The 119,004-nt window shown below is 48.5% G+C and overlaps 1 protein-coding gene across 3 annotated transcripts; it reads right to left on the reverse strand.

Annotated features, from left to right (window-relative positions):
* Positions 1-12,239: 12,239 nt before the first annotated feature.
* Ankrd33b (ankyrin repeat domain 33B) lies at positions 12,240-87,851 on the reverse strand. 3 transcript variants are annotated; one of them, XM_048457001.3, is made up of 4 exons: positions 86,740-87,851; positions 44,650-44,779; positions 27,989-28,129; positions 12,240-19,438 (listed from the first exon to the last, which is right to left on the reverse strand). In XM_048457001.3, exons 1-4 carry the CDS (start codon positions 87,094-87,096, stop codon positions 18,621-18,623), a joined length of 1,446 nt encoding a protein of 481 aa, XP_048312958.2. In that variant the 5' UTR covers positions 87,097-87,851; the 3' UTR covers positions 12,240-18,620. The 3 variants fall into 3 exon arrangements, with proteins under 3 accessions (XP_048312958.2, XP_085532709.2, XP_085532710.2); XM_085676583.2 differs by lacking the exon at positions 86,740-87,851 and adding an exon at positions 74,917-75,061; XM_085676584.2 differs by lacking the exons at positions 44,650-44,779; positions 86,740-87,851 and adding an exon at positions 29,238-29,349.
* Positions 87,852-119,004: the final 31,153 nt, after the last annotated feature.

Here is a 119,004-nt window from a genome sequence, read left to right on the forward strand (position 1 = left end):
GTCCATGGTGTTCTGCTGTTCTGCAGATTCCCTGACTTCCCAGCTGCTGTGCTGATTCAATGTTGCTTTTTACAAATTCAAAAGGATTTTTTTCCCCCACAAGACAGGGCATCCTGCTGGCCTCTGCAGGATCAAAATACAAACCAAACAAAAATCTAGGCCTTTCGCAAGGCTCCAGAGTGGCGTCGATGGCCATATGCTCCTGCAGAAGCAAGAGACAGCAGTGGGAACTCTGAGCACTTGAAATTTCATCTTAACTATGGCCTGGGCCAGGGGTCTCCGGAGAACCAAAGCCAAAGGTCGTGACCTACAGACACCACTCATAGCGGTGTGGCCAGTGATCGGCCTCCTCTATCTCATTCTGTATCCTGGGTGTTTCCATGTGATTGCATCACCTAGGGACCCAGCACCTGTCACAGGCTGTGTAAATACACACATGGTTTGAAAATGGCAAAATCATGTCATGGCTCATTTCTCAGAACAAACACCTGTTCTTAAGTGGCATCTAACTGTGCACACATACACACACAAGCGCATTCATGGAAACTTTTTTGTCCTTATTTACAGTCTCATATCCATACACAACGTGGATTTTTTTCATTTTTATTTGTGTGTGCATATACATATGTGTATGTGTGAGTGTGTGTACACGTGTGTGTGTGTGTATGCGGTATATGGGCACCTAGTAGAAGGTTACATCTGTGTATGTGTTAGTGTGTGTGTGTGTGTGTGTGTGTGTGTGTGTGTGTGTGTGTGTATTGGCTGAACTCCCCTATCAGTGGTATATGGGCACCTAGTGGAAGGTTACATCTGTGTATGTGTTAGTGTGTGTGTGTGTGTGTGTGTGTGTGTGTGTACATGATATATGGGCACCTAGTGGAAGGTAACATATATGTATACGTGAGTGTGTGTGTGTATGTGTGTATTGGCTGAATTCCCCTATCAGTGGTATATGGGCACCTCGTGGAAGGTTACATCTGTGTATGTGTTAGTGTGTGTGTGTGTGTGTGTGTGTGTGTACGTGATATATGGGCACCTAGTGGAAGGTAACATATATGTATACGTGAGTGTGTGTGTGTGTGTATTGGCTGAACTCCCCTATCAGTGGTATATGGGCACCTAGTGGAAGGTTACATCCCTGAGCACAAGCAGAAGCCAGAGAAGGACACAAAGTGTCCTGTTCCCTTCAGTTCCCTCAGTCTCTACTCTGTTCTCTTGGGACAAGGTCTCTCACTGAGGCTTAGGATAGCAGCCAGCAAGCTATAGAGATCCTGCTGTCTCACTCCACACAGACTGAAGTTACAGGGATGCACAGCCAAGCCTGCAGGTGGGGGAGGGGTGATTTGAACTTGAGTCTTCAATTTCTGAAGCAAGCCCTCTATATGCTAAGTCAGCTCCCAGACCTACATTGTTGGTTTGGTTTTGAGTTTCATATTTGCAATGTATTGACCAGAATTATCCTTTTCCCGGGTCTGTCATTCTTGACCAAACCCTGTCCTTCCAACTACACCCTCTCCGAGTACTTTTATGTCTTGTGGTGTTGTTGTTGTGGTAGTGGTGGTGGAGGTGGTGATGTAGGTGGTTATGGAGGTGGTTGTGGTGATGGGTGGTGGTTTTGAAACAGTCTGTGTTGGCCTGACTGACCTGCAGTGTGTTAGATAGACCAGGTTGGTTGTGTCTTCTTTAACACTGGGATTACAAGCATAAATCGGCAGGTGTGGTGGTACATGCCTATAATCCAGCACTCAAGAGGCAGGGCAGGCAGATCTATGTGAATTCAAGGCCAGCCTAGTCTACAGAGTGCATTCCAACACAGCCAGGGCTGTATAGAAAGACCAAGTCTCAAAAATAAACAAACAAGTGTGAGCCTCCATTCCCCACCAGTAGAAGAAACTCAAAAAAGAACTGGCTCGTGAACCTACAGAGACTGGCAAGTGCACTCTGCAGACTTGGCTGGTAGGATGCAGACCTGGGAAGAGCTGAGGTGGTCGTGGAAACCCAGGGGTTGTCTGTGAGAGACAGACCTCCAGGACTCTTAGAAGCATCGGCCTTGGAGGGACTGCTGGAGGCTCCGTCACATGATAGAGGACAATCTGCTTTCGTCAGAGTCCACCAGTTTAAACCCTGTTCAGAAGATCCCACACAGACATCGCGCATGCCGGGACACCTGGACACTGCAGCGTGTTGACAGAGAATGAGCCCACATGAGGTCACCACACTCATGTTTACCCCGGTCTCAGAGTGCTCTGGATCCGTTCCCCTCTGACAGCATGGACGGACGCGTCTGCAGGTCCTGGCTGCGTTCTGTCTAGCATTGAACTTGCTCTCCACGCAGGCATTCTAAAATTCAGTTAGCCACATTCATGACAAGAGAAAATACTTTTCCTGCTTTTTCCCCTTTAATCCTAAATATTGTGGTAAATCCAACTGCCATGCTTTAAAAAAAAAAATCCAATTCGTCAACTGGAAAAAACTCAACACCATCAGATAAAATAAACTAATATAATCAGTAGGACTGAGAAGCCCTAAATGAGATTTTTTTTTAAATTACATATCAGCACTGCTGTTATGCACTGTTGAGGGTCACTTGGAAGAGACAGGCCAGCACTCTAAGGCAGAGGGCTCAGTTTCTCATGCAAATCACAGAAACCCTTCATGGTCTCTTCCAGAGAGATTCTTGGGACTATGGAATGTGTTTAGAGAATCAGTAAGGACCCTCGCTATCCGAAGAAGGTGGGTGCTACCTAGGAGTGATATCATTCTAACAGGGAACATTTGGCAAAGTCTGGAGACAAATGTGTCACAGCTGGGAAGCTGGGGGAGGGGTTAGCTGGTAAGCATCCATCCCCTTGCACAGAGAGGGCCCCACTCCAAAGGTCAGCAATGCCAAGACCACCAAAGTCGCATGTGCCTGCCCTGTTCTAGAACCCTCTGGTTTATTATAATGTAACTAACCAAACAGCCACAGGCAATTTCCTCTTGATCTGGAATCTTGAAAACACATAATCCGTGTTTCCGCGATGAAGGCACATTCAGTGGAAGCGGCTGCCACCGCCTCCCCAGTCCTGGAAGCGCGGGGAGCAAATTGCCGTGATACAGATTCGCTCCTGGGTGCATTAGATAGAGCAAATCTCTTCCTTCCGGGAGAGCGTGCAGCAGAGCTACACTGCAATGGTTGTTTTCTCTGATGCCGATACAAAGAAGAACCGAGATAAATGTCCCCCGGTGGCTTCCTCAGCCAATTCGCAGAGGGCAGGCAGGACAAGCTGGCGGGCTTTTGGCTCAGCTATTTAAATTTTCTCTAAGAAAGGTCTCGAAGCCTCTTTCAGAATGGTTGCCGCCTGTTTTCCACAGCGAACGGTGTGCGCTCAAGCTGATTAACCTCGGGGCTACCAGGGTTCGCTGCAATAAGACAAGCAGCTAAAGAAGAACACGGGTGTCTCTGTAGAATGGGCTGCTGGGAAACAAGCCTGGGTCCCTGCAGGTAGAGGAGATGTTGACCTTGGCTTGGGTCCCTGTTTTCTAGCAGAGTTGCTACTTATCACAGCCCTCAAGATGCTCTCGTTCCTGTCCCAAGGAGCAAAGACTATTCAGGAACTAGAGAGGTAAGAACACCTTTCCACCCCTGAGAGGGCACTGGTCACAGACCAAGGACATGACTTCACCCAAGTCAGCTTGGTGAACTATGAGATTCCTGGGCTTCCTCACAAGAGCACGGTGAGGACTTCCTCACATGAAGTGATATGTCACGTGTCTTTTAATAAGTAAAGCTTGCCTGAAGTTCAGAGAATAAAACAGTCGTCCTGGTCAGGCCAGACAGTGGTGACACACACCTTTAATCCCAGTATCCACACTAGTTTACCACAGAAACCAGCACTAGAGAGGAATATAAGACAGGAGGAGACAACTCTCAGACACAGTCTCCTTCTGAGATTCCTGGAGGCAGGATCACCATTTGAGACTGAGGTAGAGGTAAGAGCCAGTGGCCGGCTATTTTGCTTCTCTGACCTTCAGACTGAACCCCAATATCTGTCTCTGGGTTTTTATTAACCCTGTCACACTCACAGGTGTGCAGGCAAGCGCTTCCTCACAGGTCCATGGGTGAGTTGGGAGCTGTATCACTGAAAGCCAACCCCAGCACGGGTACCACTCATGAAATCTCATCTCAGGAGCCCCCTCCACAACCTGCAGGTATCGCCAAGATTCTCCTCTCTACTTCCATATCCCTGGGGAGGTTTTACCTTTCTCCTGCAGTCTCCTAACTTTCTTTTGTTGTTTGATAAGCCTCCCTTTTCTCCCTTCAGGAGGAGGACTCTAGTGGAGTCAATCTAGCCCACAGAATTCTTGGGGAGAATGCTCACTTAGCCCCACATTGCCTGAAGATGAACATGGAACTCTGCTTCCTTGACAGCCCTCCTGCAACGTAGTCATATGGTCGCTCTAGTTTCCGCTGCTAGGCATGTCCGCATGGCCGTAAAAGACAAGTTGAGCACCGGATAAAGCAAACTGTAAAAGTCTACTGCTTTCTCATCAATTTTACTCCCCACCATGATGCCGCCTCCACCTTCGCCTGACAAGACCGGAAGCCAGTGAAGGAAACTTCCCTTCTGAGGCACGCTTCATCTCAGACCCTCAAAGTAAAGAGGATTGCAAAACAAGAACAATCATGAGATACAAGCTGAATCTCAAGGTGTAGTTCTGTGCTGTACAAGAAGGAACCCTCTTTGAATGACTTGCAGTGTCCTTTCCATGATTTGCCATGGCCTTCCTACTCATGTAACACCCCAGGGGTGCTAACATAACTGATGACAGCCGACTGTCCCTCAGAAACCGGCTGCTTTGGTGTCACAGCTAGAAGGACTTTTCCAGTTAAATACTAACATTCTTCAAGGTAGCAGGTTAGACTAGTTAACTCTTCCTAAACTCATTCTCATCAGAAAGGAAAAAAAAAAATGCCCAGTTTTCCCAGAAGGGTTGGAATGATGGCTCAGGAGTAAAGGTGCTTACTGAACAAGCCCGGCGACCTGAGTTCGATCCCCAGATCCCACTTAGAGGTTGAAGGAGAGAATTGACAATACAGAGTTGTCTTCTGACCTTCACGTGTGACCTGTGGCATGCATGTCCACACATATCACACACACACACACACACACAGAGAGAGAGAGAGAGAGAGAGAGAGAGAGAGAGAGTAATTTTTTTTAAGTTAGCCCAGAAAAGGACAACAAAATCAAAAGACCATTACTCTATGGGGACAAAAGAGTTAGCATCCCTGAGAAGGGGAGCAGGCATCAACTCAGTGAAGAAGTTATTTTCTCCAATGCCATCTAGTCAACCTAAGCATAAGGAGATAACAATAAATAGTGGGCACTTATTTGCTTTGTCCAAACAACATAAATGTAACACCATATTTCGTTAATCACAGACACGCTGAACTAGACAGATACAGTAAAGTCTAGGGCTACACCACCACTGTGATCAACCAGTGCCATCATCATCGTCAGCATCTCATCAGAGCCCTCAGACCGCCATCATCGTCAGCATCTCACCAGAACCCTCAGACCACCATCATCATCAGCATCTCATCAGAGCCCTCAGACCGCCATCAGCAGCAGCATCTCACCAGAACCCTCAGACCACCATCATCATCAGCATCTCACCAGAACCCTTAGACCACCATCATCAGCAGCATCTCACCAGAACCCTCAGACCACCATCAGCAGCAGCATCTCACCAGAACCCTCAGACCACCATCATCGTCAGCATCTCACCAGAACCCTCAGACCACCATCATCGTCAGCATCTCATCAGAGCCCTCAGACTGCCATCATCGTCAGCATCTCATCAGAGCCCTCAGACTGCCATCATCGTCAGCATCTCATCAGAGCCCTCAGACCACCAACGCTGGCACCTCCGCCTTCATCACTCCCATCTTTATCAACCTTCCCACATTCGTTGACGTTACTTAGTACCAGGAACCCTACTTGCTACACATTGTCATTTTGCAGACGAGAAAGACAAAGTTTACTGAAGTCAAAGCCTGACTCACACAGTTAGGTGGCAAAGCTTTGGTTAACCTAACACTAAATTCTATGCTTTCTAATGCTAATCCTTCTTCCCCCCATATCTCTCAAGACAAGATATCATGCTAGCCCAGGCTATCCTCAAATTCACAACTTTATTATATAGCCCTAGCTTACCTGTCTTACACTGACTCTCTTGCCTCAGGCTCCCCAGTGCTGGCATTATAGGCATGGACAGCCACACCCAGCTGCCCAGCACCAAAGTACAGGCTTTGAGACTGAACACCTCGCTGTTCTCAGCATCTCCTTTTATTACTACCAAGACCTCCTAAGTACTTGTCCTCTTTGTCTTCAGTTTTCCCATCTGTAAAATGGGAATAGTTACAGTCCCTAGATTTCAGTATTCTAAGATGCCTGGCCAACAGACTGTGTAAAAGATACTTTTTAACTGTATTGTTGTTATCTTTTACATGGAATTGTAACTGACCCTAACCTGACCTGATACAGATGCTCAAAAGACCCAAGTTTCCTCTTAAAGAATGAGGAGATACTGCTACCTCCTTGCTCCCTTTCAGCTTCTCTATGGAACCATGTGGAAAACCAGCCGGAGGCTCCCTGCAAGGAGGAGGCTCTAGTGTGTGACCTGTTTGACCACAGATTGTCCAGTTTCACACAAGAGAGGATCTTCAAGGTTGTGTAAGAGAAAGGAGGAGGAAGAGTCGGGGATGAGGCTGTGGGGAGCCAGGGCCAGTGGGGGAACGGCTGGTGGTGTGGCTCTGGGGATGCCTGTCATACACCACACGTCCCCACCCACCCACCCCCAAGTTTGTACCAGTTCTGCAGCACTGGACGTGGGTGCGGCTCCCAGTTCTGCTTCAGCTTCCTCTGCTCTCTTCCCACATCCTGACCTTGGGCTGTGACTGGAGGAGATCAGACAGCCTCCTGCGAGTTCTTTCTTCAGCGTGGAGTCAGATGTATAGTGACATCTCCACCTGCAGGTGAGCAGTTCAGAGCACCTCGCTGACACCAGAGTTCACACAGGGCTGAGACCGAGTGGGTCTAGCCTCTGTCTTCCCAGAGGATTAGAACTCAGGAAGCCTTTGAAACACACATCTCTCTTCTGCTCCCTGTGGGCCATATTTTGCTACGCAATTCTCCATCAGGAATCACTGGGGCTCTTGAAAGATATCCCCGATGGTCTGAAAGGCTTTAAAACAGAGGAGTGTTGGAGACTCCCTGAGCATCCCAAAGACACTGGACACTGACTCTATGCTCAGAGTCACTCCCAGAAGGCCACTCCCCAGGACTCAAGAATGCGTTCAGGATTCATGGATTCACTAACAAAACACAAAGGAAAAATGTAATCAAGACTGGCCTCCAGTCTGTCTGCCTCTAAAGACTTCCTCACACAGCTTAGAATATGCACGGTGTCATTTGGTTTAATTAAGCAAGGCAAGCATCTTCCCCGTATGCCTTTCTGGGAGAAGAGCCAGGCTGGGTCTAATAAAGCTGGGTATTTTCCACATTGTGTCTTCAACTGAGCTGACTTAGCTGGTTTTTATTATTGTCCAACATTCTCCTAGCAAAATGCCAATGCCCTTATTAACATGGTCCAATCTGCAATGTCCAGACAGGCATTTCATAGGACAGTCACCAAGTCCAAGCTACTGTTTGGCAAGCCCCTTCTCTGACTCCTGGGTAGAAGGGGTAGGTAGGCAATGGGAGACTTCCTATGAGAGTTCACTGCGGGGGAATGGTGGGAGCTTTGTGCTGGCAATGCTGGGTGCCAGAGAGAGAAGCGCAGAAAGGAACAGGATGACCAAACAGGGCAGGGCCATGAGGCCACAGTGAGGTAAGGGGTTCCCATTATGCCCACGGGCTAGAGGAGAAGTGAGCCACGTGCTGGATTTCTGAGGTGGAGCCATGAGCAGGGTCCCGCTTTTGTCTGCCTCCGGGCTCACGGTTTTCAAAGAACTCCGCTCACAGCCTGCGGACACAGTGCACACAGTGGGACAACTGCTACTCAGCAAACCCAGGAAGGACAAAGACGTCACCACCGGCTTAGTGGGTGCGGGGGCAGACGGTAGAGTACAGCACACAAAGTGCTGGTGAGGGGACCTGAGAAGGTAGGGTGTCGGGAAGACTGGTGGGGCCTCTGTTCAGTGGCCAGTGCAAACCAACAGAGCCACGGAGTGGAGGCTGTGTGAGCGACAGACCTCCAAGATCTGAGCGCCGCTGGCTCAGGGACAAAAGAGTCCCATCTGCACCACTTGGGTGCACGGGGGTGGGGGTGGAAGTAAGGGGAGATGGTTAGAGAGAAGGGAGAGGGAGAGGATTGGGGATGGCGTGGGGGAATAAGATGAGGGGGAGGAAGGATGGATATGGGAGCAGGCAAGTATATATATCTCAACTAACGGAGCCATTTTAGGGTTGGAAAGAGACTTGTTTCTGGAGGGGTTCTCAGGCCCAAGGAGAGGTCCCCAGATTCTTCCCTGGGCAGCAGAGGAGAGGGTGCCTGAACTGGCCTTGGCCCATAACCATACTGATGAATATTTTGCATATCACCATAGAACCTTCATTTGGCAATGGATGGAGATAAAGACAGAGACACATATTGGAACACTGGACTTAACTCCCTAGATCCAAATGAGAAGCAGGAGGGAAAACGTGAGCAAGATAGGCAGGACCAGAGGGAACCTACATCCGACAATGGATAGAGACGGAGACCCACATTGGAGCACCGGACTGAGCCCCCCAAGGTCCAAATGAGGAGCAGAAGGAGGAAGAACATGAAAAAGGAAATCAGGACCGCGAGGGGTGCGTTCACCCACTGATACAAGGGGACTGATCTAATGAGAGCTCACCAAGGCCAGTTGGACTGGGATTGAACGAGCATGTGATCAAACCGGATTCTCTGAATGTGGCTGACATGGGGGCTGACTGAGAAGCCATTGACAATGGCACTGGGTCTTGTTTCGTCTGCATATACTGGCTGTTTGGGATCCTAGTCTGTTTGGATGCTCACCTTCCTAGACCTGGAGGGAGTGGGGAGGAACTTGAACTTCCCACAGGGTAGGAAACCCTGACTGCTCTTTCGACTGGAGAGGGAAGAGGAGAGGGGGGGGGGAGAGGGAGTGGGGAGGGAATGGGAGTGTATGGGGAGGAAGGGAGGAAATGGAAATTTTTATAAACAAACAAATTAAAAAAATAAAATTAAAAAAAAAAGATTCCCATCTGGGAGGAAGAAAAACTATTGTCTCATTCTTATGACGTCATGGGCGCAGGAAGGGCTGGGAGCAGAGGACAATGGGAGATCTGACTGCCAGTGGTACTGGTGGGAGATGATAGAGCCTTCAGGAAGTGGGCCCTAGCAACTGGGAGCATGTCCTTGAATAGGATCTCTCTTGCCCTTGTCTTGTTGGCTCCCTCCTCCCCTCCCTTCTCCCTCTTCTACAGCTTCCCTACCTTGACTCTTGGTTCTGTCTCTTGGTGGCCCCAACACAATAGAGCTGTACCTCTCTCTTTAAGTTGATTTTAAGGCGTCACTGTGTCTAGGAGCCATACTCCAATCTACCTTTTGTGTTTTATATTGCTTTGGTTCGGTTTTTGTCTCATTGGTTTTCTTGTTTTAAGTTTGTTTTGATTTTCAGGTTTTGTTTTTTGTAGCTTTCTTTGGTCTTTTTTTTTCCTTTGAGAGTGAATAAGAACATGAATTTGGGTGGGTAGGGATGTGGGTGGGGGAATCTGGGAGGAGTTTGGAAGAGGAAAGAATATGATCAAAATATACTATATGGAAAAAATTCAATTAAAAATTTAAAGAGAAAGTAAAATGCCTTATTTCCTTCTACCTAACAAATACTGTTTCTTTATTCATACAAACTATTCATATGTGTATAAAAACAGGATATTTTATTATCTCTAAAGGGTAATATCCAAGGGCATTTATCTCCATCAATGAGGAGATGGCTGGCCAATCATAGTTCACTTCCACTCTGGACTTTTATACAGTAAAGAAAATGGAAGAGATCTAAAATGTTCCCTGTAAACAGTGTGTTCACAAAGCCACATGGTTAATGACAGGGAACTTGTTTACAACAAAGGAAAAACATATCAAAGACACAATTCTAGGGGCTGACTTAGTGATTAAGAATACTTGCTGAAAAAAGAAAAAAAGGAAGACACCTTTTCTTCCAGAGGACCTGGATTTGATTCCCAGTACTCACATGGTGGCTCCCAACCAGCTGCAACTCCAGTTCCAAGGGATATCCTATCATATTCTGACCTCTGAGGGTACCAGGCACACACACAGTTCAGATGCACATGCCAGCAAAACACCCTCTTCTAGGGTTTCTACTGCTGTGAAGAGACACCACGACCATGGCAGCTCTTATGAAGGAAAAGCATTTAATTGGGGTGGCTTAGTCCGTTGTCCTCATGTTACAGCACAGGAGTGTGCAGGCAGATGTGTAGCTGGAGTGTCCTGCATCTGGGCTTGGAGGGAACAAAAGTGATCTCAGACACTGGGCATGGCTTGAGCAAGGATGAGACCTCAAAGCCCACCCCCACAGTGACACGCTTTCTCCAATAAGGCCACACCCACTCCAACAAAGCCACACCTCCTAAGAGTGCCACTCCCTTTGGGGACCATTTTCTTTTAAATAACCAAACAGCGATACACATAAAATAAATAAATCTTTAAAAAAATTAAAACCACAGCTCTATACAGTATAAGCCTGTGTCTACATGTAAGTGACAACATGCATTTATATGTATATGTATACACACATATATGCATGTATACATGCATATGTATACTCACATACACATTAGTCTGTGAGTGTGGGTAAAGTCCCTAAATTTAGGAAGGATATTGAGAGGGTGACAGCAGGAAATGAAGAAGGGTAAGGTTCAGGCAGTACACGTGGGACAGGAAAGAAGACAGACAGCTAATGTTTCTCTAGTTTCACAGTGCGTCTGTGATTTCAACTTTGTGCATTGAAGCAGCAAGAACCATTTTGCATTTCAAAAGAATCCAGCATATGTTATTCCTCTGAGCCTGTGAACGTGGAAGCTAGGCTTCCTTTAATTCCATTGACCGTTCATGAAAGAGGAATTAGACATGACTAGTCACACGGACCCAACTTAGTAAAATGGTTTGTAAAAATTCGCTCTGGGGGAGGGGTTTTGTAACCTGATTTTTTTTTTCTTTTTTTCTTCTATTCAGAACTGTATCAATGCTATTATAATATTATTTGACATATAAGTTGTATTATACGTAAAATACAGTTTTAAAAAATAAAGACACATGGGTGGAGAGATAGTTCAACTGTTACTGGCTCGTCTCCTAAGGGTCCTAGGTTTGATTCCTGGTCCCCACACGGCAGCCGGCCGTCATCTGAAACCCATTACAGAAGATTCGAGAGCACCAGGCATACAAAACACTCATATACATAAAGTAAAATAATAAAATTTTAATGAGAAGTTAAAATGAAGGTCCAGCTCTAGAAGGATCACACAGCTGCTCTGGAGCAGCCTGGGTGCTGAGGAGTCTCTTCCTCACAGACCCTTCACCGTGGTTTCTTGCTCCCTCCACTCAGGTTGGCTATCTTTGGTTCTGTGAAAACTACTTTTTTAAAAATATTTTAAACAAGCTATGGTGATACATAAAAATAGGACATGCTGAAGGGGCAGAGGCAGGAGGATCGCAAATTTGAGAACAACCTGACCTACACCTTTCGACTGGGAAGACGGCTGTGAGCAAAGGGAGCGGCCAAGCCTGGTCACGTGAGTTTGATCTCTAGTAATTGCCTGGTGGAAGGAGAGGATTAGCTTCCACAGTTCCTCTAACCCACCACACCAATGGCAAGTGTGTCACAATTGTGCATACACACACATGCACACAAATAAGTCATAAATATAAAACTACATTTCTAAATTATTTTTAAAACTCCACAAGGAAATTTTAATTAATGATCAAAAAAATCCCTGAATGATAATATATATGGTGCGCCACTCAGATAAAGGGAGACAGAGGAAAACTGGGGTGTCTTCTGTCTGAGGGGTGAGCCTTCTGGAAAGGGTGGACCATGGTCCTTGTGAGGTATGAAGAAGCACTCATGAGAAACACCCATGAAAAGAAACCGGAAGTGTGTAGAAGCAAAATGTATAGAACCGCTTCAACCAAAGCAAACGACAGAAAATACCATACATTTCACAGTATTTTAAAATAATTTATGCAATACATTTATTCAAATATCACAATTTTATACCATAAAGTTTATTTTACAGGTGATTTTTCATTCTTTTTACCATTGGTTTATTTTTTTTCTAGTGTCTCTTTTTTCTACACTTTTCCAAGAATTTGTCAGAAGTTGAAAGAGAGAAACACATTCTTTCTACTGAATAATATATCACATTTAACTTCAAGATTACATAACTCGTCTATCCAGAATTGAAGCTGCTGGGGGGGGGGGGTCACACTTATTAGTGGGTCCCAGGGTCCCTGAGGTCTAAATAGGAAAATATCCTGTTACAAACTGTAGCAAAAGTCTCATCTCAAAATAAACCACTCTGGAATTTACAATGATATCCACATTCAACATCTGTACAGCATCCAAAAACTCACGGGGGGTTTAGGACTGACAAAGGAAATGGCTTCACATTCAGTAAACAGAGCTCAAACCAGAAGGCAGACCCTGAACCCTGGCAGTGCAAAAGTTGGCTCCGTTCCTCACCGCCAGTCTCCCTCCACTGGAAGCAAAGACTCTCACACACCAGCAAATTCTAGGCCCAACTCTCTTCTTTTTGTTTGTTTTTAGAATTATCATTTGGACCAAGAAAGCTCCAGCCGTAGCAGGCTTCGCCACCACTCAAATGGAGCTCTGGGTTCTAACTCCACAGCAGGCCCCAGGTCGGTGGCGGAGAGGATGACGGTGCCACTTCTGGACATGCGGTGTCCACTCACAGTCCCTGTCGCGTGTACACGGAGTCACACCGTTGTGAACTAGTTTCCAGAACAAGGTCAGGTCAGCACAGCCTGCTGCTCTGCCTGGGATGGACAGTTTCACGTCTCTGCCATCTACGTTTTCTTTCTCAACAATGCAAGTCACGTGACAGCCAACAGACTGTTTTCAAAACCAGAACTAGCCAGCTGATCTAATACCAAGGCAGACTGGAAAATCCCAACGCTTCCTTAGAGTATCGTTCTGTTCTAGGGTGTTCACCTGTGTCAAGTCCCACAGAGTATACGAGCCACACCGCCCCCCAAGCAGGACAGCAGCTCTGGGAGGCCATGGGAGCTCTCCAGGGGGGTGCTCTTGGGTCTGGGCCCCTCACACAATTGACATGCATCAAAGCCAGAGTTGACCCATACGCAGCTGGGTTATTTGCTCTTAGCCACCTGGGACAGCACCATTTCCTCGTAGGACAGCCTAGGGTGTGGAAACTCCAGCCAAATCAGGTTTCACACTGTTTGGGGTCTCTGGGTAGACCCGCAGGCCTTGCAATCCGCCTGAGTACACACCTCAAACAGGTCACAGAGACTCTCCCTGAGGGCCACCGTGAGCCACTGCAGCTAGGACATTTACATGTGGAGTTCTGGCCCTCCAGCTTGCACTTTTAAGTGGATGTCATGCACGGACCCCATTACTATAACCTGCTGCTGAGGGCGGCCAGCGCACAACAGGGCTTCATCTTTCATTATAGTCTTACTTCAGGTTGGGGCAGGGTGTGAAAATTGCATGTGTAGCACCTGGCCTCCAGCAGTAACACCTGAAAACCAGCCAAACCAATTCAGCCAGACCAAAGCAGGTAGCATTCCCGATAGCACTGAGCCTTTAAATAATAATATTCCATAAAATAAAGCCTCCGGAGGAATTTTCAGTCACGTATAGAAAATGTTAAGGAATAGACAAGTGAAGTTGGGGGTTGAGGACTTAGCTCAGTGGTAGGGCGCTTGCCTAGCAAGCACAAGGCCCTGGGCTCAGTCCTCAGCTCAAAAAAAATAAAAAATAAGTAAACATGTGAATTTAATAGCAAAGAAATGAATAGCGGACTCAGGTTAGATGTGCAGAGTTGGCCAGGGTGACTAAGAAGTGGCTTTTCACTCTTTGCGGCCAACTCTACCGTCGCTCTGACAGCCCCAGCTAGTCTTCTGTTTTAAGTGTGACTTTGTTGTTTCTTTAAGGATTCATCACACTCAATGTTCCCGCCTTCACGCTCTAGAAGCCATGGCCTCCCACACTGTTGCCGGGCTAGGAGCACGGATCAGAACCCAGACAGTGACCAGCACTGGAGAACTCACGGGGAACCTGCTGGAATTTCCCAGTCGCTAGAAAAGCACCGTGGTATGAGAGGAGGGAATTTACGGCGAGACACCATCACTCTAAACAGCGTGGGGAATAACTGTGGATGCTTCCAGACTCCTGGGGACTGGAGCCAGCCCCCTCCCCACACGCCCGGAACAGCCTTGTCTGTGACAGCCTTGGTTCCAGCTGCCAGCTGGGACGGAACGGGCACAGGCCTCGACACACCCTCTCTGAGTCTATAAAACCCAGTTTCTAGCCCACATCATGAATCCTCCCTTTCCTGGTGTGTGAGATGAGTCTGGGGAATTCAAAGCTGAGATGGAAAATACCTTGCCATTCTCACCCCCACCCCCCCCCCCCCAGGTATCAGGAGTGGCCCAGGAGCCTGGAAGGAGCTGAAGGAGGTGCAAAGCCTCTCCTGCCACCTACTGTCCTGCTCCAGTACAGCAACCACACTGCCCATGGCGGCCACTGACCGATCAAGGGTACAGAGTGTCCCTCATCCTTCCTTCCTGAGGCACCCTGTGGCTTCCGTACAATGACTATGGCCATCTTATCCTAAAAGCAAGGAGAATAGACCAGGGGCTCAGAGAACAGCTCTGGGGGGTGGGTATGGACCGTCCATCTGGGCATTGGCCACCTCTGCCTACCTGGAGGCAACTGTTAACACAAGGGTCACAGCTAGAAGCAGCAGCTGAGAGAGACGGCTGTGGTGTCATACGCACAGCCACTCCTACCACCAAGGTCCCCATAAATCTCCAGAGAGACAAGTCCCAGGATCTCCCTTAGATACAACAGCTTTGACACTGTCTCGGAAATATTTCTTTCATCCAGTTTAACCCTAATTGACTTTACCACCAAAAAGATTTAAACTACACTTCAACTTCTCCCCTAACTATATTTATGTATAAATCCCTGAGAAGACACCTGTCCACTTGGAATTCACTATTTACAATTAATACACACAAGGCCAAGCAGGCCCCCAGGCCTGTGCCTCAGCTCTGCCAAGTCAGTAAAGCAGACCGGGCCTCCTTTCTAAAAGCAGAAGGCAGAGCCAATGTCCTGTTGTCACAGCCTGCCCTCCATCCTCTCCTGGGGATCTAGAGGTCTCAGATGGTGGCCTGAAGCCACAGCCCTGCCCTGCATCCTCTCCTGGGGATCTAGAGGTCTCAGCCTGAGAGTGCAGTGGGAAAAGCAAGGGCTTTCTCACGAGCCTTTGTTTCCCTGCCTTTTTTGACCTCAAGGCTTACTCCCTTCTCAAGACGTGAACGGCACACCTGCGCCTCTACTCCATCTCACCCACTTCACTCCCAGGTGCCCCTGAAGATCCAGACGAGCATGGGTAGGAGGACTCTGTTCACAGTGCTTGTCCACGCTCCTCCCACCTGCGCTCTGGGCAGGGCGCTGGTAAGAGACAATAGAAGAGTGAAAGCCACCAGGATGGGGAAGAGGCTAGGCAACGCTTTCCTCGACTGGGGCAATTGCTCCAAGCGGCCCCTCTGCTGGAGAAGCACTCCCACAGGACAAGCTCAGACACACAGCGGGAGAGACACTGGAAAGGCTCTCCGGCCCAGGCTGGACTGGCCTTCCCTTCACTTGGGAGTTTCACAGCTCCATCTTTCTCCCCAGGGAACAAACTAAAAATCACCAGGAAGAAGGCTTCCCCCAAATGTCCACACATCTGTCATTGACCTTCTTAGTGCAAGGCCCATCAGATAGAGGCAGCTCCGCAGAATGAGGAGAGAGGGAGAGAGGATGCTTCACACCAAGGTCTGCCAAAAAATAAAAGAAAAATTCTCTGGACTGACCCAGGCTTCTGGGTTTAGAAGTCTTTTTAACTAACACAGGTATCACCAGAGCGTTCGTGTAGATACAAGTAACAATGTCATCCTGGTGTCTGGTCGGGGCTGGCACATTTACGGAAGAGCTCCTCTTTCAAACACCTGGAAAACAAAGAAGCCTCCAGCCCCCTGCTGCAACACCGTGAGTAGTCCATGCTTATGTGGGGTGAATCTGAAAATGGATCAGGAAAAGGTAGATGGTTGGGAGGTACCAAAACTGAACATCTCAGTCAGCAGCAGGGACCCAGGCTTAACAGAGTTATGTACAGTTCCTTAAGTAACGTTAAGACGGTGTAAACAGGGTGGGCGATTCGGCAATGCACTAATACCAGACTACGTCATCCCTTGCAGGAGCTGTCTAAAACAGGCCCTTCTTGTGACAACCAGACATCCTACAGAAATGAGCCTTTCATGGGAGCTCAAGCTGAGTATCCAGGCAGACCCCGTAAAAGAAGTGGGGCTCCCTACAGCCCCCTACGGAGAAGCCACAGCTCCCTCTCCACAGCAGGGAAATGGATGAAAGCTGTGCTGTATCTGTGGACAACCAGAATGAGGACTGCGGACTGCAAGCACTGTGGTGCTGCCTTGGCTAACAGCGGCAGAGTCTGGGGCAAGCTGGGTGCTGCTGCAGGAAGACCCATGCTGCTGAGAGGTAGGAAAGATATTCCCAACAGATGACTGAGGTTGCTTGAGGTCCTCATGGCCCCAAAGAGATGCTGTCAATCCAGAGTCCCAGGTCACAATGGTGAACCAGGTTACCTATTGTCAATAGCTGGAGAGGAGGAGCCACACCCCAGCACTCACCTTGGTTAAAGTGAAACCTACTAAAATGTGACTTTTAAACACTGAACAGTGACACCAGTGTTAAATCCACCTGGGAGCAACCTAAGGTCTGACTGCCCTATGTTATGGTGTTTCGGGGAAAGCTAGTGTGAGAACTCTCGTTGCTCAATGCCTAATGGCACCAAATATAAAGGATTACAATTAAGCCAGTACCACCCTCACTCTCCTCACAGTGTAAGACGGACCTCAGCAAAGGGCCTCCAAATCAGTCTGTAATATTCTGAATCTATAGCTACCAAGCATTTACATTAAATATCCACATAAAGTGCATGTGTGACTGATATGCTACGACTCAGTTGGGATTTTTTTTAATGCTTTGGAGCTAAAAGAAAGAAAGGTATAGAAAGAAACCTTCCACTGAGAGGTTGGCACCCAAGGCAAATCCCATCCCGGCCTGAGTCCCCACATATTGGAAGTTTTACAAAGTTGGGATGAGCTAAACATTGTGGCTCATCAAAGGGAAACTGTCACTCAAAAGACACACGGGACTCCCGGAGGAGAGGGCCACCGGAGTGTAGACCACTACAGGAAAACCTTCCCCAAACTGCTGTCTAGTATCCAGGGTGTACCACCTGTCCTAAAAGTCATCCGTCTGCCCCCTCAACAGTGTGCAGCATCCCTGCCCTCTGCATCTTGGACACTGTTAAGGATACCCACATTTGTTTCTTTCTGGGCACACATGACTGTGTTTCTACTACTCTTTTGTTAAATCTGCCCCTGCTGAATAACTGTTTGCCTCAGATCTCCTGGAGGATGATGGATGGTCTGTCTATCCAAGGCTCTTGCTTTAAATGAGTTTGGTCCCAGCAACATATGCACTTCTGCAGTGGGCCATGGTCACTTTCAGTGATATAGATGATGATGATGATGATGGTGATGATGATGATGATGATGATGACGGTGATGATGGCGATCGGAACAAAGGGGTCTAAGAAACGAAAGGAAAGGAGGAAGACTTCCATCTCCCCTGGTCATTGTGAACATAAGTCGGTGCCCTCATCAAGTAGAAACGGGCATTTGGCATCACGCGAGTCCATAGGAAAAGCCAGTGCGCAGGTGTGTCCACAGGACACGAGAAGGCAAAAGCCAGAACCGAAGGGCAAAGGGGGAGGATCCCAGAGTTCTGTGTGATTCACACAATCATTACAAGTATTTATTGCTAGAGTCAGCATTTTAAACAAAGGGTCTCCAAAACACAGGTATTAAAACTGCCTTAATTACGAAGAGCCCACCACTTGTAAAATGCTGCGATTTTTCATAAATAACAAAATACAAAAGTATGCGAAAATGCCCTTTGATAAATTAGGTTTTTTAATTCTTGATTGGGGTCCTCTAAGGGGTGATGTCTGGTTAACTGCCCTTTGGGTGTATAGACTGCTCAGGGAACTAGTTTTAAGCAAAAGCCATCCGTACTCTTTTCAATTCTGTCTTGGGAACAATGGGGAACCTGCTTCATGAATCTAGGAAAGGAGACTGACCCAGAGGTTGTGTAATGCAGCAGAGAGGGACACCCCTCTCTATAGTGCTGTCTACACCACCCGCAGCCTCCCAGCTGGATCCCTGCGCTGCCTCCCACACCAGGCACACACGCAGTGGGTACCACGGCCCCTTCACGTCCTTTTCCTCCAGCGTGGCGCCCGCTTTTCCTTCTGAGCCTCTGCCTGGCGTTTCTTCTCCGCCTCCTCCGCCTTCCTCTTCTCCTCCTTGGCCTCCTTGTACCGCCACTTGGGGATCTGCAGGTGTACACTGTCCTTGGTATTGCTTTTGGGGGCTGGGCGGTCGGGCTGGAAGGTGGGCGCAGGGGCCTTGCTGATGCGCACCCTGGGAACCACCACTCCTGGCCGCACGCTGCTTCTCCGCAGCAACTGCAAGGGCAGGAGGCTGGCCTTCCGCGAGACAGGGGCAGGGGTGGGTCCTGGGGCCCCAGAGGACTGGGATGACCAGGGATTCACTCTGGGAGTCTCTAAAGTCTGGGATTGCAGTTTAGAGCCATCCTGAGCATAGGTGTCCGGGTTCCCCCTAGCTGCTAGGATTTCCTGCACTGCCAGGCGCCGTTTCCCCACACAGGGAGGGTTCTCGGGGCACACAGTCTGGCAGATGACAGCAATGGCGGGGCTATAAAGGCTGGTAGTCATCCTGACCATGTGATCAAGGACACCTCCATCTGCCAGACCCTGGCCTGAGCGGGAGGTCAGCGTAGACCGCAGGAACTCTGTGAATCTCTGAAAGCAGTTTTTGGAACGCGCTGGTTTCAAGAGCGCCTCCGCGGGAAGCGGTAATTCTGGCTTGTACTTGTCCCCAAACTGCTCTGGGCAGGGTCGCTCCATCAGCCTCTGCATGACACGAACAGCCTCCACTCGGCCAGTGTATGCAGCCCACTCCTGTGGTGACATCCCACGGCGGGGATCCCTCGCTTGAACATCTGCCCCTGAAAAACAAAAACACACATTGCCCCAGTGGGTCAGGCGGCCAGGATGCTCTTCCACAGATGAAGAATGGCGGCAGAACCTGGAACCGTTATGCTGGTTAGTTTTGCATTCTCTTGGCTAGGCCAGAGTAACCAGTGGTTTGACCAAATCCTGAGCTGGGCACAAGCCTGGAGAGATAAACTCAGAGTCACAATGGTTACTTTTCAAACGTGGTGGAACCTCATCCGATCAGCTGCAGGGTGTAAGAGCAACCAGAGGTTTCCTGGAACACCGAGCCGGTTGCTCCTGTACACCCCCTATCAGTTTCAGATTCCCCAGTCCCCACGATTACATAAGACAACTCTTTAAAATGAACCACTTATGTGCCCTATCGGCTGTTTCTTTAGAGATAATGGTCACTCCCTGGAAAATCTCTCTTCCATGTCCCCTTCCCCAAAAGATACTGCAGACTTAAACCCCAGCTCAGCTGAGATCCGCATACATTCCAACTGCTGCCTACAGAAATGGATGCAGAACCGCAGTCTGGTTCATCTTGGTCCAATCTCAGCTCAGCATAGTTAAAAATCATGCAGAAGTCTAAGTCCCATTACTCTCCGCTGGCAAAGCAACCAGAACTGGGGCAATTATCTAGTCTGTGAGCTCCCCAGGGACCCAGCCAGCATCGGCACCTTCATTTAGATCTCACACAGACTCACGTGTCTAACACGGTGGCTGATCAGTTGCTCTGAGTCAAGAGCGTGGGGCTCAGCCACCTCCCCACCCTGCAGGCCCGCATCAGCCTCGTGGTTGAATGACCACTACCCTAGGTACCTGCTAAAAGCCTTAGTCCCACGACACATTAAAGAATACCAGTCTTCGGAAAGTGGCAATTACTTGGAACTTGAATTCAGGAGGAACTCATTAGCTAGAGCACAATTTATAAACTAGGAAAATGGAAAGGGGGCAGTAAAAATGCCACCGCAAAAATAGATGACACATTAAACCTTAATTAATTGCATGTCACTTTAAAAGGGAACAAACTGCGAAATTAAAACTTTAATGAACACTGCATGAAAGAGACATTTTTCAAATGCTAATGAAAAATGAAAGGAACGGCTGTCCAGAGCTTAGCTGTCTTCCTCCTACCTTTTAACACGATCAGAAAACAAATGCTGTAAATCAAGAAGACGAGCCACTTCTACTACAGCAGCCCCGGACCCCGAGTCACCAAGCTCCATGTTAGTGACCTACTTCCTCAGGAAACTGCTGCTAAGGGTAACAGCAAGTAAACTATGAGTGATGATACAGCTGTCCCTGGCCTCCACAAGGGACTGGACCCAAGATCCCCACTGAATACCAAATTCTGAGGTGGCTCAGGTCCCACATATAAAATGGAACATTTGTATAAAACCTATGCACATCAGCCTATATACCGATACACTGAAACATCTTCTGATTACCCATAATCCTAACTCAATACAAATGCCATCTATCATTGCTACATTGTGTTTAGGGGATGGCAACAAAAAAGGTCTGACCAAGGTGTGTGTGTGTGTGTGTGTGTGTGTGTGTTCTATCACAGCTAGCTGAACCCACAAATATAGATGCTAAGACATGGAGCTGGAAGAATGTGTTGCAGTGCTGAGGACTGAACCTAGGACCTTGCACATATCAGGCAAATGCTCTACCAACCTAAAAGATGATTCACACTTTACATTGATACCTTTCAAAGAGTAACAGGAACTTGGGAAATGCTGCTGGACCCATCTCCTTACAGTGACTCACCTGAGTTCCACTCCTAGCCAGCATCATTTCACCCACTGAACAAAACTGGAGACATGACTTGGGCTCTCACTGTGGTGGCTACTGGCTGCCATGCTCTATGCTGTAAGTTACCTGTACAAAATGCTCTACTACACTGAAGAAGGCACTATACTCAAATATACACACTACAACATGATTGGTCTAACCTAGGCTTGCTCAATGTTGAAAGCACTGGAATTTTTGGCCAGTTACCTCTTTGTTATGGGGTTAGCCTGTGCCCTGTGAGAACTCTAATAACACCTCTGGTCTCTGACTCAAAGATGCCAGTAGTAGCCCATTTGCTGTGACAGCCAAACTCTACTTTGGCCATTGCCAAATATCATCTAGGAGACAACATTGCCCATCTCAGAATTGCCGGTCCAACCTAAGGACTATGGTCCTGTTTCCCAGCCAGCCAGCCTCCTGTGGCCCAGTACCCAGGAGTGATCAGTAAGTAACGAGTTCTTTGCCTCCTGCTGCTGTTGATTTCTACCTGAAACACAGACAGGGGCCCAGAGGTCTGGTGACTCCCACAGAAACAAGGTGTCAAATGGGGCTGGCCAGATGGTAGGGTGGATAAAGTGTTTGCCACAAGATCATGAAGACCTGAATGGATTCCTAGCCCATGTAAAAAGCCAGGCACTGGAAATGTTGGAGAGCACCTATAATCCCAGTGCTGGGGAGGCAGAGACAGGGGGATGATCCCTGGAGCTCATGACTAGTCAATCAAGCTAAAACAGAAAGCTCCATGTTCAGCAAGAAACCATGCTCAAAAAGCAAGGTGGAAAGCAAAAGAAGACACTAAACACCAACCTCTTACCTCTACACACATTCACATGTATGCACACCCATGCACCAATGTGCACACATGGTGTGGGAGAATTGTCTGTATTCTGTCAATCATATTTTAATAAAACGTGATTGGCCAGGCAGGCAGTATAGGCGGGAAAGCCAGACAGGAAGTAGGGGTGGAGCAAAGAGACTGGGAGTATTCTGGGAAGCAGGATGCTCCCTCCACCATTCCTGCACAGACCACTGAAGAGGCAGCATGTAACCTGCCCAGCTGAGAGAGGTACTGAGCCGTGTGGCTAACATAGATAAGGAAAATGGGGTAGCATAAGTTATAAGAGCTAATAAGTAGTCTGACCTAACGGGCCAATCAGTTTATAATCTTATGAAGTCCTGTGTGTGATTTTCTTTGTTGCTTGCCGATTGTGGGGTACTGGGCGGGACAGAAACCCCAACAAGCCGGCCCTCATGTTACACACATATGCAGGAACACACACGCCAATGTGCACACATGCATGAACATATACACCAATGTGCACACACGCGTGAACACACACCAATGTACATATACATACTTACATATACACCAGCGTACACACATGTATGTATAAACACACACACACGAGCAAGGTGATAAGTCAACAGACTAAGGAGAACTTAGAACTTAAGAAGCAGGGTCTGTGATGTCATGGAAGCCAGGTCAACCCTGGGTAGGATCTGCTGACTCATGGCTTCTACTGAGCTAAGAGAAACTGATGTCTGCCTTCTTTAAATCATTCCCAGAATGGAATATTTTGTTACTGGAACCATCTAAAGCAAGTGCTACGGAGAACAGGCAGGCCTTCTATCACTCGGTCTCAGGAACACTCTCCCCTGGGAGGCGTGAAGATCCAGGCCCAGAGGGCCAATGAGAGGGAGACGGAGCAGGAAGCAGGAAGCAGGAAGCAGGAAGCAGGAAGCAGGAAGCAGGAAGCAGGAATGTGCCACTTCCTTTTTCCTTTTCTGTCCCAGTAGCTACCCTCCATGTTATCCGTCCTACAAAACCCAGCTGAGGCCTCCCTCCTGGCACTGCAGACCCGTCCTTGACACCATGGCCAATGTGCCTGCTCTGACCTATAACTTAGGCCCTGAAGGTACCTGTGACGCAAGGGCCACCTGCCAACACGGGAATGGCAAGTCTCCCGTGACACTCAGCAAATGGGGACCCGGCACTACCGGGAGGTCAGCCCGAGGATCACCGCACAGCTTACCCAGGCCTTCAGCTGGCATTCCTGGGGAGTCAGAGCCTCTCAGAGTCCGGGCTGCCATCCAGTGGCCCACAAGGGGACCGTCGCTCTCGCCTCCCTCCCCTCAGTGCCTCTTCCTAAGGTCACATTCTACATGGGGTCTCTTCAGTGCAGAGTCCCTGCCACTGGGCATCTTCTGGGCTCATAACTTGAACAGGAAATGTCCGTCTTCCTGATAAACTGAAAGCAAGTTCTGTGTTGACACAAATGGGCTGGTTTTTGAGCAGCAAGCCGTGAGGGTTTGTCTAAGAGGGGAGCACACACAGGGACTAGTGTCTGCAGTGTGTTCCTCACCTCCCTTTCAATCTGTTTGGTTGCCAAGAACCACAGGGGGCTTCACATTCTTCCTCCCGAGCCTGCAATTACATCACACTTCAGGAACAAAGTGAACTCTGTTAAGCCGGTCTGAAACCTGGCAACCTCCATGGAGGGAAGAAATCACATCGTTGACACAGCTCCTTGGAGCCACTTACGGAAATAGACCTGTCACGTCAACGCATTAATATTCCAGCGGGTTAACAAGGTGCCGCATGTCCCTTCCGATGCTTATCAGAATGGCTGACATTATCAGGAAGCCTGTCCAAACAGCCACCGGGTCGGTTTGCAGAATTGGCTGCATCTGTCATTAAATTCAGAGTTCCGATAATCCCAACATTATTTTCTCCTACCTGACAATGCAGATAAGGGCTGCCGTGAGCCCGTGCGTTGCCGACTGTGGAGAAAGCTAAAGGATGTAGGAGGTCAGCCAATTCAATCATTCATCATTCTAGGAGAAGTGGTTATAGCTGAACGGGATAAAATTGCAAGCCAGAAACTCAAATCTGCTGTTAAAAGCACTCAGGAATCAAAGAATCCTGCATTCTTTTTTTTTTAAAAAAAAAAAAATAGAACGAGATACATGTGTTTTACACTAGTATGTAGTATTGTATGTGCCTTTTTAAAAAATAACCATAGGCCAATTCTGTAGTCTGCTTCTGAGTCACAGTCCTCTCCTGTACTTAAATACACTCTATGCTGAGGGGTTAATTTCAAGAAAAGCACAGGCAACTGGTACCTAGGAATATCTCCATTTTGCTAATACTACTATATTTAAATGGTAATAAAAAATCAAAATAGCGGCGAATATTTGAAAATATCCCAGCAGGCATCCTCACTGCTGTCTAACAAACCCAGGGAGGCCACACGGCTTCCTTTAAAATACATCTCCTCTAAAAGGAAAGCGAAGCTTAGCTTCCTGATAATTATAAGCTAAGGCAGGTGTGAACTAGAACATTCCAGAGGCTAAGCACTCCCATCAGGCTTCTGCAGAGCTCAAATGCACCCTAAGGGAGGTGGACTCCAGAGCAGAGCTGGCCAAGGAGAACGGTGTCCAAGAACAGGAAGGTCTCTTCCTCTTTTTTTTTTTTTTTAAATTTATCGTATTCTACTTTAATTAATTGTTTCCGTGACTCTTTGTGGGAGACAACCACATCCCTGGGAGTCATCTGGCAATATTCGTGGACATTTTGGGGGGTCCCAGCTGGAGGGTGCTCCAGTCATCTGGTAAATGGAAGCCCTACATTGGCAAGATGACCTCCACAAGGACTGAACTAGCCCCACGTGTCACTAGTGTCAAGAAGCTACACTCTTCTTAGCACAAACACCTCATCCCAAGGATGACTTTCAAAGAGAAAACTATGCTCTATTTTTCACGCATTCACAAGTAACTCCTGACCGTATAAATGTACCAACAATGAAAGCTGATTGTATCCAGCATGTATTCACAGCTTGCTTCAAGATAGGCACCTTGTCCTCACGTGAACAAAATCCCACCTACAACTTCCTGTGATATGGCTGCCGTCAGGCCTCTGTCATCGTCTGAGGCCCAGAGAGGTAAGAAACATGCCATGCACAGGTAAGCAGCAGGCTGCACAGGAAGCTGTACTCTGGCTTTGGGCTCGTTTCCGCTGCGCTCGACACGACGCCGCCAACAGTGAACAAGGCACACTCCTGACAATTATTCTAGACTTCGGTGGAGGGGAGAAGCTCATGGTGGTTGTGGAGATCAATCGGGAAGAGTTAAGTTTAGAGACCTTATGTCAAATCTGTAAGCAAACATCAGGCAGGGGTGGAAAGAGCAATGTTAGCATCGAGTCCGAACCGGCCTCATCTTCCAGAGGCTGTGGAAGGCATTTCTGAGAAACTTTAAAGGCTGCAGCGGAGCCTGAAACTGCAGGACAGCTAAGAAGAAATGACAGGAATGGTGACTTGATTTGCTGCCAAAAGAGAATTGATGGTTCAAATTAATTAATTGGAGGAAATGCACTTGATGAGACTGACACCCTAACTTTTGGGCTAAAGAACATAAAATCATTAAAGATCTCCATCTAGCTATCACTAGATCTTGACACAGCGGAAACGGACAAAGCTTTCATCCAGCACAATAGCCTCAGATAATCACCATCTAATTAGAAATGACTACTTCTCACTGAAATGGGACAGGAGGACCTTACCTCTGCTGACCCCGATATCTAGCTTTTAAAAATTAAACTCAGTTGGGTTTAAAATGAATCGGTGGGATTCATTTAAAAATACCCTTTAACATGTACGTATTTATCGAATGCGTAGATGCACAAACATGCACACATGCCAACCTTGCATGTGGAGGTAAGACTACAACTTGCAGGAATTGCTTCTCTTCCCCCATATGGGTCCTAGGATCTAATCAGTCCTAGGAGTCAATCCTAATTATGATTTTTTCCAAGAGAGTTTTCTGTCTTCTAAGCTTCTTTTGTTGTTCATTAAATCTGGGATGTTTTTCTTAAAGTATTTTCTAAGGCATATAGATTAAAGCAGGAAGAAAGAAAATCCAAGGTTGTGAACCCCTGCACAACTGCAGACTAATCACAAGGATAAGGTGGAAAGATGCTGTACAATGGTACAGACAGACAACAGGGACAGACAGACAACAGGTCCAGACAGAGCAGCTGCCACAGACCGGGACCCGCACGTGGGAGTCAGCCAGGGACACAGAACAGAAATAGGGCATTCATGGGAAGGACCAATGTCTAGAACAGTGTCACTACAACTGGGTAACTAGAGTCAGAGGAGACTTGTGATCTGACCTTGGTGTCCTCAAAAACTCACAGGCTGGGACTTTGTACCCACTGTGATGATATTAAGAGCTGGGAATGTCAGGACGTGCCCTGTTCTGAGAGTCAGGTCCCACAAGTGAGATTCGTACCCTTTGGAAAGAATCTTCAGGGGGACAGCTTGACCCTGCCATGTGAAGACACAAGGACTGGATTCCTTGTAAACATCAAGTCTGCTGGTGTCTTGATGTCCGGCTTCCCAGCCTCCAGAACTGAGAACAGCACATAGACACTGTTAATAAGCTCCGGCTCTTCAGGACCGGCTACACCCGGTGTGGAGAACATTAACAGCAACACCCTCTGCGGTGTTAGATGCTAACTCTGAACCCACTATTATGTGTACCTTCCGTTCTTTTTTTCTCAATTAATTCGCAAAGACACCTGCTCATGTTGCATTAACAATGATATTTTCAGGTGCAGGTCAGGATCAGGACTGAAGAGATCTGTCATAAGGACTTTCACATGGAGGGTTTATCAAACGTCTACGAAGTGCTATCGTATTCTGTCTCAGGGAGAAGGGAGAGAAAGATGAGGACAGGGAAGTATCCGGGGAGTCAAGGACAGGGGGCGTAAGGGTACGTTCTTGCTGATCCAGCGTGTGGTCTAAGGACAGACCCATGGAGTTCTGCAGGAGCAACCTCTCCCAACCCACCCCCACCACCTGGATCATCTTCCTTAGGACACAGGTGAGGCCGGAACGAACATTCCTTTCCATGTACATGTGTGTTCCGGTGCATATACACACATGCACATAAGGAGGTATGCATGTGGAGGCCCAGTGGACGTCAGGAATCCGCATCCTGGAGTGCCTCCATTCAGCTAGTCTGGCTAGCCAGCTTGTTCCCGAGATTCCCTTCCTGTCTTCACCTTCCCAGTGTGGAATCCCAGGTGGGCTGCCAGGTCCATTTATTGGGTTCTTGGAATCCCAATCCCAGTGCTCAGGCATGTGGAACATCGCTCTACCCACTGAGCTATCCGCCCGGCCCCCAGAATATCCACTCTTGAGGAATAAACCTGAACACAGTTAGAAGGCCGATAGACTGGGGAGGGAAGATGTCAGCAGGGAGCAGTGGTGGGGGGGGGGGATTCAGGAAATGGCCAGGGCTGTGGTCAGCCCTCATTGGCCAGCCCTGACGTCATTTACTTTGGACTTTTCTTTACAGATGTAGACAAGGTCTCAGGTATCCCGAGCTGGCCTTAGACTTGCTTTGTAGCAGAGGATGCCTTTGAACTCCTTATCCTCCTGCCTCTGCACCTTGAGTGCTGGGATTGCAGGCACCCATCACCACACTCAGTTTTGCATTGTGCTAGGACTAGATCTCAGGGGTCTGTGGGTGGCGTAAAAGCGTGCTGCTGACTGAGCTATGTAACCCAGCTTACTTTCGGCTTTTCAAAGAAACTCAAAGGATGACAACCATACAGTTTAAAAAAAAAAAAAAGATCTATCCCTTACTGTCACTGTTTCTGTAAGCGGCATGGGTCTGTTTAAGATGCATTCTTTAAAGGAGCTCCCCTTGGTGTATCACGAGCCCACTGACCACACTGGACAGGAGGACCTTACCTGCCAACATCAGGGCTCGCACACATTCCGTTCTGCCCTGCATGGCCGCTTTCATGAGGGCTGTGAAGCCGAATATGTTCCGCCTCTCTAGGTCCAGACCGGGGTAATAATTCAGCAAGTAGTTGGTGATGGTGGCATGCCCTGAAAGAGAATTATACATGCATGTAGATTCAGGTACCCACAAAGGTGATCACTTCTGTGTGGCAGAGAAAGACAGAAACTGCTCATTGCCAGCCATATTGGCTGTCACCTGTATGTGCACTCTCTCAATCCCCATCACAATTCTCCCGGTTACAGGGAGTCGAGGAAAGTGGGAGACACTGCTCGGAACACACAGTGTAGGTCACTTGCGGTCCGTCAGCTTCCCTCCGGGGAGGCAGGGGTAGAGGCAGACTGCACCACCATGTGGGGAGAGCGAGTTCACTTACCCACAGGCATGGTATAGTCAGCTCCCATCAGGAGTCACCATGGCAAACAGAAGCCAGGCTGCAAAGGAGCCTGGGAAATGTATCCAAGGATGGAGCTTCAGTGGGAAAATCCATCAAAGCAAGAATGTATCTTAATTCGTGCTGGGCACCTCTGGTTACCACCTATAATATGATGTGTTTCTGCCTCCCTTTGTTTCTCCTCACCCCTACTACACACCACTGTATGTACATGCATGTACACACACACACGCATACACACACACACACACACACACACGTATACACACACGCAGGCATGGCCATAAAATCTTTCTCACCTTGTTCCTCACAAACAATATTGTTTCTGCTCACTCCCAGAACTTTTAAATGCCAGGCACTTGCGTGAGGGACCTGCTGGCAAGGACCACATGACCAGCAGGAAACTACCTGCATAGCAGAAATGGCCGCTGAATCTCCCACCCCAGCTACTCTCGGCCGGCCAACTCGCCCACCTTCCCTACCTTCCGTGATTTATTCCACCCTACCCACCCTCAGGGATCAAAATCAATTACAGTAGCCTTGTCACTGGAGCTGAACAACCACGGGGGCTGACTTACACACTACAGTTTGGCTAGCCGTATTCTTGGCCTGCACCCCCAGAACACAAGAGCAACCAAGAAAGTAGACATTACCTCACGCTCCCTGAAGGGGGCTATGGAAGGTCGCTTCCATTGCTAGCGCTATTTCAAGACCATCCACGTCAGACAAAACGACAGGTTTTTTGCCCCCTTCCCCTGTGTTCAAGGGCTCCCCCTCCCCTTATCTTCTATCTCCATCCTGACCTTGCAGATGGCAGGCAAGCCTTGGCAATGAGAGACTGTAGAAGTCCCTCTGCTTTGGGGGAGCTTCCGGGTGCCCAAAGCCACTCCATTCTTGGGCAGGTCAGGCAGTCTGAGTCTCCCTCCTCTACCCCACTCTACTCCTTTCAGCTCTACTGTCAGACCCACAGGCACGGGGCCTCAGAGGCATCCCCACCCTCTATGCACACCACCCTTCCCTGGACCTTTACACTTAGGGAACTCAGTCGGCTGTGGCCCACAGTCCCCTTCCAGCATGATTCTGGGGCAGAGGTGGAATGGGTAGTACAGCATAGGACCAAGAAACAACTAGGGGCTCCCCTGCTTGCAACAGACTTCTCGGTCTGCAGTTGGTGGCAGCTCTGAGAATCCGACTTCCTGATCTGGTTGCAGTCCCGGCAAAGCGAGTTTCAGGATGGAGGAAGAAGGGAGAGGGGGCCCATATGTCCTCGGCCTTCATTCCCTTCCCAGTCCTTCCACTGTGTGAGCACAATACTGAATCAACCCGATACATTGAGTGCCTCCAGTCAGTCCAACCACACCCAAGCGACACAGTTATCCAGACTGGAACCTCTGTGGACCCTTGCATAGGACATTGTATACTCCAGCCGCTGTCCCGCTGTGCAAACTCAATCCTTGGAGTTGGCCCGTTACCAACTTAAAAATTAAATCAAACAAGCACGTAAACCAGAGTTCTGATTCTTAGGAAGCAGGGCTACGGCTTACCACCAAGCTCAGCCACAGTGTGAAATGGTAGGTCATCACCTTGTCCACTGTTACAAAGTCAACAAGACCCAGGCTGTGGCTCCAGGCTATCTAGCACACAGGTTCCAACTTGCAAAGGTGCTTTAAGGACTCACTAGTCACTAGGCCTCCTCTGTGCAAGGGGGTCAGGATGAAGCTGGGGTCACGAGACTATGGTAACGCAACAGCCAAAGGAGTAGCAGACGACCTTCGATCTCAAGTTAGCTTGTGTTCCGCATGAACGCTTGTCACACAACAGTCGGACTTAGACCGGGTCTCAGTGAAACGAATTGTCATTTGTTTCGGTCTTTTTCTATAAAAGCGTGACACTGTGTGTCAGTCACAATTTGCAGCAGGTGCTGTTTGTGCACACACACACACACACACACACACACACACACACACCCTTGGCAAGTTGAATGGGCAGAGAGAAGAAAACAAAATCTAGAACCAACTGCCCATTATACGGATATTTTATGTATATTGTGTTAAGGTCAGAAAATCCAACATGGGGAGCGGCGTTCTGACTGCAGTCTGGAGCTCTGATGGTCCAAGAGTCACTCCCCTGCCCCAGGCTTTTCCAGAAGGGAGAACAGCACCTCTGTCACATCAATGGCTGTGTTCAGTAGAAACTAAAGATGGGCCTGGTGCTTCCCAGACTGTATAAACATTAACTGTTCCTCCTCCTTGAAAGTCAGGGCAAGTAGAGACTGGAGTGGGGTGGGGCTCATGGATGTAGCAACTGTCTCTTGACAGCCATGGGAGAGGTGCTGCTTTAATCTCCCAGGAAGACCCGACAAGCAAAGAACAGTGAGTGTGTGTGTGTGTGTGTTTATGTGTGCACTCATGTATGCGTGTGTATTTATATTAAACACATAGTTACACTGAAACCTGGTTTGTCTAATCCAACTTACACATTACAGGAGTTGGTTCTATCTCAAGAGCAGACTCACCACAGAGACTTCCTACTTCCCCACAGTGAGCCTCACCCTGCCCAAGAAAAGGGACAAGTGGTGCCTAGCGTAACTGTGAGGTCACCACTATACTCAAGAAAGCTTGCAGGCAGGGGTGGTGCACTCCTTTAATCCCAAAACTCTGGAGGCAGAGGCAGGTGGATCTCTGAGAGTTCGAGGTCAGGGTGTGAAAAGGATTCAGTCAAACCTTTGACCTCATAGCCAAAATCTACATAACAATAGCTCCCACACAAACTTTCTTATGACAGTACTCACTGATAAGAAAGAGCCTCATACAGGAGGCAATGTGTCTGCTCTAACTGCAGACTCAGGAAGGTGTGCTCTCCTGGTCCTCTGCTCTGACTTCACAGACTACTACTATTCTGTATTTATCCTTTACCTTGGTTTCAACTAACATAAGATCATAATCCAGGAAATTAACTGTTTCTACAGGGAAAAGACCCGAATTGCTAAAACTAGCTTCAGAGAGCAGAATTCTCACCTGGGCTCCCCGCTGGAGTCAAGAGCAAGGTCCCCAGAAGAGATTACTTTTAACTCAACCAGCTAGAGGCTAATGCAAATCAAGCCCCCAGGTTAGCACAGCTGCCAAAACTGTGTTCACAGCCACGCCCCCAGCTTCACAGCCACGCCCCCTCTGAGACTGAAGGTGCCTCCTCAAGACATCCACGGGTTTCTGGTGGTGACTCTGTGAAAATGTACACTTGATACTATTGTTACCACCTATGGGACTGTTAACTTGCCCGTACACCTATATAAACTGAAAGCTCTGTGGAGATCACCCCCTTTTTTCAGCCCCCCTTTACCCCTTTCTTTTACCCTTATGCCCTTATCCCTTTATACCTTACACCTTATGTCTATGCTCTTATTCCCAAGGAATAAAGAAACATGTGGGTAAAGCCTGCAGTTAGCTTGTTCTGTCCCTCAGACCCCGTGCCCAGGTCAGTCTTCGCTGGTCAGAGAAGTCCTAGTCTGAACCCTGAGAGAGTGCTGAGACTGGAACTCAGTAGCTCTTGATAACATGCACATGCGTAATTAATAGTAGAAAACATGTATTTCCACCAATAACCCTGTGGGCCTGTCTTCACATACAGCCACCCACCATTAATTATTTCCCTCCTTTCAGTCCTATGCTCACCTGTGGTAAAATTTTGTTTGTGCATTAGCAAATAAAGCCTGCCTGAGTATCAGAGCTAAGCCACTAGAGGCCTGGCAGTGGTGGCACACTCCTTTAATACCAGGACTCAGGAGAGAGAGGTAGACAAATCTCTGTGAGTTCAAGGCCACCCTGGGCTACACGAGATTGTCTAAAAGGGAAGCAGAGCCCAAAAAAAAAAAAAAACGAAACAGAGCCAGTATCACCATAGAACCTTCATCTGGCGATGGATGGAGATAGAGACAGAGACCCACATTGGAACACTGGACTTAGGTCCAAATGAGGAGCAGAAGGAGGGAGAACATGAACAAGGAAGGCAGGACCGTGAGGAGTGCGTTCACCCACTGATACAAGGGGACTGATCTAATGAGAGTTCACCAAGGCCAGCTGGACTGGGACTGAACGAGCATGTGATCAAACCGGATTCTCTGAATGTGGCTGGCACGGGGACTGTTTGAGAAGCCATTGATAATGGCACTGGGTCTTGTTTCCTCTGCATGTACTGGCTTTTTGGGACCCTAGTCTGTTTGGATGCTCACCTTCCTAGACCTGGAGAGAGTGGGGAGGAACTTGAACTTCCCACAGGGCAGGAAACCCTGACTGCTCTTAGGGCTGGAGAGTGAGGAGGAAAGGGAGTGGGAGGGTATTGGGAGGAGGGGCGGAAGTGGAAACTTTTATAAATTAATAAAAAAATAATAAAATAGAAAAATAAAAACAAAGAAACAGAGCCAGGCAGTAGTGTTGACTCACACCTTTAATCCCAGTACTTGGGATCACATGCCTTTAACCCCAGCACTAGGGAGGTGGAGACAGGAGTGATAAGGCTGGGTGGAGAGAGGAATATAAGGTGGGGGGAGACAGGAGCTCAGATGCAGTCTGAGGACAGGATGGCCCTTCGGTCTGAGCATTGGTAGAGGTAAGAACTAGTGGCTGACCGTTTTCCTTCTCTGTTCCTTCAGCTTTTACCCATATATCTGACTCTGGGATTTTATTATAAAGACCAATCAGGGCTCACGCAGCATTCACCTGGTACTGACACCTCTCAAACTGTCAGAATCCTCCCAACAGCTCTCCAGCGACCCCTTGTGGTAAACTCAATGGCTGTCCATTCTGATACTCGACACCCGCCCCCCAGCACTGACCACTGCCCCTGCCCCCTCCCTCATTCACAGAACTGTCTTCCACGAGTATCCAGGATCTCTCCCTCTGACCCCCCCCCCATATCTCTGCTTCTCCTGTTCCTGGAAAGTTGCTGCTCCGGAGTCGATGGGCAGGCCCTCCCCTCCCTTATCCACACGGTCCTGCCATCAGCCCCACGCTGCGTGCAGTGTTATTATTCCCCAAATCTCCAACTTACCCACATCTACGTCTATCCTTTCTTAGTTTCGCACCTAAATATCTGTCTACCGGATATTTATCATGGGTGTCCCACGACTAAGCCAAACCCGTTGCATCTCATCCCAAACACCTTCCCTCCCGGCCCACTCCTCTCCCCCAGCACATCTTCCGTGATGGATAGCACTAGGTATCTAAGCCAGAAGTCTGGGCTTCATCCCAAACCTTCCCCAGCTCCCACGTACCACCCGTCGGCAATTCTGCCAGTCTCCCCTCTTCCCTGTCTCCCAACACGTCCCATCCTAGCTTCTCTGTGCCCGTGTCTACCCGCTGATCTGGGCGACGGTATATCTGTCTGCAGCCACTCTTCTGACTGGCCGCCCTGGCTTCCCTGCTGCCCATCCTCCACTTATAGCATGTGTGGTCCAGGAAGAAGCCTCTCTGACCACAGCAGCCACTCAGAGGCTTGTGCACCTCGGACAACAGTTCACCTCTGTGGTGAGCATCTCTTCTTCGCTCTCTGTCCCCCAACCGCAACCTTCCTTCCCTGCCTGGTGACCTCGCAGCTCTCCTTTGTGTTATGGTTTGGGTTCTTTCCCAAGCTTTTGTTCACACACACACACACTCAAGTGCTACACTGAGCACACTCTCCTCATACTTCTACTCTCACGTCTCCCACCCCTCCCCCATTCCGTTAGTTCCCTTTGTTCCCTTAGAGCAGTGGTTCCCAACCTTTCTAAAGCTGCATCCCTTTAATACAGTTCCTCATGTCGTGCTAACTGACCCCCAACCATAAGATTACTCTATCGCTACTTCACAACTGCACATCTGTTACTGTTATAGACTGTAATGTGATTACCTATGAGCCGGATACCTGATATTCGACCCGTGAGGTCTCGACCCCCTGGTTGAGAACCACTGTTGTTTATTTCTGCTTTGGTGCTGTGGATGTGAACATGGTCGTGTAGTTGCTCTACAGAATAAGGACCCACGACTGAGAAATTCATATAATATTTGTTATTCTGGAAATTTGACTCCAGTCATATCCATTTTCCTACAAAAAATATAACTTCCTTTTTATGGCTGAAAAAAGTCTGATATGTACATATACCACATTTCTTATACAGCCCAGTTGTTGGACGCCTGGGTTTGGTGTATAACTTCGCTACTATGAATAGCGGCACCATGGACGCTGATATACAAGCATCTCTGGGGTGTTTACAGCTCCTCTGCTAAGCCCTCAGGTTAGAGGTAACCGATTGTCTCAGCATACACCCGCCCACAACACCCAGCCTCCCTTTGCCTGGCTACCGTCCTTCCCAACACTCCTTCTTCCCTGGGTTTGCAGCAGGATTTGAACCCACTGGTGACAAGGTGAGCCACAGTCCCCCAACTGGCTGCAGACTCCAGGCTCAGTGAATTCCTATCCAATAAAAAGGTCAAAACATGCCCACTTTTCCCTCGGGAGGCGCTCCCTCATCAGACACTTCATGCTCATCAAGTCACGAGCCCCATCATTTAAGATTAAATGGCCACCACCGTAATTAATCACCGTCTCATTCAACATTGTCACAAGCACCAATTATGGCTGAGTCTTGCTGTCACTAAGAACAGGGGCAGGTGAAAAATGTCTTCCTTTATTCAAGGCTGCTTTCGAAATGGAATGACTGTTAGAGAATCTGGGTGGTCTGCAGTCTTGTCTGGTTTGACTCACTGTGGTTCTCCACATCAGGCCAGTAGAGGGAGCTGTTGGCTTTGGAAATGCAGCCTCCTAGCTGGACAGGGATTCCCTGGGAACCCCTACCAGAAAGGGGGAGATGCCAGAGGTGGGACAGCAGGGGCTGGAGGAAGATAAGCCTTCCAAGGTACAAGAGGAGAGCAGAGTGCCCCTCGGGCACAGGGGCAGTGTGCCACGAGGATGAAAGCTGGGTTTACAGGAAGCGGCAGAGCAGGGCAGGGCTAGGAAAGCAAAGGCTTGCCAAAATTCTAATCTGTTCTTTAAAACAATAGAAGAAAGAAAGAGGAGGGAGAAGGAGGGAAGTAAAACAAGACCCTGGTGACTGGAGGTGATAGGCGGATTATTTTAAAATAAAGGGCTAGCCTGTACCACGCTTGCACGCACGAACACACATACATACATACACATACACACACACAACACAACACACACACACACATACCATTTAAAAATAATAAAAGGAAATCTGCTTTTTAAATAGGGCTGCAAAGATGCTGGATGATCAAGAGTATGTACTGCTCTTGTAGAGGATCCAGGGTTGGTCTCAAGCTCCTATAATCGAGTGGTTCTCAATCACCGTAACTCCAGTTCCAGGGAAATATAATGTATGTCTCTGGCCTCCATGGGTACCTGGACTTGTAAGCACATTATTACACACACACACACACACACACACACACACACACACACACACTTGAAAATAAACCTGTTTTACAAATGAAGCGTCTGGCACAGTGGAATAAGCCTGAAGTTTTGCTAGGACAGCTGTTAAATCGAAAGTCAGCTGGGCAACACAGTGGGACCACGTCTCAAAGGAACAAGAGGGCTGTGGATGTAGCTCAGTGACCCTCCAGCTGTTACTCAGTTCTCCCCTCCTAAGGGCATGGAAGCTGGAGAAATAGCTCAGTGTTAAGAGAACTCTGTTCTCCAGAAAACCTAAGTTTGGCCCTCAGCACCCACGTCAGGCAGCTCTCTCTCAACTGCCACCATGCCATGTGGTCATTTCTTTTCTATGGCTGTGATAAAATGCCCTAACAAAAGGCAATTTGGGGGAGAAAGGGTTTATTCAGCTGACAATTCCGGGTCACAGTCCATCACTGAGGGGAAACTGAGGCAGGAGTTCAAGCGGCTAGTCACATCACATCCACAGTCAAGAGCAGAGAGAATGAATACATACGTGCTTTCTTCTTGGCTGACTGTGTCTCTCTCTCTACATTTCTACGCTCCAGAACCCACACCCAGAGAATGGTGCCACCTGCAATGGACTGGGTCTTTCTATGTCGATTAATGCAACCAAAACAATTCCCCACAGACGCGCTCACAAGTCATCCTGATCTAGACAGTCCTCTGTTAGGACTCCTATATTCTATATCAGTGGTTCTCAACCTTCCTGATAATTTGACCCTTTAACACAGTTGTTGCTACTCCCTGCCTGTAATTTGCTACTGTTATGAAGGGTGATGTAAACATCTGATATGCAGGAGATGTGATATGTGACCCTGTGAAAGGGTCCTTTGACCCCGAGGGCATCGTGACTCAGAGGTGGAGGAACCACTGTTCTAGATTGTGTAAAGTTCTCAAAATTAACCATTGCTCTAGTTCCACACTTGACGTCTAGGTGAAAACGGACGTGAGCCCAGCATGCCATGAAGACCATGCAAAGCTGGGAGTGGTCCACAGAAAGAGCTCAGAGCCATATCAAGGGGAACAGTTACAATCACAATCGCAACAGCATTATCCTAGTCATGTATGGTGGTTTGAATGAGAATGGTCTGGTCATCGTAGGCTCACATATTTGAATATCGGACCACAGTTGGTGGAACTGTTTGGGAAGGATTCGGAGGTGTGGCTTTGTTGGAGGGGGTGTGTTGCTGGGGATGGGCTTTGAGGTTGCAAAGGACAGAGAATAAAGGGTGGTGCTGTAAAGCCGGACACTGGATGGCATGGTTGCCATGGTTACAGGGGGACATGCTGAGTGCAGATTAGAAGAATACTAAAGGAGGGAAAGGAGTTCTCGCCCATACACGATTTGTAGTGACTTTACTGCAAGCAGCAATTTCTAGATAATGGTTAAAATCAAGAAATCAAGCAGACAAGAGGCTCTGGCCTCCCTGGAAAACCGCCTCACTTTCCTGGTTTGCATTTGAAATTACCAATGCCTTTGTGCCTCTCTAAAGTCATGTCACGGGGGTCAATGGCGCTGCCATTGAGTGGCTCCCTGGCAGTCTGTTAGGAGACATCTGAGGGAGCCAGGCCCTCAAAGTGGGTTCCCTAATCAGGACATTAGCATCCCCCACATTGGCAACAGGCCTAGAGTGTTAAAACACAAAGTCCTAGGGCCTCGCAGTCAGTGTTTCAACCGGCTCTGTATTAACTGTGAGTGGATTAAGGAACACGGGTTCTGCGGATGCGTGAGCCAGGCTGAGATCATGCCATGAGGCTAAGGCAGCCTCTGCCATTTTCAAAACAAGCCAGGGACAACCCTCATCAAAGCTGACACAGTTAAGGCAATAAGAGGGGCTGGGGGTCAGAGGTGGAAGGTTTTCCTGGTGAGTACACAGGCCCTGCGGTCACCCCCAGTGCCAACAGGGCAAGGCTTGGGGAGACAATCAACCAAAGGAAAAGCATTTTAACTTACATTTTAACCATTGTGTGCACCTTCCCACTGCTCCCTAAGCATGCGCAGAGCTAGAAGCCTGGGTATTGATAGGAGCACAGTGGGGGTCTGGGTAGGAGTGGGTAGGGGTGGGCACACATAATACAGCCATATGCAGAGTAGAGGCACAAACTGGCAGCCAGGGTGCAATAATGGAAGCCAGGGAAAGAGAAAAAAATACTGTTAAAACAAAACAAAAAAAAAGAATTGTTTTTTAAACTAAGAAACCCGTTTTCAGACATCAGGTACTAGCTACAGTTGCCTCTGCTGGGCTGTCTGACAGACCATGGACCACATGTGGTCAAGAAGAGCTGCTGACACAGCCCAACACCAAACTGTAGGCTTACGGAAACATTGTGACAGTTCTATTGTTATGCATTTTGTATTTGGTTGGTTGGTTGGTTTGGGGATTTTGTAACTAAATTGGTCAGTGTCAGGTCCCAGTCCCCTGAGACAACTGGGGCTCAGCTCGGGCTGGACTCTGAGCAGATAAGCACCCAGCACGCCTCGAGAACCTTATAAAGTGGGTTTCTGTTTGCCAGAAAAAGCTGCTACTTTCTTATGCTCCTGTGCCCCCGGCCTCCAGACAGGGATCTATTAACTCTAACAGGACTCCAGCAGACCTAAGGGCACAGTTCCCAGGCTCTTCCAGCTAGCAGGCCCTCCTCCCACTGCAGCTTAACCCTGCAGACTGGCAGGACCCCTCCCAACCTGTGCACTATCCTCTCTGTTCTCTGGCAAATGCCAGTCTGCTCCTCTCTCGGTCCCTGAAATGTAGCCACGGCAAACTGCCCAGACACTTCTACCCTCTCCCTTGTCTACAATAAAAACCTTACCCCTTAATCATGGAGTGGCCATTTCAGTATAGTTTTTTTGTTTGTTTGTTTTGTTTTGTTTCTTCTGCTCCCCTTGCAGACATCCAGTCTCAAGTGTGAACGTGAACTCTGTAGACAATGGCTTCATGTTGCAATGTCAGAAGGCCGGACACTCCTTCTGTGAACTGGGCAGCAGGGGTAGGAGTCCTCTTTATTCCCACTCGCCCCTTGACTGCTTGTGCTTCTTTCACACTTACCCACATAAACAACACACAAGATCACCGAAGCCTTGAGGAGAGAACCTCCCACAGTCCGCTTCAACACCCTCCAACCCAGTTAAGGTCAGTGGATGTGACCATGCCTCCCACAGCCCAGACCCTCAGGTACATGGTGGCCACTCCAGCCCACCCACAAGTATCCTCCTGGGCCAGCAGATACCAACCACCCCAGGCAAAGTGTGGGCTCTACCCACCTCAGTCCTCACAGACCCCACATCATAGAAAGGAAAGGGGGAGGGGAGCTGAGCAGGAAAGAGAATGAACACCCAGACCACTGAGTGAGTCCCACCAGATCCCCCAACCCCAGGCCCAGAGCACAGCTGCATAACCCCCTTCTCAGGACCCAGATCATCTGGAAATTAAGCCAATAGAGGACAAGCATGGCCCTACAGAAGAGGAGAAGCAATCCTCTGGTTGACAGGAAGACACTGGGACCCAAAACAAAGCAGGCTGTGCAGCAGAACCTCAGCGGTGTCCCCAGGATCTGAGGGCGTGCAGCCCAGAAAGTCGGACAGCCAGTGGCTAGAGACCATAGCTGTCCTTCAGGACGACAAGCAGAAGGGGTGTGGTACTGATGTCGCTGTGGTTTAAACATCACAAAACTATTACGGATATAGTTCTTGTAGAGCCCTTGCCTATAAGAATGTGTGGGAGGTGATGGGGACATTTTAATCTCAGTTTGGGGGTACACAATCCAACTGTGTCCATGTTTATGTTACTTGGGTGTAGCAGTGATATGCTGTTAGATCTGTCTTGGGAGATGTGTGTGTGTGTGTGTGTGTGTGTGTGTGTGTGTGTGTGTGTGTATAGGGGCAACTGACTCTCAGATGGGATGAGAGCTAATCTCTGTTGTCAACTTGACTAATTTTGGAATCACCTAAGCAGACACACCCCAGCTATGCTGTCAGGATGCTCCCAGAGAGTTTTAACAGGTGTAAGGGGGGCACCCCGAATGTGGATAGCACCATTCTATTAGGTAGAGACCCTGGCTGAATAAAAAATAAAAAGTGGGCTGACCGTCAGCTGTGTACTTCCTGTCTGTGGTAGCAATGTGACCAGTGACCTAAGTCCCTGCCATCATAGCTGAAGCTGCTCTCAACCCTGTGTCCCCACCCCCTCACCCCTCGTGACAGACTGCACCTTCGAACTGCAGGCTCATAATAAATCCCCCCTTCCTGAAGCTGCTTCCTCTGCCAGCAGGGAGAGGAGTAACTGATGTGTGCAGTCAGCAAACACAAGCAAACCGGCAAAATCGCCATGGCCACCAGGTCATTGGTGCCTTTCTTCCAACGCATCTGGGTTTCTTACAGTAAGCTAACTGCCAGCCCAGGAGTGCTAATCAAAGCTGTGGGAACCAGCGTAAACAAAGCAATGCAGGTACTGTGGGGGCATTTCCCAGCACGGAGGGAGGGCTTTTGGGTTGAAGATGGGGTGGGTGATTCCACTCCACAGGTGAGAGCAAATGTCAGAGGGCCAGAACAAAGCAGGCAGATGGGGATTCCAGAAGCAGCTGGAAACTGTCTGCTGAAGTAAACACACACCCAAGAGGAGGCCAAATGAGCAGACAGGGGAGCTGAGGTGTGCCACAGTACATTTGGTGGATTGTTTCAAAAATTTATCATTTTTTATTATATGGGTATGATTGTTTTGTCTGTCTGTCTGTATTACTGTTTTGTCTGTCTGTCTGTCTGTCTGTATGTATGTATGCCTGTATATATGTGCACTGCATGCATGCCCAGTACCCGCTGAGGCCAAAAGAGGGCACCAGAGCTCCTAGATTTGTAGTTAAGGACCACTATAAGATACCATGTGGGTGCTGGGAACTGCATCTTTGTTTCCATATCAAGCATGAAGGATGGATGACATTTTCCAGTATTAACAAACTACAAAAAGCAGGTGGGACTCCAACTACTCCCCCCACCTCCTGGGAGGGAAGAAAGGGGAGGAAAGCTGGGAGGAGAAAGGGAGGGGGAAGCCAGGAGAGAGGGCAGTCACGTTGTTGCTCATATGCTTACACAAACTGGAAGCATTTCCAAAGGGCAAGAACTCAGAAAGCATCTCCCAGGCATTAAACACTAACATGCAAATCAATCAGAAAAGAGATCTCCTTTTCACATTCTCCCACTGTTGATGGTCTCACCCAAGCCATGGCCCTCGCTATCCTTAACCTCCATCAACCCCATGTGTGTCTCTGGTGCTGACCCCATGTGTGTCTCTGGTGCCGACACCATGCGTGTCTCTGGTACCCAGCCCTTCACCGGCCACTGGGATCTCCTGGTTGATTATCCCAGCGTTTCGAACAGAACCGATGCTTCTCTGACTCCTGCTTCTCACATTTCCACTTTTCACAGTCAGTGCTTGCCTGGACAGACACCTGAAAGCCAGACACCTACCAGCTCTGCTCCGGGCACACAGTTCCCCTTCCGCCACCCCTCCCACCTCTCTCTGCACACTCTCCAGACTGCATCATTGGACACTGAGTGACTCAGCCCCTACCTTCCTCTCAGGACTCTGTCTTCTAGATATTGACTCTCCAAACCACACTCCCCACACCATCCCTGATCCCCTCCCGAGACACATTCCTGCACCTCCATTTCAGCCCCAGGCTTGAAACATCTTAGCTATGGTCTACAACCAGGGGTTCTGAGCCCTGACTCTGACCCCAGATGAAATGTGCCAGCTCCACACACCCCCGTCCTCGAAACACAGACTGAGCTAGGCTCTGTGTCTACTTCTCTGTCCCGTGAGCTGGAGCATGACTCAAGGCAGGGTGGCCTCTCACTTCTGAGTCCCTGATCCCTGACACAAGGTCACAGGATATCCTGTACGATGGGTGTGATTACTGAACCTCTATCACTTCTGTGACTATTTTCATTTGCCAACTTGACACAATCTATAACCCCTGGGGAGAAAATCTCAGGGGAATGTCTGGGTCAGGCTAGCCTGTGGGCGTGTCTCGTGGGGATGACTAGTTAACATAATTAATTATGTTCATTGATATAGGAAGACCCAGTCCACTGTGGGTGACACCAAACCCTGCCTGTGGGTCCTAGACTGTAGAAAAGTAGATAAACTGAATTGAACAGCATGCATGCATTCATGCATGCATGCACATGCGCAGACAGGCATCTGTCCTTCCCGCTCTTGCCTGGGGCTATGATTGACTGTTGTCAGTTCCTGTGGCCTTGCCTTCCTTGCTAAGGTGGACTGTAACCTGGAACTGTGAACTAAAACAAAGCATCTCTCTCCTGAGCTGTCTTTTGTCGGGTATTTCATCACAGCAGCGGAAATTACACCAGGAGAGGGCGCTCTCGCACACCTGCTGCTGGTGGCTGAGCTGCAGTCTTGCAAAACCCGGGACCATACCACAGAGATGAAGTTCCCACTCTAGAACTGGGAGAGGGAAAAGGAATGTCTGGCACGGTCCCTGGCCCTGGTGATGTCGGGATGCCCTCCACCGTGTGCATCTGGACTGGCCAATGGAGTGCACAGACTACCTCCCACTAAGAGACTTGAGATAGCCCAGCGCCGCTGAGACAGAAGGGATAGCCCAGTGCCAGTGTCTCTGGTCTCCCTTGTGTCACCTGATGTCCTCCACCCAGAGTGGACTCAACATGGAGTCTAGGGAGCAAGAAGGGGCAGCAGAGGTCCCTTCTCTTCAGGGCAGCAGCAGACGCTTCTGCCAGCATCGCCACACTTGGGGCACTTTTTCCAGCTTCAGAGCCTTGAATCCAGTTCCCACCTTGCCACCTAGGATTATGCCAACTTGGCACAAGTTAGAGCCATCTGAGAGGAGGGAGCCTCCACTGAGATAAGGCCTCCATGGGATCAGGCTGCAAGCAAGCTCCCCTCCATGGCCTCTGCATCAGCTCCTGCCTCCAGGTTCCTACCCTGTTTGAGTTCCTGTCCTGACTTCCTTCTGTGATGAACAGTCACCTCGAAGTATAGGCCAAATAAACCCTTGTCTCCCCAAGTTGCTTTGGCCATGGTGTTTCAGCACAGCAGTGGTAACCCTAAGACATCACCCAAGCTGCCCCACACCCCTTCAGAACGCAGAGGCCTCTTCTTCCTGGCTTCCCCACAGGCAGCTGTGTTACTTGCCGCTAAGAACCTGACTGATGAAACAGATGGTCATTCTTGCTACCTGTGATCACAGGATCCAGGACCCTTGCGGACACCAAAGCCCTCAGGTTCTCAAGTGTCTTATAGAAAATGATGTAGTAGAGGCTGGAGAGATGGCTCCCGGGTTTTGAGCACTTACTGCTCTTCCAGAGGACAAAGCCTTGTTGGTGGCTCATGACCAACAGTGATTCCAGTCCCAAGGGATCTACCGCCCTCTTCTGGCCCCCAGTGGTACTGCATGACTGTGGCACACAGACAAGCAGGCACAATGCACACAAAGTAAAATAATTTTTACATCTTTTAAAAAGAGCGTTGTACTGGCATATAACCTACACAATCCTCTTGTGTGCTTGAAACATCCCCACATTACCTACAATAACGAATGCAGCATAAATGTGACATAAATATGCCTTACACTGTTTTTAGGAAAGCCGTCTGTACGTGTTTAGTGCTGACATACTATTTTTATTTGCGTAGGTTTTGTTATTACCGCTGTTTGTTTCATTCAGGACCAAACCCAGGGCCTCATACTTGGTTAGCAAGCGCGTTATCACTGAGCTATCTATAGCTCCTGCTCTGGATCCAGTTGAAACAATGTGTTGTCTATCCATGTTAAATCGGCAGACAGGAAATCTCAAAATACAAAGGGCTGACTATGATCTATAGAAGCTAAAAATGTAGGGAAAGATCAGTTACACAACTGTTTGAGACAGTGTAAGCATTTATGTTAAAGTGATTGAATGCAATATATATAATACACATATATGTATGTATCTATGTATGTATAATTTTTATAATTTTTTATTTGTTTATTTTCTTATTTAGCTATTTGGAAACAGGGCCTCACATAGTCCAAGCTGGTCTCTACTCCAAATACAGCCAAGGATGACCTTATGATCCTAAGCTTCAGCCCCCACGGCCCCACCTCCTGAGTGCTGACATCACAGATAAGCACAGCTGAGCTCTGGCTTGGGCAGCGCTGGGGATCCAACGCAGGGATCCAACGCAGGGCATTCAGCCTGCTAGGCAAGCACGCTCCCAACTGAGCGACATCCCCGCCTCCTGAATGCCGTGCAAGCAAACCCACGCACGGGGGCCGCAGTGCATTAGGTCATGGCGGAGACGACCGTGACACGTACTTGGAACCACATTCACACGGCTCTAATCTCATCTCACTCTGGTACCTGAATTCTCTGAAGCTCGGAGGGCTGTCCCTGGTGTTTCTTTATAGGTGAAACGTAAGGTCACCTTCTCAGTGTACCCAATTACATAACTGTCAGTAAAGCGCGTGACCGCGACTCCTGCCCGCGGGTGCCAAGCCACCCTGTCTTGGAGAGGGTGTCAGTGCTCTGAGTGGCAGGCAAGCCTGCCTTCCGGAGGCAGCTCTGTGGTGAAGACGCTGGCCGGGGGAAGCTCCGTTCTGAATCCCGCCTGAGTGGGTAAACACGCTATTCCAGGAGTGGGGAGAATGGGTGCCCCCTCCTGGCGCCTGCTGCCAGCAGATCCGTTTCCATCTTTCAGGAGCCACGGGCGCCCACGCTGCCCAGCAGCAGCCCCCGGGGAGATGAAGGCCGGCTCTTACCTGCCTGTGCAGCTGTGATGAGGGCTGTGTTCCCTTCGCTGTCCTGCCAGTTGACGTCGACGTGAGGGCACTCCGCTAAGGCCACCACAGTATCCACGAAGCCGTGGTAGCACGCAACAATAAGGCCAGTCTAGAAAGGAAGAAGGGACATGGGTCAGAGGCACACAGCCCGGGCATCATCATCAGTGAGCTCTGGGGACCCTGAGGGGAAGAGCTGTCCTCCTGGAAGCTGGAGAAGAGGCAGTAAAGACCTCAAGTCCCCAGGTCTCAGCGTTTTCAACTTTTGGGTCAAGCACTGACTTAACCGCAAATGAGCAGAGACCATCACCATGAGGCACAAGGTGTAGAGACATCAATGAAGGGCTAGATCTCTGCCCTCAGGAGTGTTTCCCTCTGATGGGAAAGAAAGCACACACACTACTGGCTTCATGTGTGTTAGACGGCCATGTGGAACAAGATGGAATGTGGGTGCATGGCAGGATCTAGCGGTGCAGCAGACTCACAGGGAGTGTCTAGAAACAGTTTTGAAGGAGGCAAGGGAACACAGGCCCCTGGAACAAGGATAGGGAGCAACTCGGTCAGAAAACCAGCAGGAGCAAAGCCAGACCTGGGCAGGTCCTCAGAGCATTCCCAGGTGGCCCAGAGGCTGGGGCAGCATGAACTGAGGGAGGGGTACCCAAGCCCTCAGGGCGGCCAGGAGCCCTGCAGCGCTTTAGACAGTCGGTGATCAATCTTCTACAAAATTCTGAGTGCTGGGCAGAAATTGGCCCCAGGAGACCAGAGAAGCATGTACCATAGAAGCTGAGCAGGTGACAGTGGCCCAAGCTGGAGATATGTATGGATTCTCTATCGTGAAGACAGATTTGCTGTTAGGATGGACTCAGGGTGTGGGAGAGGACACAGAACCAAAATGACGCCAAATCTCATCCTAAACAACTGGGTGTCCACCGTCAAGCCAGGAGGAGGCTCTGGGGAGAGCAGGTATTTTAAAAGGCAGCTGTGCAGACCACAGCACACGGCATCTGAGAGGAAGAGCTAGTCCCAGGACAATCAGGATTATATAGAAGAACAATGTCTCAAAAACAAAAACAAAAAAAGAATACATAACAGTGAGAACCTTCAACATTGTCAGAGGAGTGCAAACTGCTGAAGTCACTGTGGAAATTGGTGCAAAAGCTCCTCACAAAATCTGAAGACAGAGATGCCAACCGACTCAGTTAGACCTCTCCTGAGCACATGCCCCAGGGACTCAAGGTCAGCACTTGGCAAAAATCTCTGCACAGCCATGTCATGCAGTGCTATTCGTGGTGACCGAGACAAGGACTCCAATTTTGTAGCTCAGCAATATTCTCTCACGTGTCGGAGGAATTACAAAACCAAGGCTTAGTTAGCGTCATCTGTAGATCAAGTCAGACGTAGACTAGGGGAGTGGGGATTCCATGCAGCCCTTTGAAAACATGTAAGAGAACTATCCAAGCATGACATCTTACATACATACACACACACACACACACTTTTGAGAAATGTATTGGGTAGATAACTCAAGAAAGTACAAACCCGAGATCCAATGCAAGGAGATACCTCTCTATCCACATAGACAGATGGCTTGTGTCTTCTTTCCAGTCACCTGTGGACTCCTAGCCCACCATGGGATGGCATTAGAAGGCAGACCTATCATGAGGATGGCACTATGAATGGGATTAGTGGGACCTCAGACAACTCTCTGGATCCTTTCCCAGCATTCAAGGACATATAAACAAGGTAGCCATCTGAGGCCAGAAGAGGCCCACACCAGAACAGAGCCCCCCAAAACCCTGACCTCTGGCCTCCACAGCCAACAAAACTGCAAAGGAAAGAAACTTCCATTGTTCATAAGTCTCAGTCCACAGTGTTTTGTTACAGCAACCTCAGCTGACCAACACACGTCTAATAGCCAAGACATGGGGTTACCGTCTCTGACACCCAGATTACTAGTCTCCTAATATGGGCTCTCAGGAGCCAGAGTTGATGATTATAGCTCTTTCAGCCCAGCCAATGCATGTTCCGCTGCATGGAGGTTGTCAAGCTGAAGTTCAGAGCAATCCCACGGTGGCCTGGCACTGTGACAACCAGATTGTCAATCAAAATGTCACTTATGAGTTGGACATGGTGGCATATTGCTGCATCTCAGCATTCAGGGGGCAGAAGCAGCAAGATCTCAAACACAAATCCAACTTGAGCCCCAGGGCCAAACTGATTCAAAACTACAGAAAAAGAATGATTTTTCTTAAGGTATCTTTCCCATTATCATAATAAATTGCCCTGTCAAAAGAATACTAGACCGTTTCAAGCTCTAAGGAATATTGGAGTTATTGATATCCATAGGACAAGATAATCAACTCCATAGAACTTGCCTGATAACTCTCTGGCTGATATGGTTTTTGAAATAGGTCATCCATACATAAATTAATTTTTTTTCAGTTCTTTACTTTTAAAGAGAAAGCACAGAGCGCTGCAGGAGGCCTAGATGAGCAAGCTGTGGGAGATGGCAGTTTTCCTGCCAGCCCGGTCACTGTACCAACTTCTCCATTCTTCTTCCTCAACTGTTAGCTCACACTTGCACGAATGAGCCAGGATGTTCTCCGCACCACCTGGGAGCACCTGACCCGAACTCACCCCAAACATCTCTGGTTAGAAGCACTGCTCTAGTATTTGACAGTTTCCTGACTTAGAAATACGATGTACTGAACACACTGTAACTTCCTCTTTATGTACTAAGTGTGCGTGCGTGCGTGCGTGCATGTGTGTGTTTCTTCAAAGTAAAAGAAGATTCTTTGCCATACGCTTCTGGCCTTTTTGCATCGGCAAAAGCACCCCTGAAAACAACTCGTAGATCTAGAGGATTAAACTCGCAGTTACTGAAAAGCCCCTCTGTTTCTCCCTTAGGAGTGTATAGAGGGCCGTGGGCCGAAGGCTCGCTGCGCTGGGTCCTGCTGCTCCTGGGAGTCATTCATGCAGCATGCCTGGATTAACGGAACAGAGACTAACAGCTTTGTGCACACAGCCCAGGCGTCCTTGATAAAAGTCCTGGCCAGCAGCTGCAGCTGCCGCCCCAACAGGACCCTCCTCCTGCAAATGCTCCATCCAGTTCCATAGGTGGTTACGTGTCTCTGGGGGGTCCCTGAGTTTTGACCAACCTTTTTGGGGGACTGCTGTCCCTGCGGTGCTAACACTGCGGGGTCTGTTCCACCCACCACCTGAGGGAGAGTTCTCAGAGCAGGAAACAGGCTTGGATGACGACAGCCTGATGCTTGGTCAGAAATGAAGACCGCCAGAGAAGAAAGAGATGACTAAACACGGGGTTCAGGATGAAATAGCAGGAGACAGGAAGCAGTGACGCTCGGCTTCTACCCCAGGGCCTTGGTGACTACGCAAAAAGAAGACCTTCATCGCCTGTCTTCTTGGGCCCTGGTCCAAAAGACCAGCATCTCCACGTTTAAAACTCTAGTTCACACTCCAGAAGGAACGGGGAGCTGCTCTCGAAGCCCTACCTCTAGCTGAGGAGCTACTGATAACTGAAGACTTCTGGGGAGGAAGAGCCAGTTTTCTTAAGGGAAGCCGGCCTTAGTGGGCTGCCTGTGCCCCAGTAGATGGCCCTATGTCCACGCACGAGGCAGCTCAGTGCATTACACAAACGAAAAGGACATGGGTGTGTAGAGTAAGAAAGGTGGAATTGCAGGGAGAGATATGATAATACACATTGTAAACACGTCTGAAGTTCTCAAAGAATAAAAAATCAATTCATGTTCAACTAGTTTAAATCCTGTCTTGGCGCCCATGTTCTTGTGATTCTGGTTTGCACTGCCCCCGTTTTAACTAAGACTCAACATCTCTGATGTCTATCGGCCATCAGCATTTCCAGTCTAACAAACGGTTTATTTATACCCTTTGTCCATTTCCTACTGGCTTCTTCTCCTCTTCCTCATTGACCAGGCTAAGCTCTTTATGTATTCAAAGTCAGCACTGTCCAAGAGAAAAAGAACAGGTACCACCAGGGAAGGTTGTGTAAAATGGTCTAATGGTCTATTGACAAAAGCAATTATCCTGACAGTGTACTTTATTTAACGCAACATATCCAAAATATTTCCATCTCAACAGCAATCAATATAAGGGAAGAGAAGGACCTAGCTTCCAATCTTCCTATTTACCTTATATTTTGCCGTCAACTTTTCCACTTAATGTAATAAAATTATTAGTGTTTTCCAATATGGTAATGCTTTTTGTGATCTGAGAAATCCTTCCTGGGCTGCAGAAATGACTCAGTGGGCAATGGTACTTGTCATGAAATCCTGACAACCTGAGTCTGAGCTCCAGAGCCCACACAGGAGGAAGAAGAGAAATGACTCCTCAGTTCTCTTGTGACCTCCACATGCGTGCTGGGCCACTTATACAGATATACACACATACACATACGTATATGCACACATACATACATATATACACATATACACATACACACACATACACGCATGTACACATACACACACACATACACATATGCACATACGCACATACACATATGCACACACATACACATACGTAAATGCACACACACATACATATATATACATACACATATACACATACACACACATACACGCACGTACACATACACACGCACATACACATATACACATACACACACATACACGCACATACACATACACACGCACATACACATATACACATACACATATGCACACACACACATGCATACACATACACACACATACACAAATAATAATTTTTTTAAAGACAGAAATCCCTTCTGCTTGGGCATGGCATATATATATGCCTGTAACCCCAATACTAAGAAAGTGGAAGCAGGAGGATTGGGGATTCAAGACCAGCCCCAGGTATATGAGAACCTAACAAAAAACAAAAATAAAGTATCTCCTTTGTCCTAAAGCACCACAAAGATACTCATATTTCATTGGAAAGGTTCAGAGCTTACTTTCAAATCTTTAGGTTTCATCACTATTGCCTCGTTTTCTACTGGTGATCTTTGCAGGGATCTAATTTTCCTTCTCCCACATGGTGAGCCAATGTTGTCATCCACGATTTGTGAACAAATTCATCTCCTCTGGCCAGTCACGCTGCACTCAGGCGTGCCCAGTGTCGGAGTGCTCTCCTCACGCTGTACTCAGGCGTGCCCAGTGTCGGAGTGCTCTCCCAGCCCCCGGACAACCCTGACTGCACACTACAGTCTTGCTCCTCTCCACTCTCACACTGTGTCAAAATCACAACTCCGCACATGCGGTTTGACTGTGTTGGAAACGAAATGTGCAAAGTGACAGTGTGAACCGGGACACTCTCAAGTGTGGATTGATGCCGGTTACATGAAGGCAGCAAGCGGAACTCTTGCTTCTCAAGCACGCAGGCTCTTTCGAACCTCTCCATTCTGCCACAGAATGACACAGCAAGAGAGCCTCTGCCGGACACGGCTCCTGGACCAACATTTACTGGCTTCCCAAAGCCCAAAGTCAAAGCTCCTATTGTTTGCATGTTACTCAATGGATATCAGTTTGTTACAGTAGAATGAAACAGACTAAGACGAGGACCAGAATGAAACAGATTAAGATAAGGACCAAGTTTTGGTTTTGTTTTTTTAAGTCAAATCACATGAAGGGTGGAGAAAGTAAGCCATGCAGAACACCAGGCCACAGCCATGAGAGGACAGCCCGGGATGATACCCAGGCTGCACGAACAGGCATTTTGGCCATCTTCTAGGGAAGGACAGAGGAAGGAGCTCTTCAGAGTCACTGGCTTAATACAGTTGCACTCCAAACACAAGGGATTCACAGAGTCAAGCGGTACAACAAGTGGTAGGGAGTCAAACCCATCCAGTGTTTCTCTCGGACCCACACAACACTCAATACAGCTTTCTTAGGAGTGTCTTGAAGTCACGATGGAGACCCCAGCATACCGAAGACGCCAGAAAAATGGGACATTCATGAGACAAGCTGCAGACAGTGTGGAGCGCCTCAAGAGAGAGGCCACAGGTGCCACGGGAAACACTGAGAGATGGGGCTAGTAGCCAAGTCCAAGGAACCCAGACGATGACGCTATGAGCCCTGATAGACAAATGTGGAGCTGCACGGTGGTGGTCTTGCTTCAGTCAGCTCTGTCTTTGCTAAACTTCTGCCCTACCCCCTGTGGCAACGGCAATGCTCGCTCCATACCTCTGTACCCTGTGTTACTCACTGCTCCTTCCACTGTAACTGAACACCTGATGACAGTCAACTTCAGAGGTGATGCCCTTTTCCCCCTTACAGTTGAAGAAGGGATCCAACCAGTTGTGGCGGGGAAGCCACAATGGCGGCAGGAGACAGCTGGGAAGCGGAAGAAGACAGCAAGAAGAGTCAAGCTCTAAAACCTCAAAACCTGCCCCCAGCAATGAGCTTACACCTCGAAGGTTCCATAGCTGGGGATCGTGAGCTAAACCAAAAGGTCTACAAACCAGGCATGGCAGTGCGTGCCTTTAACCCTGACACTCTGGAGACAGAGGCAGGCAGACTGTGAGTTCCAGGATAGACTGGCCTACACCGTGATACTCTGCCTCAAGATCAAATGACATCAAGTAAAGGACCTACGGCACCGGTTCTCAACCCGTGGGTCTCAAATGACCCTCTTACAGTGGCTGCCTAAAACTGCCAGAAATTATCAGATATTTACATTATGATTCATTACAGTTACAAAGTAGCAATGAAAATAATTTTATGGCTGGTGGCCACCACAACATGAGGAACTGTACTAAAAGGCTGCAGCATTAGGAAGGTTGAGAACCTTCCTATGGAGACATTTCACACCAAAACCACAATGGTATCTAATTTGGTTTTGATTTTTACAAGAGCTGACAGCTAAGAGACTACTGTGAGTCTCGGAGGTGACTTTGGACTTGGAGTTTTGAGTATGTTAGGATGGCTAGGGTGCTGGGGACTTGAGAGATGGACTAAATGCATATGGCATTGAGATCAATACGAGACTTTAGAGCCCTGGGGTAGGAGTCAGGTTGACTAAAGGCAGGCTTGTGATGATTGGCTCTGATTGTCCACTTGAGTGGACTAAGAAACACCCAAGGGAGTGGCTCCCAACCTTCCTAATACTGTGACCCTTTAATACAGCTCCTCACGTTGTGGTGACCCCAAGCATACAGTTATTTCCGTTGCTACTTCATAACTGTCATTTTGTCACTGTTATGAATGGTAATATGAATGTCTGTTTTCCGATGGTCTTAGGTGACCTCTGTGAAAAGGTCGTTCGGTCCCCAAAGGGGTCACAGCCCACAAGTTGAGAACTGCTGGCCTCGGGCATTAAGGACATATACTTTGGTCTTGTATGTGAGGGTGTTTCCAAAGGTGTTCAACTGAGAGGCAAGGGTCTACACTAAACGTAAGTGGTACTACCCCATGAGCTGGGGTTTTAGGCTGAACAAAAAGGAAAAATCCAGTTGAACGCCAGCAATCCCTTCCTCTGCTTCCTAATCTGCCCAGATGTGAGCAAGCAGGCAGCTCCCACCACTACGCTGACTGGTCCCTCTGCCAGTCCTTCACCCCCTAGATGGATGGTCTCCCCTGAACCATGAGCCAAAATTCTTTCTCCCTTAAGTCGCTTCCTGTGGGCTATTTGTTAGCAATGAAAAGAAGAGCTAACACACTGAAATACATAATCATTGTTGTCTTGTCAAAAATCATAAAATTTACTAGATGTTATATACACTGTGATTAGAGACATATAACTAATTCCACTTCTCAGCTTGGAGAATTTCTCTGGGCTTCAATCAGGACTTTCCATATGCCTAGAGGACAGAGAGCAATGCCGTTTCTTCACCCAAAACAGTGATCTTCTTTGGAAAGCAGGACAAAGAGTTGAAGAACAATTTTTCTATTGTATAATCTCATTAAACATTTAAAATGAGATCTATGAAGAATTTTAATAAAAGGAAAGTACTAAACAGCCAAATAAATTAAAAATACATAAAACTTTTATATCAAAAAACTGAAAAAAATAACTATTAACAAAGCATAGGGTAGGGGATGGGAAGAAAGTCAACAGGATTTCGGTTCGACTGCTCTGAATGAGGTTACTTATTAGTTGTAGTGGGCTAGATGAGAATGCCCCCCACAGTCTCAGACATTTGAAACTGAAGTCTCAGTTGGTGGCACAGTTTAGGGGGTAATGGAGCCTTTAGGAGGAGGCAAAGGTACATGGCTGGGGCCAGTTCCCAGAGTGTCTCACTTCATCCCCTCCATAACCCATTAAATCAATGCCCACTTCCTCTGCATGGCATGCCTACCCATCTGGGTCTCTCACCCACCATGTGGCTCCATGTAGGACCCGCGGGCCACTCGGGGAACAGCGTCATTTTATTTTCACCATTACAATTTTCCCCTTCTGTAGCTGCTTCCAGCTGATCTAGTGCAGGCTTCGGACATCAACATGTTCTACTTAGTGATAAATAAAACCCTACTCTGTGTGTGTGTGACTGTCTATGTGTGTTGGTATATGTCTGTGTGCATGTATCTGTATGTGTGTGCTGTGTGTGTCTGTGTATGACTATCTATGTGTGTGTCGGTAGATGTCTGTGTGTATTGTGTGTGTGCATTCTAGTGCATAAAGACCCATGTATGCACATGTGGAGTTTAGAGACTGATGTCACGTGTTCCTTTCCAACTTACTTTTGGCACAGGGTCTTTTCACTGAACCTGGAGTTCACTGGTTAGCTAAACTGTCTGGTCAGTAAACCCCTGGGACCCATTTGTTGCCTGTCCCACACTTGGAACTTCTGGCTATTTGAGGCGAATGCTGGAGACCCTAATGTAGGCACTCAGGAGGCTAGGCTCGCCAGCCCTTTATACATTAAACCAGTCTCTCAGTTTCCCTAGTCCCCACAATGTTTTAGAAGACTATGTTTCCACAAATCCTGGGCTGAATAAGCAGACTGTAGTTGACACCATATGAACCTGTGCAAAGGGTGGAGAATGGACAAGCTGACTGAGGATTCCGTCAAACACCTAACCCGATTGGTTCAGCCTCTACCCCACCCCTACCACTCAAGAGAGGTCTCTGGATCCGTAACACCAGTGTTGCCAGGAGTTAGAAACGCAAACCTCAGGCCCCAGCACCAGCCTCCTGAGTTAGAACTTATACTTTTTAATAAGCTCCCAAATGGGCTGTGGGCCATGAGACAGGAAGATGCAGGGTAAGGGTACTGGGTGAGTGAGGCTCTCGGCAGGGCAGTGAAGATGCTCACACAGCCCAGGAACCTGGGTCCACACACCTCTCCCTCATTCAGCAATGCCAGGCATAGCGTTCAACTCACTTTTCTGTTCTCCTTTGATTGTGACTGGTTTCTTTTTTCTTTGAATGAGGGGGCACACCCACTCTCTTGCCTTGTCCAGTCATTCTCGTGGTGTGTTCTAATAAACGCTTGCCTATTTCCAGCCTAGGTACCCACAGTCACCCTCAGATTCCTCCCTCATAATACTGCCAACAGACTACCTCGTTGAGAACACATGAGAGCCCCTTGTGACAGGCTGGGCTGCAATGGTCATGAAGAAAGGCAGGATATGGTGGCTTTTACTTGGTCTTTTAGATTTAAGAATATATAGGCATAGTTCCATTTGCTAAGAATAGGTAACTAATCAAATATCCGCAGAAAGAGGCCCCAGGGAGGAGAGCCTGGATAATCTTCATCCACCACCAACAGGCAGGCACTGGTAGCCTGTGAGAACCTGGCAGGGAGTGGAAACAGGAAGAGGAGCCAAGAAGACGGACACAGAAGGTCCTTCCTCTGGGTACACTGGGCCTAGGGAAGGAGCCCGGGAAGCAAACAATGCAATGTGAGCGGGCCCAGGGGACAGTGGGTGAGGCAGAGCAGGAGGAAATTGTCCTATGCCTGGGAAGGGTTGGCACAGTGCAGGTCACTAGAGGAAGAGGGCCTCTTCACAGGGCCAAAGCCGGGGAGGACAGGACCGTGTCACAAATGCACAGATGCCTCCAGGTGAAGTTGGTCACAGTGTGGGCTGAGGTGGTGACCCATGACCTCATTAGGGAGAGCCACAGCATGGTCTTCACACCCAGCGGGAGATGAAGAAGATGAAAGACAGCCTTCCATTTTCTTTTATTTTCAAAATAGTCTCTAAATACATGTCCCTCCACGCATTCTTTTTTAAAACCAAGCTGCCGACTCATTTGTGATTTCAGATGTAACTGAAACTGACACCTGTCTGTCTGACTCATAACTGTCAGAGCCGATGACTGGGATGGGACACTCCAGGCTTTGGCACGCCTGTGCTTTCAGGTGTGCGCTAACATCTCCTAATGTGATTCCCTTATGTAAAAGCATTTAAATTATAACCTTTTCCAAATGTGAAGGTGCTCAATATCATTAGTCACCAGGGAGATGGAAATGGAACCCACAAAGAGACAGCACCACACACCCACCAGAACGGCTAAAATTAAAAAGACTGACAATCCCAAATGTTGGCGAGGGTGTGGAGCGCTCGTGCTCCCGGCAGGTGGGGGTGTGGAGTGGAGGCCACCACTGGAAATCTGGTTGCTCTTCGAGCCTACACATGCCTACCTCATGACACAGCAGTGCTCACAGACACGATCCCGAGAAATACTGCCTGTGCTCAAATTAAGACAGATACAAGGACAGTGGGAGCCTGATTCACAACTCACAGGCCCAAACGGCACACAGTGTCAACACTCATCCTTAAGAGACCTAACAAAGCCGGGCACAGCAGTTCATGCTTGCTATCCTATTTCTTGGGCTACATGGAGGAAGAGAAGAGGAAGAGGAGGAGGAACAGGTAAACCTGAAAATACACAAATTTACAGAACATGCTTAAGGATAAAAGAAGAAAATCTTGCTGCATGCAACAACTGATAGACCTCGAACATTCCCTTGAACAAACAGCCAAGACCCAGGGAGTGTTTGCTGCCATACAACTCAGCAATTCCAGCCCTGGGTACACATCCAAGGGAGGGTAAATCGGAAACGCAGAGGGACCTGTGCCCTTGAGTTCAGAGCTGCTTTCCTCACAATAACTAAGGCCCCCAAGGCTTCAGCCGATAAGCAACACGTGAGGTGCACATAGAAGGCGATTGTCCCATTCTATAAAGAGGAGAACCCTAATAAACGCTACAACATGAGCAGACCTTGAAAATACTATACAAGTGATGTACTTCAAGCACAAAAGAGCACATCGACCCCGCTGTACACGAGCTGTTTCTCACTGCTGGGATAAAATAGCGCGATGGAAAGAAACTTGTGGAGGTAAGGGTTCCTGTCGGTTTATGATTTCACAGGGGAAGTCTATCATGAGAAGGAAGGCATGCGGGGCGGGGGGCAGCAGGAGCATACAGCTGATCACAGTTTGTCACCCAGGAAGCTGGGAGGGCTGACTGATAACAAGGGTGAACCTAGAAACCCTCAAAGCCCACTCACAGTGATGTGCTTCTCTAGCAGGACCGACCCTCCTAAAGTCCCACCAACTGGTGACGGATGTTCAAGCGCCTGAGCCTGTGGGGAACGTTGCTCATCCAAACTACTATATTCTGTCTGTGTGAAACATGGCATAGCAAACGGTAAAGACAGAGGAGGTTAGAGAGAGCAGACCCCGAGTAGGGAGGGAGTTGGTGATGGCTTCCTGGTCATGGGGCTGCTTTGGTGACGGATCTTTGGGAACAGTGGTGACAGTTGCATAGCGTTGCTAAGGTAATTAATGCCACTGACGAGCACTACACATATTCACCACAACATTTAAAAACAACGAAATGGACAAGAAAAAAAAATTTGAGTCATTTCCTTTAAACAGGTAAACTAACATGTGAACTGTTTCTCACTACAGTTATTTAAAATGCAAAGGGAAGGGCTGGAGAGGAGATGTGATCAGTAGATCAGAGAGAGCACCTACTGCTCTTACGCGGACCTAAATTCAGTTCACAGCCCCCACGTCAGGTATACCACAACTGCCTCTAAACCCATTTCCCCTGGATCTGCCTCCTCCTCTGGACTCTGTGCGCCTGCGCTCAGACAAGCAGACACCCCACACACTTACAGACATTCATTTGTATATACGCCATTTTAAAAATAAAAAAAAATTAGATGAAAAGGCAACTCAGAGGTCCACAGAACACAGATAAAGCTCAGAACTTCTGCGATGGGTGAAGGAAGCCCGTCACAGGGTAGGCTCTGGGATTCCAGAGGCTTCTGCCATGGCTCCACTGATCCACAGTTTTAAAGCAATCTGCACAGTGGCCGCCTCAGGTAGGCAGGGACCGACTAGGAAGGGGGCAAAGGGAAGCATACTGGAGATGGACGCCCCCGAATCTCAGAGAGGGAGATGACCATACAGGTGCAGATACAGTCACACACCACACGTGCCTGGTGACACACTGTACACGTTAAGATGACAGTAGAACATCCTGCCGTTCACTGACCTCACAGTCCCCGTGATGTCATGCCGATGATGAACTGGTTGTGAGGAAATTGATCACGTCGACAGTCATAAAAAGCGATGTTCAGCACACTGTATCTGATGACAATAATATGTAATATGTTGCTGGTTTATATATTTCCTATCTCACACTTATCATCATTTTTATGTGCGTATACATACATGTGTGTGTTCATGTGTGTGAAACTGCACGTGTACAAATGTGCATGCACATAATTGTACATGCTTGTAGAAGGCAGACGACAGCCTCGAGGCCATTCCTGAGACACCCGTTTTGTGAGAGAGGGTCTCTCAATGGCCTGTAATTTGTCATGTAGGCTAGCTGGATGAACTATGAGCAGGGAACTACCCGTCTCCACCCCCAACACCAGGAGAACACGTGCCATCTACCACGTCTGGAATTTTCTAATGTGGGTTCTGGAGATTTACCTCAGAACCTGGGCTAGCTCTAAAGCACTGGCCATTATTTTTTTTTAATGGATCATTTTACTAACAAAAAGAATTTTTTATAGTAAAACAGAACATTCTATCATGATGGCAACAGCCTCATGTCTCCGGTTTACCTTGTGGTTTTACTGCACCACAAGGCCATGGAGGGACTGGCCCGCGCAGGCTCTCGGGAGCACAGCCTACGGCGTCAGTACAGTATCACCTAAGGACGCATTCTCAGAGGGCACACCTACATCAGCAGTGCACAGCCAACCTGTTGAAAGCGTGCAGCTGTTAGAATACACACGCTTTGCTGCTTGTAAGCAGCAGCTCTGTACGGCACGCGGAGGGAAAGACCAAGCATGGTCAGAGCCAGCAGAGCAGGGTTACAAGCCGGAGCTAACAGCACCGTGGCCACTGACTGAGAAGGCAGCATCTCCTCGGGGTGGAGAGAAAGCAATCAAAGAAAGAGAGAGCAGGGTGGGGAACAGAAGGCAGAGGGACCTATGCGACTGGGCCCCTGACAAAGAAAACATTGAGGAAAAAAATCTAGGTCTCTTTGTAAACACACCAAATCCAAAACCATTAGAATGCCTGTGTACACACTCAACACATACCAATTTGAAGTATAGGTTCGTACTTAGCACCGAGTTGAAGTAGGGCTTCATAATAGCAAGTATAATTAATCACAAAGGATGCTGGGATTACAAGTGCACACAATGACGTCATTCTATTGCTTTGGTGTGTTTTCTTCCTTGCTTGGAACAGGCTGTCCAGCTTACTCCAGGAACAATAAATGCCCCAGGCACAACCAAGAAGAAGTTGCCAACTTGTGAGTTCTACCATGCCCTGGATGAATTTCGCTCAGAAAGCACTTCCCCCTCCAAGAAGGATGCTCCCCACCTCTCAGCTCTTCAGCTTCAGGCTGACACCATCCATGGAAAAGGAAAAAGCTGGTGATTTCCAGAGTTAGAATTGACTAGAAGGTGATGACCAGGGCAGCCAGGGAAATGTCAGGGCAGGGATTCACAACTGAAGACAGAATCCTGGGAAAGCAGGCATAATCCTGGAGGGTACACGTGCAACCTTGTTACCCAGGTTCTCAGCCATGCTCCCCTCTCCTTCAGTTACTACGGAAGTGACCATATTGACATAATCTAATTTACTGCTCTGGAATAGTAATAAAGATATTTGCAGCAGGGCCCTTAGAGAAGCCAGTGCAGGAGGATCCCAAGTTTGAGGCTAACTTGGGCTTCCTGGTGGGGTACTGTCTCAAAACAGAGATTCACACCGGGTAGGGGGATATCTTAGTCCTTGGTATCCACAAATGTGATCTTATTTGGAAATAGTCCCTTTGTGGATAAAAACATATCCAGGAGGTCTGAGACAGAGAGAAAATGACATGAAAATCGGGGTGGCTTTCGGAGCAATGCCACTACAAACCCAGGAGTGCTATGCTAGGGACAAGAAGAGGCACAAGAGCTGTGCATAGAAGGTGGAGTGTGGCTCTGCAGTCACCTGGATTTCTGACTTACCAGACTTCAGAACTAAGGACTTAGGGCCCAGTCTGTGAGACCAGGAGAGAGTAAGGAGAGAGGCCGGAATCAAGCCCCACCCAGCAACAGGATAGCCTTGATTCCTTAGTTCCTCCCCTGAACCCCATCACATTCTCAGGGTGTCCCCATTGTTCCAGTTCAAGCCCCCCCATCCCAGACTGTGGGAGCCAGCCAGGAAAAGCTAAGTATGGACAGGTCACCCAAAGGCGGTTCTTTACTTCCAACCATTATCACCTGCCAGAGCAGAACTCTGCCATCAATAAATTTAAATAGAGGCCTGAGTCTCAGTAGTTTACCCTGAAGCAATACCTGGCTGCAGGAAAAAAAAAAAAAAAAACCCACAAACTGAGATTAAGGAAATGCCTGACATTCCAACCACTGTAGATAGGCCCACCTGCCAAAACACACTCACCAGGACACGCCTAGACAAATGTCAGCCAATCAGGGGTCCTAAACATCAAAAACCCCTCCCCACTACCTTTACTACTATAAAAACCCAACTCTCACTGAGCTCAGGGCTCTCCATTTATTCCAATACGTTGGACATGCAGAGAGACAGAGTTTGCAAACTTGCTTAAAATAAAGGCACATACGGAGCTTGGTCTCCTTGTTGGCTTTGGTGGGGACTTCGCGGACTTGGGCATAACACAGACCACTGCTCAGCTCCCTCTGCGGGCTCACAGACACTCCCCAACACACACTGAAACTTACACCTCCTCTATAACCCTTCCCATCTGAAGGCTGCTCACTTCCCCTGAGTCCCAAGTCCCAGGCCTAAGTATGGTTGCCCATCACGTGGTTCACAGCCACAGTAAGGATTACAGGTGATTTGTTCAGAAGTCCCCTCAAAAAACAAAGCTGGCAAAACAAATGGTGAGTGATTACCCCTCCAGGGGCTTCAGAACTCCAACTCCGGAGGGTTTTCCTTCTCACCAGGGCCACTTTTCTTACTTCCCAGCGAGGGAGGACATGTCTAGAGACAGCAGCTTTTAAAAGCACTATGGATCCTTTCTGCTTGTCTGTCCCTCAGATGCCGTTATTCAACTCCCGTGAGCCCTGGGAGGCCTTGGGAGCCACGAGGGACGTGAGGGCTTCTGAAGTCCCTAGAGATGTTTCTCCTACTGGGTAGGGTAAGTCAGGAAGCTAAGAAGAATGACTTCTTGGCAGAGAAGGAGGTGAGCGGAAAGGAGTTTAGAGAGGGATGCCAGGAACCCAGAGCTGCTGGGTGAGATCAGCGGAGAGCCTTGGTTGGGGGGCGGGGGTTGCAGAGTGAACAGGATCCAGCCGCAGATGAGAGAAGGGAAGGAGGCTTCAGAGCGCTGGTGTCAGAACTGAGGTATTCCATCAGGGCCAGGTGTGAGCCAGCGTAGAAGGGTGACTGCAGGAGGCGGCAGGGGACAGAATTGGGGTCTAGGAGAGCGAGCTGAGGAGGCTGAACTACACACAGTGCAGGTGAGCAGGAGGTCAGTCCAGAGAGGGGCCAGGGATCCTGGGTTTCCTGGTTTCTGTTCTCGATAGGAAAACTTACTGTAGAGATAAATGTGTACATGAGACAAAAAGGAGGTGGAAGAGAAAGAGAGAAGCTGGCAGGTTGTCTTGTAAATTTCAGTGTTTTAAGAGGCAAGACAATTAAAAACCTGAGGCCAGTCTGGGCTTAACAGGGAGTGAGTTCTACAAGCTCTTGCCCTTCGACAGAGAAACTGTGTCTGTAAACACAAGCCTCCAAGAACGCCAACTGAGTGGACAAACCTGCTCCCGAAGGCGATTTCACCGCCCATCTGAGAGCACTGCTGAAACTGTCAGTGAGTGATAGACGCCCCCCCCCCCCCCCCGCCACATACCAGGGGGCGGGTTCCTTCATTCACTCCACTGTCCTCTCACCAGGGCACATCTGGCAGCTGACCTTACCTTTCCTTTGTACCAACATGCAACATGCCACGCTTTGCCCACTGTTCAGACCCTGGAAACTCTTTCTAGCAGACGCTCCAAACACTCTACCCTCTTCCTTTAGTCAAAGAGATTTCTTTTTCCTTCTGAGTAATATAAAAAGTAAACACAGTACTTATAAATCAATCAGCTCAAATAAATAGAAATATATCAGTTATACATAAAATAAACCAAAAAAAAAGATTCTTAAAAAGTGTAATTAAAAAAAAAACAGCAATTCACTCAATGAGTACATAGAAAAAGAGACATCTCCCAGCTCCCGCATCCATGGTGGGTGGTGTCCTGTTAGCCTCAGTGGTCCCCTGTCACTGACACCTGTTGTAAAAGTAGGTATTTGTTTGGCACATTTGCAAAAAAAAAAAAAAAAAAAAAAAAAAAACAAAACCTAAAATCTGACTGTACGACGCACGCCTATACTCAAAGCACTTAGTCATTTGCCTACCTTTTCTTCTCCAGTTACCAGAAGGCGGAAGGCCGGGTGGACAGCTAACAAGAGGGACAAACAGCTGACTGAGGAGACACACAGGACAAACACTTTGCAAATGTCATACACAGGCCGCCCCCTTTCAAACCAGTAAAGGAAAATGCAAACGAAGCCAGCAGGGCAGCGCAGACCATCAAGGAGATTCCGGGGTTCAGCAGGGCAGGTGAGGGCACCCATCACCAGATCTGGTGAGCAGAATTGTTCTCTGACCTTCACCCGCACACCATGGTATGCACACAGGCCATTCGTCTAGTCTAAGACCCTCCCTCACTGCTTAGAGATTTCTACTCAAGAATCACCTACCCACAAGCTGCCAGTGACTCCCCGAGATAGTACTGTCTTCACCTATGACTTCTGCTTGAGGCTGTAACACTTCTGTAGTGTGCCCCTTAGGTCACTGTAGCCACAGGGACATGCAGGGGTTGATCACGGGCCTCAAACACTTGCTTCCTAACACCTGAATAACTGAAGCAATGTCTGACCTAAGGGAGCTTCCCAGCTTTGCGATTTTGTTTTTTTCTTTGTAAAGAATAATGAGTTAATAGCTATGATTTTACAGCCAAAACAAGGATAATGACCACGTAAAATACATGCTGTGGGAAATTAAAATGTATCACCAAGGAGAAAAGAGAAGGTGATCCTGTCTCGCCAGGATCTCCAGCAAAGGGATGGACGCTGTGTTACAGCAATACAGATTTTGCTTTCTAGTTTGTAAAATCAAACTAGAAAGTTGAGATAAAAGCATGGTTAGGAAGTCAGGAAAATGTCGCTAATCTTCTCCACAGGGAAGCGCTAAAGACAGAATGAGAGGTGGATGTGGGGAGAGGTGGGGGATTAAGAATGGCCTTAACCACCAGAGAAGCTTGGGGGAAAAAAAAACCAGCCAGCCCTGGTATGGACAGACAAAGGCAGGCGGGCATGGTGGCATGTATCTATGATCTCAACACTCTGGAGCCTGACACGAGAGAATCTCAAATTTGAGGCTAGCCGGGGCCACATAGGTTGCAAACATGTCCCAAATACACACATACACGCATGCACGCACACACACACCCACGCATGCACCAGACAAGGAATGAGAATAATACATATGAAATAATGCAGATGGGTGGCTGGGGTCTGACTCAGGAGGGGGGAAACAGAGGGACAGGAACAAAAAACTCCATCTGCCACCACAGCAAGTCATGAGCGCCGGCGTCACCCCAAACTCATGACTCAAGACTCATCATGAGTGAGCAGGTTCCCTGGCAGAAGGGCATCCGGTTCTTGCCACGCGGAACGAAAGTGAAAGTGAGGACGGTAGGAAGAAGCCCGGCACTGTAAGCAGCGGCCACGCCAGAGGTTGGGGCAGATAACTGCCGCTTTCCACGGCAAGCTCACGGGCTTCTAAACGGTTTTCTGAATGTATGTGACTGCTGCTTTAGTAAAATGGGGAGAGAAGAAAATAAACACAGGAATAAGAATGCAAACAAGTGGGATGTGGGTTGAGCAGAGGACCCAGGAAAAGTCCTTTGTCTTTAAAGGTTAAGTGTTAAAAGAAATGACCTGGACAATGGATTGAACACACAAGCAGCTTTGCTGGACAAGTTAATGACTGAGTAATAAAACTTGTATAAAGCCAGGTGTGGTGGCGCATACCTGCAATCCCAGCACTCAAAAGGAGACATCAGGAATGAGATGTCTAGGGTATCCCAGGATAAACACTGAGAACTTGTCTTCCTCTCTCATACACACACACACACACCCCAAGCATGAGAGCTCACATCTCTAATCCCAGTACTTGACAGGTTGCACTGTGAGCTAGAGACCAGCCTGAACTACAAAGCAACTTCTGGACCAGCCAGGGCAAAACCTTATCTCAAAGCAGGAGAAAATACTTAAGGTGCTCAGGAAGATGGTTCCTCAAGGAGAGGTGCTAGACACCAACTCTGGCTAGCTAAGTTCCATCGCCAGGACCCCCATGACAGGAAAACAGAAGGAAGTCCCTGCAGGCTATCTTCTTCTGACATACACACACATGTGCCTCGTATGCCATGGCCTGCATTCCATCCCCTCTCCACAGGCGCACAAAAACAAGCATCAATAAATGTTTCAAAGTTAAGAGCAAAAATAAATGCATATACATATATACATATACACATAGTCAAAAACAATTCATTTATCAATGAGACAGAGACATATTTTGAGAGCATAGAAACAATGAATTAAATAAATATAAAAATGTACTAGACAAAAAATATAACATTCCTTTGAATAAAAACAGTAAAAGCAAAATTAAAAGGTCATTGAAGAACAGCAATCAAAATTCACGGTGCACAGGGGTTTATTTAAAAATCTACGGGAGCGTATTAAATATCAGCCTGGAGTACCAACAGTGTAATTACGATACTATAATTATAATCATCCAAATGGGTAAAGACCAGGATAACCAAAGATCGGCAAAGAGCTAACAAGCATGTGTGAGCTGCACACCGGCTCCTCAGCAGGCAGAGGAGGTAAAGTAAAGCATTAATGAGACGACAAGTACTCACAATAAAGATAAAGTAGCATCAAGAAGTCATATTATCCAGTTGCTGGTGCTGCCTCTGGGGGAAAGCGAGGCTGGATCTTTACCTGGTCGTAAGCCCAAAAATGAATCAGTAAACATACAGCCATAAAGACACTGGGAGGAAATTCAGACGACTCCTATAAACTTGGCTTAGAAAGGATGGCTTGGCCTGGCAGTAATAGTCTTTACTCCTTTAATTCCAGCACTTGGGAGGCAGAGGCAGGTGAATCTCTGTGAGTTCAAGGCCAGCCTGGTCTACAAGAGCTGGTTCCAGGACAGGCTCCAAAGCTACAGAGAAACCCTGTCTCAGAGGGGAAGGGGAGCACCTATGTTCCAGGTGCAGCGACTCCAGAGCTCAGGAGGCAGAGGCAGGCAAATCTCTATGAGTTTAAGGGCAGCCTGGTCTACATAGAGTTCTGGGCCATCCGGGGCTACATAGTGAGACCCTGTTTAAAAACAAAAGAAAAAAAAGGCAGCAGAGCTTACATGTCTGGGACATGTTCCAGGACAACCAGGACACTGTTACACAGAGAAGCCCTGTCTCGAAAAACAAAAAACAGAAAAAAGAAAAAGAGGAAAGAAGGAAGGAAGGGTGGCTTGAAGCTCAGTGTCAAACCCCAAACCCTAAAATGGATTGACTCTGATTCTATGAAAGTTTAATTCTCCTCAGCAAGACCCTGCAGAACAAACCAGAGACTGCTGGTTTCAGATGCAACACAGGGCAGCACTCAGACCCTCTCTGTACATAAAGACGACTCAATATTTTGGTCCACAGCTGAGGGTGCAGTGCCCGCCTTTGAGAGGCAGATGCAGAGGGACCAACTTAGTCTACACAGTGAGTACCAGGCCAGCCAAGTCAGCCACATTGTGAAATGCTAGCTCAACAAAACAAGAATCTAGTGGACACATCCACCTTCCAGCCAAGCAGGTCTGGCAGGCCCAGTCCCCGGAAAGGTGAAGTCCCTGAGCCCAGCTTCACGCTCCCTCTTGACAGCTGTTTACTCACCAGGCTGCAAGGCAGAGAAACCAAGCAGGAAGCCAGCAGAGGATCAGAGAGGAAAACAGTCCAGTGTGGAATTAACCACAGAAAGACAACATAAGGATGTGGCCTGCCACTGACAGCAAACACGCAAAGCAGGCCATTCCTGTAGGAAACCCACAGCTAGACCTAAGGACAAGGCAAGCCAGAAGGAGAATGGACTTACCATGGCCACAAGCCAGCCTGCAACAGTCTGCCCTGTTCTGTCTGCCTGTGCAACTCTCTGGTGGGAAGTCAGCCACCCAGGGCTACAACAGAATACAGGGGAAGAAATGACCAGACAAACCAGGAGACAAGACCAAGAGAAAACATCTCTAAGAGACACCGTATACTGAAGCTGTTAGACTTTAAAATAACTTGTTACATTAAAAAAACAAACAAACAAACAAACAAAAAACACTGATCAATGGAAGAAAGCATTTTCTAGCAAAGACTGAAACCAAAAAGGGTGGCAGACAAAATAAGGGTTATAAAGATACTTTAGTGGTTGAGTGCCTGTCAGCACGCACAAGGTTCTAGAAGGTTCAATGCCCAGAGCTGGGAAAAGGGGAAATAAAGGAGGGGGAGAAGAAAGAGGAGGAAGATATTATAAATGAAATATGGAAGTAATTGTAAGGATTTAAAAGCAGGTGGGAGGGATGGGAAGAGGTTGGTCAGTGGATCTTGAGATAGTTCAGGACCTGTTGTCTAGTGGAGCAACCACAGCTACAGCAGGGCATCTCAAAAAGCCAGAAGGAAACGTCTGAAAAGTATCTGTCATAAGGGTGTGACATCTGTTTGACGAGACCTCACCCAGACTTAAACATCACACATTGGCACCAAAACATTGCTTTTATTATGTATAATTCCGGTGATCCATGTATCTGTCAAAAGCAAATTTTAAAAGAGGATTTAAAAACCAACAAAAGATTAGGCCAAGGAGAAAAGTCATGAAAAGAGTGACTGGCTAAGCAAGAATGGGCAGACAAGAAAAGGTAGAGGAAAAGAGCTAAGAGACACACGGAGTGCAACGCAATTCATTAAGAGCAATCCGTTAAGAAAAACATCGGACGAGGGAGGGCAGGGGAGGAGGGGAGGGGAGAGGAGGGGAGGGAAGGGGAGGGCAGGGGAGGAAAGGGAAGGGGAGGGCAGGGAAGGGGAGGGCAGAGGAGGGGAGGGGAGAGAAAGGGAGGGGAGGGGAGGGGAGGGAAGGGGAGGGGAGAGAAGGGGAGGGGAGGGAAGGGGAGGAATACTCCAGCTGGGACAATGAAGGTTAACTTTATTGCTCACAGAACCTGAGAAGAGGGTGGGATCCCCTTGCAGCCTTGGTGAGGAGTGAGGAACTATCCAGTAAAAGCATATTTAACAGTCTGAACGACCTGGGATTCAGGGTGTTGCTAGGTGGTTTAACTGAAGTAGACTAGATCATATGGGGAACGCACAAGGCAAACCCAGGAAACTCGAGTGTATACCAGGTTTAAAGTAGGAATGATGTGCACGGGGCGGCTCAAGGAGCAGACTTCCTCTTTCTACAACGGGAAAGCAGGAGCTGACAGACGCAGCTGAGGTACGTTGGTCCAGGGTAAGAAGGCAGGAACGGGAGAGAAGGTAGATATTGAGGCAGTATTGGTCTACGTAGGAGTCGTGATAATAAGCACAGCAGTCCCTTTCGGGGGGGGGGGGCAGTTTGTCTTGGTCAGAGCATTCTAGGTGACAATGGAGTAACAAGCAAGCCCCAGACCCAATGGTGTTAATGACGGGCATCTCCTTCACGTTCACACTGCATACCCTGCAGGTTGGCTCTACCCTTTTTCCACACTGCTTTCTTGAAGGCCCAGGGTGGTGGAATAGACTTACCCTGGACCTGTAGACCTCCTCAGAGAGGGAGGACAGAGACGACCCAGAAGGTACACTGTCCCCAGACCTGCGTAAGGCCTCAGCAGCAGAGGAGACGAGAGGGGTGGGGAGTTCACATAATATGTGCTTTTGAGGGGAGGGGAAGACTACTACAGGGGGAAGGCAACAATAATCATGGATGAAATTCAGGTAGGGGGATCACGACTGGGACCCCACAAGGTCCCTCAGGAGTCACGACCTACAGAATCTGTACCACACTAAAAACCCTTTCAAAGTATTAACATCAGAAGCCTTTTCTTGCCAAGAAAACTTCACACACCCCAAATGTCTCCCTGCTCCTTAGAGAAGCACACACCACTAGCGAGCGGAAAGTCAGCAACCATGTGAATAATGTCCCAGTACATGTAGATGTATGGGAAGACACCCGTTTACACTGTGAAGTCAAACACCAGGAGATGTGAGTCATGCCCCAGGGATGGAAATGTATGGGGCCCGTATTTACCCGGAGAAGATCGACATTTGAATCTGGCTCTGACTGCAGGAGACAGACAGCAGCTTTCCAAATTATGCATCCCAGTGCCTCACAGGAAGACTTGCTCAGCACCAAAAGACGGATGAGCACAGTGCTTTGAGCTAAATGTCATCGTATGGGGTGTTTGGGAAATTGGGGGAAGAAAGTAACACACACATACACACACACACACACACACACACACACAGGTACAGTAATGGGCATCTCAGGCACACTCTATTCCAACATTGCATCAAATCCAGTGGTTTCTAAGCAAGCAGCAGTCACTAACTGTGACACCAATGTCGCCCTCCTCCTTTCTTCTCCATATCCAGTTAGGTTTTTCTGGTGGCAGAAGCAGAAGCAACTGGCGATGAACACAGATCTCAGGAGCCACTTGAACAAAAAGCCACATTATCATGGAGCTTGAGGTCGGCACAGGGACTGGCTAGAAGGAAGACTGATACCCTGGGGATGGAGGAGGGGTCGGGCTACACCGTGAGGCTAGAGCTACAGCAGTCTTCTACCTCACACGCCCCTGGGGTCAGCTATCACAGGTGACTAGCACCTGTCACACACCGTAGCCCAGGGTCTCTCTGGGGCACCAAGGAAAGCAGTCACCACAGGGAGCTTTCTTGTCTCAGGCTTCTACCTGCTTCTCCACCCAGAGCAAATGAAGTCTCCTCATTCACACACACAGCCACAACCTGAACCCTTGTGTGTCCCACAGCAGTGGTCACATCGCTGAAAGCTGCTACCACCGTGAATCCCTAGTCCCTCCTGCCTTTGTGTCCTTCTCTCTGCTCCGCTCCAGCGCCTCTAGGTTCCTCATCATTCTAGAAAAGTCCAAACTCTCTCATCAATTCCTCCAAAAATGGTCATTCCCTAGGTCATTCTCTAGCTTCTGTCTTTCTCTAGCCTTTTGTCTTTTTTTCTCCAAAAAATGGTCATTCCCTAGGTTTTCCTCTAGCTTCTGTCTTTCATCAAGGGCTTCTTTCTCAGCAGAAAGGGGAAGTTTCATCATGAACCAAACCCTACAAGACCCAGCTGCTTATCTTTTGTTCTGAGAACTCACCACCCTCCCCCAGGAAGCAGTTCTCATCTTTAACTTGAGCGGCTCAGTAATCCCTCCTCTCCCAACAGCACACAGATTGCGTGAAAGCAGCCAGGGTCCTCCGCTCAGCATCCTCCCCACCAGAACCGTCCAACGTGGGTGCACACGCTCAAGAGTATTAGAAAATAAACATGTTAAACTCAAAAGGTGACTGTATGAAAACTCTAGCATGTTTATGCACATCCTTTTTGGCTTCAAGTAGTAGTAGTTATTAAAAAAAAACCCTTTGAAAAAGTAAAAAGATGAAAAAGTACGAAGATAAAGAATAATAATGTATGCCAGGGATGTAGTACATGCCTCTAGTCCCAGCACTTGGAAAGGTGAGGAAAGAAGATGGCAAATTCAGAGGTAGTTTGGGTTACACAGAGAGACTGCCACACACACAGCAGGGTTGCAGCTCTCTTGGGAAAATACAGATCACACAATCACAGAAGGGATGAAGAGCTGCATCCTCCCTGAGCACAGGCTGGCTGCCTCCGCTTGTCCTCTGTGTCCCTCACTGCAAGCGCTGAAGGAAATCTGGAGTCGTTTACAGAATTAAGAGGAGAGGTTTTAAGCCTCCTGGGACTAATCCCCTCAATTCGGGAGTTTCACACGTTCATTTACTCTGTTACAATCTCAAGAGGAAAACATAGTCTAACGTCAATATTCAAACAATAAAATTCCAAATAGTGCACGCCTTTAATTCCAGCATTCGGGCGGCAGAGGCAGGCAGATGTGGTGTAGGAGGTTCTCCTCACACAACACAGATGGATCTCTCTGAGTTCAATGCCCGCCTGGTCTACAAGAGCTAGTTCCAGGACAGGCTCCAAAGCTACAGAGAAACCCTGTCTCAGAGGGGGAGGGGAGCACCTATGTTCCAGGTGCAGTGACTCCAGAGCTCAAGAGGCAGAGGCAGGCAAATCTCTATGAATTTAAGGGCAGCCTGGTCCACATAGAGTTCTGGGCCATCCAGGGCTACATAGTGAGACCCTGTTTAAAAACAAAAGAAAAAAAAGGCAGCAGAGCTTACATGTCTGGGACCTCTGATTAGGAGAGTTTGTGACAGAAATGTCCTGAAGAAGCCAATAGGCAGTTTTCTACAAAGGCGTCTACATTCTGCAACTTTTAGAAGTGTTCTGTCAAGGTCGTCCTGGGCTACCCTGGACCGCTTCTCAGCTTCTCCAGAAACTAGGCACACCAAGGAGAATGTCAGGAAAAGAATATGCAAATGAAAACCAGTGGATCAAACTGTTGCTAAGGAAGCAAGCAACTGACCTGAGACAGAGTTCACCCTCTAGAGCTATGGTCTACCTGCTTGAGCTAGGGATTTTCACCCCAGGGTAGCTGTGTCCCTAGGGAACACTCGACAGTGTCTAGACAGTGTTATTTGTCACCACTGGGGAGAGAGTTCATCCTATCACCTAATGTGGGACTGTCAGGACACTGCTAAACATCCTACCATGCAGAGGATGGTCTTCCCGCAGAAGCTGTGGGACCAAACACACCAGGAGAGCCAAGCCTGGGAAATCTTGTTCTCTTGCCAAACAATGACAGTCCATGACTTACAATGATGGTGGTGACTTAGATAGTGATGTCATGGTGATATCAGAGTAATACGCATACAGAAGAAACTACTCTTGAGTTTGAGTTGGGTTCTTTCCCAGGCTGGTAATATCTTCCTTTCCAAATGCTGGGAGGCAGCAGCACACCACAGTCTCTGAGCGAGAGAGAGACAGCTAACGGTGCAAATACATGCCGCTAATCTAGGGTGCTTGGCAGGCTAGGTGTGCTAAACACGTTTGCTTGGGGGAAGAGATGATGGTTTTAAGACAGTCTTACTTAGCCCAGGCCCAGACCTTCCGATGCAGCCCAAGCTGGCTTCAGCGCAAACCTCTTTCCCCCACCTCCCAAGTGCCAGGATGACATGAGCTACAAGTCTGGTGGAAATGCGTCTTGAATTTATGGTATTTTAAAGTTGCAAACTGGTGTGCCATACATAACTTCATTGTACAATAAGAAGCATGTGGTATTTTGCAAAACCAAGAACCACAAAGGGCAGAACACGGCACCCAAAGTTTCTTAGGCCAACACATACAAAGCGTGAAGAACAGGCACCAAGTTCTGTTGGGCTTCAGACTGAATGGGCTGAGGGTGTTCCTGGCTGTGCTTTCAAGAAAAAAAGAAATTGACCAAACCTTATCTGTAGGTAAAGCACACTAAAAGCCAAAGTGCAGAGGGACCAAAGTCAGAGCGAAGTTGTACAGTGAAGGACCCAGAAGCATTCACAGAAAGGGGATATCGGAGGACAAAGTGAAGCCAGAGGAAGGGCACGTGTCCCAATGGCGGAAAACAGGTAGTACCAAGTGTGTGTGGGGGAATAACAGACCACCCAGCTTCTGTGACAGGAAGGGAAGCTAGGAGACACTGGATGAAGCTGAGTGAACACTAGATTGTGGCCTCGAAGGAAGAGACTCTAAAGACAGTCCTGTTGACAAAGGTTGGACATGTGGAGGTGAATCCAGTTGTGGAGGCGGATCAGATCAAAGGTCAGGGAGGGAGCATGAATGTAAGCGATGGCCCATCGAACACTGGGAGCCCAGATGGTGGAATTACTTTGAGGGACATGAGGAAAGGTGGACGATCTTCAGGGTTGCAGCCAGAGGCAGGGATGTAATCAGAATCCGATGCAAATGTGCACTTCAGGCAAGGTGAAACGGCAAGCCCCACCAGGCACTGTTGCGCCTCTCTGTACTCCCAGGCTGTGTGAAGTTGAAACAGAAAGACCAGAGTTTGGGGTCAACCTGGACTACACAGTGAGGACCCACCTCTAAAAAGAAAGAGGGGTAAAGGGGAGAAGGGAAAGGAGGGGGATGGAAAAGGGGGAAAGGGAGGGGAAAGGAGGGAAAAAGGGAAAGGAGGAAGAGGTAGAAGGCAGCAAGGTAAACCCCAGTTCCAAATCATCAGGAATTTCTAGCAGTTACAACAGAGCATTGGCCCAGGGATCCTGGGAAGCCCAATACTGCCGGACAGGCCACACCTCTAAGCCTGGAGGGAACAGCAATATGGAAAGTGGGAGAAAACAGACAGGAGGAATCCTGCTGATCCAACTGTCAGAGACCCTCAGGACAGCAGCCCGGGCTGAGCAGGCAGCTTGGAGGCTTGGCCAGCAGCAGATCTTACTGCTAAGCTAAGGCAGAACCAGCCAGGGCTCTCTGGAGACACAGAACCAATAGGAGGTTCAGGCGTGGATTGATTTATTTTAAGGAGCTGGCTCACATGATTGTGAGGTCGGCAAAGTTCAAAACCCACAGGACAGCCCTGGAGGCTGAAGATAGGCAGGAGTTTGTGCAGTGGGACTGTTGGGTTTCAGGTTGTCTATCTGTGCTGTGTTATGGCTGTTGTGTGTGCATACTCCTGTAGGCATGTGTGGGTGTATGTGGGAGGGCACATATACATGTGTGTGCATGCAGGTGGAGGTCAGAGGTTGATATAAAGCATCATGATCCAATTAAACATTGAGCTCACTGATTTGGCTAGGTGGGCTGGTCAGTTGGGTCCAGGGAGCTGCCAGGGTTACAGACACGCACCTTCCACGGCCACAGATGCTGGGTCTTAACTCACGTCTCTGTGCTTGTGTGGCGAGCTTTCTACTCACTGAGTCATCCCCTAAACCCTGCTTTTGTTTCTGTACGTTAGAGGCAGGGTCTTACTCTAACTCACGCTGACCTAGAACTCAGGATGAACTTGCCCAAATCCTCCTGCCTCAGCCTCCCAAATGCTAGGATTGCAGGCTAGAGCCATCATACCTTGCAGCACTGACACCTGGAGGCAGGGTTTCATCTTCAGAAAACCTCTAGCTTTGTGTATAAAGTGCCCACTGATCAGATGAGACCCCCTCACATTACAAAGGGTGACTATTGATTGATACTGACATTGACCACAGTTCCAAGTCCCTATGAAGCAATACCTAGACCGGTGTCTGATTAACTGTGTCACTACTACAGCTAGCCAAGCTGATTCAGAAAATGAGACTGCACAGGAAGAAGAGACTAGACTGGGGAAAGGGCCTCGGAGAGAAGGAAAGAACTGAAGGCCTGTGGACCAGGTGGCCCAGGAGGGGCCAGGACACAGGCAAGTGGGAAGTCAAGCGAGATACAGGGCTGCAAGCAGGAAGCAGCAGAGAATCGACTTTCTGACCGAGACTGTTTCTGGGGGTGGTTGTTTGGTTTTGGTTTTTGTTTTATTTTGTTTTTGTTTTAAGTAAAAGTGACTTTCAGAGCTGGAGAAAGTGGAACACACTTGTGATCCTGGCACTCACGAGGATGAGGCAAGAGGATCATTTTGAATTTAGGGCCATCCATACTACCAAATCAGTTCATGGCCAATCTCAAAAATAAAAAAGAAAATAGAAAAAGAAAAAGGACTTTCAAAGTCACACACATATTGTTCTATTGATGTGTTCTCAAACTGCACGTCTCTTCTGCAGCAGAGATATTCAAACACACAATGCTCTTCTTATCCCTTCAGCATCCAATGCTGTTCTCATAGCAGAAACTTCGACATGGCCATCCTTACGAATGCCATTGCTCAGCAGTGACTTTCCGTGTCATTGAGAAATGCAGAGGCATCCTGCATTTGCTGGTGTGCACACCACACACAGTCCAACCCACTGCAAACAAAGCCGGCATGATGAAAAGTCCCCTCCATAAACTAAAGCTAAGGAATAAAAAGAGTGTCTTCAGGGTTGGAGACCCCAATAAAATTGCTCGCAGAACTTCAGTCCCTGTGAGTGACAGCCTCTAACAGGCAAAGTAGGCTTTATCTTTTTAAGATCACCCCCAATGCATCCACACCTCCCTGCAAATAAACCCAAAGGATTCAAATTTGTTTATCCACAAAAGGAAACTAAAAATGATTTTTTGTTTGTTTTGTTTTGTTTTGTTTTTTTGAGACAGGGTTTCTCTGTATAACAGCTCTGCCTATTCTGGAACTCACTTTGTAGACCATGCAGGCCTCAAACTCACAGAGATCTACCTGCCTCTACCTCCCGAGTCCTGGGGTTAAGGGTGTGTACTACCAATGCCTGGCTAAAGATGATCATTTTTAATAAAAACAAAGTCACCAGTTTCTCTAGTGTGTCTTATGTCAGAGTGTCCTAGAGAATCTTTTTACTTCTCCTGCACATAGGGGAGCAAGAAGTCCTAACTCCCCTTCCCCACTCTAACCGGGGCTCTCTACCTCCCTTAAAGACCACCCCCCCCAAGAAGACAGCTCTGTCTGTTCTGTGTCCCCCTGCTGCATGATGGCTTTCATATGACAAAGAGCATTCTGTAGGGCTGGAAGAAAGCTCACTGGGGATAAAGTGTTGGCTACATAAGCATTAGGACCTGAGTCTGGATCCCCAGTCCTCACGTAAACGACAGGAGTGATGTGTGCACATCTGTAACCTCGGTGCTGGAAGAATGAAGGGCACACAGAGGCAGGTGGATCTGGACTCACCGGCTAGCCAGTCTAGGTAAAACGAAGAGCTTCAAGTTCAGTGAGAGACCCTGACTCAAAAACTACAGTAGGGCGTGATCAGGTGATCATAGAAGACAGCCCGACATCGAGGGTCAGTCTCCACATGCACTGACTCAGTGAGTGTACGCTCACAGATGAATACGTACGTGCACATACAAACACAAACACCCAGTGTAAACTGAATGCCTGGTCCAGCTGGTGCCTGCTGGGGGAACCCCCACCATCACAGCCAACCAATCAGCAAGGCCTGGTGCAGCCCAGCATGGAACACAGGGCATAGAGATGCCAAAATGTGCAAGAGTCTCTTCTTCCCCTGCCTCACAGTGCCCACTGAGGGCCTTAGAAACTTCTGGAAACATGTTCCAGCCTGCTCAGGGCATTTGTACACCAGGGAGAAGAAGGTCACCACAGTTCAGCAAGCTGGGCTCAATTATTAACTAGGTGAGTGAGCCTGGCTTTTCTGCACCTGCACCTGCACTTTCTAGAAACCCACCCATGTCCTCCATCCGAAGAAAGGAAGCTAGTGCCACTACAAGCCACAGCTGGGGGACAGCCAGGTCAGTGCCTGCTATTTTTAGCAGATGACTATTGTCCCATGAATTGTCAAGCAGTGATGCTGAAGCATTAGGCAGAAACAGCGGAGTGGGCGGGGAGGGTCCTTTGGAGCTGGCACTGGGCCCACACAGAGGGAAACAGAAGTTGAAGGAAACTTCTAAATTCCACCACAGCTGCTCGTTGACCCCAACCTCAGACCCAGGATGGGCCAGCAAAGCAGAAACCTTTGCTCTGACTTACACTCAAGGAAGATGAAAACCTGTGACCATCCACTGACAGGACAGCTGCAGTCCCTTGCGATCCTCCCTCCAAGGTCTGGGTGCCTCTGGCTGCCTCCATCTGCCTCTCCCCTGATTACCACAGCAACACCTCGGGGCCCTCTCGCTCCGAGTCGGGGTGCACCCAGGTATTTGCCACAGCTGCCCTTTCTAGAACAAGAGTCCTTGACACGTGACTGTGCAAGAATTCCACTCTCTGTATAACCGAGGATGACCCTGAACTCTTGGTCCTCCTGTCCCTACCGCCAAAGGGCTGGTATTACAACATGTACCACACCAGCTTACATTTTTTTCCCTCCCTTCCTTCCTTCCTTCCTTCCTTCCTTCCTTCCTTCCTTCCTTCCTTCCTTCCTTCCTTCCTTCCTTCTTTCCTCCCTCCCTTCCTCCCTGACAATGTCTCTCACACTATAGCCCAGACTGGCCTTCAGATTCACAGCAGGCAATCCTCCTGCCTCAGCCTCTTAAATGCTAGGATTACAGGTCTAAGTCACCACAACCAGCTCCATTTCCTTAATTACCCACTTTTGACTTAAACGTTTGCCTTGCTTCCACCTGACTCTGGGCTAAAGTGCAGCCAGCAGTACTGAGAAATGTCCTGGATAGTAATTCACTCCCAGAAGCCACAACTGCCGCCTGAACATCTACCCCTGAGCGAAAGCTTCCTGTTTAAGGACCTCATGTATCCACACAGAAGCATGGGAAGGTGCTGCCATTCCCATGGACCTTTTCCTTTCAGACCTACAGAAAACCAGATCAGAGAGAAGGTGCTGGGTGGAAGAAGGCGCTTGTTGCCAAGACCGACAAGAGGACTGAAGCCTCCCTGTGGCTCTCTGACCCCCATGAGCACCGTGGTACACATCTGTCCACACACATACAAAGAAAACAAATAAGTACAAAAAGTATTTTACAGGGCTGGAGTGTTGGCTCAGCCACTAAAGGTGCTGGTTGCTCTTGCATAGGACTGGGCTTGGTTTCCAGCACTCACTGGTAGCTTACAACCATCTTAACTCCAGTACCAAGGAACCCAAAGTCCTCTTCTGTCCTTCGAGGGCACCAGGCAGGCACATGGCGCTCATACATATATGCAGGCAAAACACTCATACCCACAAAATAGCAAAATAAATCAATCTTTAAAAATATATTTTAAGTTGAGGTCTTTGATCCAATTGAACTTAAGTTTTGTGCATAATGATAGATATAAATCTATTTGCATTCTTCTACATGTTGATACCCAAAGACCTCAACATAAAACCAACCACTCTGAACCTCATGGAAGAGAAAGTGAGAAGTATACTTGAATGCCGTAGCACAGACACTGAGAGCAACAATTAATAAATAGGACTTCCTGAAACTGAAAAGCTTCTGTAAAGCAAGGACATGGTCAACAAGACAAAAACGGCAGCCTATAGAAAAGATCTTCACTAACCCCACATCAAACAGAGGTCTGATCTCCAAAATATACAAAGAACTCAAGAAATTGGTCATCAAAAGAACACATAATCCAATAAAAAATGGTGTAGAGACCTAAACAGAGAACCCTCAACAGCTGAATCTAAAATGGCTGAAAGATACTTAAGGAATTATGTTCAATATCCTTAGCCATCAGAGAAATGCAAATCAAAACAACTCTGAGATTCCATTTTATACCTGTAAGAATGGCCAAGATCAAAAACAGTGATGACAACTTATGCTGGAGAGGATGTGGGGTAAAGGGAACAATTCTGCATTGCTGGTGGGAATACAAGCTGGTACAGCCACTTATCACTATGGCAATTTCTCAGAAAATTAGAAAACAATCTACCTCAAGACCCAGCAATACCACTTTTGGGTATACACCCAAAGAAAGCTCAAGGACATGTGCCGAACTATGTTCATAGCAGCATTATTTAGCATAGCTAGAACCTGGAAACAACCTAGATGCCGCTCAATGGAAGAATGGGTAAGGAAAATGTGGTACATTTACACAATGGAGGACAACTCAGCGGTAAAAAATAATGACATCTTGAAATTTGCAGGCAAATGGGTGGATCTAGAAAAAACCACATTGAATGAGGTAACCCTGACCCAGAAAGACAAATATAATGTGTACTCACTCATGAGTGGCTTTTAGACATAAAGCAAAGAAAAAGCAGCCTACAACCCACAATCCTAGAGAACCTAGATATCAACGAGAACTCTAAGAGAGACACACATGGATCTAAATAGGAAGGAGAAAAAGACAAGATCTCCTGAGTAAATCAGGAGCGTGGGGTTCACAGAAGAGGGTAGAAAGGGAGAGGGGAAGAAGGGAAGGGAGCGAAGAGAAATGTATAGTGCAGTAAAAACAATAAAAATATAATAAAATCATAAAATCATATATTATTTTAAAGACAGATTTAAAAGAGAGCAGATGCGGGAATGGGGTGCGGGAAGGAGGTGCGGGAAGGGGGTGCGGGAAGGGGTGCGGGAAGGGGGTGTGGGAAGGATACTGGAAAGATAAAGATCAGCGCTCAACTGTGGCTTCACTCCTTCACTAAGCCCGCATAGCATCCAGCAAAGCCAACAGTCACGGCCGGCAGCTGGCAGAGACGGTAAGAGGACTGGCATCTAGTGGCAGAGGTCACCTGAAGCTGCAGCATCCGTATTCAGCAGACTGGGTTGGAGTGGCCCTCCGTAGCCAGGAGGCCGCTTCCTGGGTCAGCAGCTTAAGGAGGCTCGAGACACTGAGCATAGGAACCCACTCTGGGCCAGGCTCATTTCAGCCCACGTCACCAAAGGTAAATTTAAGCAGAAAGCGAAGGTGGCATCAGGGGGAACCCCCACTAACGTCCTGAGACAGTTAACAGGCCCACAGGAAGTTGCGCTCTTCAACGCTTGTCCTTGATGCCAGTACCCCACATATGACACAACAGCACTACCAGGAACTTGACATGGCTGCAAACCACAGATGGAGTCAAGCTGTACCTGTACTGCAAGTACGTATGTGTGAGCATGTGTGTTAATGTGTGTATATGTATGCAGGCGTGGTGGGCAAGTGTATGTGCTTATACACTATGCCAAAGTGTGTCCACGCGTATGTGCGCTGAAGTATGTGCATGCACGTGTGTACAGACATGGGTTTTAGGATGTAGGCATGCATTGTGTGAGAGGGTGTGTGCATACATGTGTATGAGTGTGTCTGTGTGCCTCTGTGTGAGGGCATGTGCACAAATGTGTGGGTGAGGGCATGCGCACGCCTGTGTTCAATTCTGTGCACTTTAACCCACATATGTTAGGTGCTGTCCCATCCCCGGGGCTCCTCCAGTTGTCTTTCTACAGCAGCTCTGCCTTCTCCAGCTTAGAGTTGCCCTCTGTCTCTACAGTCACACTATTCAAGAGTGTCACAGTCTTTAATGAGCGCTTTTCATCAGCATGGCTTCCTTGTTTTCCTCCCCCACTCCCAGAACTGGATACTGGGCCCAGGGCCCCACACATGCTACTTGAACTGTTACCACTGAGATGCACGCCTCCTTTGACTTGAGTCTCACTAAGTTGCCCAGGCTGGCCTTGAACTTCTGATCTTCCTGTCTCAACTTTCTCAGAAACTGAGATTATAGGCTTGCACTAGGAGTCCCAACTTCTCTATTTTAACCAACTTTATAGAAGAACACTCTCCTAGCATATGAGGCCCGAGGCTCCAACCTCAGCATCACTAACTAAATAAACAAACAACAAATACATATTGTTGGAGAAATGGGTACTGTAAATGCACCACCCTTAACTGACACTTCCCACAAGCACCTCATCATCCACACACCTGTCTGTGCCTTGCTCAGCTGAGACATCCCAGGACGGATGCTGGGAACCAAACTGGAGGCTTCCAGAAGGACAGGAAGAACTCTCAGCCTGTAAGCCATCTCTCTTCCCAAATTCTTAATATCTTACCTCATCGACAACGCAAGTTCCTGAGGGCAACAAAAGGCTCTAGGATCACATTCACACTCTGTTTTTGCCGTGTTCCTCACGACTCTGTGGCTCCCATCCGTCACCCTCCCTGCCCAGTTCTTTCCCTTAGCATTGCTAGGTGCCCATGTAGGTATCTGCAGGCTTGACAGGCATTGGGTATGGATGGGCCCCCTCCCTCATAATTAATTCCTTTTAAAAACCAAGAACTGGAATAGTAAGACGCAAAAGACCTGTCAAAGGAAAGGGACCCGAGTTCTAGCTCTGGCCCTGGGAGGAGACGACATTCTGGACTTCCTGGAAGGTCACCAATCTATCAGTATCTAGCACTGCTATCAGGAATTCTGACTCCTTAAGATTACACTATCTAACAGGAGATTTTACACACCATTGCTCCCTCCTGGAAGAGTCAAGTCAAACATGCCTGTCAGTCACCTGACAGGGAAATGACCATTGAGAAGGCTGTTCCAGAGACTTTTGCAATAGCGTAAAATCTGCCTGAAATATAAGTTGGGAAAGTGGACCCTCTGGCCACTTTTCACGCTCACCCGGGAAGAGTGTCCTACAGAGTAGTATCTCTGGCCATGGCCCATGCTCGGCCATTGAGAGTATTCTGCTCTGCAATGGTCTCTTTGGCCACTGGACAACCTCACCCACTGGGAATAATGCAATTTACTCCGTAATAAATTCCTACACCATACGCACCATTCTGTGCATCTCATCTGAGTTCTTTCCATGGAGATCAGGAAGTTAAGGGAAGGCAAGAGGAAGATCACAATGGCATTGATTACACACCAACTGCCTACATGAATTACTTCCCAACCTTTTTGAATGAAACACATTGCCTTTGCTCAATTCAACAACTTGTTTTCTTCTTATTCTTTCTAATAAAAAATAAGATAACATATTGTTTTACATAAGGGATTATTTTGGCTCATGTATGCCCTGTGGCTATGATTTAGAATTCCTACCCCAATAAGCTAAAACAGCGGTTCACAGGAAATTAAAAGGGAAGGCTGAAGGCAATTCTAAGCAAAAAGACTAAGGTCTCAACATACCCAATCTCAAGCTAAACTACAGAGCTATAGCAACAAAAACAACATGGTATTAGCACAAAAACAGATATGTAAATAGACTAAAGAACCCAGATTTACATCCACACAACCACAGCCACCTAATTCATTACAAAGACCAAAGCCACACACTAAAAAGAGAACAACTTCAGCAAATGATGTCGGGGAAGCTGGATGTCCACGTGCAGAAGAAAGAGCCTGGACCCTTATCTCTCATTGTACAAACGTCAACTCCAAATGAATCAAAAACCTCAATGTAAAACCTGAAACTGCTGTAAGAGTGCACTGTAACACACAAACACAGGTAACGATGTCTAAATAGGAATCCCGTTGCTCGGGAAATGAGGCCAACAATTGAAAACAGGATCACATGGAACCCAGAGGCTTCTGGACAGCAAAAGAAACAGTCAATCAAGAAAAGCAGCGGCCAACACAGTGGGAGAAAGCCCCTTGCCAGCTAGACATCCAACAGAGGATGTACCTAACATCCCACGTGCTAACATCCCAGATCCCGTATGTGGAAGTCAAGGACAACTGAGATTCTCGAATGTGGCAGCAAGTGGCTCTATCCTCTGAGCCTTCCTGCCTGCCCCAAGCCCTCCTGTTAGCAGCTATGAAATGAAAGGGGTCTATACATTATCTTACTATAAAATGGACATTGAGTGTCCCTCAAAAGTTCTTGTGTTGAAGGCTTGATCCTAGCTTGGATCACTACTGGAATGTGATAAAACTTTAGGAGGTGGAGCGTACTGGGAGGACGTTAGATCATTAGGGAAAAGTTTTTGAATGAATAATAGTGCCTCAGCCCCCTTTTCTTCCTTTGCTTTTTGACGGCCATGAAGTGAGTAGCCTCCTCCATCTTATGTTCCCACCACGCTATACCATGCAGCCACAGGCCTAACCCAACAGGCCCAAGCGACTGTGAACGGAAACCTTTGAAACTGTGAGCCAAGATAAACCATGTCCTGGAGCACGTGCAACTTGGCATGCATGTGGGGAGGGTCAGAGGACAGTTTTCTCCTCCCACCCTTATGAGGTTGTTAGCCATGTGTAGCAAGTGCCTTTCCCTGCTGAGCCATCTTGTCAACCCCCTCACCTGTTCTGAAATGACCACCCTCTCATCACTGCCTCCTGGGAGCTGAACTCTGAGTCAAAGGCTCTTTCGGTGGTCTGGAAGCCCCAGGCATCCTGGAGACATGGAGACTGAATGAGCATCATTAAACCAACTCAGAGAAGCCAACAGAGAGCAACCCCCGCCAGCGCAACCACACTGCTCTAACGGGGCTGCCCTCAAGCTGTGACCTCCTGAGCTCCCAAGTACCTCCTGTGAACTCAAATAGACATACATACACACATACCACTGCTCAGCAGGTAAGCATCCAAAGGCCTGAAATCTGATGGAGACACCCAGGGAAGGGCAAACCGTAGTCCTGGATCTACCTCATCTTCCCTCAGGTAGACTGACAAAAGGAAGAGCCTCTCTCCCCCTTCCCCCGCCGCACCCCGAGCTCACAGTTCCCCCACTGAGAGAAAAGTCTGTTGTCTCCACTTGAACTTGACCTGTGACTTACTTCAGCAGAAGCGGAATTAAACCTGGGCCAAAACTGGCCTTCCTGAACCTGCGTGTGCCACAGAAAGCCAGCAGGACCAGCCTGCTGGAAGACCAGCGGTCACGAGGAGCAGAGATGAGTCATCAGCCAGGACCATCCTGGTCTTGCCATCTGCAGTTTGCCACCAGCTGGGAGCAAATGGAAAATCTTGCCTCAGTAGGCTGCACTTGGTTAGCCTCAGCAGAGTGGTTACTACTGAACCCCTGGGGCTTCCTGGGTGTGAGTTCCATGGTGCTATCTATGACTTGTGTAAATGTCCTGTATAGCCCCTGGGTTAAAAACTTGGTTGTACTCCTACTAAACAGACGGAGGGGCCAGGCATGAGGTTGTTACAGTCCTCAAAGGAGACTACAAGACTGAGGCGCCTACTGCTGCATCAAGGCAAACTTCCTAGACCACGGCTTTGCAGTCCCGGCCATCCAGCACGCAGAGACAAAAAGTGATAGGCCTATAGGGGTATAGGGGCTTGGGCTGGAAGCCGCACAAGGATGAAGCCAGACGAATATATTTTTCTCAAATATGTTTGTTGTAGGTACACAGGACTGAGTAACAAATAACACAGCCACAGATAACTGACATCCTCATACCTAAACTATAAGCTCCTCTCTATGGATGCTAGGCCTAGACACATGCCCAAGGTCGCCAGAAAAGGAAGAGCTGGCCACCTACCACAGGCCCCGTCTTCCCTGGCCACCTACCACAGGCCCAGCCTTCCCAGGCTCACTTGATCACTTGAGCTGATTCACCTTTTTTTAGTATTAAATGTTTTCATTTATTTTACATACCAACCAAAGTTTTCCCCCCTCTTCTCTCTTCCTGTTCCCTCTCCCCACCTCCCATCTATCCCCACCCCAGTCCTCTCCTCCTCCATTCAGAAAGGGGCAGGGCTTCCATGGGAGTCAACGAAACATGGCATATCAAGTTGACAAGGACCAAACTCTCCCTGCAACAAGGCAGAAGGAGGCTTAGAGAATAGGTTCCCAAAAGCTGAGCTGATTCACTTTTAATGCAACCCTTGGAGTTCCCAGTACAACACTATCCAATGCCCTTCCCTCTCCTTCCTGACACTCCAGAGTGAAACCCAAACAAGAACACAGTGGGTGAGGGAGGAGGCTCAGTGAGTAAAGACTTAGCCACACAAGCACAGGAACCTAAGTTTGAACCCCTTGGACCCACATAAAGCCAAGCTCCATACTGTGGGGCTACAATCCCAGTCTCATAATCAATCACAACGTTCCTACGACAAGATGGAAGGCAGACAACAGCAAAAGAAGCCTTTCCCTATGTGCACTGGCCCCTGGCAAGCACTGGAGTGTCGAGGCCAGAACCCACTCTCCATAGTAACTGGCACAGACCTGAAAGCTCAGCTTCCCTGTGAGTAAGCCAGTTTCTGTGCATGCGCAGGGTATTTGAGGCCTAGGAGAATGGAGGGCTGTGCATGAATTCCAATGCTGTGACCCTCGCTTTAAAAAGAGGAGATTCCTACATTCATCACAAATCCTTCATTAAAAAATATGCAACAAATTTCCCAATTGCGTTTCAAGGGGAGCGTGTTGATCACACCCAAGTATCTGTAAAACAGGAGATGCAAGCCTCTTTCATGAGGGGAGGTACCCCACGCTGGGGGACTTTGCTATGCTGGTAATAAATGAACAGTGACTTTGGGCAATTTCCTGAGATGTCACCATACAGAGGCACTTTAAGCTTTTCAGGCATAGCCTGGCCCAGGTATCTGACATCATACTGCCCTCCCAACTACAATGGCACAAATAAGTCTTCCGTTTTGCTGCTAATGAAGGAGAGCCGTCATGGATGCAGGAGTAAGCCTGACTGACACGCTACGTGGCAAAAAAAAAAATTAGGAAAGGGTTTCTGGAGGGGTTCCCCATCCTTTAATGAGGATAACCAACCTATGTCCAAAAACAGCGCTCCTGGAAAATTAAGTGATAAATACTTAAATGCTACACCGTCAGTCCTGAGATCCTTTCAGAACACTGATTTGGCAGCAGATTTGCGTGGCCACTAACATCCCCTAGTTTCCCATGCGGTCCTCAGCTACCTGGGGCTCAGACTGGGCTTGTGAAGAAGTGAGCTATTCAGTCACTTCAACAGTCTTTAAAAGCCCCTGCCGTCGTGGGCCCAACCTTCCTGATGCTACGACCCTTTCATACAGTTCCCTATGTTGTGGTGACCCCCAAGCATAAAACGATTAGTTGCTATTTCATAACTGCAATTTTACTACTGTTATGAATCATAATATAAGTATCAGACATATGCCTCCTATGAAAGGGTTATTCAAAGGGGTCTCGGCCCACAGGTTGAGAAGCGCTGCTTCAGAGGCTCCTGGGAAGCGGGGGGGGGGGGGGGGGCCCTCAGCAGAGGCACTCACCAGCTGTCACCCACTGTTAATGCAATCACTCACTATTATTCCGCCAAAGCTCTTAGACCTGCCTTAAAGTTTACGTTAGGACAAATGATCAACCCATAGACCAGGCTGGGACACTCACTGCTCACTGACCTTTGTACTTTGCCCCCCTCTCTGCCCAAAGACAGTCCTCCTGGTGCTCAGATGACACCTACCAGCAAATGACCATTTTAGGGACAATCTCGGTCCTTGGTGTCTCAACACAGGGCTAAGTCAGCTCTGGGCTTAGATGGGGGGAGGGTGGAAAGGCCTTCCAGAGAAAATACCTTATGAAGCGAGTCATGTGATCACTAGAAGGCACGTGAACTGCTACAGACCGGAGGGGTCCCTGGCGAGCTGACACTCTAGTTTCCCTGTATTTCTCAGGCAGCTAGGGAGGATGGGTACTCTTCTCCTTGCCTAGGTGGCCCTGTCTAGCCTTGGCTCCCACAGTCCTTCGTCTACGCTCCAGGCCATGACCAAACCACAGTGCACCTGCCACCAGCCCCTGACTCCACCCGCCTGACCAAAATGTCTTCTGCCACGGACTCCCTAAATCTCTTGCTTTCTCCTCAATAACTAATGGTAAAAATGCAATCTGGGGGCTGGAGAGATGGCTTAACAGTTAAGAGCACTGGCTATTCTTCCAGGGAACCCAGGTTCAATCCCCAGCACCCACATGGCAGCTCACAACTGTCTGTAACTCCAGTTCCAGGGGATCTAACACCTTCACACAGACATATACGCAGGCAAAGCACCAATGCACATAAAATAAAAATAAATATTTGTTTTTAAAAAGAATGCAGTCTGTTGCTTTCACAGGGTACACAGAACATTAAACCAGAAAAGGAAAGGTTGGAGAGCTGTTCCCACTGATCCTAGGCCTCTGACACAGAGATTAAAAAGCCCAGGGCCCTATCCTCGGGTCTCCAGGGGCATCTGATGGGTACAAAGAGGTGGAGGCTCAAAGCAGAACAAAGGCCCTTCAGTCTCGATCTCCATAATCAAGGGAAGAAAAAAAAAACAGAGCAAAATACCTAGCACAAGAGCCGCCACAAGTCTGGACTACATTCTCTTCAGAACGAGAGAGAAGTAAATGACGGAATACTGGGGTGAGAGAAGGTAAAGGAGGGGCCGTGCGTGCTGGACTCCTCCGGGCTCCGGGGCAGGGCGGCACTTCAGGCTCACAAACTGTGCAGAAGGGGCCTCTAGGGGCAAACAGGAACTGCTCGGAGGCTCCTACCTGGCCCCGAGCCTCCGGGCGGGGGAGGGGCTCTACAGGGGTCCTAGAATTTGGTCTGTCCTGCTCAAGCCTCCGATGGACGGTTTAACTTCTCAGCTTTTCTCGCGGCTTTCAAACTTTGATTATTGTTTGTTTGTCTGCCCGTCCCCCGACAGAAGGCACAATAAACCTGAAGAGGCCAGCGGCCACTCACAGGTGAAGGCTTCCAGTGAAGACCACCCCAAACATAGAAACCCTAAGTCACAGGCGATCGTTTCAAGATGCGGCTTTGCTTGCTCAGAAAGGAGAGGTTTCTACTGGGAACACCTGACCCGGAAAACTCGCTTAGTTAAACTGAAAGTGGAGCAGAGAAACAGCCCCTGGAGCCTTCCCTCCTACGGCATGCCAGCTGGAACAGCCACCACAGGGCACCAGGGTGGTACTGCCTTCATCATACAGGTCTCCCTGACATATCACAAGCACGAACCGTTCCTCCAAGTTCGGTGCTGCCGGGTTATCGAAAGCCAGAAAGTGACACACTGGTTTCATACTTGCCAAAGTCTGACCCAGACTGCAGTCAGGAGCAAACCACTGCACACACACAGCCCCAAGATAAACCAAAGGCACGGGGTCACCACGTCCCTAGATTAAAGCGCTTATTTTCTGTCAGCCGTGACGCCCAAGCAGAAGCACGGGCGTCCCTAATTTGTGCAAGGCTGAGTCTGCAGAAACCCCGGGGCCTCCGGGAACATAGAAATCAGGTGAGCTTGTTTGTCCACCCAGAAGAGACTAATGGGGTCACTTTCCTTGTCCGTGATCAGTGGGAAGAGCTCTCCAACTTTTACTTTTCTGTTTCGAAACTTTCTTGTTTTTTTCTGAGCGTTGGCATAATTAATGGAAACTGCCTCGCTCCCTTACTTCCCTGAGTGCCGACCCCCAGTGTGCGCCGCTACTGTGCTGCGCAGCACCGGATCTGCCTGAAGGGTGGCTGTGAGGGCTCGCAGGCTTCGACCTGCAGCGGTGACCGCAGATAAGGCTGGCAGGTCGCCGCGCGGGCCATTAGGAGAAGCAAGGGAAGACAGGGCGGTTTGTGTAAGGAAAGAAACTGAAGCTTTCAAATCTTACTCCGGACACCAACGTGTTAGGCAAGGGCAGCGGGAGGGGCCGAGGGGACAAATGGGACTGGAGAGTGAGGGTAGGAAAAGGTGGTCCCCTGCAGAGGAGTAGAGACCGTTACCTACCTGGGGCCTGGGGAAATGTAGCAGTCATTAAGGCACTAAATAGAAGGGACTCCGGGACCCTCCCCCAAACCTCCAGGGAGAAGTAGGGGATCCCCGGGGCGAAAAAGGGACGGGACCGGGATACATTTTAGGAAGCTAGGATGGGTCATCTTCCGCAGGTTCCGCCCCTGAGTAGAGCAAATAGTGTCCCAGTACCCTACGCCACACAGGAAGCCTTTCGGTGCTCTGGGCGGCAGTCGATCCAGAGGTGGGGTGCCATGGGGGTCTGGGCGAGGGAGGAGAGTGGAGGGGACCCAACCCAAACCCAGGCTTACCCGGCCGTTGCGGTCAGTCTCTCGTACCTCCTCGGAACTCGGCCCGCGCAGCACTAGCGCCCGCAGCAGCCCCACGTCGTTGGTGCAGGCGGCGCGCAGGAGGGTCGCCGCCTCGGGGACGCCCTCCGGGACGCACTCCGCGCTCTCCGAGCCGCACTCCTCCTCGCCGCCGGGAGGATAGAAGGAATCGTCTGATGCTATGCTGCGGGTGTCCGGCAGACTCGAGAAGTCTTCGTACTCTTCATAGTCCCCTGGGTCGTCCTCTGTCTGCGTTCCCCGGGGTGGCGTCGGCGACTGCGGGGATGACAAGCAGCGCGTCCCGTCGCCCTCCGGCCCGGGCCCAGCCAGCAGCACCATGCTGAAGGCTTAGGCGCGGGCCGGGGGCTAGGGTGCGGGTTAAGGGACCCGGACTCGGGGCGCGCCCCGAGGTCACCGATTCTTGCCCCTTGCGTTCGCAGAAGAGCCAGGGGCCCCTGCGCGCTCCAGCCTGGAGGAAAGCGGCGCCAGGCGGCTGCGCTCCCGAAGCAAAGTCACTGGCGACTGGAGAAAAGCCCCTGGGGTGGGAGGAGCCGCGGGGGCTTTCCCGGCGCTGCCGCCGGGAGGGGTGAAAGCTGAGCGGCGGGCGGGGCGCCTTTCCAGCTGGTGTCCCGAGCTCAGCGGGGGTCCTCTCCTGACCGCGCCACTGCCATCCTGACGTTTTTCCCCGGAGCAAGGAAAGGCACGCGCGGGAGAACACGAAGCTGTAACACGAGAGGCTGAAAGCCAACGTGAGGGTCAGAGGGCGCACCGCCCCTCCCAGGGTGGCTCCCTGGGGACCCCGATGTTGAAGGACGCCAAGAGCTGAGCGGGTTTCCTAGCGTCGGAAAGTACCTGTCCCGGGAGAGCCACCCCCTTCTCACTCTCCAGAATGTTCTGTAACCAGCCCCGGGGCGGGAGGAGGAGCAATTTCTCCCGCAGCCGCACGACCTGTCACCTCCCGGGCAGCCCGAGCTTTAGGGCCAGTTGCCACCCTGGAGACTTCCTGGACAGGCTCGAGGAGCACCGAAAGACGTCCACTCAGGGGTGGGCGGTGAAGCCGTCCACTTGGGAGGAAACTCCCCCTGGGGGAGAACCTGCCCCAGCGACGATCTTGTCCCAAATAGGAACTGGAGGCTGATTTGGTACGACTAAACCGAAAGGGAGACGGGGTCTATAGACTCTTTGAATAATGCAGAACCCATGCTGTCTGTGGCTGGCTGGTTGGCCTAAAAGAGATCTTGGAGAGATGAAAAGGTGACCAGGACCTCAAGGGAGGACGTCTGGGTGAGGAGGGACAGCACCCCAGGGTCAGAGTTGTGACGGGCTTCACAGGATCTAATGGATCCTGGCAGATCAGAAAGAGAAGGGGTTGATCCCAGGGGCTGCAGCCAAACACTTTGGAAATTGCAACCACTGGCCTCGGATATCGTCAAGTACCAGTAGCACCCGAAGGCCTTTGTGCGTCCGTCCCGGGGGCTGTCTGTCGGGAAGCCTGTGTAAGGATTTGTCACCTGGAGCCCCTCACTTTGAAGAGGAGGAGCTGTGGCCTTGTCCTAGGGGTCATCCCGGCTGTGTCTCACGAGGTGATGAGAAGCCCCTCACTTCTCTCTCACCCACTGCCTCCTAACCACCGATCCTGACGACGTGCCCACCAAGTGAACCAGCCTGTGGGAGACCGAAAGGTGAATAAGACTGAGACATGGGGGGCAAGACGAAAGGACCCTGGTTGCAGGAGGGCAAGTCCAAGGGCATCGTGGAAAAGCGCATGCATTACGCTCCTGACTGGCACTGTAGGTCGAGAGACGTTTGACCCTCGAGGTCCGAGAGCAGTACCCTGTGCCACCCGCACTGAGCCAGTCACCCTGTGTGGTCAGAGAAGCTGGTGTACTCGGGGCTTTCTTTCCGAACCACCCCACCCCATCACGGTTCAGCTTCTCTGTCTCTGTTACTATCCGCAGCTGCATAAATTCCCAAAGGAAATTTCCCCTTTCCATATCGACTTTTGTTACAGGGACTCGGGATTTACAAGGGGCAGTTGCCCCTCTCCCTGCCGCAACCCACGTGTTCTACAGTGGCCTTGCTGGCTTTACTCTCCTCCCTGCTTGGCAGAGTGTTGTTTTTAAAACTCAGAATCCACAATACCACCGCAAGTCCATGGGACCACTCTGGCGGGAGCTTGGGGGGGGGGGGCGGTGCTGTTTCTGAGGATGGGGGAGAAGATAAACGCACTGCAGCCTGGAGGGGGCGGGGTTACCCTGAAGCCAGCTGCAGTTTAACACTGAAGTGGAGGGGGCTGTTGGTTTTCCACTTCCTTTTTTCTTTCTCGGAAATTTAGGCCCAAATAGTGCTGGGATCATTTGTCGTATAAAGATAAACTAGAACGAGACTAGGGTGTAGCTCAGGGGTAAAGTGCCTGTCTAGCATGCCGGAGGTTATAGGTTTGGTTCCCAGCACTTGCTGGGTGGGAGGAACTAGAAATATAGACAGAGACCCACACTGGAGCACTGGGCTGAGCTCCCAAGATCCAAATGAGGAGCAGAAGGAGGGAGAACGTGAGCAAGGAAGTCAGGACCATGAGTGGTGTGTCCACCCACTGAGACGGTGGGACTGATCTAATGAGAGCTCACCAAGGCCAGCTGGACTGGGAGTGGTGGAGCATGTGATCAAACAGGACTCTCTGAATGTGGCTGACAATGAGGGCTGACTGAGAAGCCAAGGACAAAGGCACTGGGTTTTGATTCTACTGCGTGGACTGGCTTTCTGGGAGCCTGGTTTGTTTGGATGCTCACCTTTATAGACCTGGATGGAGGGGGGAGGACCTTGGACTTCCCACAGGGCAGGGAACCCTGACTGCTCTTAGGACTGGAGAGGGATGGGGAGGGAAAAGGGAGGTGGGGAGGAGGTGGAAATTTTTAATAAATAAATAAATTTAAAAGGAGAGAGAGAGTTCTGGTTTTCTTTTACTTGCTGTCCCCCTGTCGTTAAAAGCAGATCCTTGCTCAGCCTGACATTCACTGTGCCTGGAACCCCAGTAAGACGCTGAGGAGAGAACAGTTCGAGGTCATCCTCGGCTACCCGGTAAATGTGAGGCCAGCCTGGACTCCTAAAGACTCAATCTCAAAAAACAATCATGTGTACATGTGTGATATATACACACTCCTTTATCACAAGGGCAATAGATGCTTCATCTTTGAGAAGGTAGAGAAAAGAAACACAAAATCAATATATAGATAGATGAGAGAGAGAACTTTTATTCATTTCAAAGTCAAAATTTATATATTGCATGTACAAAATTCATGTGACAAGGAGGGAACCGCTTACCAAATCTTTAGATAGACACAGGCTTATTTTAAAATCAGTAACATTGAGTGAAATTGTTTTGAGTTTCAAAGGTGATATGTCATATCATATATATTATATACATATGGATATGTATATATATGCATGTATTCACTTTGTCTATGTAGTTTAATGATTTGTCTTTACAACTTTGAAGTGTTTTCAGCACTGCCTTAGAAGAGCTCTGTGTCAGACTTTTCAAACTCAGAGTATGAGGCAGGGGAGGTGACTCAGTAACCGCCTTCGCCTCTAAGTCTAATAACCTGGGTTTAATCCCTGGAATACATGTGCTGCAAGGAGAAAATCAGCTCCAGAAAGTTGTCCTCTGACCTCTACACAAGCATGCACACACACACACACATACACACAAATAAGGAAGTGCATAACTATAGTGTAAAGCCAGGCATGGAGTTGCACACATCCATATAGGAGATGGGGGTAAACAGATGCTGCAAGTCTCAGAAAAGAAAAGGTGGAGGTGGGGAGACGGCTCAGTGGCTCAGCAGATAAGAACTGTACATCTCTAGCAGAGGATCCAAGTTTGGATCCCAGCACCAGTAGTGAGCAGTTCACAACTATTTCACGGGATCTGACACACTCTTCTTGCCTCCATGGGTGCTGCTCTCGTGAGCACAGATTCTCATGTTCACACACACTCCCAAATGGGAAGAAATCTTTAGGGCCCAGAGGTGGCTCACTGACTTCCGCTCTTGCAGAGGACTGGGGTTTGGTTCCTAGTGCCCACAAGGTGTCTTATAACCATCTGTAATTTCAGGTCCAGGGGAGCTAGCATCCTATCATGGCCGCCTCAGGCACCAGGCACACACATGCTGCACATACATGCATGCAGACAAAACGTTCATACATGTATAATAAAAAATTTTTTAAAATAAAAATATCTTTAAAATGGGAGTGTTTATCCCTGGAGATGTTGAGCATGCGCACCCCTATGCTCCCCTTTCCCCCTTTGTTTGCCAGGGGGCAGGAAACCCTAGCAGCAGAGCAAAATGCCCATCCTAAGTTCATAAAATAACATCCGACTGGTTGGTCATGGTGGCACACTCCTGTAGTCCCAGCACTTGGGAAGCTGAGGCAAAAGGCATGCTTGGAGTTCAAGGCCAGCCGGGTCTATGAAATAAGACTATCTCAAAACATTAAAATGGAGAAACAATAATGACCCCCTGTGAGGTCTGGAATTCCCAGCCTTTGAAGTTTTGCTGGGTGGAATTCAGCCTTACCTACAAGGGTTAACTTCGCTATTGTGAGGGTTAAAATATCCCTCCTCCTTGATGGTGAAAGTCACTCTGCGGACCAGAGTAAGCCTTCTCCACGTTGGTGAGATCACGTGACCAGAAAAGCATCCCACCAGAGTCAGTAAGAAGTAATTTTTATGTCATCCTATGGAAGGCAGTTTGACTGGGGCTAAAAGCACATTATGCTGTTGGACAGCCTGGCTCTCCATAGCACTGCGAAGCCGCCAGGACAGTAGGCCTAGTTTCTGCACATCTGTTCCTGGGAGTTTACAGCGTTTGCTTGGCTAAATCCCCTACTCATTTTACGTCTCAGGGAGGACGAGGGGTGAATGACAGGTCTCAGGTTACTGGGGATGACCTTGAACTCACCACCCTCCTTCCTTCTAATCTGAAGGACTGGGTGTACAGGCAAGCAGCACCACACCAACAAACAGCCTACTCTGGACAGTCAAGGTGTTTCTAGCATTCTCCATGGTGTATACAAGTTTGCAGGTATTTCTTTTGAAGAACATTTCATCTCATCTGAAGTGGCTTGGTCTCCTTAAACCCCAACCTGCTTGTTTGTTTGGATTTCATTGTTGTTTTCTTTTTAATTGGTTCTTTAAGAATTTTTGTTTGTTTGTTTATTCGAGACAGGGTTTCTCTGTAGCTTTGGAGCCTGTCCTGGAATTAGCTCTTGTAGACCAGGCTGGTCTTGAACTCACAGAGATCTAGCTGATTCTACTGCCCAAGTGCTGGGATTAAAGGCGTGTGTCACCATCTTCACCAGCTCCTCCCAAATCCATGCCTCCCTTCCCTACGCACTCAACTGTGTATCTTTATTTTTTCCTCATCCATCAAATCCAATTTGTGCTACTCTTTTATTCCTGGATATATGATCTTTCATTGGTGCATGGGCAACTTAGGATGTAGTAAAGAAAACGGACACTCTGGCCAGGCAGTGGTGGCACCCGCCTTCAGTTCCAGCACTCAGGAGGCAGAGACAGGTGGGTCTCCGAGTCTGAGGCCAGCCTGGCCTAAGGAGTGAGTTCCCTGACAGCCAGGGATACTGACTCTCCACCCCCCAGCAGTTATCAATCACCAACAGTCCCTCCACGACTTCATGTCCCCCTCTCCTCTCCAGGCTGGGATTTGGTTGGTGTGAAACTGCATGGGGCTTGTGCATGCTGTCGTAATTGCTGAGTTCATGTGTGCAGCTGCCCTGCTCTGTCCAAAGGACAATGTTCCCATGAATTCATTCTCAGCCTCTGGCTCTTCCTGTCTCTGCTTCCAAAAAAGCCTTGGGGGTGGGGGGAGGTGCAGTAGATGTTCTGCTTAGGGTTGAGCATTCTGAAGGCTCTTATTCTCCACACCTTGGCTCTTTGTGGGTCCCCATGTGGCACCATCTACTGAAAACAGAGGCTTCCCTGATGAGGGTTGAGAGGTGCCTGGATCCATAGCTGAAACCATGTCTATTGCTTTCCCCTCGTGCCTCCGACCTGTCTCGCTACAGGTTCTTTACCCAACAGTAATAGTGCCAGGTATAAGTCTCATTTTGTGGGTCATGACTGAAATTCAGTCAGAAAGTGGCTATTTTGTGAAATCAAGTTTTGCCAGGTAGCCTCAGCTTGCTTTGAATTCTTAGCGCTCCTCCCACCCCAGCCTTCAGAACCCTGGAATTTCAGACATGCACCATCAGTCCTAGCTTTACCTCGAGTATTTCGCTCATTGCTACATTTAAAAGGTAAGTCCAGACTAGGGTACTGGAACGGCTCGGGGCTGTAATCATAAGTGCCTCACGCTGTTCTAAAATGTTGTAACCAGACTCCAGGGAAGACTCCAAGGAAGCATGAAAAAAAAAAATGAATCCCAAGCAGATCTCCTGAGATAAGGCGTTTCTGACAAGCCCCTGTGTTGTTAAGTTGTATAGTGTTGCTTTGCCATTTCTAGCAATACTTTTTAAAAGTTAACTGGGGGAAGAAAACAGTTGTTGGAAAAACATTCCTTGTGTAGTGTGTTAGTGAGAGTTGATTCCTAGCCAGATGCAGGGGGATGGCTTGCAGATCCAGAGAGAACCTGTTTACTCCTTCTGTTAGCCCTGCCGTCTCCAGGTGAGTGGGAATTAAACAGGACCAAGCCTGGAGCTCTCAGATGGGAGTCTGACACAGGAGGATTGCCATGAGTTCAAACCCAGCTTGGCCTACAGTAATGAGTATCAGGATGAAAAAGGGGGAGTGAGGGGCTGGGCCGCTGACTCAGGAGTTAAGAGCCCTTGGTGCTCTTGCGGAGGACCCATTTTGGCTCCCAGCACCCATGACCCACGTTGTATAGCTCACAACCAACTGTAATTCCAGCTTCAGGGACCTGATACCCTCTCCTAGCCTTCGTAAGCACCCACATGCATGTGGGCACACCTGCGTGCCCTGGCACACACAAATACAACTAATTTTAAATGAACGATTAATTTTTAATGACATAAAAAGAACCTGTTGACCGGGCGGTAGTGGTGCACACCTTTAATCCCAGCACTCAGGAGGCAGAGACAAGCGGATCTCTGTGAGTTCGAGGTCAGCTTGGTCTACAGGAGTTAGTTCCAGGACAGGCTCCAAAACTACAGAGAAACCCTGTCTCAAAAAAATAAACAAACAAACAAAAAGAAACTGTTGACTTGACTTTGAGGCTGGTAGCCAGGCATGCAGAAAGGAATGTTTTTTCTGTTTTGTTTTGTTTTTCGAGACAGAGTTTCTCTGTGTAATAGTCCTGGGAGGCACCGAGGGGGTGGGGAAGAAAACCTGAGAGATCACGTGTTTCTTCTCTGGGGTGGTGGTGGGGGGAACTTAAACAGCCTGTGGGAGTGGTCTTGACCCTCTCTGGGGAGAGGTCACCATTTGGCGTGCTTTCTCAGAGGTGGAGTTTGGACTGAGGCAACTCCCAGGGGAGGGGGCTTGAAATGGAGCTTCCCACTCACACATTCCAAAATGAGTGTTGGGGCTGGGGTGATGCTTCCAACCAAACATTTTAGACTATTTTGGTTAAGGATGTTAGGGGCTGAGGTGACGCTCCCAACCAAACAGAACGCTCTTGGAAGAATGAACTCAGCAGTGGTCTAAGCAGAAGAAAGGAAAGGGGCCAATCTATGGAGCTGGACATCAGAAAAGCAAATGGGGACCTGGCTGAGAAGCTGACCTGGGAGTCGGTTTCAGGAAGGGGGTCATCCACTTTCTCACACTCCACTTCCTCTCAGCTCCTAGATAATGGGGCTGGGGTTTCCCCTTACCCTCCCAGATGCCACCCGCTCCCCAGCTCTGGCTGCCTGTGAAGAAGCAACGAGGCAGGGACAGGACACCTCAGTCATCCATGCATGCAACTGGAGAACTCCACTTTCTCTCAGGATAGAAGATACAGTCCCTATCTGAATCAAGGAGGATGGATTTTTAAAAACCATTTACGCTGACTGGAGACAAGTGGGGGCCTATTACGATCAGCAGGAGACTCTCCGTGACCCACCTCCTCCAAGAACAGGTTTGGGCATGGGATAGGAAGTGGGGCTAGGGATGTCCACCCTTTCCCATCCTAGCGCCTCTCTACAAGCTCTATAATAGTTCTTTTTGCATAATTTCTCAATGACTTTGTGCAAAACTATCATCTCTTGTCACCGAATACAGTGACCAGGTCTCATTCATTTCCCTTAGTTCCATCATCCGCAAAGGAGGCTTGCCATCTTGGGGGGTACTCAACAAGTTCCAGCTGAACGAAAGAGAAGGCGGTGCCTCCTAAGTTCTGCCATTTCCTCCCCTGTGCCTCATCTAGAGCAGCTGTTGGGAACACAAACTTTCTTCGTCATTTACATTTCAAAGTCTTTGGCTCATCAGGAATATATTTGCAATCTTGCTATCATAACTAGCAAGAGGGAATGCCCCAAGGTTACACCAGGTTGTGGGACCACTTCTTTTTTTAAAAATTTAATTTATTCATAAAATTTAACTTATGCATATGTATGCATGCTTTGCCTGTGTACCTACACACCAGAAGAGAGCATCAGGTCCTGTTATAGATGGCTGTGAGTCACCGTGTGGTTGCTGGGAATTGAACTCAGGACCTCTGGAAGAGCAGCCAGTGTGCTTAACCTCTGAGCGATCTCCCCAGTCTCTGTGGGACCATGTCTAGAGCCTGGTGGTTCTCTATAAATCCAGGTTCATATCTTGCCACTGTGTGTAGACTGCTGGAGATGAACAGAAAGGCTTGGGCATCACCCAGTGCTGATGGTAACACCCCCTGGATGGATGAGATCCGTCTTCAAATCACCCCTTGGTCTTTTTCCCCTAACAGTATCAATTTGGTAACCAAAGTCAGGCTTCATCAGAATTTGACAATCACCACTGTGAGCTGCGATTTGGCATATTCTTTCTTAAGTTTGGAATCAAAATGTGTCCGTGGAAATGAAACTCAAGATGGGAGAAACTTGGCTGGAATGCGATGTATATTGGTTGGGAAGACCACACTCTCTATTCCCGGCCTCTCGAAGACCTCTTCATAACCTAAGTGATCTTGTCTAGAAGAAATTAAATAAAATTGAAATAATTCTCTGCTGTCTCTCCGTCTGGGGTTTCCCTAACGAAACACCACACACCCCCACACACTGGTGTCTTAAACTATAGAAACCACTGTCCCGTACTTGAGTCTCAGGGTTCAAAATCAGGGTGTCCCCAGTTTGTTCCTTCTGAGAACTTTGAGGGCAACTGTACCCTAGCCATCTTTCCACAGCAGCCTGCTGTCCACCTTTGCTCCATGGCTGTGTGGAAATATCACCCCAGCCTCTCCTTTCATCTCCTGTGTGTCTGTGTCTAATCTCCCCTTCTGGTGGGGATACAGCCAGGCAGGGTGGTGTCTGCATGGCCATCTTCCCAGTGAGGCCACACTCTGAGGAGGAGGAGGTTGGGATACAACACAACTATGAAAAATCTTCAACTGAACCCACAGCATCTGCTTTTGGGGGACTTCCGTACTGTTGGAGTTTAATGGAGAAAAGGAGGGTCCCTTTTGGATTCTCGACTTTATTTTAAAAAGAATTTAAAATCAGACTGAGAAGGAGGTTCAAGGGTAATTTTATTAGCGTTTGAGAGAAAAACAGTGGCACAGGTGAACTGAACATCCTGGCAGGCTCCAGAGGGAGGAAGTCATGCTTTTTAGAGACACAGTGAGAAGGCCCAGGTTATCAGGGGCAGCATGCTTATCGCTGACCCAGAGCAAAGTATTGTGATGGAGCAATAGAAATAAGAGAGAAAGAAAGGAAAAGCACTCCCAGGTGGACATGGGCTAGGAGCCGAGGAGACTGTGAGAGCCCACAGGTTAGGATCCGTTCCATCTTGACTAAAGATCAGAGAATTCAAACCTATTCTTACTCCTCAAGGACAAACAACAGGATGTTAGGCCAAAGGTGTGGCTATTGGACGTCTTGCTACTTAAACAGAACAACAGAATGTTTGACTTAAGGCATGGTTACCAGGTGTTTTGTGATGTAAGGGGTAATTACACGTGCTTGTTCTTTGTATCATGGAAGTCTTGTGCCCTCCCCGTTTGATTGGGATATAAAAGGATGTGAGTAATAAACTCAGGAATATTTGTTACAGTATTCACCGGAAGCCCTCCAGACTCCCCGTCTTCTGTCTCTTGTCTATTTCTTTCCTCAATTCACACTCCCTTTCTCAGGAATGTATGTACATAAGGACCTGTCGAGCCGGCCAACAGGAAAGAGCCCAAAAGGTATGCGGTCAACTCAGGAAATAGTACTTTATAGGGCCGTAATAGTCCTCACCGTTCCCATTTGTATGCTCTGATCATGAGGGTAAGGGAAAGGCTTCCAGTCTTCCTCAGCAAACCGGCTTCCTTGATATGTTAATCTTTAAAAATATAATATTTTATGTGTGCTGTTGTTGTGTAACAGTTTCCTCTGAGATGGAAGCATTCCATCCTTCAGGGAAGCTTCTTAAGCGGGAAAGTAAACAAATCACAATAGCTTCAGGAAGTCCCTGAAACTGACCAAATTCTCTCGAGGCCCTCCCTGCCAGAGTAAGCAATAGAAAACAAGCTTCAAGACTAAAGGTTTATTTCAACTTACTGTTTTAAAGCTTCGGTTTTGGTCAGTATCTGGCTGGCCTGATTGCTTTGGGCCAGTGGAGACACCAGGATAGGTTAAAAGACTTAGGAAAGCCGGGTAAAATTTTCCAACAGGGAGGAAGAACCAGCCAATGAGAAGGAGAGCAAAGACTGAGCTCATCGTGCACAGTGATAAGTCTCCACAGTTGGTATTTCCGTTCTGAGCCCATTGACCAGGCAGAGTTTATGCTGAAACCTGGTCTAGGAAATGACTTTGGTTCCACCAGGAGGTAGATGTGTTACTATCCTTGGGCCTGTAACTTTGGCCACCTACAAAGCTTGCTCCTAACTCTAAGTGAAATACGCAGTGTGTTGAGTAATGCCACACGCCCAGGGGAGGATTGAGCAGGGATGGAAAACAGGAGGGTCCCTGGCAGGGTTTTAGACGAGAAAGCCAGGAGAGGTCCCATGGAGAAGATGGTTTAGGTTCAAGACCCTAATGAAATTGGGAGCAAGCCACGCCGGTGTAGGAATTCCAATCCATCCCCACCCCGTCCTCAGGGTCATCCTTGGAAATACGGGTTTGGAATCTCCAGCTTGGGAGGCTTCCAGGCCAGGCCCTCAGCACAAGAAGCAGGAGCTCCCTGGAGCGGCCTCATTCCAGACTCTGGCCCTGAGAAAATCCCTGCCATCACTGGCTCCGCCCCCAGAGATGCCAGGAACCACGCCTACCAGCTCTTTTAGACCCAGTCCATAGTTCTGCCACGTGCGCTTTTGTGTTCTGTCCCCTGCCTTCCTGAGGGACACCTGGGGGTGCCCTGTTTATTACATTTGGATTTATTAATTTGGTTTGATTTGGCTTATTGCACTGGCGGCGGCGGAGGAACCCAACAACTGGGGATCCAGTGGTTATCAATAGTCAGAGTTAGTCCTAATCCCTTACACTCTAGCCCCGGTGCCTGTTGGCCTCGCCCCAGACAACCTTAGCTCAGGCAGCCCTAGGTGCCAGCCCCCAGGGTGACCTTCTCACAAAGCCCCACTCCCCTCCCACCTAATCCCCTTCCACCTAAATCCTCCCTCTTGCTCTGTGGAGAGGGTGGAGGCTGACCTCCTATATGAACACCTGGAGCCCCCTCAGGCCTACCGCAGTCTCCTGAAGCTCTCTGCCTTTGTTGCTTCTCGAATTCCAAACCCCAAACCCCCTGGATTCTGGATGGCTTCACTCACCTCTTCTCGGGGTCCTTTTGCCTCAGTCACGCAATCAGATAGCCTCCCCCCCCCCACCTCCATGTTACCCAGAGTCACATTTGAAGAAGCCCTAATCTACCTCCCTAATCTTGTTTATCTGTGAGGACAGAATGTCTGGAGACCTGAAATCCCTCTTCAGGTAGGCTAGCTGAAACTGGTTGAGTCTTAGATAGCTTGCCAGAGTGATTGATACCAGACAAACGCTTAACTTCGTGATAATATGGTAATCCCTCTTGTATACAAAACAACATGACCCCGCGTGTGCCAAGACAGTTGACAACAGCCATGGCTATTGCTGAGAAAGAGAAAAAGAGGAAGAAGTAGAGCCTTAATTCCAGAAAAATCCATGTATTTCCAGGAAAGACAAGCATACCCTTCACTTTTATTAGTCTATCCCTTCCCCAGACTAGCCTCAAACTCATGGCCATCCTCCTGCCTTGGCCCACTCAAGGGTTGGAATTGCTAGAACGAGCTACTACATCTGCTTCCCCTCATTTTCTCATTACCTTGTATCTGTAATCACCATCATCCATCATCCCCTCTGCCTACTCCTCCTCTTCCTTCCTCTTCCCTCACTGCTCAGTTGGTGCTCCACTTTGCTATTGGTTTCAAAAAGGGAAGAAAAGGTCCAGTTTGAAGGCGAAACTGTTGCAGGCAGCCCTGTGCAGAGCACACCTGCCTCACAAGCTGTACCCCTGTCTTTCAGCTACTTCCTTTAAAATATATTTGGAGTTTATAAAAGTACTCCATGCTTCTAGGGGACCCTAGCAAGTGTCATAGTCTTCCCCTTGCTGTTTGTACCTGCATATTTCAGCACGTGCTGCCTGCCTCTGCGGGGCCCTCCCTCCCCTCGGCTGCTCCCGGAGGAAGCCTGGAGCTGCTTCTCGTTTGGTTCCGTTCTGTGAGTTCTGCGCACATCTCCAACTCGGAACCTTGTGTGACACTGAGCCTGTCCCTTGTGTGTCTATACAGTGAGAAAATGCACTCAAGTCGCCTGGACACAGGCCGATGGCATACTGTGGTCGCCCAGTTCTGTTAGGGACTCTCATACTCTTGTCTTGCAACTCTGAGGTTGCTGGACAGAGAAGGGAATTGGTCCATTTCCTCCCACGGGGCTACGGAAGAGCATGGCCGCTAATCTTGAATTAGACTGACTTCTCGGACTTCTGAGTATCTACAACTGTGTGAGACCCCGACTCAGAAATGTCCAATGAATGAGTAATGGATGGACAGCTGAGCAAGCGTACTCAAGCATGCGGCCCCACTACCCAATGGGCCAGCGCAGCCGCAGAGAGTTCTTGGTAATCCAGGAGCCAGGGTCCCAGCTTGAGGCAGGAGCCAGGCTGAGAATTTACAACCCTGGTTTGGCGCTCTCTTTGCACAGTCGCTGGTCGTTTTATGCCTATAAGAGCTCTTAAACAACTTACCAGAACATTCCTGCGTTTTATTTTCAGGACCAAAAATATCCCGTCAATAAAGATAAATATGCCCGCCGTCTGTATCCTTCCATCTCCTAATCCGTAAGCACCCAGTCAAGCGGCTTTGGAGCACAGCAGATGCGCGGGCCGCTCTGGCGGACACATTTCTTTCCTGCTGATTTCCTCACCCTCCCTCCCCCAGTGACTCATGCCCGCGTTCCCTGCAGGCAGCTGGCTCTCCGGCCCTCCCAGCCTGCAGGGATGCCTCAGAGGCTGGCTCCCCTTGAGACCGGGCTCTCCATTAATGCTAGGCCTTTCACTCCTTACCCCCTGAGCAGCCGCCTCTCCACTCTTATTAATTAAGCACTGATTTACTGCTTATGTATTCCTCCCAATGTCCACTGCAGGCAGGGGAGGACAGAGGAATGTCCCGGCATGCCCTGTAGCCTTCTCCCAAGGTAGTAGCTCGAAATCTGAGAACCACCATGTCCTCATGTCCCTAAGACAGGAAGAGTGGACAGGTACTCCTCAAGAGGGAGAGTACTCCTGAAAAGAACAGGGCTTCTTAAAGTCCTGTAGAGAGTAGTGTTACTGAGATGATCTCAAGACAAGGCAGGCAGGGAGGAGCCTTGTTACCCCAGCTGGAGGCATGGCAGGTGAACATTGGCTGGCTGGCTGGTTGAGATGGCCATCATCAGAGTCAGAACACACACAAGCCAATCCAGTGCCTCCTCTGTCTTCACTGAGGCCTAACTTGTGCCTTGGGAATGTTGGTGCTGAGGAGGGCTGAGAAGACAACTATTCTTGTCACACTGGCTGTTCCTCCCATCCCCCAGCAGTCTCCAAAGAGCTCACTGAAGTTCTCCTAGCAGTCTGAAAGAGCTATGTCACACATATGTGGACACATGCACACACACATGAAAACATACATGTGCAGACACGCATCCACATGCACTCTTTGTAAAGACTTGGTTTGTTATGCGCCTGCCACGCCTCCGTCTCTCTGGGGTCGGTGAATTATCTACTTGCCCATAGTAGCCAGCGCTTGAAGATTGAGATGGTGGTGCTCTGCAGCTCCAGCGTGCTCCTGGGAATGTGGAAAAGATAGGATTTGATCTAGCCACCTCTGTGGGGGCATGTGGCACCCTCTTCTCGTGATGCTCAGGGGATCAGGGCTTCATTCAGCTGACCTCTGCAGTCTCCCCTTTGTTCCATACACATTCTTTTTTTAAAAAAAATATTTTTTATGGTTTATTTAACTTTATTTTATGTGCATTGGTGTGAAGGTGTCAGATCCCCTGGAACTGGATTTTCAGACAGTTGTGAGCTGCCATGTGGGTGCTGGGAATTGAACCCAGGTCCACTGGAAGAGCAATCAGTGCTCTTAATTGCTGAGTCATCTCTCCAGCCCCCACACGCTTATTCTTGTCTTTTTCCTTTGTCTGCTTCAGCTTAATTCTCTGAGATCTCCTCTGAAGTCCTGTTACCAAACTCTGTCTCAGTGCCTTATCCTTGACTCTCCCTGCTCCAGCCAGATCCCTGCTGTGGAGCAATCTTTGTTCAGTGTAAATATGTATTACTCTCATTGGTTAATAAAGGGCTGACTGACATGTAGCTGGGCGGGAAGAGATCGGGTGAGAGAGTCAGACTAGAAGACCACTGGGAAGAAGAAGGGCGGAGTCTAAGGAGATGCCATGAGATGCAGAGTGAGCAGGATGGGCAGGACATCCACGAGATAAAGGAGCCTCCTAGACTCCTAGGCACCACATAGATTAATAGAAACAGGTTCATTTAAGTTCTAAGAGCTAGCTGAAAATAAGCTAAGCTATTGGCCAAGTGTTTATACTTAATAATAAGTCTCTGCATGGTTATTTGGGAAGCAGCTCTGCCTACAGATCCCCCCCACCCTGGGGCTCATACTGACCATTCATCCTTTCCACACATTCTCATCGTGCGGTGGCACCAGCAAGACTGTGCCCACTAAACAAGCACAGCATTGTGTGAGGTCTGCACACAGGGAGGTCAGGGCCACAGCCTGTCTTGCTTGCTTCCCAAGCCTGCAGGGCTCACTGCTCTGTCTGCGCTGTTGCCTCTCCGGCCCTATTGGTTCCTGGCTCTTCTGTGTCCATCACTCCTGGGTGATCTCCTCTCCACTGAGGTCCATACCCATGGTTCCAGAGTTCAGAGTATAGTCCTCTCAGTAGTACAACATAAGAAAAAATAACACTAGATGTATTCTGGGGACAGGGCAACTTTAGACTAAGTCTTCATGTGGCCCAGGCTGCCCACAAACTCTTTGTAAAGCTGAAAATGACCTTGAACTCCTGATCCTCCTGCCTCCACTCCCAAATGCTAAGCCTCCAGACACACACCACCATGCAGGCATCTTGAGACTCTCCAGGGTCAGACCAAACTCATGTTTGCCTCACAGGGGCTCCTCCTGCCACCCTGTATGTCACATTTAGGGATCCCCCCCCCCATCTACCCAAGACCCCATTGCTATTCCTCACTGCCTGGACCCTCACTCTCCATAACCCTCCATGTCCTCAGGGCTTGAGATGCCATGGTACACAGTGCCATCTGGCAGAGCTTTTGAGTTTAGAGTGGGCACATCAGGGTCCCAAACCCCATGTAGTGTTCTCATCCATGGGCCTCAGAGTTTCTACTGCAGCACATACCCAGCCCGGGATTCATGTGTGACCCGCAAAACATAGGCGCTGGAATAGTCACTGATGCTTCATCAGGTGGCGGTGAGGAACGTCGCTGGGGAAAGAGCAAATGTTGTCGTAACCATCTGTTACATGAGGCAGCTGTGGCCTCTTCATACAGCGGAGCTCTATGCAGCAGTGAAACAAATGGGCCCTGCTGCACACGACCTGAATGGGTGCCACCATCAAAAGTGTGGCCCCAGCAAGGCCAAGCCCAGGAGGTCACGTGATGCATGATTTCATTTGCATAACGTTTAGGAACTCAATCAAAACTAATGCCTAGCGCTAGAAATGCAGTTAGGGGGTAGAAGTGAGCGGGACGGGGTAGGGACGTTCAGGGAGCGCTGAGAATATGATTGGCGGAGCAGTGGTCACGCAGGTGGAACGCTGAGAATGTGATTGGCGGAACAGTGGTCACGCAGGTGGAACGCTGAGAATGTGATTGGCGGAGCAGTGGTCATGCAGGTGGAACGCTGAGAATGTGATTGGTGGAGCAGTGGTCACGCAGGTGGAACGCTGAGAATGTGATTGGCGGAGCAGTGGTCATGCAGGTAGAACGCTGAGAATGTGATTGGCGGAGCAGTGGTCACGCAGGTGGAACGCTGAGAATGTGATTGGCGGAACAGTGGTCATGCGGGTGAGCTCGGGATGGTAACTGTCCATGCACTCGTGTCTTTTTTGAAACACGGTTCGCTTCGAGCCAGCTTTCAAAAGTTTAGTCTTTCATGCCTGTCTCTGCTTTCAGGGCTGAGAAGGGCAGTGCATGTAAAAGGGTCAGGTAAAGTCGGGCGGTGGTGGCACATGCCTTTAATCCCAGCACTCCGGAGGCAAAAGCAGGCAGATCTCTGAGTTCAAGACCAGCTTGATCTATAAAAGCTAGTTCCAGAACAAGTTCCAAAGCTACAGAGAAACCCTATCTCAAAAATCCCCAAATAAATAAATAAATAAATTAAATTAAAAAGGAGGGGTCATGTAAAACCCATGATTCACTAAGCACATGATTATTAATGTTATTAATTAGTACTCAGTAAACATCTGGGGAGTTAAACTGTCTGTATCCAAGCTCTTTCCCACTCCGAACTCAGTCCCCTGCTAGAGACTTGCCCTTCTAAAGGTCCCTGTACCTCCATCATTGCTGCACCCCCTGTATCCCCAATCCCAGTTGAGAATGGTGCCTCCACCCCACCTAGCAGTTCAGAATGGCCTCCTCCAGGTCCCTGACCCCTGCAGAAGGGGTTACCACCTAGTCGATCCTCCTCGGCTGAGCCATAATTGTGACCCATGGTGTTTCTACTCTCAATTTCCCCAAACCAGATATCAGATGAGGAATCCCTGCTCGGTGTGTCCCACAGACTTCCCACTGTGCATTTAACACAAGGAACCACACTGGCGATGGAGAAGTCCTGGGAGCTTCCTCATCTGCACGGAGCTCTCAGAGCCCTCAGGAAATAGCATCCAGAGGATGCAAAGAAACTGGAGGGGCAAAGCAGAAACAAACCTCTGAAGCCTGGGTGCATGGAGGGGGAGGGGAGGGAAGGGAAGGAAAGAGAAGGGAAGGAAAGAGAAGGGAAGGAGAGGGGACGGGAGGGGAGGGAAGGGACAAGGAAGAGAAAATAAACAAACACGCTCTCGTACAGTTATCTGTCCTTCCTACCTGAGGTGACAGTGACCTGGCTCCATTCCCTTCTGGAACATCCTTTGCTTGAGGTCAAAGGTCTTAAGGTCAATGTCTTGAGGTCAAGACATTAATGCCATTAATGGTGTCTTCACAATAAGAGGAATATTTTGACACAGTCGCACAGATACGTAGTGAAGGCCCTTCCCCTGCTCAGTTTCATGTCAATTTGACACGTGCTAGAGTCATTTAGACAGAGGGGCTCTCCGTTGAGAAAATACCCCCATAAAACCTCCCTGTAGGTGAGTCTGTGGGACATCCTCTTGATTAATGATTGATGTGGGCGGGACCAGCTCACTGTGGGCAGTGCCATCTCAGGACAGGGGATTCTGGTAATATAAAAAGATAGACCGAGTAAGGCTTGCCAAGCAAGCCAGTAAGCTAGTAAAAGGCACTCCTCCATGACCTCCGCATCAGCTCCTGCCTCCAGGTTCCTGCCTGGAGTCCCTGCCCTGACTTCCCTGTGTGATGGACTCACAGCTTTAAAATAAACCTTTTCCTTCCCAGGTTGCTTTGGCTCATGGTGTGTGTCACACCCAGCAACAGGAATCCCTCACTAAGACAGCTCTGCAGACCCAGCCAGGGCCAGAGCAAAGCTTCCCAGAGAGGGTGTGCCAGGAGCTGGAGGAGCAAGGAGGGTCCTCCCTTGAGCCTTCAGAGAACACGGGGTTTCTGAAGCTGGGTAATTTCTGGGATCTAACATCATTTCTGGTACTGTGGTATGGTAGGTAACCTGGAAACTGACAATTACCAATTATTCTCTGAGATCTGAAATAGCTCAGAAATGAGGCTGAGGGCCTGGAATCAGGTAACCAGGCATTTCTGCTGTGGGTGAGGCATAGTAGGGTTTACCTGTCCCCAACATTCAAACTGCCGATTTTTCTCTCAGGAATGTGTCCATATAGGAAGCCCACTGACTGCCGAACGCCCACTCACTTGTATGGGGGGGAGTTGGTGAGCCATTGCTTGTAACCGTGTGATGGAGACGTGATTCCCCATTCCAAACAAATGTCTCACAACATATGTTAATAATCATCTTCATTCATAACCTGAGATATCTTCCTATTTTGGTTTCACATCCTTCTTGGAGAAACAGCGTTACTGAGGCTCACAGAACACTTATTGTTTTCAAGAGACCCGTTGCCAAGCTGTGACACACTAATGGTGCCTTCTTCCTTACGCCCCTGAGGAGGGGACAGGGTAGAATGTGGGCAACAAGGCAATAACATTTGGTGAAACATAGTATTCCTAGCTACTACACACAGACGCCCCTCCATTCATGATGGGGGTCCTCATAGTCCTCGACACCCAGGGTAAGGTGAATACAGAGAAAACACCTGTTAAATCACCAGCAATCCTAGCTCAGCCACACCGCTCACCTGCTCACGTCAGAGTTCTGGATCACGGCGACAGCTCCTAGCCCAGCGAGGGAGTGTCATTTCATGCTTAGTGCTGCGAGAGTTGGCGATTCCAAGCATTTTCCAGGGAAGGAATGCACCTTTGTCTCACGTAGTGGCTAGGCTGAAAAGTCGAAGTTGAACTAACATTAGGTGGTCAACTTTCCACAAACGTGGAACCCGGCATCTGACCATCTTCATGATCTTCTCAGAGAGGACAAGAGAGCAGGGATGATGGCGGGGCTTGAGAGTGTTCCACAAAGATTGTGAGCTTCATCCCGTTGTGGAATGTTGGAGGGCAGAGCCCAGGGGAGCCATGGGAGCAGCTCCCTCGGAGGGAGTCAAATCGTTGCTGTTCTTACAGGAGCCCAGTTAGTTCTCATGCTATTTCGTGTTATATATAAATATATATATTTATATATATTTATAATATATATAGATATATATATATATTAAACCCTCCATTCCATTCAGCAGCTGAGTGGCTCCCTGTCTGTAGCGTGACCTCTTTCCCTCAAGTGAGCCCCCATCATCGTGATACCAGCCACTATTCAGTTACTAATATCCCCACACTGATGTTCAGGTGTGTGCTATGAACCCAATCAGAATGTGTGTGTGTGTGTGTGTGTGTGTGTGTGTGTGTGTGTGTGTGGTTCTGGAGAGCCAACCCAGGCACCACATCCCTGCACTCTACCACCAAGCTGTACCCTCTGCCCAAACCTCCTTTCTTTTAATTCATTGTTTGCTTTGTCTGCAGAGGTGTTGGGTATCCCAGGCTGACTACAAACTTCTCTGTAACCGAGAATAGCCTTGAACCAGAGCTTTGGAACCCCCTACATCTGCCTCCTGCGTGTTGGGATGACAAATGTGACCACCACACCCCGGTTATGTAGTGCTGTGCCTCTTGCTGGCCAGACGAGCACCTGCCCACAGCTACATCTCCAGCCCCAAACTTCTTCTATTGATAAGTGTAGTGATAGGAGCGGTGGGCTGCGTTCCCCGCCGCCCGGCTCACGGCTAGCTTTATTCAAAATAATTACACGGAAACTGTATTCATTTAAACACTGCCTGGCCCATTAGTTCTAGCCTCTTATTGGTTAACTCTCACATCTTGACTAACCCATTTCTAATAATCTGTGTAGCACCAGATGTGGTGGCTTACTGGGAAAGATTCTAACCTGCGTCCATCTCGGGTCGGAGAATCATGGTGTCTGCCTGACTTTGCTTCTTTCTCCCAGCATTCTATTGGGTCTACTCCACCTGTCTAAATTCTTCCCTATCAAAAAGCCAAGGCAGTTTCTTTATTAACCAATGAAAGTAACAAACACATAGACAGATGACCCTCCTACATCATGTACTCAGCTTCGGGTATTTTGTTATAGTAGTGGGAAAGAACTAACGTGAGGAAGGTGTTGAAGACAGCATCAAAAAGTTTGACACTGTTTCTTGTCATTCACGGATTCACGCAAAAGGATGGATTATCTTAGTATATGTAGTATAATTATGCCAGAAATTCTTGATTTAAATAATGCCTGAGTCAAAATATTTTAAGAAGAATTTTGTGTTTACAGCTTGTATTTCCTGAAGACGCATGTTCTCAGCAGCACATGAGATCGACAGAACTGGAATACAAGATCTGTCACCTGCAAAGTACAGAAGACTCTGCCTGGTTCAGCTTTTTCCAGCGCTGAGTTCACAGCCACAAAAGCCACCATTTGTTGTGGCAGAGGAGATCTGTGAAAATCTCCACCCTGACAACTGTCAAAGCCCCTTGGAGAGGGAGCAGACAGAAAACTGAAACAGGTGTTTAGCCAATCCAGGTCTTCAATCAAATAATAATTCAATCAATTATCTTATCACAGGAAGCTTTGCATCTTGCAAAAGATTGAATCGACTCCCCTTTCCTTTCTGTTATTTAGGATTAAAAAAAAATACAGGAAAGTGAGCATTGAATTTGTTTAAGCACCAAAGCCCAGAAGTTTTTTTGAAAATGAGAACTTGGGGGATGGTTTAGTGGAGAAGGGCTTGCTGGGCATGGCAAGGGCAGAGGTCTGAACCCCAGTACCAGCACTACTGTGTCTGTCACACACACAGAGAGAGAGAGAGAGAGAGAGAGAGACAGAGACAGAGACAGAGAAACAAAGACAGAGATAGGCAGAGACATAGAGATAGAAAGATAGAGATAGAGACATAGAGAGACTGTAAATGGTCATCAAGAAAGGGAAAGAGACTAGAGAGCAATTGACTTAGAACAATCCAGGTCTTTATTTGGGGGAAACTTTGCTGAGGGGGGATCTCTAAAAATCAGAGCCCACTGTGAGCTCACAAGCTGGGGAGCTTATAGACAGAAGCAAGAAGGGGGTTGAAGTTTCCCTTTCGCCCCAAGTTTTGCCGTTGCTAGGGTAACCAAGGAACATCCAGAAGACATTAGGTGGTCCCTAAGCTTCTTTTCTGGTGGCCATTGCCGGAGCCCATGGGGCAGGAAGGCAGGAGACTCAAAACATGAGTCAGTTGTGGGGATCAAGTCACTGTAGTTATGGGAATTATACAGCTAATTACACGGAGAAGCTCCACAAAACGCTGTGGTTTGTGGATAATGGATTGTGGGGAAAAGTGTGGTTTTCTCAGGTCTCGAAGATTATCACAAAAGCTCATGTTTTTGAAGTGACGTGAACATTCTTCAAATAAACTTGACCAAACAGGAAGAGAAAGAGAAGTGGGGAGTGAGAGGAGAAAGGAAGAGAGAACAGGGATAGGAGGAAGGAAGGAAGAAAACTACACACATACACACAGAGACACACACAGACACACACACAGACACACATACATACATACACATACACACATACTACACACACACAAACACACACATAGACACACATACACACACACACAAACACACACATACACACAGAGACACACACAGACACACACATAGACACACATACATACATATACACACATCCACACATACTACACACACACAAACACACACATAGACACACATACACACACACACAAACACACACATACACACAGAGACACACACAGACACACACATAGACACACATACATACATATACACACATCCACACATACTACACACACACAAACATACACACATAGACACACATACACACACAGAGACACACATACATACATACACACACATACTACACACACAAACATACACACAGAGACACACATACATACACAGAGACACACATACATACACACACATACACACATACTACATAGACACACAGAGACACACATACATACATACATACACACACATACACATACTACACACACACAAACATACACACATAGACACACAGAGACACACATACATACCTACACACATACACACATACTACACACACACACACCAATGGAGTCTTGGTTGACTGTGCATCAGAAGTTCTGAAGTGCTGGGCTTTGCAGAGACAATGAGGAAACCAAAAGAAAATGCTCATCTCTGGTCCACACTGCATCAGGCTTGGTGCTCTCGTTAAAAACTGCCCAGGAATGCATATGAAACCTACATTGTGTTAATTGTATGAGCAGCTCTCAGTCCCGCCATGACTGGCCTTACTGAGCAGGGAGTTGAAGCCGATCTGAGAGCCCTGGTCCACAGACAGCTGTGGACGGGCAATAGACTTCTTCACCTACTGCAGACGGCAGGTGCCTCATCAGGGAATACTGAAGAAAAGGCAAACAGCTGCAACTCCTGAATGTATTTTTCAATAAACCATCTTATATCAGACAGCTACACTCCTTATTAACATATCTAGATCCACACTGAGCCATGAATGTTGGGAATTGTTACTAAACTTACCTTTTATGTATGTTTTCACCTTTAAAACTTAAAAGACAATGTTCTTTAAATAAATTTTGTAGGAGGGGGAAGAACCCTTTCATTGAATGCATATGGAGGCTGAACATGGGGGTGCGTTCCCAGCTGTAATCTTCCTTTGAAGTTCAGCAGACTCTCCTCATTTTCCCTAATATCCCATCTGCTAGAAAATATATCCAAGGAGAATTTCCAAAGTTTGGCCTTCTGCAAAAGGCAACTTGCAGAAGGTCACGGGGAAGTCCCCTTTTGTGGCCTGCTGAGAATGTCTATAGATCTTTGCCCCTCTTCGGCCTAACTAGATTTTCATTTGGGCTCACACCCTCCTCCCCGGGGAGCCCAGGCAGGGCTGGGACTCTAGATCCTTGCCAATAAACACAGTGTCCGATGTAGGGCAGTCATCCTTTCTAACGGGGCCTCGCCAACAATTCCGCCCTTCCCACTGCGTGAGGAGAGTGAGGAGGAGCTGTGACCAAACAGACCTCAGAGGGAGAAGGAGAGGGTAAGATTGTCCTGCACCAAAGGAATAGCAGAGGGACGGACTGTGCTGACAGGCTAGTGACTGCGGTGGCCTGCCTGGAGATCTGATGTGACCTCTGGGCTTCTGCTCGCCAGGGCTAGTGAGCCCCTTCGTCATCCATGACAGATTAGGGTTCAGTTATTTGCCACTTAAAGAACTCACGTGGAACAAAAACAAGGCATTAAAAAAAGAATTTTGCTGAATCTGAATTTGGGCGAGGAGGTGGTGCGTTCCAATAATTAACCACTAAACACTAAAATCCCTTCACTAGCAATGATGACATCTTTTTTTTAAATATTTATTTATTTATTTATTTATTTATTATACAATATTCTGTCTGTGTATCTGTCTGCAGGCCAGAAGAGGGCATCAGATCTCAGTTCAGGTGGTTGTGAGCCACCATGTGGTTGCTGGGAATTGAACTCAGGACCTTTGAAAGAGCAGGCAATGCTCTTAACCGCTGAGCCATCTCTCCAGCCAATGATGACATCTTTTAAGCTCCCGTTCTTTTCAAATAGTAACGGACACTGAACTTGGAGTCTTGTGAACTAGTCAAGCACTCTCACTGAATGTATCAGTGGTGTCTTTTTATTTGGAGACAGAACTAAGTTGTGCAGTTCTGACCAAGTTATATAGCCCAGACAGGCCTTACACCCTATCCTGCCACCTCAGCCTCCAGAATAGCTAGAATTCCATGTGTGTGCCATCAGGCCTGGCTCCCCTTCAGAAACTGGCATATTTGGTTATGTTCTTGCCACACAGTTAATTAAACTCCCTTCAATTATATCATAGAAAACAGGCCATATGTGTACTGTGATAGCTTTATGGGATTTGGGAGGAAATGTTCTAGAATGTGCTGGGTAACTCGTGATAGAACTTTTAAGTTAAAGATGAGAAGAAGTTTAGCATGGACTGAAGTAGGGTTAATCCCACCGGTCAGGAATAAGACCGTTACCACAGTTTAAAGCCAAATTTGAAGCAAGCTTTAATGTAATACTGGCCAGAGAGATGGACTTTGGACAAGTCCATACCTAGGTTCCCAGAAAAAATGGCCCTGAGGCACGCTTTGCAGCAGCTTAAGAAGAAAAACCCATAATTCATTGCATTTTCTATCAGGTCCAATCAGGGGCAACCCTGCATCCTGACTCCTTCTAGTCTACATCCAGTCAGGGGCAAGTGTATATCCTTTTATACTTCCTGCCTGTGAAGGCCCCACCCACATGTGATCAAGCACATCCAGTGCAGATGGGTCAAACAAACTTGTTTAGAGAAGAGAAAAACATATGACTTGTTATTTCCCCAAAACAACAGCCTCCAACATTTCAGGAGCTGTCTGTCCTTGGGCAAGGGGCTGGCAGATCAGAGGCATTTTTGTTTCGTGGATCTCGTAGGCATAGTAATTAAAACTTAAAATGTAACGTTGACTCTCACAGTGGTCCAAGTGAAATGAGCCAGCCTACCAACTCTGCTAACTGAAATTGAGTCACGGCCGGTACATCTTATTCCAGATGACTGTTGGGTCAAATGTCCCCTCGGAATGAGACCACTTTCCACTCCACATTCACCTGCATACACTGTCCACACCCGAGGGATGTGGATCATTCCACAGCAAGTGAGGATTCGGCTCACTGGGGATGAAAAAGGATTGAAAATTAAACTGTTTTTTTTTCTCTTTTTCTTTTTTTGGTTTTTTGAGACAGGGTTTCTCTGTAGCCTTGAAACCTGTCCTGGACCTCACTCTGTAAACCAGGCTGGCCTCAAACTCACAGAAATCCTCCTGTCTCTAGTTCCAAGGGCTGTAATTAAAGGTGTGTGCCACCACTGCCCAGCTAAACTGTTTCTTTTAAGACTTAGATATGTGTGCTTCAATCCAAATAACCACAGAGGTTGAGTAGCTAGTGAGCACTTGAGGGAAAGGGGATCTTCCAAGGATAAGAAACAGAATATGGTGTTGTGAAGAGGAAAGGGGGACACAAGAAAAGGAGATTAAATAGGAAGGGGCGGAAGAGAAGGATATATGGGGAGGAACAACTAACACTAAAGGGCATTTGAAAAATCACATAGAAACTGCTATAGAAGATTCCTGAAATATATACTATATGAGAGGAATTTAAATGGAGTCCATATATAATGAGGGAGACAATGTCCCAGCGAGATATCATATACCACCAAATAAAATGTCCAATGCAAGAAATGGGTTACATCTTTTTGAATCATTGACCACATGGGTCTCTTAGCCACCCCCCACCAAACGGCACAGGCAACTGACAAGGCTAGTGGCTACTCTCTACAACTTCATGGTAAGACCCTATTGCTGAATTGTCCACTTAAGTCACTGGACATGGAGAAACTGAGCTGGTGCCCATCTAGAAGCTTCACCCCTATCGGCTAGCATTTATAGTCCTGGGAGGTACTTTGCGTGTTTTCAGGGGAGAAAAGTAATCATTATATCACCCAGCTATAAACTCTATAACATACAGCAGAGACCTATCTGCAAGCTATACTGGTGCAATAGTGGCACAAATGTTATGGGAGTCACCAGCCATTTTTTAAAAATCGAATTTAAGGCCCACTCCATGAAATGGAACCCATTCTTTACCCTGCTAAAGTGGCCATGAACCTGAGACTATATAGGTCATGGGTCCTAGTGAAAACTCCACTGCTATTATTCTGTTAAAGGACATAGAAATAAAATGAATCCTAATGAAATACTGCCATACCCGTAGATCTGAGCATCTCTCAACCCCCATCGAGAAGCTTCTTGTTGAAGTAGGTTAAACTCACATAGAAGCCCACAACTGGATGATGCAGAGAGTGAGAGACTTTTGGGACACTCAGCCCTAAATGGGACATCTTTAACAAATCTGTCCCACAGGACTTGGGGGAAGAAGGACTGTGTGGAAGAAGGGGCAGGAAGATTTCAAGAGTCAGAGGTGATGGATGACTCCAAGGAAACAGTGTCTTCCAGAAAGAGTATGACTGGTGTATAGACGAACTCACAGAGACTGTGACAACATGCACAAGTGCTGCACAGATTCAAGCCATAGAGGGTCCCTGCGCTGAAAAGGGAAAGTGGACACTGAGAAGCTGTTTGCAATCTATACCTCCTGGAAAGGGAAAGTCCATTTTCTCCAGTGGAGTGCCATTGGGTACATGAGCCACCCTTTGTCTTTTTGATTTTTGTGGCTAGTTTTTTTTTGTTTGTTTGTTTGGGGCTTGGGGAGAGATAAAGAACATGAAGCTGGGTGAGTAGGGAGGTGGGGGGATCTGAGGAGTTGGGGAGAGGAAAGAATATGATCAAAATGTATAGTTCAGAAAAAATTGGATTAAAAATATTGTGTCTGCCCTGAGCACACGCAGACACTGGCTGTGGTCCTTGTTCCCTAAGCAATGCAGCGCAGTTGCTGCGAGCACCGACTTATGGCAGGGTTTATAAGTCTTCTAGAGAGGATTTGAACACTGTAAGAGGAGAAGCAGAGGTTACATGCAAATGCTGCACTTTTCCTTTTTTTTGGTTGTTGTTGTTTTTTTTTAATTTATTTTTTATGTATACAACATTCTGCCTCCATGTATGGCCACACACCACCATGTATGGCCACACACCAGAGGAGGGCACCAGATCTCATTACAGATGGTTGTGAGCCACCATGTGGTTGCTGGGAATTGAACTCAGGACCTCTGGAAGAGCAGCCAGTGTTCTTAACCACTGAGCCATCTCTCCAGCCCTTGGTTGTTGTTTTTAGAGACAGTCTTTCATTCATTAGCCCAGGCTGGCCTACAACTCATAGTGATCCCTCTGTCTCAACTTCCTAGCTTACCATTTTGCTTTGAGACAGGATCTTGCTAAGGTATGTAGGCAGGCCTAAATTTCCAGTCCTCCTGCATCAGTCTCCCAGGAGAAGCACATGATCCAGGGAGCCCCACACACTCCAGGGACCACCACACACCCCAGGGAGCACCACACACCCCAGGGAGCACCACATACCCCACGGAGCCCCACAAACCCCAGGGAGCACCACATACCCCACGGAGCCCCACACACCCCAGGGAGCACCACACACCCCAGGGAGCACCACACACTCCAGGAGCACCACACCTGTTGCAGACCTGACCTCACTAGTCCTGATCCTAGGCCCACGCGCAACACCCACCTGAGCCTGCCTTTCAAAATGATTGCAATGCAAATGAACCTGATACCGAGTCTCTTGCTGTTAGTGTTTAAATGTTGCATCTGTACAGCAAGGGTTAATTCGTCCGGGTTCCCAGGTGGCAGGCAACAAAATTCTGCCAAAACAAAACTGCCATCAAGAGAGGCAGAAGGTGGGTTATTATAAGACCAGATAGCTTGCACAATGTCCCCAGAGCACCTGGGTCATAGGCTGACCGTTCCAATGCTTATGGCTGGAGGTTTTTCTTTTTAGGACTAATTTTTAAGTGTGTGGTGGGGGGCAGTGGGTGTGTGCAGTTGTGTGCATGTGAGTGACGGAGCCTGCAGAAGTCAGAGTCATCAGAACCCAGTAGTGGAACTCTGGTGAACCCAGGGCTCTCCCAGCCCCTGCTCTGCCCTTGGATGATGTCTCAGTTTCCATTTCTGTTCCTGCCACATGAACCCTCAAAACCAAGGTGCTGGCAGCAAAGCCCTTCCCTGGCTGGACAGAACTTCCCATGCCAGCCCTCCGTAGCTCACCATGTGTGGTCTCTAGCTTGAGAGCCCACCCACCCATAGCAGACTGAGTCAAGCGGCAGGGCCAGGCCATGGTGCAAGTTCTGTGAGATAGGCTGTGGGCGTCGCGGGAAGCAGAGGAACTGGCGGCATATGGTCAGGGAGGATGCACACCTTGGGGTGTGGTGATGGTGGGCTCCTCAACACAGGGAGTACGCTGAAGTCTTGACAGCCATTGCCTGAACCCCAGCCACATCCCCATGAGCTAGATCCGTCCTGTGGTAGCAATGAACGTTCATCCTGCTTAAATTCTATATATACACACTTTATAAAACCACCCCAAACTTATTGTCAAATGTGTCCTGCTCTGGGTTGAATTTTACCCAGCTATTTTTAAATGCATGTTTGCTCGTGTAGCGGGTAGGGAGCCCAGAGTGATCCTACAGTGATGCTTGCAGCGACTCATTGGAAGGAGACTGACATCAAATAATGAGGAAGAGCAATAATTAAGCCTCAGAGTGATGGAGCCTTGGCTGGGGTTGCTCCCACATCTGCCTAAAACTCAGCCGTCAGTCACCCTCCCTCTGCCTGCCGCAGCCCTGGGCGTGGGAGGCGTGGGAGCTTCTATTTGTTCCTGTTCCACCTTGCACAGCATGTTCTTCTAGCAAGAAGTTCATTCCCATCTTAGCACCAGGGTGTCCTAGATGGAGCGTGTAGCTCAGACTCATCCTAGGGGTATAGGGCACCTGCAGATGCCACCAAGGTCAGAGGCCCACAAAGCCTTGAGAAAGGAGCCTGATCCCTCACAGAGGTGCCTGTTCATCTAAGGGTGTCAGTGCCTGCTGTAGAGTCACACACTTACACACGCGCACATGTGTTCTCCCACTCTTGTTCTACCCCCTCTCAAACATGCACACTCAACCACACTTGCTCACCCGCATTCTTTCATATTCACTCAAGCACGCACATTCATACTCCACACAATCCTGCAGAGAAGACCCCAGAAGGAAGGAGTGTGTGTATGAGAGAGAGAGAGAGAGAGAGAGAGAGAGAGAGAGAAACAGCGAGACCAAGAGAGACACAGAGTGTATGCGTTCAAGTATGATTGTGCGTGTGAGTGTTCCTAGAATTGTGGCCATATGTACACGACAGAGAAAGGGTGTGACAATGTGGGTGGTTGTGACAGTGAGTGTGGAACTCATAGTTAATATAGGGAAGGCTATGACGGCCCTGTACAGAGCAGGTGCTGGATTACATAAGAATCTATGTAAAAAAGAAGAGGAAAGAAACCCTGGCAGAGATGGCTGTCTTGCTTTCTGTTCCTTGTAGCTCATGAACCAGGCAGCGATTGACAAGAGACAACAACCCTTCAGAGGATCGCGACACCAGACCCTCACAGAGAGCCTTGGCAAAGGCAATGAAGGCTGCCAGGGCTCAGGAGAGCACGACCAGTGACATGGGCATTTTGTTGAGTAACATCCGACCTGAAAGCAGCAGCAACCTCCTCTTTTCAGTTTAAGAATGCCCGTGCCCAGAAGGCTCAGTGAAACACATTTTAGGAAGCTGAAATGAGTGGAAATTAAGATGTCACTGGGGAAGAGATAACGCAGAGGCTGAGAGCTCATATCGTGCTCACCGAGGACCCAAGTTCAGCTCCCAGCACCCACACCAGGCAGCTCACAACCACTTGCAACTCCAGCTCGAGGGGATACGATCCCCTCTTCTAGCCTCCTATGGCGACAGCACTCCTGTGTCCCTGACCTCACACAGACACACATGCACACACGTAATTAACAAGGGTGACCTCTGTTTGTGGACATTCCTCTAACTGCAAGGGAGATCGGCTCAGAAGCACGTGCTCAAATGTGAGGGTGGGGTCAGCCTCACTTAAAGCTGGCAAGCAAAATTATAATGAAGTCAGACTAGGGTATGCATGTATTTAAGCTTAAGAAATGAAGAGTCTGGGGAATGGAGCGAACATAGAAAAGGAGACATCCTTGCGGTCTAGAGCCAGAGTTTTAATTGGATCAGAGGTTGTATGTGTGTGGGCGGGGTGCTGGGAGCAGGCTCCTCCAAAAGGGGCAGCTGGAAGCATAAGAAGTGTTTTAGATCATCATTAGCTTGGCGATAGGGTTGATTGGCTCCTTACAAAGTGGCCAGTGAAAGTGATATCTAACTTTGGAGACTCCCTCCACAGCCCCTGCTGCTTCTCAAGAAAGCATCTTTCCTGCTTGATCCTGAGGAGAGATGCTTGTAGAAGGGCGTGTTTCCTCATCTCTGCCAGGACACACGCTCCAGATGTCACCGCCCAGAAGTCAGGGGTCAGAAGCCTCAGAGCTGCACTTTGAGTGGCAGCCGCTTTCCACCTAGAGCTAGGAACCACCTGGCATGTGGCTGTTCTAAGGAGAGACGTGCTGGAAGTCGGGCATGCAGACAGAATTCTTAAGGCTTAGTTACAAAAATACATCGACGTAGCTAATACGTTTATGTTGGTTGTGTACCGGAATGCTCATCTTCTCAGTATTTTGAATAAAATAAACTATTATAACCAAAGAAAGTCAGTGACTAGGGTACCATACTGTCACATTGTTGCTGGTTGTCGATTCAGTGGTAGTTAGAGTCACCTGGGAGATGGGCCTCCGGGTGTGTCTGTGGGTGTTTATCTTGATTGCGTGGGAAGAAATGCCCACTGTGAGCGGCACCATTCCCTAGACAGGGCTTCCAGGCTGTGGAGACGTGGAGACACTGAGCGGAGCGCCAACACTGAGTGCATCTGCGGCTCTGTTCTTGACTGTGGATGTAACGAGACCAGCTCCCTCAGGCCCTTGCCACTGCGGCTCCCTACAGTGATGCTCTAAAGTACAGAACCACGAACTGAAGTAAACTCTTCTCCCTTAAGTGCCTTCACCGGGATATTTTATCGCAGCCACAAGGAAAGAGATAAAGACACCAATACAAATGCATAAGTTATGGACTGGAGAGGTGGCTCGGAGGTTAAGAGCACTGCTTGTTCTTCCAAAGGTCCTGAGTTCAATTACCAGCAACCACATGATGGCTCACAACCATCTGCAATGAGATCTGGTTCCCTCTTCTGGCCTACAGGCGAGCAAAACACTGTATAGTTAATAAATAAATAAATCTTTAAAAAAATACATGAGTTATGCTATCCTATATAAATTAAAACATATAACCATTGCACCCTAACATTATATACAAAAGGTAGATATACATAGACCATACTGTTTTCTTATTATCCTACATTTGATTTCTTTTGTTTCTATGATGCAGAGTATTGAGCCCAGCACCTCAATCACACAGGCCAGGGAAGTGCTCTCGCGCGGGCCTGCATCTCTGTCCGTGTTTGTTACTGTACAGTATTGTGTGACACCACAGAGCGTATAAAGCGCCGAAGTCTTTGTACTTCAGTATAGAGAGCAGGAGAGTAAGTCGCCACGAGACAGCCTTTTCACAGAGCCAAGAATCTCACCCCGGTCATGCCCACCACTCTCCATGAATCCTGGGTTAAGGATGCCTTTGCTAATGGGCAGCATTACACTGCCTTTGGTCCCCAAGACAAAATATATCAGAAGACAAGGACACCCCCACAGCATCTGCTTGTGCTGGAATGTCCCTGGTGCTACCACTTCCTGCCCCCACCCTATGACTGCCCGGGCCTCTGTCACAGAGGAACAGGAGCAGCATCAGGTCTTAAGAGGGCCGTCAGAGGCTGTTGGTCCTACCACACTGAGGTCCTCAGCTCGGGGGTTCCCTGCTGAGTCAAGTGGTGACATACGATCAGGGCTGTGGTCTTCTGAGATCTGGCTTCTCTTCCTGCCATCCTGGGTGTGTTTCAGAACTGCTCTCAGTAGCCACGCAGCAGATATTATGTCCCCAAACAAACATCCTGGATTTTAACACTGAGCTCACCGGGGTCTCTTTACAGCTAGTAACCTTCCAGAAAGGAATGTTCACCTTACGTGCCAAGTATACTGTGATGGACAGGAAAAGAGAAAACACAGTTTGGGGTTTAATCTAAAAAATACAAAACAAAAAAACTATGTTACACATTTCCTTCAGAGGACCTGGAACTGGCTC

Source organism: Myodes glareolus, chromosome 15 (genome assembly GCF_982192425.1).
Source record: "Myodes glareolus chromosome 15, mMyoGla1.1, whole genome shotgun sequence".
In the NCBI taxonomy this organism is placed as follows: Eukaryota; Metazoa; Chordata; class Mammalia; order Rodentia; family Cricetidae; genus Myodes; species Myodes glareolus.

Excerpts from the sequence above, each read along its gene's own strand:
- Ankrd33b (XM_048457001.3), bottom strand. The coding sequence starts at position 87,096 with ATGGTGCTGCTGGCTGGGCCCGGGCCGGAGGGCGACGGGACGCGCTGC. Across the intron at positions 44,780-86,739 it reads AGACTGACCGCAACGGCCGG|ACTGGCCTTATTGTTGCGTG; the intron begins GTAAGCCTGGGT and ends CTTCCTTTCTAG. Across the intron at positions 28,130-44,649 it reads CATCACAGCTGCACAGGCAG|GGCATGCCACCATCACCAAC; the intron begins GTAAGAGCCGGC and ends ATTCTCTTTCAG.